The sequence below is a fragment of the Pipistrellus hanaki genome (assembly GCF_964339955.1).
Source record: "Pipistrellus hanaki genome assembly, chromosome: 13".
Taxonomy (NCBI): Eukaryota; Metazoa; Chordata; class Mammalia; order Chiroptera; family Vespertilionidae; genus Pipistrellus; species Pipistrellus hanaki.
Window position 1 is genome coordinate 55,166,381 of NC_140515.1, and position 141,675 is coordinate 55,308,055.

The 141,675-nt window shown below is 52.6% G+C and overlaps 2 protein-coding genes across 3 annotated transcripts in view; both read left to right on the top strand.

The window, feature by feature from the left end:
- The first annotated feature begins 32,646 nt into the window (after positions 1-32,646).
- Positions 32,647-115,138, top strand: LARS2 (leucyl-tRNA synthetase 2, mitochondrial). Its single transcript, XM_084902042.1, has 21 exons — positions 32,647-32,777; positions 35,659-35,912; positions 40,383-40,511; positions 47,626-47,717; positions 48,733-48,793; positions 61,301-61,390; positions 66,588-66,731; positions 72,248-72,355; positions 73,727-73,886; positions 79,231-79,335; positions 83,402-83,517; positions 85,162-85,445; positions 88,130-88,228; positions 91,764-91,901; positions 101,752-101,852; positions 104,123-104,305; positions 106,322-106,491; positions 108,360-108,437; positions 109,603-109,714; positions 113,200-113,327; positions 113,845-115,138. Exons 2-21 carry the CDS (start codon positions 35,679-35,681, stop codon positions 114,022-114,024), a joined length of 2,712 nt encoding a protein of 903 aa, XP_084758168.1. The 5' UTR covers positions 32,647-32,777; positions 35,659-35,678; the 3' UTR covers positions 114,025-115,138.
- A 16,023-nt stretch (positions 115,139-131,161) lies between these two features.
- Positions 131,162-141,675, top strand: part of LIMD1 (LIM domain containing 1) — a 44,531-nt gene continuing 34,017 nt past the window's right edge. For both annotated transcript variants that reach the window (XM_084902044.1, XM_084902045.1), the window contains exon 1: positions 131,162-133,240. In XM_084902044.1, coding sequence (XP_084758170.1) covers positions 131,878-133,240 — 1,363 coding nt within the window. In that variant the 5' untranslated portion in view covers positions 131,162-131,877. The remainder of the gene's footprint in view (positions 133,241-141,675) is intronic.

Below are 141,675 nucleotides of genomic sequence, written 5' to 3' on the forward strand. Positions count from 1 at the left end.
GAGCTGCCTGTGGAATAAGACTGGAGGGCTCAGTGCGAAGGGGAGGCCCCGTTTCTCGAATCCCTTCCCCCAAATCGGTTAGAAGTTCATTTCTTGAGTCCTGAAAGGTGGGCATGGTGGAAATAGCCTCCTCACCCACAAATGAGAGATTCTAGTCCTCTGCTTGAATTTGGGAGAAGAGGAGACTGAGGAACTGAAGTGGGGGAGAGGGTAGGAGGGACAGGAGAAACAAAAAAGACACTAAAGGAAGATGCTGAAGTCCACACGAGTTGATACAGGACCAGGAATACATTGGAAAGTCTGTCACCTGTTGACTCTCTGCTCACAGGAAAGGCAGGCTAACAGGAGGCAGGAATGCAGGTTTAACTTGCTCATTTCTTTTGTGTTCTTTTTTTTTTTAATTGACTTTAGAGAGAGGATGGGAGAGGGATAGAGAGATAGGAACATCGATGATCAGATACCTCCCTCACGTCCCCTACAGAGAATTGAGCCCGAAACCTGGGCATGTGCCCTGACTGGGAATCAAACCAGCAAACTCTTGGTTGGTTCATGGGTCAACGTTCAACCTCTGAGCCACATTGGCTGGGTTCTTCTCCAGTTTTAAAAATGGGGGGGGGGGGGCATATATATATATATATATATATATATATATATATGCTGATTATTGAAAGGCAATCATGGAATAACAGGACTCCCTAGGGCTGCGTAGCATAAGAGAGCCATGCAACGTAAAAGGAGCACATTGAGGGGAAATGCATTGGTTAAGAAGAGTTCCAGGGACCAAGATGGTGGGAGAAGACAGCATTCGTGAGAGAGTCCTGTTGGAGCAGAGGACTGAACAGTTTTAGGAGTTGTAGGATGCTAGAGAGAGGAGAACAGGAGACTGGAATAAGTTACTAAGGCCTAAATGAGACCCCTGATATCTCTGAGAGAAACATGCATTACAGTTAAATTCTTATCTGCAGAGAGCTTAAGGGTGACACCTCTGCCATACACCACAGCGATGCTTGGGACCCAGGGCAGAGGGAGACCCACAGCTCTGGTCTTGGTACTCTGCCAGCTGTGTCCACGGTCTTTCCAGCCTGGACATGCCCGGCAGCTGGGCCCCTGGCAGGAAACGCCCTGGTTATGAATCTATTTTAATTCACTCTCCCGTAAACCACCCAGCGGGAGACCGCGCCATTAACTTGTTTGGTGAGACTTAGCCAGAGAGACGCAACTTCTATCCCCATGATTAAGCCTCCCCACAACTAAAATATTGATCTTAATTAAGGAATAATATGGGGAGGGCGCTGGGAAAAGCGGCAGGAGGAGGTAGAGACAACGGGCTTTTGTGAGAAGTGAAGATGGCAGTTCTGCTTGCTCACGTTGCCAGTGTTTTTCCCGACTTAGAGTAGCGATGAGCAGTTTTATTTTTCTTCCTTAATATCTTGGGGGGGGGGGGGGATACCCACAAAATATTTTAACCCAACCAGACAACTGGATCATCCTGTCTCTTCAGCAGCTGCCATTAATGGGTGTTAAATTAATGCCATTGAACTTCCGGTCTTCCCAGAGCAGACTTTTCCAAATGCCCGGCTCTGAGGAAGCGGGGGCTGGAAGGTGGACCAGCCAGACCTGGACCTGTGAGATGGTAACCAAGCAACAGACATGCAGTCTGAAGGGGAGGGCAATCAGGGGCATGTGGCAGGACAGAAGCAGAATCCAAGACGGCAGCCTCGCAAGTAAGAGGTCCTGAGGCAGAGAGTTCAGAGGGCCAGGTAAACAGGAGCAAAGAGCGCGGTTACTCACGGTGAGGAATCCAGACAGCTGAGGGGATTTCTGCTTCTGCGGCAGCAACCGAACGACCTGACCCTGAAACCCCCTTGGAACGGAAGCCAGCTCCCAGCCCCCGGAGGAGCTGCCTGTATGCGTCCCTTTGAGGAGGAGACCACTTTAATACTCAGCAAACAACACACAGAACACTTAACAAAAGAAGCTAGACAAAGCTTAGCGGGCACTCAGCGTGTGAAACAGGCCTCACGTGTTGTAATCAATGGGGAAGTGGTTGGCTCAGTGGATAGAGCATCAGCCTGAGGACTAAAGGGTCCCAGATTTGATTCCGGTCAAGGGCACATGCCTGGGGCAGAGGTTCGATTCAGTTGATCAATGATTCTATCTCATCATTGATGTTTCTATCTTTCCCTCTCCCTTCCTCTCTGAAATCAATAAAAATATCACACACACACACACACACACACACACACACACACAGAACAGTACAAAACCAATCCATGGTGACAGAAATCAGAATGTGCCTGGGGGTGGGGCAGGTGACTGGGTGGATGTGAGGGAATTTTCCAGGATGATGAAGGATTCTATATCTTGTGTGGGGCAGCGGTTTCCAAGGATGTAGACAGTTGTCAAAGCCCATCAAGCAGAACACCTAAGATGATTGCACTTTGCTGTGTGCTAATTGTATCTCAGTCAAAAAAGGAAATCCATAGGCAGATGGAGTCTCTAGGTTGAGGAGGATGATACAAAGCTCACGTACAGTTGCTTCTGATTCTACTTCCAATGACAGACATTATTAATTGATTGCAGAATCCTGTACCCTTGTTCCTCAATGGGGCATCAAAAAAACATCATGGTTAGATCTCGAAGCAGCCATTATCAATCCACCAATCTGTTTCCTTCCAGGTCTTTTCCCGTTCATATAGAATCATGTCGTGGGTGTATTAAATATGGTGGACATCGGTTGAGTGAATCCATCCAAATCTATCCCATCCTCTTCTGAAATAACAACCAGATTTCCCTTTTTTTTGGGGGGGGGGCAGCCCACCCTCATCCCAGCTCTCATGATAGCTTGTGACCCTACCTTCTAGAACAAGGGTTGGGACATGACCTAAGAAGCATCTCCCTCCCCCAGCCCTTCAGTTGAGCCATCTGCTCCATCCAGGACTTTGGAATCCTGGAGGTCTTTCTTCTGGGCTTGTGAGGATGCCAAACCTGTCTGAGCTGGTTGAGCCCAGGGACTGAACTAAGGCAAAGCTCCGGCTCCTCCCGGGACTTCAGAGTTGTAGGCGCCAATTCATTTCTCCTTTTTGCTTAAACGTTGAGTCTCTGCCACTTGTGAGAAAATAACTATCTGAGTCAGATAATATGCATACCCACGGAGATTTAAAAAAGCACAATTAGCATCATATAATGTCTATATTGGTCATCAACTCGATTGAAACAATCCTTTTGCTTAAATCACATCACCCTTCCTTCCCATTTCTGCACAGACCACCTTCCGTTTCTCAGTGCCACACCAGCCACCGAGGCAACCACAGTTTACTTAACAGGTGAAGGGACACCCTTTAGTTTTTATTTTTAAGCAATTTGCCTCATTATTGATGTAGCTGTTAAAGAAACACATACACTTGGTCAAGATGAAAGTGAACCACCACTAGAAAGGTCTAAGATGAAAAGCCATCTGCCAGCACCTCTTTCCCAGGCCCAGTTTCATACCCAGGGGCAACCACTTCAAGGAGTTCCGGTTTTCCTTTGTGTGTGTGTGTGTGTGTGTGTGTGTGTGTGTGTGTGTGTGTGATTGCTTATCGATGTCTTGTGTTTCTTTGCCATCTTTCAGCAGCCTCAGGAGGGGAGGCTGAGGGCTTTAACACACTCGCCCTACTTCCCACCACCTCCCATTCTGTTCTGTGAAAACAATAGTTTTCCCTGCGAAAGAAATGTGAGCTGCACTATCACCCTTTTGTTTACTTTTCTCTTTTCTTTAAAGAATAACAAGGTTATTGGTGTAAAATTTCCATTACCAAGGAAGGATGAATGTCAACACTGATATGTCACCCAAGGATGTAGAGATAAATCTTAAAATTACCCCTCCAGGAGCTCAGAGAGTAGAAGGGGAAAACAGGCAGATGAATAAGGAGAGGAAAGTGCTGTGACATTTGTAGTGAGTTCACTGGGGACTCAGGGAAAGGGGTTTATAGGAGAGGTGTTTCCTGGGAAATGAGTAGAGATTTTCCATGTGGGCAAGGCAGTAAGGAGGTAATGATTCCCAGAGGGAACAGTTGGGAAAAGTCACCTTTACCTGTTAGTTTCTTCTTGCATCTCAGATGTTCATTCTGGGGTATTTTACTTCTTCCTTAATTACATCTCTTAGGGGTTTCTTTTTTTTAAAAAAAAATATATTTTATTGATTTTTTTACAGAGGAGAAGGGAGAGGGATAGAGAGTTAGAAACATCTACCAGCTGCCTCCTGCACACCCTCTACTGACCGGAATTGAACCTGGGACCCTTCACTCCACAGGCTGACGCTCTATACACTGAGCCAAACCTATGAGGGCCCCTTATGGGTTTCTTTAGTAAGGATTTGTTGGTGGTAAATGAGCTCAACTTACATTATATTCAGTTTATATTACCAAAAATGTCTCTATTTAACTTCTTCTAGAAATAGAGTTATGTTGGCTTTGAAAATCTAGTTGAAAGGTTAAAAGTTCTTTTATAAGAATTTATTGGAACAAAATTGAAGACATATGCCTGGGAGCAAGATCTCAAATGCTCTGCTGGTTGGTGGTTGTTTTGATCAGCACTTTGAAGACATTATTCCTCGGTCTTCTGGCTTCCATAATTGATACTGGAAAGTCATATGTTAATCTTTACACCTTTGTGGGAAATCTATCTTTTCTTTCAGGCGTCTTTTAAGACCTTCCCTTTGCCTTTGGCATTCTGTAGTTTTACTATGATGTGTATGAGTATGGCCAGTTAATGGTTTATCCTGTTTGGGATTTTTTTTTTTTTGGGGGGGGGGTGGGGGGAGATTTCTAAATATGAGGATTACTCAATTTTGCAAAATTCTCAGCTACTATTCTTTAAATATTGCCTCTCCCCACCCCACCCATCCTCTCTATTATCTGCTATGGAAACTTGATTAGTTCTGTATTGGACCTTCTCACTCCTTTCTTTACTTTTCTTAACCAGAGTGTTCTATATTGTTTGCCGCTTTGATGCATTCTGTGTAATTTCTTCGGATTTATATTTGAGCACACCGATTCTTTTTTCAGCTGTGTATATTTTGCTTTTAAACTCTGTCATAAATATTTCAAATTATATTATATTCTTCATTTCTAGAAGTCTTGTTTGGTTCGCTTTCATGTACATGTGTTCATTTTTATAGTTTCTTGCTTCTTACTTTTAAATTCTATTTATTTAGTCATATTAAAATAATTTTTTATTTGATCATTCCAATATTTAATATTTCTGAGTAACCTCCCCACCCCCACCCCCACCCCCCGTTAACTCTTACTTGTCTATTTGGGTATTTTCTTGCTTTATATCATGAATTCATATATGATGGAATTTCCCTGTAGGAATTTTATGAAGCCTGGGTTGAGGGTGCATGCTTGCCTCTGTCAGGAGTTTTAGGAACGATAGACCCAGGTCCCTCTAAAGTTAAATTCTTACCTTGGGATTTTTGGTGTCTTTCAGTGTAGGAATCTATACTAGGGTTGCTCAGTGGCCTTGACATCTCACAGGAAGCTTCCCCTCCCCCCAGTTACATTGGTTCCGAGTCACGGTTTCTTGCAGTCAGCCTCTGATGGGCAGGCTGGCTTCTACTCCAGCCCTTTCTCAGGCTGCACCCCCTTTGATGCCTGGATTTATGCAAGGTTTTGCTGCTCTGGATCTACCTTACTACTAAGGCTGGTTCTCCTTTCCTGCTCCCCAAACCCTCACCTCAATCTGCTTCCTTATAAGGACACTCTAGGTCATCTTTCTCTAAAAATGACCTCAAGCTGTGAAGTGCTCTTGGGTTCTTATATGACTTCAAAGACTGGTGTTCCTACTGATTTTGAATCGTAGGTGATCCCCTTGCTTTACTTTGTTGTAGATTATTTTATTGCTATAAATGAGATTGTGTGTGTGCAGCATGTTAAGATTTTTTTTTTAATTTTTTAATTTTTTTTTAATTTTTTATGTAGAAGTCCCAGGATGTTCGAATTGTTTACTTCTTTTCGTCAGGAATTTAACTTTCTTTACATTGGTATCTTGGTATTTTTCATTTGCATTAATATGATTATGATAAGTTCTTCTTTCATAATAGCAATTTGATTTTGAGCCTTCTATTTCTTACTGTTTGTAATATTTTTATTAATTCTTTAATAGTATTGTTTTTGTCCTCAGTTTGTTTTCTTAATTCTGAAGTATCTGTTTCAATTTGAGTCTATTGATTTATCAATTCACATTTCAGTAACTGTCTCATTGACTTCACTGAGTTCTTTAGGAGCACTCGTGTTCTGGTTTTTGAGTCATATTTTTCTTTAGAATATGTTCTTAAACTACCTTTTGCATGCTTTGTTCTTTTCTATTTCCCTTCTTTTTATTTATTGTAGTATGTCTCCACAGCTCGAATGTGGACAGCTATATTCACATCTAGTATATTCCCTGAGATATTCCCTACAAGCATTTCTTGTTCTATCTACTTTTCTGTAACCCAAGAGTGTGGGCAAAAATGATTGTACTAATTCGCTGTGGAGTCACAAGAAAGCCTATCCCTTCTCCCCTCAGTGGTGCTTCTACTTTCTTATTCTACCTCCCCTTTCCCATCCAAACAGAAGAGGAAAAGAAAAGGTCATGTCTCTCCAGAATAGGCGTATGAGGAGAATTCTCAGGATTCTGTTGACTCACCAGAGCTTCGTGTAGGAGGTATGCTGAATTCCATCATCGTCTGAGTTATTTTCCCCCCTTTGTCATGACTTCTTGAATTCTTATGTCATTAGATTATGCCCTTGTCTGGCTTCTACTGGTAAAATTTTCTAGTTTGCTCCTTCCTTCCTTCCTTCCTTCCTTCCTTTCTTTCTTCCTTTCTTCCTTCCTTCCTTCCTCCCTCCCTCTCCTCCCTCTCTTCCTCCCTCTCTCCCTTCCTCCTTCCTCCCTCCCTTCTTTTCTTTCTTCCTTCCTTTCTTACTTGGGTCGGGCTCAGCTGAACAGTTTCCACTTGAAGTCTACCATACAGTTGCCATCCGATGTCAGCTGGAGTTTTCTGAAGGCTCCATTGGGTTGGCCATTAAGATCTCATCAACTATCTCATGGGTGGTAGTCAGTTCTGGCTAGTGGCTGAGAACTCAGCTGTGGCTGTTAATTAGAGTGCCTACACATGGCTTTTCCCTGTGACTGGGGGCTTCTCACAGCATGGGAACTGAGTCCCAATGGCAGGTACCCCCAAAGCAAACTTTCTAAGAGACCCAGTCATGAAGCTTCAGGGCAGCTTAAGATCTAAGAGAGTGAATACTGGGAGGTATGAACCTGAGAGTCTTGGTTCATTAATAGGCACAATTTTTAAAACTAACTACCACATTTTAAGGCCTCTCCCAGCTCTAATATTCCACAATGACGTTGTGGTAAACTGCTCTCTGTGCCTCTTAATATATCAGATACCTTCATCTGTTTTCTCATTTCATCCTCAGAATCCTCTCTTGAACTCCCGTTTGGAAGATGAGGGAAGTAAGTCACAGATAGGTCAAGTAACTTGGCCAGGGTCCCGTAACTCCATGACCAGCACGCTTCACCCTGCTGGTCTGTCAATAAGAACTGGAGTGCTGCCATCTGTTGAAACCCTGCCCATGATCTTAGCATGCACCTGGGTCCCCAGAGGAGGCTGAACAACATGCTTGTTAGTGAAACAAAAGTCTTTGCTTTGACAGCTCATCAAAAGACGGGATCATTGGAGTTCATCTCCCTGGTGTGGGTCACAGGAGTGGAGAACGCCAACAGCTTTGTTCCCTGAGCGTATACAAGACAGGAAAACATCGCTCCTTGAACAGTCGCCTCTGAGAAGTGTAGACAAGGTGCACCGGGGCAGCTTCCCAGCCTCCCTCCTTTGCCGCCGACACCCACGCTTTGCAGAGACTCCGTGTATCTACGCTGCGGGGTCCCAGAGGAGGATCTTGACAACCAAGCAGACCCACGATTAATCTTTTCCATCATCAAAATCTAGATCACCCCCAGCTTATCTTCTCTGAGCATGAGGCTGCCCACACAGACACAGGCAGCATCAATCACACACCCCTAAAAAACACCCATCCACAAAAAACTTGTGAGAATGAAGTGACATGACTGAAGCTAATGCCTCTCCCAGGGCATTGTGGGAGTTTGCCTGGCCTACTTTTGAGGTCACCCAGCCCTGTCTAGGTGGGAGAGGAAATCCTGGAGGCTCTGAGTTTCCTTTGATAGTCTCCCCAGAACAGCTGCTGTGCTGCCCAGCACTTGACAGTTTATAAAACCCTTTCACATAGCTAGCTGGTCACATGACACTCACTCCCTGGAGACCTTGAGAGCTGGGTATTACCCTTATCTCAGTGGAGAGGAAGTAGGTCTGAGGGAATGCAGAGAGAGACCAACAGAGAGAGAGAGGGGAGGAGAGAGAGAGAGAGAGAGAGAGAGAGAGAGAGAGAGAGAGAGAGCAGAAGTGGGGAGAAATTGGCAGCACTCACATCCCATTGTGGTCCTGTCTGCTAAGGTAAAGAGGGGTCTCTCCTGGACCCATGAATCTAGCTCACATATTGAATACAGTCAACTTAATGTTGAGTGCATGAGTTTCTGAAAAAGCTAATGAAAAAGAGGAAAGTTCCCCAGGTGGAGCGTGTCTCCTCTTCTCTTTCTTTCTTCTGAATCCCTCTCCCCTTTGCCAGGCAAATTTGTCTTCCAAGTGTCCGGAGTCCCTCAGTTCCCCTTGAGGAATCCACCCCTCGCTCTGAGCTCCAGATGTGGCCAGAGGGGGAGATTAGAATGTTGCTCTCTCTAGGGAAGGTGGGGACATGGCGGGTGAGGACTCCATGCTTGTTTCACAAACGTGGGGTCAGGCCTTCATTTGGGGTGGCCTGGGCTGGGGCCATGCATTGCAGGCCTGGCTCTTTCTCTTGCTGCTGCCACTGCTGTGTCCCAAGGGAGAAAGGCTTCGTCTCCATCTGTCTCTTGTTGTGTCTCACACCCACGGGCACTTCAGACTTTGGCTGGAAGCTAATTGATGTTCTTTGCCCCTTTGCCAAGGACGGTGGTGGATACTCTGATTCCATTCCATCCCTCTGTCCATGACAGCTCCAGCTGATTGCCCCAGTAATCCATCCAAAAAGAAAAGACCTTGTTTCCCCTCGGTGAGCCCAGTCTCTTCCTGACATACGCACGACTCCTGAGCCCCTGGCATCACTGGCAAGGAGGATCTGGCTTTTTTCTACCCCTACTGGCGTTGCCAAAGTGGCTGCAAATGGCCGTGCTCTCAGCCACCTGCATGGATACTAGAAGCTCAGGTTAGAGTCTTATTTTTTTTTGATATTTTGTTAATCCATTGATTTCTAGAAAAAATGGAAGGCAGGGAGGGAAAAAGAGAGAGAGAGAGATTACAGAGCAAGGGAAAGAGAGAGAAACATCAATGTGAGAGAGACACATTGACTGGTTGCCTCCCACACACATTGACTGGGGCCAGGGATCAAACCTGCAACCCAAGTACATGCCCTTGATTACGAATCAAACCCAAGACCCTCCAGTGTGTACAGGCCAGTGCTCTAACCATTCAACAACACCAGCCAGGGCTAGAGTCTTCTTGATTCCAATTCCCTGTGGCGCAGCGGCTGATGCATAAGTGGTGAACACCTGCCCCCTTCAGCTCTTATTTATGATAATGTCGGCACTGATCTCATTAAATAACCATCCCTCACCAGCTCTTTCTTTTTCTTTTCTCCCTCCCTCTTATTACTGACCTCATCTTTGTAGTTTGCCCCATTCTCTGTGATCTGTGCACGTCCCTTGTAATTACCGAGTGGATGGGCTCTTTGATGATAGGTTCTTTATACGGGAGAAGAACAAGGCATTGAAAATCTCCCCTCATCCCTACAAAGAGCCTCGGCTCTGTTTACATCAGTCCGGGTGCGATCAGAGAGCACTGAGCACCCAGACGGACGCTCTAAACAGCTTCTGTGTGGGTGGGCAAGGCAATTAAAAGCTAGACGCGCTCAATTCTTTGGGTGGATGGCGAGGTGATAAAAAATGCTGTCAACACATCCACGGAGGATTCTGCCAGCTTTTGTTGGGAGAGCAGAAATATGGTGTCTGCAAAGGAAACTCTCAGCTCTTCGTCAAGTCTAGTGTCAAACCCGAGAGGAGCTGAAACCGGTTTGACTCAGTGGATAGAGCGTCGGCCTGCGGACTGAAAGGTCCCGGGTTCGATTCTGGTCAAGGGCATGTACCTTGGTTTCGGACACATCCTCAGTGGGGGGCGTGCTGATCAATGATTCTCTCTCATCGATGTTTATAGCTCTCTATCCCTCTCTTCCTCTCTATAAAAAAATCAATAAAATATATTAAAAACAAACAAACAAACAAACAAACAAACCGGAGAAGAGTATTCATGGAGCTGGGGATGGGCACGGAGCAAACAGCAGGTGGCTTCATGTTTACAGGACAGCCAAGAGCTACCCATTAAAATTAGGATTATGCTACAGAACATAAAACAACAACAACAACAGCAACAACAACAAACCCTCGACATTTCTAGATGGAAAAAGAGATGAGTTGCTTTAGGATGTTGCTAACGGCCTCCTCCAAGCAGTGCGAAGGGCCCTTCCATACTAACCAGGCCTGCAGCCTGGAACTGCTCGTTGCCATGACCTCTTCGCTGACCCTCTTTGATGTTCCAGGAATGATGCCAGGCACTTAACTAGAGCATCGGACATTCACAGCAGCCTACAAGCTGTATCGCCTATTAGTTAGCTTATTTTATGCTGAGTAAACGGAAACAAGCCTAGCTGTATACTGTACGAGCTGGAACGTAGAGAGGGGGCGGAGGCTGCTGGAGTGACATCCGCAGAGCGGTGGAGTGGGGATTTGAACCCCGGGCGGCTGGCTGCAGAGTTGAGGCCCTTCACTACCACGCCTTGCTAACTCGACTTAGCAGGCATTAAGCAGCTTCTCTGTGCACGTGTTTTCCAGAAAGGTATTGCCCCGCCCTGGAAGTATAAGCAATAGGGGAAATACAGCCTGGCCACATGAGTGTTGTTCTTATTAAGCTGCAAAGGGAAAAGCGATCTCAGATTTCACTCTCTCCTCGGGGTCTCCCCTGGAACCCAGGGCCTGTGAGAAGAGAGGAGGAGGGGCGAGCAGAGCCGGGCACACAGGGGGCACTCCGCAGAGGCTGGGTGCGGACTGCCCTTGCAGATGCCCACCCCCCTAGGCCTCCTCCTGTGACTACAGCGACCCTGTGCTGACCGCCAGGGTGAAGCTTCGAGCGGCTCCCTTCTCCCCTCCCCGCCTCCGACCTCATTCCTCTTTCTCCTCCCAGTCCTCATGGGAGCGGCCCTGCTTGGATTTGCCTCTTGGTTTCCCTTCAGTCAAACTACAGACAACCTGCCCAGTTTACAGCTGCCTGGACTGCAAAAGCCCCGCCCAGAATCAGGTCCTGGGTCCGAGGACTCCTCCCAGGGGACAGCTGCAGAGGGTGGGGCCCGGGTGGGTGGAGAGTGAGGTCGCTGCCTCCAAAGAGAGCCTGGTCTAGGCTGGCCTGACTCATTGGGCTCCCCACCAGGCAGATATTTTAAAAATTCTTTGATGGGAAGTAGACAGAGAGACATTTTTGGTTTTAAAAAAAGATAGCCTGCAGAACGAACCCTTTACCCTGTGTTCCCAGAATGACTTCTCTGGGCCTTTGTTGTGAGTTCTCCCGGCTGCCGCCACTGGTGACCTGTCCTCACCTTTGAAAATTGTCTCTTTATTGCACTTTCCACAGAGCATCTGATTGGATTCTGCTGCCTTTCATGGCCTGAAACCTTAGCTGATACGGTTTTGTTTGGAATTTTCCCAAGAGCTGTTCACCCCCTCGGAACATCGTGTTGCTGACAGCTCAGCCGGGGGGAATGGGAGTCGCCAATTACGCTCACCTACGCCCAGTGGGCCTGTCTGAGAGCCATGCTCCAGCCTGGGCCAGCGACGTGTCCTCGCCGAATGGTGCTCGGGCGTTTACTGCTGAGCTGAATGCTGTTTCCTCAGACAAATTCCTTTCCTTGCATTTCTTCTTCTTCTTGCAGCTGGGGCATTGTGGTCATGGTTTTCAAATCGTGTGTAAGGGTAGATTTTTACATTCCCGACAGCAGAAAATCCTTACATCGGAAAATGTACCCCTCGGCTCAAGTTCCCACAGTTTCTGACTTTTACAGAAAGTCCTAACTATGCCCGGGAACCCTTAGAAACAGTTCATCCGTGTGTCTGCGCGCCATCCAATTCCCTACCACAGCCCACAGAGGGTAAGTGTTCTGGACGCACACTGACTTAATAATGGTTACTCTCTGTAGACGGTGTGCCTGACCCCAGGGACTCTGAGTCCATGTCTCCTTTAACCCCCTGAGAAAGGGGTCTGTTATTATCCCCACCCTCAGCTGTGGAAGCCAAGGGTTATAGAGGAGCAGTGACTAATAGCCCTCCCAGCCGCAGGGCCAGGGCCAAGGCCAGGTTCAAACCTCAGGCACTCTCTCTCCTTCCGTGTGTCCAGCTAGAACACAGTGGCCCGTGCTCGGTGGCCCCTGTGCTGGCCCCCCCTCTCTGGCCTCTCGCCCTATTTGAAGTGTTGGAAAGCTGACCCCGCATTTCCTAGACTCCTTGGCTGGGATCTGAATGTGAACGAGGGTCTGCCCATGAGACGCTCCCATGCCAGATTAGGAAGCTGTGGGCTGTGTGTCTCCCCACCACCCCCACCCCCAATACATGCCGAGTCCTAACCTCCGGGACCCGGGGTTGTGCTTTTGCAAAAATGATACAGAGCCTGGCTGGAAAAAATCACTTCTCACGTTTGGGTGATCTGTCCTCGAGGAAATTCCTGGACTGAAGACATTCTTTTCTTTAAAAAAAAAAAAAAAAAAAAAAAAAATATATATATATATATATATATATACACACACACACACATATATATTTTTTTTTTACAGGGAAGAAGGGAGAGGGAGAGAGAGTTAGAAACATTGATGAGAGAGAAACATCCATCAGCTGCCTCTTGCACACCTCCTACTGGGGATGTGCCCGCAACCAAGGCACATGCCCTTGACCAGAATCGAACCTGGGACCCTTGAGTCCACAGGGCGACGCTCTATCCACTGAGCCACACAGGGTAGGGCAAGAAATCCTTCTCTAACATTCCAGGCCACTGAATTGACTTCCATGTGGGAGAGTTCTGGGGATGTCCTCCCGGCGGCCATCACAGCGCTGCTGCCTCCCGGGCCGGCGCTCCGGACCACCTGGGCCTTCTCCGCTCCGGCCTCCGTGGCTCAGGGGAGCCACCACGTTTCCACCAAATCCGGGAAGACTCAGGCTTGGTTCGCAGGCCGCTCTTGACTGCTGGCAGCATCCTTGCAGACGGAGGCTGTAATTATACCAATCACTTCGCCCGAGAGACCTGGAGTACCCCCGTGATTAATGGAAGAGATTCATTCAAAGCACGAGATGTCTCATTTTCCAGTTGGGTGTGCAAGCAACATGCCGCCGAAATGTAGCCTCCACCACTCCAGCTGGCATGGCTCAGCGGCTTTCCTTCCCTCCCAGGCGGCTGGAAGCAGCGGGGCTGTTTCCTCGGGATCCAGGTACGTTCAGGCTGGGGAGGGGAGGGCCAGGGCGGGGGTCATTAGAGGTCATAGAAGGGTTTCCACAAGTTATTGGAATATCTACTTTCGAAAATCATTTTCTATAAGTTCACTAGTGGAAATTTGGACATTATAGGCAAATAGGTAAGAGAAATCGAAACTCATCCATAATCCCACCAGCCACAGAGAACCTTTGCTGGCATTTAAAAAAAAAAAAAAAAAAAAAAAAAAAAAAAATATATATATATATATATATATATATATATATATATATATATAAATAATTGATTTTTTAACAGAGAGGAAGGGAAAGAGATACAGAGTTAGAAATATCGATGAGAGAGAAACATCGATCAGCTGCCTCCTGCACACCCCTGGGGATGTGCCCACAACCAAGGCACATGCCCTTGACCAGAATCGAACCTGGGACCCTTCAGTCCGCAGGCTGACGCTCTATCCACTGAGCCAAACCGGTTAGGGCCTTTGCTGGCATTTTTGAGGATCTACCCCATTTGTTTTTGGCGCACACGAAATATTCTGCTTTTCAACGTTTTTACTTTATGCTATGCAGAGTCAACACATAGCGGAGCATTCGCTGTGTACCAGGACAGTTGCCCATGCTCTGTGGGCACTATCTCATTTATCCTCCCAGGTCCTGGGAGGAAAGATACGTTTAGCTCTCCCATTTACAGACGAGGACCTTGAGGCCCAGCGGTGTTTAATCAACTCGGGGTCATGAGCTAAGACGCAAGGGAGTTCGGATTCAAACCTTGGCCATCTGGCCACAGGCCATGTTCTCAGCCGGCACCGTGCCGGGCTCTGGCTTCCGGTGCCAGCCCTCCCATTCGTGAGCCATTGGTCTTGAGTAAGTCCCTGGCCCTTCGCTCCACAGCCTGCGTAGGCCTGGCCCCAAGACACGCCATGCAAGCGTGTCTGAGCACCCACGATGGGCCAAGTGCCGTGGCTGCGACTTGTCAAACACAGGGTCCGGTTCCCAGGAGTCTCAAAACGTGGGAAGAAGACAGACACCATTTCCTGAAAACTGCCACATTCCCACAGCCAGGGACTTCGTGGAAAAGCTGCCACAGGGCATCCCTCGGGCAACCGTGCTGTTGGGGTGACCCCGAAAGCTGGCTTGCAGTACGGCTTTCAACTCCTGACCGGGGTGTGTGCGTGTGTGTGTGTGTGTGTGTGTGTGTGTGTGTGTGTGTGTCTTGCTCTAGACAGCTGTGGAGCCCCATGGGGTCGACCTGGCCAGGCCAGCGCAGCAGCGATACTTGGAACCAGGCAGTGGAAGAGCTATGGTCCTGGGAGGTGCATTGGTTGCCATGGTGCCCAGATACCAGGAGGGGACCAGCGAGAAAGGAGCCTTTGAGCCTCTGCCCACTCAGTAGGGATGTGTTTTTAAGGGGAAGACACACCCAGGCAGCATTCAGGGCCCAAATGAAGCCCTGGGAGAGCACCAAGGGGACAGCATGTCTGCCCACCACCCTCTCTCACACGGGGGGTGGGGGGCGGGGTCTGGGAAGGCTGAGCTTTGCAGGGCAGGGATGCTCAGGGTGGCTGATGCCACACCGGCAGCCTTGGCCAGGGCCACGTCCTTAGAGCTCGCAGCCGAGTGACACCAGGCACAGGCCGGCTGCCTCTCCTGTGTTTTCCCTCCTTCAGCTGTCTGACTGTGCAGCCGAGAGGGTGTGGGAAATGTGGGAGCAGCAGGGCAAGCGAGGAGGGCTGTAGGTGTGCTCTGCCTGCGGAAAAGTAGGTCATGTTCATCAACGCCTGGCTCATGAGAAATGAGCTCCCCCCCGTCTTGGTTCATGGATTGATGCTCAACCACTGAGCCACTCGGGCTGGGTTGTTGTGTTGAGAGAGCCCAGAAAGGAGGGCTGTGCAGGGGACCTGGGCCAAGGCCAGCAAAAAAAGCAGCAAGGGCCAAAACCAGTTTGGCTCAGTGGTAGAACATCCATCTGCGGACTGATTCCGCAGGTTCGATTCCGGTCAAGGGCATGTACATTGGTTGCGGGCACATCTCCAGTAGGGAGTGTGCAAGAGGCAGCTGGTTGGGGCTGTGGTTGGAGCTGTCTCTGCAGCCCACCCCTCCCCGCAGCTGTCCTTCACCTTTCACAGGATGGCCATGACGTCAGCACCATCAGCACCGTCCTCCCCGTGGGCACTGGGCTGCAAGGAGATGGCACTCAGCACCTTCTCATGGCGGCCTCTGCACGCATTGCCCACGATGCGCAGAGGTCCCTGGCTTCAGAACCACCGGGGAAGCCCAGACCCTTGGAGGTAATCCGGGGAGGAAATGGGATAAACGTGATACCTGTGGGGCGCTCCCACACTGCCAAAGCCACAAGACATCTTGTCCCCCAGTGTACCCGCCGGGGTCCTGGCTGGGACAGCATCCAGCCACTGTGGTTCCAGAGACTTCAGTCAAGAGGCCATTTGCAGGCCCTGGGCGGGTTGGGGAAACCCACAGACCACCCCCAGTGGGAGCTGTTGCCACCCCGGGGCCTGGAGAGAGGAAAAGGAGGAAAATCTATTCTCGGACCCCTGCCAGTTGGAGTGTGAAGGACGGGGTACCCCCTCCCCCCCCAGCACCGTGGTCGTGGGGTCACAGCTTGGGCCGGGGCACGAGCAGGACAGACAAGACCTGGTCTGGCTCTCGCCCCCCGTGTCTGCCCCAGCCTCCCCTTGGCCAGCCCAGCCAGCACCCCGGATGCGGTCCCCAGGACCAGCCTCCCGGTGCGCGGGGCAGGGTGTAGACGGGTGCTGGGCGAGTGTAACCAGCGCACCAGAGGCGCCTGCCCCCGGGGAGCGGTGCAGTTAACTGCCTGGCTGATTGTTCATCACTGCCTTCTCCAGACTCCGCTTCAGGGGCAGCTGGAGAGAATCAGGTTCTCTGGAAAGAACGTCTCGGTAGGAATAGTGATGAGGCACTAAAAACCAGAGACCGTAAAATCCAGACTCTGGAGGGCTTTTCAAAGCAGACTCTGATCATCATTGGCTTCAGATGTCGGAGAGGTTCCAGAAGGCCCCGGGTAGGATGGCAAACCTTGGAAGTCGTTTCTAGCCGGAGCAGTAGCATGTCCGATGCCGTGGTTTCCAAAACGACATACGGAGGTTTGATGTCATGGACATGTAAGTCATTTTCCCGGGCCAATGACAGAGGAGAATGTGAACCGGACGACAGCTGTGTTAACCCTCTCAGGGCGGCTGCATCCGGATAGCTGGGATGGTGCGGGCGAGCCTCAAAACCCTCGCAAATTCAAAATAATTAGAATGGGCTGAAACCGGTGTGGCTCAGTGGATAGATCGTCGGTGTGTAGACTGAAAGGTCCCAGGTTCGATTCCTGTCAAGGGCATGTACCTTGGTTGCGGGCACATCCCCAGTGGGGTGTGTGCAAGAGGCTGCTGATCAATGTTTCTAACTCTCTATCCCTCTCTCTTCCTCTATGTAAAAAATCAATAAAATATATTTAAAAAATAATAATAATAATTAGAATGGTTTGAAACCCAAATAAAATTCATTATAATTGAAATGAAATCCATTGCCTGCTTCAATATAAATTTTTTTTTTAATTAATAGTTTTGCTATTCCTCCTTTTCCCCCAACTAAAATCTGGATTTTCCCAGGAGACCGGATGGCCTTTTCATTTAAACAGAATTTGCAACTGTTCGCCAAGTCAAAGATCAATGCTTAACCAACACCAAGTGAGCCTGGAAATCTTTTTATTTTCCGGGCTGTGCAGGCGGCCTTTCTGATAGCACCACGCACTCAGGGCTGGCGTGGGAAACTCGCCCAAGCATCCATCCGCTTCCCCTCCCACCACCAGGCGGGGGAGGGGCACAGCCGGGCCAGGAGTCTTGAGTCTGACATCATGACTGGCGCTCAGGCCTGCAGGCTGCCTCATGGCGTCACTGGCCTATCCCGTGAGGATGAGAGGGGCTGTGGGCCTGGAGGGCACTTTTTTTTTTTTAATATATTTTATTTGATTTTTTACAGAAAGGAAGGGAGAGCGATAGAGAGCTAGAAACGTCGATGAGAGAGAAACATCAACCAGCTGCCTCCTGCACACCCCCTACCGGGGATGTGCCCACAACCAATGTACATGCCCTTGGCCGGAATCGAACCCGGGACCTTTCAGTCCGCAGACCGACACTCCACCACTGAGCCAAACCGGTTGCGGCTGGAGGGCACTTTTTTTAAAGAAAAGATGGGAAGAGGAGACCTAAAATGCGCTCTTGAGTTAGAATTTTCTGGTTGCAAACAACAGAATCTGACTCTTAGATGAAAGCTGGAATTTGATGGTAGGACATGGGGTGGCACAAGGAGACAAAGCTGAACACCTGGGTCTCGGGAAGAGAGGAGTCGGCAGCTGTGGCTGTAGACGAGGAAGGACGGAGGGCCTCGTCAGGCAGTGATGCCCTGAGCACAGACAGCTCTTCCCTCCTGCTCCCAGGCTTGGCACTGGGTCCACGACCCGTCTTCCCGGGAAGCAGGGTTACCAGCCTCACCGGGGACGCTTGCTGGCCCCTTGTACCGGCAGGCAGGGCACCCTGACTGACTGTCCCTCCAGGTCATCTCCGGAGGGCGGGATGGTTTCCCCAAGAGAGAACAGGACCGTGAAGACAAGGGAACGGAGGCTGGCAATTGTAACTACAGTTATAAATGACTCTCATCCCTAGCCCCTTCTTCAGGATACTTCTTCTTTCATTCTATTTGCACTGCAAAGTATCATTTTTATGGTCATTACCTAAAAAAACAAAACAAAAAACAAACAAAACAAACAAAAACAGGGAAAGAAAAGCTTCGCGACTATCGGTGCTTTATGCATGTTTTATGATGGGGCCAACCGAATTTGGTCAAGATGGGACCCTGAGCGGAGTGACCCCCTGCTGTGCCAGCATCAGGACCAGCGAGGAACCGAAGACCAGCCTGGTTCAAGCCTACACGTTACAGCTGGGACACAGTTCTGAGAGGCTCAGCCACCTGCTCAAGGTCGCCTAGCGGTTCAGAGGCAGGATCACCGCTGCTTCTTTTTAGTGCACAGTCCAGGCCTTTGGGGTCCATCGAGAGGGCAGGCAACTCTTATCCATCAGGCTCAGCACTGCCTGCTCCTGGACCAGGACATGAAGAGCGCCTCCTGGCAGTATGATAAGTGTTGAACCCAGCACTGGGTGGACTCCTGGGCGATGGGGAGCATGCCCTGGCTGCTCCTGAATAGTGTGCCCACCCACCCGCGGTGGGGGGAGGGGCGGGTAGAAGGGGCAGGGGTGCTGGCACCAGGCTGGGGGGTCCCTTGTCAACCCCTTGACAGTCAGCTGCAGGGCTTAAAACAGGAAAAAAAAAAAAAAAGAAGAAGAAGAAGAAGAAAGAACAGAAAAGCCCTTCCAATCTCTGATCTTAAAGCACAAGGCAAATTTCTCATTTTGAGAGAATCAAAGCCCAAATCCTTCTTACCCAGAGACCAAAGGCAGAGACAAAGTTCAAGAGAGTTTGTTTTTTCTTTTCTTTTCTTCTTCTTTCACTGTTGGATCTTGTTTGAAAGGAAAAGCATTTCGTTCGCAGAGAGACAAGGAGAACGAGAGTCCTCCGCATTGAGCTTCGGAGCCTGGGGTGTCCCCGGGCTGTTTCAGGGCGTAGCTGGCAGGTCCTCTGAGGTGTGTGTGTGTATGTGCAACTGGAGAGGACTAGGGTTTCCAGAAGACACGGGTCTCCTGTGGTTCAGTGACCTCCAAGCAGCTCCTGTGGTCCCAACGGGGGCAGAGGGAGCCAGCAACTCGAATCAGAGTCGGTTCTGCGGGCACCCTCTGCGCCCTGCCTCCAGTCTCTGGGCCCCATTGTTTTTGCCCTAAAGCAGTTGCAGTCTCAGCCCAAACACCTCATTTTACCTTTATTACGTGTCTAGTCTGTCTTTGCACGCCAGGCTTTTCCTCATGAACCGCCACTGGAGCTAAAAACAAAACAAAATAACCCAAGACCAACTAGCAAAATGGAGCAAAACCAATAAGGGTATTTCGCTGGAATAAACCGCCCCGTGGGTCATTCTTTAAGCCCAGACACACATTGCTTCCGGACCACGTAGACCTCATTTTTTCTTTCTGATACCTTTAGCCAGCAGTTAGGGGGAGGTTTTCAGAGCATTGCTCAAATGTCCTTTTACCCCATGCTATCTCCAAGAAAATAGGACCGAGCACCTGGCATGCATTTAGGGGTGTCGAACTCAATCAGAGAAGGGGCCAAAATCTAAAATCCAGCCTAAATCGCGGGCCGAATGGTTTACTGAACAGTCATAAACTGACAATGTCATAAACTGACAGCGGAGTGCAGTGATGACAGCGCGGTGCGGGCCACATTGCAAGGCCTGGCGGGCTGGATTTGGCCCGCGGGCCTTGTGTTTGACACATGTGCATTAGGTGTTCAACAAGCATTTGTTGAATGACTGACGGACGGACAAAATTCTTCCACTAGAGTTTGAACCCAAATGCACCCCGAGCCACTCAGGCTGATGCCCAGGGAGCGAGTGGGTCGTTCCTCGATGCTCCTTGACTACCTCTGAGGTGGGTACAGTGGGCACAGTGTGAGAGGGAATGAAGAAAATAGTGTCTGGCCAGTGTGGTTCAGTGGGTAGAGCATCGCCCTATGAACCAGAAGATCATGGTTCGAGTCCCGCTCAGGGCACTTGCCTGGGTTGCGGCTTGATTCCCCAACGTGGGGCGGGTAGGGGGCAGCCGATCAGTGATTCTCTGCCATCATTGATGTTTCTGTCTCTCTCTCCTTCTGCCTTCCTTCTGAAGTCATTAAAAATACATTTTTTTTTTTTTAAAAAAGAAAGAAACTAGTGCCCAGATCACCACCCTGGAGGACCTGACTGTATAGTAGCCACAGCCACCTGGGACTGCAAGGTGCCACCCGCAGGACGGCCAGCAGAGAGGGAACCTGGGCCTCTGACTCCAGTGCTGGCTGTGTCCTGCCTGAGGCCTCTCAGGCTTGTCTTCTGCCTCTTGTTTTGTCCAATGACAACATACCAGGTTGGATCAGGGTTTTCAACCACGTGCAGCCTGGTTATGGCCGACTCACCACGATCTTATTTTACTGAGGAAGAAACGGAGGCCCAGAGGGGCAGCCATGTGTCCGGGTCTCAACGCTAACTAATGGCCGAGTGACACAAGAGACCGCCCTCCGTCCTAACACAGGCCTCACGCTATGGTACCACAGATTCTAGCATCTTCTGCCACTGCCCCGCTCCCATCGGCCCCAAGCCCTCTGTAGTCAGCTGCATCTAAGGAAGGCCATGTGACTTCAATCCAGCAGGCAATAGTCTACCTAATTAAGCAATTACAGCAGGAAGGCTCGGTCTCCGGAGACCACCTGAGGTTCATGATGCATCTTGATAACCGCTCGCTGGCTGTGGTGACGGAGGGCTCGGCTGCTGGGACCTCTGGAAGCAGGTCCCTCGGAGCCACCGTAGGGACCGTGGCCGTGTCTGCTCACGGAACCCGAAGTCTGCATTTGGATACTTAGCTCCCTGGGATGGTCAGATCAACGTCTCCTGGGCCGGAAGGTCTGCGTTTTGCCGAACGAGACGAACAAGACCCTTTGGGGATGCCCAGGCACGGTCACCGGGTGGGCCAGCGTGCGGAGGTCGAACAGGGTGCTGGTGGACGAGGCAGAGAACAGCCTGGAAGGAAATACGCTGGGTTTTTCTACTCTCCTCCCATGCAACCCCCACCCCCACACCCCCACACCCCCGCACGGGGTTGCAGATTTGCTCAGAAGCAGGCTGCAGGGGACTTCTGGCATGGCACCCACATGGCACCAGCTGGGAAATTCAGGAAGGAGACGGCGTGGGGAAAGCGGGGTCCAAACGGGAGCCGCTGTCATCGCGACACAGAGCCTTCGCTGTGGTGAACCAAGGGCTAGTCCCGGGCTCAGGTTCACGGGCAGTGATGGCTCAGCATCAGGACAGCCATCCTTCTCTCCCGAGAACCCCCAGAGAGGCGACTGCTGTGGTAGAGGTGCCCCTGCCACATGCCCGCCACTCAGCCAGGCAGAGCGGTGCTGCTCTGTGGGTGAGAGGCACCCTGGCGTTTTCCCTCAAGGCCGATGGAGGGGTGAGGTCCTCCAGGGCGGGTGTGGGGGCTTGTGTGCCCTCCTGGCTCAGGGGCCTGCTGCCTTGAGCGGCTCTGTGGAGAGAGTGGTCAGTGCAGGGGGCTAGGGGACAGAGTGTGGGTGGTCTTGTGTGTATGTGTGAGTATTTAAAAAACACACACATGTTTAATTTTAAAAAACACACTTATTTTTCTTGATTTCATAGAGGAAGAGAGAGGGGGAGAGAGAGAGAGAGAGAGAGAGAAACATCAATGATGAGAATCATGGATCTGCGGCCTCCTGCACGCCCCACTCAGGGGATTTAGCCCGCAACCCGGGCATGTGCCCTGACCGGGAATCAAACCGTGACCTCCTGGTTCCTAGGTCGACGCTCAACATCAAGTGTTCAGTTGCCATGTGCGGCTCGTGGCTGCCATACCGGGCGGTGTGGGTGTCCCTGCTCGGTTTCTCTCTAGTTTTGAGGCCCTGAGAGAATGGTCTGTTCTGAGCCTCAGTGTTGCTGTCTGTATAATGCTGCTCATATCGGCCCAGCCCATGGCAGGCGTTCAGTTAGTGCCCCGTGTGTGGCAGGCCCCCCTGGGGGCCCAATCGGTGCTGCTGGACTGGCTTGTACGTGGGGTGTTGGAGCTGGGTCACACTGGTTCGCAAAGCCAACTGGGAAATAGGAGTTTTGTGTTTAACGATTGGTATGTGTTTCTAATTGCCTGACCTCTGGTCTCAGCTTCTGTCTCTATAAAATGGGATGGAGCCCGGCCTGTGCGGCTCAGTGGTTGGGTGTTGATCCCTGAAGCAGGATGTCACAGTCACATGCCTGGGTTGCAGGCTCAATCCCCAGCAGGGGGTAGCTGATCAATGATTCTCATCATTGGTGTTTCTACCTCTCTCTCCCTCTCCCTTCCTCTCTGAAATCTACAAAAACATATTTTTAAAAAGAGAATGGAAATGTGGCTCAAGGCCCGGTCACCTCTGGGGAGTGTGGGAGTGCGTTTGAAGACCCTACAGGCCCAGATACAAACCAGGCAACCTCAGGGCGGTGGGGTGGGGTAGGGGGCGGTGCACGCTGGGCCCTGGGGGACTCTATTACGAGGCTGACATTTCGCTGTCTGGAGAATCGGATTGACACCCCCTCCTGCCCCCTGAAGTGACAGGAAGCCCAAAAAGAGCCCAGCATGCTACCCCATCCCCCGTCACCTGGCTTCCTGGAATGCTGGGGCCTCTCTGGAGTCATTCCCAAATCAATGCATGAAAAGTAAAAACAACACAGCTGGTGATTCTGGAAACATTTCTCAAAAACGCAGGCAGGCAAGGGAGCTGGGGCCTGCCGTTTCCAGGTTTCTGTCACCCTTCTTTGACTGGAGTTGACAGCCTACAGCGTGTCACCCGCCAGAACCGGTCTGGAGATGAAGGGCTATAAGACTCCAGCCCAGCCCACAGGAGGAGGAGGAGGAAGAGGTGGAGGAGGTGGAGAAGGAGGACCTTCCTTCTATGGGCCTGTCCTCTTCCAACTCCACCTCCTTTTGTCCAGCCCCAAGGATATGGTGTGTGTGTGTGTGTGTGTGTGTGTGTGTGTGTGTATATATATATATATATTGATTTTTTTTACAGAAAGGAAGAGAGAGGGAAAGAGAGAAACATCAGTGAGAGAGAAAGATCAACCAGCTGCCTCCTGCATACCCCCTGCTGGGGATGTGCCCGAAACTAAGGTACATGCCTTTGACCGGAATCAAACCTGGGACCCTTGAGTCTGCAGGCTGAAACCTCTATCCACTGAGCCAAACCGGTTAGGGCCAGATATGGCCCTTTTTGCTCCTGCCCAGAGGAACCACGCCTTGTCTTCCAGCAGAGTCCCTGTCTCCTGCCCACTTTCCCAGGGACCTCAGCCTCAGCCTTGGCCACTGACAGGTGGGATGAGGAGACCCCACAGGGCTGAAGATCTTTTCCCAGTGAAGAGCCTCCCAGTTTCCTGAGATGTCTGACTACGTTAATATTAATAGAGACTTTTGAAGTGGAAGGAAAATGCCGACATTAAAGGTGGTCAAAATGCTGAAGAACACTTCATTCCAGCCAGACTCAGAAAGCAGCAGGAGGACAGATTCTCCTTAGCAACGAGCTGGCCAATTACCTCCATTCCACTGCCTGGTCTGGCCAATTACATCCACTCCACTGCCTGGATCCTCCCCCCGAGCTGCGGGCCTTCCAGTGTCCCTCCCCTGCCCCTGCCCCTGCCCCTTAGGGAGGATAATTAACATGTGAGCAGAGGTCTCCAAGGGACACCTGTCTGTTTTCCTATCCCGATCAGTACCGTTTCTGACAATGACTTTCACAATGTTTTTTTAAAATGAAAGTTTCTTGATGGTAAAAGTAAAGCCTCATGTTAGAAAACATTTAAAATAGGGAAAAGGAAAGGAAATCACTCGTAATCCCTGGCAGGCTAACACAACCACTGCCGCCACATCGGTGCTTTTCCTTGCAGTCTCTGTCCCTGTAAATCCATTTTATCCTGATGTTGTGCTGCTGGTCTCAGCCTGGTTCCCCAGGAAGCAGAGTCGGAGACAAAGCTTTCTGTGCACGTATTTATTGAGAACATTCTGGGGAGCAGGAATGAGGAGGGTGGCGGGGGCTGGGGGGGGGGAGGGAGAAGCAGGCAAGAGGGTATTATAGGATTGGCTACAGCCAAGTGCAAGTGGCTGCTGGATCCAAAACCACCCGAGGAACCACATGGTTTGGACAGTCGATGTCTGATTTCCTTTTTCTCTCATTCCTTCTACGTTTAGTCATTGGAATTTTTCTGTAAAAGAACCGTCCCTTCTCCTCCTCATTTACACCAACACAGACTCATGGGTCTTTTCCCTATGGGTTGTAATCCATTACTATAATTATTTGTTGCTCAAATCATCTCAGATTTGGTCATTAAGAACTCTCTCAAACTGGTTCCTATGTGTGTAGAAGAATTTTTTATTTTTATTTATTATAAAAGTAATATATGCCTGGGTTGGGGGTACACGGGACCTCTCTGTACTATTGTTTTCAACTTCTTATAAATCTATAATTATTTCCATAAAAAATATTTTTTAAAAGTAATGTATGCTCATCATGAAAAGAAATTCAGGAAATTCAGAAAAATGTAAAAATGATGACCTCATCTCTTAGGCTTCATTTCTGTCTGATATTCTGAAATTCTTCTCTCCAGACTTATTCCTCGTTGTTTTAAATGGTATCATAACACAATGGTGGCGACTCTGAGCAGCAGCCTCTAGTGCTGTGATGGAGAGGATACGGGCCAGGGAGACGGGGCTGTTAATGAAAGGGTACCACCACCAGCCCTGACTCTGTGCCAACCACATAACCCTGCCCTCCTGGTGCGAGGCCTCATCTGACCCCTGCCCCAGCCGAACCCTCTTGATCAGAGAGGGTATTGGAGGGTCTCGAACTAGTGAGTCAGGGAGAAAAGGTATCAAGGTTGGTTAGTAGAAAGAGAATTGCAGCCAGTAAATTCAGGAGAAAGAACACAGGTCAGGTGGACTTAATGCAGAGAGAGTGTGAGAGAAAAGAGGGAGAGAGAAAGGTTATTAGAGGGAGAGGAAAAGCATTTAATTTTTATATTCTTGTTACCAGGAAACAGAGGCAGCCGAGAACTCAGTGGGCGTTTAACCAGCACACTTAAGGTCAAGGATGGACTTCCCGCCTCCACTCAGGGTTGCCCTGACAACTCCTTCTGATAGTGGCATTATGGTGAGAAAGAAGGAAAAGCAGGCAAATGAAGAAAATGGTCATCAGAGGTGGGAAGATCATCAGATCGGGCTTGCTTCCTCTTGGGGTGGTGGGCGGGGTTGAGGGAGAAACCTGGGAGAGGAGGAGGGCTTCGGTGGGTGCTGCAGAGGCCTGAGGACTAGAGGAGCATTGGGGTGTCCTGTAGAGCGGTGGCCTTGAGCATGCATGCCAGAGACGTCAGAAACTGTGCTGCCCTGGCCCCTGTACTCAGTTGGTTGGGCGTTGTCCCGTGTGCTGTAGAGTTGCCAATTCACTTCCTGGTAGGGGGCATGCATAAGGCAGCCAATCGATGTTTTGCACTCTCTCCCTCTCTCTTCCCCAGTAGGGGTGGTGCAAGAGGCAGCTGATGATGTTTCTCTCCCATCGATGTTTCTAACTCTCTATCCCTATCTCTTCCTCTCTGTAAAAAAATCAATAAAATATATATTTAAAAAAATATTTTCCAAATACTTTGGCAGCCTCCATGTGAAGCACAGTTAGCTAACTTCAAACGATTTAAATGTATTCGTTCAAGTTCAATAGGACTAATCTCTATTTGGCAAAATTCTAATTCCTGTTGGCTTTTACTATACTGACTTCAGAAGTCACCCAGCTGGTTGAGTATTGGACATGAACCGGGAGGTCATGGTTTGATACCTGGTCAGGGCTCAATATCCGGGTTGCAGGCTCAATCCCCAGTGTGGGGCGTGTAGGAGGCAGCTGATCAATGATTCTCTCTCATCATTAATGTTTCTATTTCTCTCCCTCTCCCTTCCTCTCTGGAATAAATTAAAAATATATTAAATAAAGGAAGTAATTCATTTTCAGCCTTCCTTCCTTCCTTCCTTCCTTCCTTCCTTCCTTCCTTCCTTCCTTTCTTCTTCCCTTTGAATTAAAGTTTTCTTACTCAAGCTTCCCACTCATTCAGATGGGCCCTTGAATGTGAGGTCATGTATCTTGTCTTCACTTCTGCGTTGCTTTCATGTTGCTATTGACTGTCACAGCAGAGCTATCAGTTAGCTCTTTGCTACTCACAGTGTGGTCCATGGGCTGGCAGCAGGAGCATCTCCTGGGAGTCTGATAGAAATGCAGAATCTCAGGCCCTCCCCAGTCAAATGATCGCTGGGTGATTCATATGCATGTACCTGTTTGACAAGCAGAGGTTTAACCAACCTGGACTATGTCCCTGTCCCATTCCATATAGCTGAGATGGGGGTGGAACCAGAAGGTTGGTTATCCTCTTGGCAGTTTATCTGCGCTCAGTAGCTTCCACCTTCACTGCACAGAGGTCAGTTTCCTTGTACCCGCCCCCACCTCTTGAAGTCATCAAGCTATAAGCTATTGGACAGGGACTGCATTTACATAGTGCCAGGCGCTGCCCGCTGCCTTACACCTGTTCTCTAGCTTACTCCTTACAACGACTCTGTGAGCTAGGTGCTGCGCCTTCCCCTTTACAGATGAGGAGCCTGAGAGCTGGGCAGGTGAAACAGCTTGGTTGCTGCCACCCAGCTTGGCACCGTTCCTGGCTTATAACAAGATGCCCATGATTGAGGGCTGTTATCATCTTTCTTAGCATTCTGGGGACAGTCCCGGTGACAAACTGTGTTGTGGTGATGTCATCTGTTTTCAACCCTGGGGATTCTAGAATGGCATTTCCCCATCCTGGGCCTATAGTTCACTCCTGCCCCACCCTGAGGCTTCTCCCTCTTTCCTCTCTACATTCTTCTCCTTTCAACTTCTCTGTCTCCTCCTCCTCCTCCTTCTCTTCCTCCTCCTCCTCCTCCTCCTTCTCTTTCTCCTCCTCCTCCTCCTCCTCCTCCTCCTCCTCCTCCTCCTCCTCCTCTTCTTCTTCCTCTTCCTTCTCCTGTGTTCAAGCTCTTGAACCCAGCTCAGCTCCTTTTTCTTCCTTCCCCCACCCTCCCTCCTTTCCTGCTGGGCTCCGGGCACAGAGTTTAGGTGATGACAATGGTGAGAGTGATGGTGATTTTGTTGTTGTGATAAGTTTGGCCAGCCAGGATGTTCAGTCCCTCCTCCTCCTCTAATCTTCTCATCTTGTACCTGGATGGGAAGGGTGAGGAGGAGATCATTTGCCCTAAGAAGGGGAAGTTCTGCTAGGAAAAGCAATCAGTTAGGAAGAGAAAGGCTGGCTTGTCTTACAGATTTAGAACCTTTATGGGGGAGGGGGAGGGACCTGGAGGGTCATAAAGACTGTGGAGGGAGGGAAAAGAGAGATGAGAAAGAAGGGACCCCAGGCTGCTCCTCAAACACAGATCCTGATTGTTCTGAAAGGTGACTGGTAGGAAACGTACGCATACGTTTGGCACCATCCTCTCTACTTGGGGTGTGTTTATCGTTAGCCACTGGGAAGCCACTGTCAGGTGAAGGATTCTCTGACAAATCCTAGCCGCCGCAGGATATTGAGGGGACAGTGACGTTATTGTTACCATGGCTATGGACCCACCCGTTCCCACGCCCTTCCTCGTGGAGCACTTGTTAAATTCTTTCCACACACAGGCCCCACCCCTCACACATTGAGCAGAGTAGGAAGCTAAGGCCAATGCTCTCTGGCTGCCATAGATTTTGGGAGTGACACAGGATTTTCTGTCCCCTGTATCTAAAATGACAGTGCTCATCCAGGATCAGAGGAGCATGATCATTGACTTAATTAATTTACTGTCTACATGGGAAGAGAAGATAGCATGCACATGAAGTGAAGGGCTAATTAACTCTACAAGAATACAAGAGGCCAAAACCGGTTTGGCTCAGTGGATACAGCATTGGCCTGTGGACTGGAAGGCCCCAGGTTCGATTCTGGTCAAGGGCATGTACCTTGGTTGCAGGTAGGCAGCTGATCAATGTTTCTCATTGATGTTTCTAGCCCTCTCTCTTCCTCTCTGTAAAAAATCAATAAAATATATATTTTTTAAAAAGAATACAAGAGATGTCAAAAGGGGGTTTGATGAAATGCCAAGTTAATGGCAGAGATGTCGGATAGGATCTTATGAACGTTTTATGTATTAAAATTGCAGATATCGCCAAAAGATGAACAAGATAGATTGCATATATTTGCAAGTAAACATATGTTCCCCAGAGCCCACTTTCAGACCAACAATAATTAATTCTGCCTTCTTCAGGTCAGATGTAACTCACAACTGTGTTATACCCTCAGCATTTCTTCCAATAGGATTATCTGTTCCCAGGAGCCATCACAAGGCCTAAGAAGATTTGCAACAATGGGAAGGATTTTTTCCTTCCCTATAATGAACAGATTAAAGGCTCAATCCCAAGGTCTGGCTCTGTGTCTGAGCATAATTGTCCTGTGAGCCGCTCTGAATGGTTTTCTCTTTTCCTGTGCCCTCAGGAATGTAAAGTCATTTTTTTTGGAGGGGGGGAAAACAAACATTTATTAAAAGACAACAGAAGACGTTACTTTCAGCAAAGTTTGTATCCAGGAAGAGGTGCCCAAATGAGTTCTTTTTAATATCAGGTTCTTGGGAAAATACTGATATTACTCCAGGCCATTCAAGGCCAAGATTGCTTTGTGGCAACTTTCAGAAGGGCATCTACTCCCATTTTCTTGGTGATTGACATGTATCCCCCATGTATCCCTGGGGGATACATGCCAAGATCATCATGAGTCTTTTGGCCCATCAGTGCCAGGCTTAACTTTCAGGTCAGCAAGAACTGTTAGTGAAAATTATCCATGGCCCTAAGTGGTCTGGCTCAGTGAATAGAAGGTTGGCCTGTGGACTGAAGGGTCCCAGGTTCGATTCCAGTCAAGGGCATGTACCTTGGTTGCAGGCACATCCCCGGTAGGGGGTGTGCAGGAAGCAGCTGATCGATGTTTCTAACTCTCTATCCCTCTCCCTTCCTCTCTATAAAAAACAAACAAACACAACACAATAAAATATATTTTTTTAAAAAATTATCACCGAAACCGGTTTGGCTCAGGGGTAGAGAGTCAGTCTGCAGACTGTAAGGTCCCAGGTTCGATTCTGGTCAAGGGCACGTACATTGGTTGGGGGCACATCCCCGGTAGGGGGTGTGCAAGAGGCAGCTGGTCGATGTTTCTCTCTCATCGACGTTTCTAGCTCTCTATCTCTCTCCCTTCCTCTCTGTAAGAAAAATCAATAAAATATATTAAAAAAAAATTATCCATGACATTTGTTAAAGTGGTCACGTCGCCTCTTCTTCTGTCTCAAATTTCCCCTGCCTCTCTCTTATAATGACACTTGAGATTGCATGTGGGACCCACCAGGATAATCAATCTTCTCACATCCAAGATTCTTCACTTCATCACATCTGCAAAGTCTCTTTTGCCATATAAGGTTCCAGGGATTCGATCCTATATATCTTTGGGGCCATCACTCAGCCTACCACCCAAGCTAACAGTAAAGGGGCACAGAAACTTACCATAAAGAGAAAAAAAGGCACATAGGACCCCACTGTCCCTCGAATTGTCACAGGAAATAGTTTGTCACCAACCTTTCAGACCTCACAGACCACCTGTGGTCCAGGGACCTCCGGTTGGCGACCGCTGGTTTGGGGCATATTTTTCTAGATTTCTTTCTGTGCATAATAGATGTATTGCTTTTATTCCCTTTCCTTTTAAAAATAAAAAAATGGGATAACTTCCTACACAGCCCAGCAATTTGTCTCTTTCATTTAATAATGTGTCTTTGCTGTAAGCTCTTGAAGAGGGGAAGGGATTTACTTTCATGGTGCTGTCTTCTCTGATGTAAAAATAGAAACTTGCCAGTTAAGCAAGTGACTTTTTAAAAAAATTCCACTTGAAACAATCTCCCAAAAACATCAATGTTTTAATTTGTAAGAGAAAGGAGATTTCGAACCAAAATAAGGGTAGAGGCTCCTCAGACCTTAGTATTTGGGGGGAATTAGAGAAAGAGCCCTTTGGTTATGTGTGAATACAGCCTGACCTACCAGAAGGTGAACTAGCCTGGTACCGTGAGAGTGCATGTTTCCATGGTATCAGTTCAAATGAAGCATCTAGGTGACCTTAGCAAGCTGTGTCCAATCTCCGGGCCTCAGGGTTCTCACCTTTGAAGAGAGAGTATGGGACAAGAGGTTTTTTAACTCTCCTAATGATTTTTCCATTGTGCAATTTTGGAAAGGTATTGCTGATATTCTAGTAGGCTAAGAGACCCTGTTTGAATAACAGACCTTTTACTAACTTGCTATGAACTTGAGCTAGACCAGGGTTGGGGGGACGTCTGGACCAAGGGCTGTATAAGGCCTGGGAAATCAACTGGTCTGGCCCTGCCAAGGCATTAGGGGTGAGTTAATTAAATGTTTGACCAAATATAGCAAGCTAATTTTTTTATTGATTTTTTTTTTTTTTTTTATGGAGAGGAAGGGAGAGGGATAGAGAGTTAGAAACATCGATGAGAGAGAAACTTCCATCAGCTGCCTCCTGAACACCCCCTACTGGGGATGTGCCCGCAACCAAGGTACATGCCCTTGACCAGAATTGAACCTGGGACCTTTCAGTCCGAAGGCCGACGTTCTATCCACTGATCCAAACCAGTTTCGGCGCAGGCTAATTTTTAAGTTGATAATTTTGTATGGCCCTCGAATGGTATAAATATCCGAATGGCCGATGGCAGAATAAAGGTCCCTCACCCCTGAACTAGACAGTCAGGTCTGTTGGGCCTCAGTTTATTCATCTGTAAAATGAGCAGGCTGGACTAGAGTGTTCTCAAGATCCTTTCTAATTCACACCTTCTAAGACAATGAGTCTCAAACTTCAATCTGCCTAAGAATCCCCTGAGGATTTTATTAAAATGCAGAGTCTGATTCAGTAGGTCTGGCATGGTGTCTGAGATTCTCCATTTCTAGCAAGTTCCCAGGTAAGACTTGCTTGTCTGGAGGCTGCACTTTGAGGACAAAGCATTTGCATTTTGAAATGTCAGGAAACTGTTCAAGACTTGGACATTAGTGAAAGATTACCGTGTGTCTGGTGGAGTGCTGGTCTGGGATTAACTGGTGTTATAGGCATGTACAATTTGCTCATCTTTTATCGAGCGCTGTAAGAGTAGATGTGAAATACGAATAGTAATGGGATGGATTTTGTTTAATTGATTTCAGCCCTGAAGCAAAAAATGGCTCCGAAACATTCCTTCTACTTGTCCCGTAGGCTATCATATCAGCCCCTTTGCACAGTTAGCCCCTGATTGCCCACATGTATGTGTTCTTCAAAATCCCTTTTAAACAGGTCTTACCTTTGCAATTCATTCATCGACTCATTGATTTATTTATAGCAAGCAACACTGGCCGGAGTGGGGAGGTTGAGGGTGGGAAACAAACTCCTCTGGAAGGTGAGGCAGGTATCATGCTTTCCTGACTCCCAGCCTGCTCTCACGTGAGGAAGTTCGCTTTACCTCCCATCTAGGCTGGTAATTCTCCTCCCAGGGCCAGAAGGTCATGGAATATGGGGAAGAAGATGCCAAACCATCCTGTGGCCCAGTATCAAGGGGGTGAGAGACCTGACCAAGCCTGGAGGGGCTGGAGCTGGGATTTGAACCTGTCCTCGGGACTCCTCCAGCCCTCTATATACCACCCCCATTTATTCTGGGGCCACTAAACCGATGGCCCTCATAGGTCTGCTGCATTTGTTAAGAGTTGGACCCCTGTGTGAGTGGAAGGGGGGTGGAGTGGGAGAGGACAATGGGGGAAATAGGGGACATATGTAATACTTTCAACACTAACGATTAAAAAAAAAAAAAAAAAAGAATTTGACCCCCCCGCCACTGAGCATGGACCCATGAACCAGGAGGTCACGGTTAGATTCCCCATCCGGATTGCCTGCTCCATCTCCAGTGTGGGACCTGCAGGATGCAGCTGATCAGTGATTCTCATTGTGTTTTTTTTTCTCTCTCTCTCTCCCTTCCTCTCTGAAATCAATTTAAAAATATATATATATATATCAATATATATGTAAAAAAATTTGACCTCCAAGGTGTCCAGAGTTTCCTGAGGGGAGACAAAAGGTGGAGGACGGGACTTGGGGCGGTCCCTAGGAACGAGGGGCGGAGCCTTGTGTGGAGGGGCGGGGCCTAGGACTGGGGGCGGGGCTTAGGACTGCGGGGCGCTCCCAGACGCTGCCGCGCAGACAGCCCCGCCCCCCGGGCCGCACCAACCCGGCCCCGCCCCCGCCTGTCTGTGCCTGTGGCGGCCGCTGTCGATAAAGTTGTTGTTCTGCCAACATGGCGGCGCCCATGCAGACCGCCGGGTCGTGTTCGCCTGAGGTGGGAACCGAGGCGTAAGGAGCCGCACCGGCCAGAACCTGTGAGCAGGTGACCCCTGAGGGGGGCCGGCGGGGCGAGAGCGAGGCCCGAGCGCCTCTCCCCGGACCGGGAGGGTCCGGTAAGCCGGGGGCAGGAAGGGAAGGTGCAGCCTGGGCTGGGTGGTCTCGGACCGGAAAAGCCTCTGAGATCCGCTGGGCAAGGCTCTGAGCTCTGGGTCTCCGGGCTCTTTGAGTCACAGGCCCCGCCGGCGGCTCCGGGCCCTTCCCCCGAGCGGCGCACGTGTGCACTCAGGGCTGCGCTCCCCCCGTCGCCCCCGCCCCAGCCGGTCCCCGGGGCGGGCTCCCGGGGCTGGGGTTTGTTTGGACTCAACGAAAAGCCATCCGTGCCTCTCTGGCCCACAGGTCATTCATTGCTCAGCCATCATTTGGGCTTAACCCCTCATCTTAAGGAGAAGCTGAGGTTCCAGACACGAAGTAATTCTCCCGAGGTCCCACAGGAGATTTGTAGTTGCGAAAACCCAGATCTACCTTATTATTAATAGTAGTATATCTGGTCTCCAAACGTGGTCCACTAAGGCTCATTTCCCTAGGTGCATGCGCACACACCTTCTTTTGGGTGCACCCAAATACCCTCACACGCTTCTCCTCCGTGTCCTGTTGGTTTGCCTGTCTTCTTCTAGGTTTCTCTGCCCGTAAAGGGTTGTCAGTTTGGGTCCAGTTCTCAGGCATCTCCCTCCAAGGGAACAGGCCACGACCCCCACCATTCTCATAAAACTGAACCTTAAGCCCCAAGGGAGGCTGGGAGGATCCCGGGATGTGGTGGAGGAAGAGACAAGATTCCAGACATCTGCGTATAGAACTGGATGAGACACATGAGGAAGAAAGGTGCCGTGCTGATAAATGCAACACACAGCCACACACCTTTCACACTTACCCTGTGGGCATAGTCCTCTAATAAAATGGCTGTCCTGGTCAGGAGGAGGCAGTGCCCATCAGGGCTTTGGTGGAGAGTGGGAAGTAAAGGAAGGGAACTTGGCTGAGCTCCAGAAAGTTCTATAAGAAATCACAGCCCTGCTCAGCTGGTGTTGCTCAGTGGTTGAGCATTGACCTATGAACCAGGAAGCCCTGGTTCGATTCCAAGTCAGGGCACATGCCCGGGTTGTGGGTTCAATTCCCAGTGCGGGGTGTGCAGGAGGCAGCCGATCAATGTTTCTCTCTCATCTTGATGTTTCTCTTTCTCCCTCTTTCTTCCTTTCTGAAATCAATAAAAATATATTTTTTTAAAAAGAAGAGAAACGAAGTATTAAAAAAGAAATCATAGCCCTGAGTATATACTAGGTGCTGAGTCCTGAGGACCCTCTAACACAAAGGGCCTGAACTTTTCTTTGAGTCTTAACACATTTTCCCGTATGCTCCTCAGAGAGGTAGAATCAATTTACATACCCAGCAGCACTGGATAAAAATGCACATTTATTGATTTCAGAGAGGAAGGGGAAGAGAGAGAGAGAGAGAGAGAGAGAGAGAGAGAGAGAGAGAGAGAGAGAGAGAGAAAGAGAAACATCAGTGATGAGAGAGAATCATTGATCAGCTGCCTCCTGTATGCCCCATACATGTCCACAACCCAGGCATGTGCCCTGAATGGGAATTGAGCCATGACCTCCTGGCTCATAGGTCAATACTCAACCACTGAGCCACACGCACATTTCTTTTTTTTTGCAAAAAGCTTTCTTGTTTCATTTGGTCCAGTGCATGGGAGAGGGCTTAAGCGTGGTTAAAGAATGGCGGGTAGTTTGGTAAGAGGCTCAGATAAAAGCCAGACACCAGGAGCTGCAGAGGGGCCTCTCAAAGGCCCCCGGGCTCCGAAGGCCCCTAGTCATGCCTGAGGGTGAGCCCTCCATGCTGGAGGGTGAGCCTTTTGAAGAGATCCTCGCCCAGCCCAGCCCGGGGGCCGGCCAGCCTGCGGAGGTGAGTCAGGTGTGGCCCATCTTCTTGATGAGTTGCCCCTCCTCCTCCAGGAAGTGGGTCTTCAGGAAGTCGCAGAGATGAGGGTCTGTGCGGGTAGAACCCAGGGCCTGCAGCTCCACAAGGGCCTGCTTCAGTTCCTCTCCAGGCCAGGGCGGTTTCCATGGCATCCTGGGTTTTGCCCACTTGTGCTTCTTTCCCGCCAACGCACAGAAGTGGCCCACGCCCTGGAGAGCCTCATGGAACTTGAGAGTCACGTCGTCAGGGTTGAACTAGAAGCCCAGAGAGAGGCAGGTGAGGAGGCCCGGCCTGCAGGTGCGGGCTGGCAAGGCCGTTGACCACAGCCTCCACCTTGGTGGAATAATTCTGGTGAATTTGGGAGCTCAGGGTTATTCGGCAATAAAAAGTTAAGGTAGGAAAAAACCCGGTGTGTCGGCTGGTCCTGGAGGTGGTTCTGAAGCTGGTGACTGGATGAGACACAGGAGGGTGACCAGAGGCTGGAAGAAGGGGCATCCCTGCGTCTGTTCCGTCCAAAACACTGTGGATCCGGGCCCGCCGAGGGCACTGCCCACGCACTTTTTGGTTTAACAGGTTTTTGCCAACCTGATAAGCAAAATATTTCATTGTTGTTTTAATTGGCATTTTTGATTAGTTGTAAAGTTGATCCTTTTCATATATTTATTAGCCATTTGTATTTACTCTTCTCTTTTTTCCTCTACTCATTAAAAAAAATTTCTTTATTGACTAGGTGGTCCTCATCCCCCGATTCCCATCCCATGCATGCATATAAGCCTAACCAGTGGTCACGGACAACAAGGGGCTGGGGGCATCCTTTTCAGGGAGAGAAATCATCCGAAGAGTAAGAGGAAAGCCTGCGAGGGGGCAGGGAGCCCTGGGCTGTGCTGAGTGGAAGGCCGGTCCAGGAGGGGCCCCAGGCACTCACCAGTGTGCTTCCTCCCCTCTTTCAGGGCCTCCCACCTGCTGAAGAATGGCTTCTGCGTGGCAGAGACTGGGTTTCTATGTCTCTCTTCTGAAAAGGCAGCTAAAGGGAGGGCCGGATGTGCTCGGTTGGGGAAGGAGAGTCATTCCGGGATGTCAAAGAGGAATTTACAGTGCCACGGGCCAGTGGACGAAAGAGTATACGCTGCAGACAAGAAAGGACGTTGAGAAATGGTGGCATTCACGGATAAAAGAACAGGCCTCCAAAACTTCTGAAGCTGATGTGAGTATCCTGGGCGATTCTCAAAGGGTAGAGAAGAGGGGTTAAGGGCTTGGACTCAGGTTAGACTCCCCGGTTCAAGTTATTAAGTACTAGAAGCACAGTGCACAAAATTTGTGCACCAGTAGGGCGGGGTTCCTCAGCCCAGCCTGCGCCCTCGTAGTCCGGGAGCCCTCAGTGGACATCCCTCTCGCAGCCTGGGAGCCCTCGCTTCTTACCGCCCACCTGCTCGCTGCTCTTTCCCGCTCGGCTCGCTGCTCCTCGGCAGTGCCGTGAAGGTGCTCAACAACCGTGAGCCCGGTTTCTGGCTGAGTGACCCTCCCCCAGTGGGAGCACACTGACCACCAGGGGGCAGCTCTTGCATTGAGCATCTGCCCCCTGGTGGTCAGTGTGCACCATAGCGACCGGTCATTCTGGTTGTCCCGCTGTAAAGATCGCTTAGGCTTTTCTTATACAGATGTGATCTCGAAGCAAATGACTGAATCTCTCTGTGCTTCCGTTTTCTTATCTAAAGTGGACAGTGATAGTAACAGTGCCCGCTGCTCCCTGGGACGCTTGTGAGGGTAGATGTAATGAGACAAGGCTAGTGCTTAGAAGAGACTCCGTGTGGAGCGGCATTTACTGGAAACTCGACTAGACAGGAGCCGTAGCAGGCGTCAGGTTCCTCCTGGCCCGTTGGTTGCAGAGTGGGGCAGCACACAGGGTTCTGGCAGGGCCAGACATGAGACTCCGGAAGTGGCCTCTGGGCCTCTCAGCCGAGGTACTTTAAAGTGCCTTCCCCTCCCCCGGCATGGCCGAGGCCTCCAACCCTGTTGTGTCACCTCAGCACCATGGTTTGGGAGGTACCAGCCCTTCCCTGGTATGACCTGGGGCTGGGGTCTGACCTGGCATTAGCAGCCGTATGAGTTAGTGGACCCGGGGCTTCTGGTCCAGATGCACCAGCCCAGGCTCTACCTGAATTAATTGTTTGGAGTGCTTGGCTGGAGCCGGAGGCTGGCTGCTTCTCTGGGAGGCCAGCCTGCTGGGTACCAGGCTCGGATGCGTTAGCCGTTACCTCTGGTGAGAAAGTCTGACATTGAGAAAGGCATAGCATTTAACAACTGAAGTGACAAAAGGAAGGTTTAAGGTAATGTGTAAATGTGCAATGCAAGTCTAACTCTTACTCTTTAGGAAGTGACAAGTCTTCCTGGCAACATGATCAGACTAATCTAACTTAATATATTTTGGAAACAAATCTTAGGAAGCAGTTTAATTAGTTTTCTTAAAAATATTTTTTTCTTGCCGAAGCAGGTTTGGCTCAGTGGATAGGGCGTCGGCCTGCAGACTGAAAGGTCCCAGGTTCAATTCCGGTCAAAGGCATGTACCTTGGTTACGTGCACATCCCCAGAGTGGGTGTGCAAGAGGCAGCTGATCGATGTTTCTCTCTCATCGATGTTTGTAACTCTCTATCCCTCTCCTTCCTTTCTGTAAAAAATTAATAAAATATATTTAAAAAAAATATATATATATATTTTCTTTATTTCAGAGAGGAAAGGACAGGGAGAGAAGGATAGAAATATCAATGATGAGAGAGAATCATTGATCGGTTGCTTCCTACACGCCCCACACTGGGGATTGAGCCTGCAACCTGGGCATGTGCTGCCCTGACCATGAATCAAACCATGACCTCCTGGTTCATAGGTTGATGCTCAACCACTGAGCCACACAGGCTGGGCAGGGTGCAGTTTAATTCTAAATAAGGACCTTAAACTGCTTTTGGTTTAGATTATAACTTAGTGGCTTTCAAACATGTTGAAGTTATAGTTTACTGATTTTGTGACATCTCATTCTTAAGCATATGGTTTTAAAAAAATGAAGTGGATCAAAATAAACTATTCTATATAATATGCAAATTGTCCCCTCAACTGGAAGTTTGACCAGGGGTCAAGGCCTGCTGGCCAACCGCCTGTGGCCCCTCCTTCTGTCTGGCCTCACTCCCTATTGGCCCCCCACTTTGATGGGGGTGGAACTGGCCAGCCAACCACTCCCTGGCCCCTCCCCCTGGCCAGCCCAGCCTGATATGCCCTGCCGGACCCCACCTGTGCACGAATTCGTACCCTGTGCCTCTAGTGTTCCAATAATTGGGTGAATAGCTTTGGAGATATTGTGGATGGGCCCTGGCACTCTGTCGGGTTTGAGGGGGGATGGTGCAGTGGAGAGAGCACCTGGCGAGGGTCTGGAGCCTCGCAGTAAAGGACTGGCTCTGCCCCAGAATTCACGCGAACTTGGCAACATCGTGAACCTCCTTGATCCTCACGTTCCTCACATTATCTATCTCACAGGATTGTTTTGAAAATCAAATGGGGAAATGTGGCTGAACACATTTTACAACCTGAAGTGTGTGTAAATGAAAGGTACAGGGGGAGAACACGTGTGGTGCGTCTCGTCAGGAAGTGAAATACTGCTGATGCCGGAGGATCGGGAGCATTCAGCAGGGACCGCCCTGTAGCCGGAGATACAGTTGAAACCCACCCAAATGATTTTCTGGAAGTTGAATATTTTGCCATCGTCATCCTAATTATCATCATCCTAATTAGAACTTCCATTTAATAAGCATATTACTGTGTGTCAGGCACCATCTGTCCATTTATTTTCTCATTTAATCCTGAAATAACCCTGGGGGAGGTACTATCCTCAGCCTGGGGATAAGGAAACTGAGGCTCGGAGGGAGGTTTGGCAATTTGCCCAGATGCACAACTCACCTGTGGCAGAGCCAGGATTCAGACCCAGTCATCTTTTAAAAATATATCTATTTTTACTGATTTCTGAGAGGAAGAGAGATAGAAACATCAAAGATGAGTGAGAATCATTGATTGGTTGCTGCTTCTTGCACATCCCACACTGGGGATTGAGCCCAGAAACGGGCATGTGGCCTGACCGGGAATCTCAGGTGACCTCTTGGTTCACTGAGCCATGCCAGCCGGACCCATGGATATTTTTTCCATTGATTTCTAGAGAGAGTGGAAGGGAAGGAGGAGAGGGAGAGACACACACACACACATTGATGGGCTGCCTCCAACATGCTCCCCTACTGGGCTGGGGAACCTGTAACTGAGGTGCATGCCCTTGACCTGAGTTCAAACCTGAGTTTCCCCCCTTGGATCCAAGGTCCGGTGCTCTAACCACTGAGCTCACCTTTGATTTACAGATTGTAAACTGAGCCCAGAAAGACAAAGGAATTTGCCTAAGGTCTCCCAGCCAGTGGCAAAGCTGGGACCAGAACTAGGGCTCCAGGTTTCTGTTGAGTGCTCCTTCTCTCTGCCATCCTCCCTTCCTCCCAGCTCCGAGCCAGGTCTCTAAAGAGACCGAAATTATCTCTCTCCTGATGTGAGAAGCTGGCAAAAAGAATAGGACCTATTTATAAACACCGTCCTTTCCTTATTGCTTAAAATCTTAATTTCCTTTAAAGGTTTAAAGTCTTAACTTTTATATAATTATGAAAATTTCCCTTTCAATTACCTTCCTGCTTGGTTATAACATAAACTCCCATAATTCCTTCTCTTCTTTCCACCCACAGAGGTTAGACTGCATTTCTTTGTCACAGAAGAAAATGACTTAATTCACACAGAAAGCGAAAGGCAGGGCAGCAGTAAGCTGAGTACCTTCTCTGCAATAAAAATATCCATGAATATTAAAAGCTTTTGCTTGCAGTACTTTTCCATATATCTTCTATAAACTCAGTTTTGGTGTTGGGCTTAGCTACTATATAATGAATCACTCGTTTTTACATAAATTTAAGCTTTATTTAAACAAACATACAAAAAGGAGATGCTAATGAAGTTATATGTGAAAAATGTTTGGGGCAAGATTGATTGTTAAACATAATATCAAATATATTACTATAATAAAAACAAGGTGATGATAATAAAAGAAAAACAGGTTTAATGTAAAAACTTCACCATGAAAAACTAGAAATATTTTATAGCAATGGTTTTCTTGTGTGTTTTTTTCGGGTCCCAAGAACTTTGGCCCAGCCAGTGTGACTCAGTGGTTGAGTGTTGACCTATGAACTATAAGGTCACAGTTCTATTCCTGGTCAGGGCACATGCCCAGGTTGTAGGCTTTATCCCCAGTGGGGGATGCAGGAGGCAGCTGATCAGTCATTCTCTCTTATCATTGATGTTTCTATCTCTCCTCCCTTCCTCTCTGAAATCAATAAAAATATATTAAAAAAAAATAAAGAACTGTTTAACAGCTCTTTAACACATTCTCTAAAAATGAGTAGGGAGGATAGTTTGCTTATTTCCAGAGGTCTTGTTCCTCCTTTGAGAGCCTTGTTTACAAGCTGAGAGGATTATCTGTCACTTTTCTTCTTAAAGACGGTAATTTTTTTTTAATTTATTGATTTTTTTACAGAGAGGAAGGGAGAGGGATAGAGAGTTAGAAGTGCTTAGTAATAAATAATCCTCATCGTTCTCCTTCCTTCTTTCCTAGAAATCGAAGCCCAAGTTCTATGTGCTCTCCATGTTCCCCTACCCCTCGGGCAAGCTGCACATGGGCCACGTGCGCGTGTACACCATCAGCGACACCATCGCCCGCTTCCAGAGGATGAGAGGGATGCAGGTAAGGGTGGTGCCGGGACGTGTGTTCAGGGCGAGTGCAGAAAACCCGCTCTGGATGAGGTTCGCTTTGAAGATAAACATGACAAGCGCAGCGTTTCCTTTTATGAACTGGAAGTTATCATAACAAAGCATCTAGATTAGCTGGGTGTTAGGCGCTGTACGAAGGATGGGGATGGGGCGGGGGTGGAGTGAGGGAGCCACAAATGTGGGTAACACATGCTATCTCCCTAGGAAGCGGTTCACCGTCTGGTGGGGTGAGACACATACTGGGATAAGTTTTTGTAAGGAGAAGACATTTGGGGAGCAACAGCTCTGCAGGGGTAGGGAGGGGCTCCACTACAGAGAGACCATCTGACAGATCTGGGGGAGGCGGGGAAGTTTGCCGGGAGAGAGGAAGAGGAGGAGAAGGAAGAAACTTGTTGGCTGCTGTGGGTCAGCCCCTCTCACCACTGCCAGGCAGCCCAGAGCCTGCTCCTGCTCTTTGCTGACATGAGGTGGGAATCATCATAGCACCTTGGTTAACTACTTACAGAGAGGCAGGAGGGACGGAGGGCTGCGAGCAAGGGCCTCTGAGCCAGATGGCCAGGACTCGAAGGCCAGCTCTGATCACTTCCGAGCATGGACCTTTGACCAGTCATTTAATGACCTTCTCTGAGATCCGGTGTTCTCTCATTTGTAAAGTGGAGATCACCTAGCACCTGCCCGTTGGCATGGTTACAAGGATTCAAAGAGGGTGGCGGTGAAGCACCTGGCACATATCTGGCACGTGGCAGTAACGGTAAACATCGCGCTGCCTGTGGCGGCTGGAACGGGCTCAGCAGCGCCCGAGAGCCTGCCCGCTGTGCCCCTCTGCCCATCTTGTGTTTACCACCGTAACCGGCTCCCCCCCCTCCCCCCCCCGGCTGGGACTAATCGGCCGGGGCCTGCACCAATGAGGCCCGCCGCCCCCCAGTCCTACGTAAAGATTTTCTCTTAGAAAGATGAGTGCACCCTTGTCACAGTTGGTTTGGAAATTTATGCCCACCTGACACTGGCAGCAAGAAGGATTCCTAAAAAGGAAGTCAGGCTACAGCGCCTCTTTGTCAGCGGAAGAGTTAAGCACGCCATCCTGTCCAGCGCAGAGATTTGTGCCCTGCGTGGAGCCGGCCACAGGTGTTTGTCTCCCTGCTTTATGCCAGATGCCGCCTCCCCCTGACACGGCTCTCCATCTTCCCGCTGTGTTTATTAGAAAGAGGCGGTGTGGAATGAATTGGCCCTCTGCCTGAAGAATAACTCTATTTAACTGTGATTCTTCAGCTAGATTTTTTTTTTTTTTAACTTACCGAAGTTATTTTAGACAGTTAGCAAATGCAGGCAAATTGTTGAAGATGAAGCTTCTGTAGCAAAACTGAACATTTATGGTAAAGAAAGGGAAGCCGTTAGCAGGTAGGGGAGGGTGTAGGTGGGACTCTGATTCCTCGGATGGAGGAGACAGAGAAAGCTCCAGGCAGGGCCCCAGGCCTAGGGGTCCCAGGACCCAGGTAGGCAGCTCAGGCCCAGAAGACAAAACATAGGCCCAAGGTCAGGCTGGCTCAGGAGTTGGACTCCCAGGTTTGAACCCCGTCCTCCCACTTTCCGGCTGAGTGACCCTGCACAAGTCATTTCATGTCTCCGAATCCCACTTCCCGCATCTTTGCAACACGGGTAACAGTGGTTCCTCCCGCAGGGGGTTGTTGTCCAGGTTAAATGAGTTAGTGCATGTGTCTGGCACATATTCATCCCTTAATAGGTGGCAGCTGTGATAATTATTTATCCGGATCTGGTTTATTCTGGGTTACCCTACGGCTGGGTCGGGGTCTGAATCCCTGTCTGTCATGTGGTTTACGGTGTCTTGGTCTGTGTGATCAGCAGGCGCCTAGGGTTCTCTTTGTTCTTCCATTTCAGATGGTAAGCTCTCTTTGGGGGGTTATCCATCCGCCAGGTTTCCCTGAAATTAATTTCTTGTTAATTTTCAGAGCTCATATTTAAGTCACATCATGTTACTGCCAGATTTGGTGAAAATTTGTCCTGCCATTTTTAAGTGATATGGCAAAAGAGAAACAGAAATCTCAGTGTAAAAAAAAAAAAATTGCTAACAGTGTGAAAGCCTGTTGAGTTTCCTGTTGTTTTAAAATCCTTCTTTCCCAATGTCAAGTCTAGTGAGAGAGAAAGAGAGAGAGAGAGAGAGAGAGAGAGAGAGAGAGAGGCGCACGCGCGATTGGTTTCAGGTCAAGTTCAATGATCCTCACGCTAAGGAGGGAAGGAATATCTAACCTAGAATAATTGGGTCTGACACATGTATTGATTAATTCTTTCAATAAATAGTCATTAATACCAGCTTTATTCTAAACACTTGGCTTTCTGCTGCATTAAATACAAACTCTTGAACAACACGGGAATTAGGGGCTACCCCATGTGCCCAGTGCGGTTGAAAATCATAGCATAGCTGTTAAGCCTCCCCAAAACTAAACTACAATCCTCCCTTGGCATGTGTAGAGGATTGGTCCTAGGACCCCCATCGATACTGAAACCCTCAGATGCTCAAGTCCCTTCAATAAATCCTAGTCAGCCCTCTGCATTGCAGTTGGTTTGAATCCATAGATGCAGAACCCAGGAATATGGGGTGGAGGCTGACTGTATATTTATTGAAAAAAAAAGTCTCTGTATATGTGGACCTTCGCAGTTCAAATCCACATTGTTCAGTGCTCAACTGTATTGGAGCTTGGGTTCAAATTCGTCAGTAGGCCCAAGGAAAATTCAGCAAGCTCTGCCTTTCTCTGTAACTTGTTCATTTGTTGGTTGATTTGTTTTGTTCAGGCACACTAAGAACAGCATTATGGGAAGTAAAACATACGGGAGTGACCCGTGCACCAATTCTGCTCCGTCCAGGGTCACCGGGGACCTCTGTGGGTGTGACTCTGTCCGTGAAATGCCTTACCGTTCCCGCCTCCTGGAAACACGGCTCTCTTGGTGTGAGACCCCACTCTCCAGGTCTCTCTGCTGCATCTTGGCTTCTTCCTCCCAGTTTACTCCACATGTTTGTTCTGCTCCACTTTGTCTTTGCATCTCTATCAAGGAGAGGAAGTCCCCCCTTATTCCTAGCTTGCTGAGAATGTTTATCGTGCTGGGTGACCTCGTCCAATCGCTGTCTGAAGTGTTGGTGCCCATGAAATCTGCCAGCAGTGAATGACATTTCTCACTAACTCACATCCTTGCCATCACTTAGTAATGTTGGTTTTTTTAGTCTTGCTGATTTGGTATATAGCAAATGATACCATCTGATTGAGCTTTTAATTTCATTTTCCTGGGTGCCGTCCTGGTGAAGCTGAGATATTTTCAGGTCTATTTATTTAACTTTCCTCTTCTCTGGTTGGCTTGTTCGCCTTCTTTGCCAACGTGGGTGTCTTTTTTTTACGGCTCCGTATGACTTCTTTGTATAGTCAGGATTTTTGATTCATCCCCCTTGCCTTTGAGCCGTCCAGACCACAGGTTGTACTTGGAGGTTGAGAATGGGCGAAAACGATGATTGGAAAGTTCAAGTTCGCTTTTACTTTGGTTTCTTTCTATAGTAGCAAGTAAGTTGTGCAAAGGAGAGTTGAACCAAGAGTGTAACTGATCACTGTGGTCCCTGTGCTCTTGTAGCTCCTGGAGATGTGCCCAAAAGCCAGGACTGCCACTGTTCTGTTTGTTTTTGTTTTTTTTACTAATCTTCATCTGAGAATATTTTTCCATTCATTTTTATAGAGTGGAAAGGAGGGGGGAGAGAGAGAGAGAAACATCGATATGAGAGAGAAACATCAGTTGGTTGCCTCCTGCACATACCCCCACCAGGGCCAGGGATTAAGCCTGCAACTGAGGTACATGCCCAGGACCTTTTAGTCTGCCGGCCGACGCTCTGTCCACTGAGCCAAATTGGCTAGGGCTGTGGTCGGCAAACTGCAGCTTGCAAGCCACATGAGGCTCTTTGGCCCCTTGAGTGAGGCTCTTCCACAAAATACCACGGCCTGGGCGAGTCTATTTTGAAGAAGTGGCAGTAGAAGAAGTTTAAGTTTTAAAAATTTGGCTCTCAAAAGAAATGTCAATCATTGTCCTGTTGATATTTGGCTCTGCTGACTAATGAGTTTGCCGACTACTGGGCTAGGGTGTCACTGTTCCTTTGTGGAAACTGAAGTCACAAACAGCTGGCCAGACTGTGGACACACAAGTAGAGCACATGTGGCCTTGACAAATGGAAGCTCAGGGACTTGAGGGTGACGAATCGGTCAGGAATCAGGGGCTTTAGTCAACAAGAGTGGCTGACCGCCTCCCACCTCAGATTGGTTGCAAAGCTCCTGTGAGATAATCAATGAGAAAACCCTTTAAAAACTCCAGTGCAGTTTTCCCGTGGAACCCAATGAGTAGGAGCACTAATAGGTGGTGCTGAGGGGTGGCTGTGGAGCAGGGGCTGCTCTAAGCCAGAGATCAATCACCCTCATTCAGGAATCGGCAAGGAGGGCTGCTCTGCCGTCCGTCTCCATAAACCCGCGGTGTCTGATGACACATTTACAGCTCAGCTCCATATGGTGATTTTGTTGTGTTTTCATCTGTTGTATGCACAGATGGATGGAAAATAAAATTACCCTCCTCCCACCTCGGCTGGTCTCCCCAGCACCTTCTGGGCCAGATTAAAGCATCGGCTGATGAGCATCAACATGCCAAGTCTCCTCACAGACTTGGGCTAATTTGTCTCAGGCAGAAAGCCTCTGGGCGCTGCCCCAGCCGAGTTTTCTGTTCCGGCCTTAATGCTGTTCCCTGAGGAAGAGGAAAGACATGGAGGTGTCTGGCAGCTGTGTGACCAGACGTAGTCCCCTGCGAATATCAGCAAGTGAGGGGAGGTCTTAGCACGTGAATCATAATATATACTGAGTGGCCAGATTATTATGATCTCTGAACGTATAATAATCTGGCCACTCAGTGTATATCCTATATAATAAAAGGCTAATATGCAAATTGTCCCCTCAACCAGGAGTACAGGCAGGCCAGCCAACCGCCCATGTCCCCTCCCCCTTGCCAGGCTGGCCGAACCTCACCCATGCACCAATTCATGCACCAGGCCTCTAACACACACACACACACACACACACACACACACACACACACACACAGAGTGGCCTTATTATGCGTTCAGAAATCTAACAATCTGGCCACTCAGTGTGTGTTTCATCCGTTTCCAGTTTGTCCCTCTGCACACAACTAGGCCCTGAGTTTTCAAATGTGCACATCTCTGCAACGTCTGGAAGTAGAGCTTATCCTGTCAGATACAATTTGAGGGAGAGAATGAATTGCTGGTCCAGGGTCTTGACTGGGAACTGGCAGATCTTGGCCTATCACATTCCTCACTTCCTCAGGGGAGGTCTCTTGCTTGGGCCTCCGTGCTGTCACTCGGATGCTCTTTGCCCTGAAGTATTGGCCTGAATTTGATCCCCAATCTATAATTGCAGTGGGTTATTACATTCGCTAAACAAAAGGAAATATTGTGTTTCGAATTTCTTAGAAATAAACGATTGCACCTACTCCAGAGAAACCGTGGCACTCTCTGAAAATAGCAGTGTTTTGAGAAGCAGTAACCATGGTTGCTGTCAATTAGAAGCCGAGTTGGTTTCCAATCTCAAGTGTTGTTTTACGATGACAGGGAGAGATGGCCTATGCTCAACCACTGAGCCACCCTGACCACGCAAGAACTGTACTTTTGATTGTTGTTGTTTTTTTCCTTTTGAAAGAAAAGTATTTTAAAATTGAGCATAGAGTTCCATATTCCCCCGTGAAAATACATATGCATGTAAAAGACCGCAGTCTCCTTTGGCCACTCCCTGCCTCACAGGCCCTTCTGGGCAGTAATCCCCGATGCTTTCCAGTCCATCTCTCCAGAGCCTTGTCTTACATTGTCATGTGTAGCTGTGCTGTCTCCTGTGTCCCTTCTCCTGGCCACCTTGCTGTCCATCCTGCCCGACAACCCTGAGATGCTGGTGGCTCTGCCTGGAGGGAGGCAGGAAGGTGAGCCACGATCATGTGACTGTGTCCACATCAGAGGCTGGCCTAGACCCACTCCCAGGCCTCCTCTCCTGGCCAGCTCTGGTCTGACCTGCCAGGGCTCCGTCCCTGTGTTTGCCCTTCATCAGTAACTGGTTCGATTCCTCTTGAATGTCTCTCAAGTCCTGGGAGACTGTGCGGTCCTGGTGTTCCTGTGCTGGTCCTTGGCCAGTTTGCTGTCAGACCCTCCCCTGCTTTGCTTTGAATGGCAGGAGGGCAGACCCCTTAAGGCCATGCTTTACCAGGCTCTGGTGTCAGCTGGCTTCTGGCCGGTTTCAGGCAAAAAGAAATTCTGGCCTTAGGAGGGGCTGGAGGAAAGGAGAAGCCAGGGAATTGCTTTCTGGCCCGGGTAGTGCCTCCGTCATTAGTCCAGTTCCGTCGGGGCAGACCTGCCTATGTCAGCTGCTGCGGCCGCTCCGGGCCTTTGAGCTCCGATAACTCTGCTCCCCCTCCAGCCTTCCGGCCAGAGGCAGTGGCGGCGGCCTGCTCGTCTCAACTTCTGGCTTCTGTGCTGTCCGCTTGGCTTCTCACTCAATTTTAAATTCCTAGAGCATTGGTTAGAGGAAGAGCTAGAGATGATTTTTCACGCTCTGGGAGTTTGTTTTCTAGATTTGCTGATTTCAGCTGTTAGGACTTTTTCTTTTTTTTTTTTTTGCTAATCCTCACCTGAGGATGTATTTTTTATTGCTTTTCAGAGAGAGTGGAAGAGAGAGAGAGAAGAGAGGAGAGAGGAGAGAGGAGAGAGGAGAGAGAGAGAGGAGAGAGAGAGAGAGATTATCCTGGCCAACAACCCTGAGATGCAGTAATGAAAACACTGACAGAGTCACCTCCCATACATGCCTCGGTGTATAACCTGCTAAATCCTCGCTATGTCCGAGGTGGCTGGCGGGCTTCCCAGAGCACATTTTGAACTCAACCAGGAAGGGACAGGCATGTCAGTAGAAGAAAATGCCTGCTCATCACCCAGAGGGGACACTGATCTAGGTCTTCACTGTCCGCCGTGCCTGACGCTTCCCTTCTGGTCCTAGGTCATCAACCCCATGGGGTGGGATGCATTCGGACTGCCTGCCGAGAACGCCGCCATCGAGAGGAATCTGCACCCAGACAGTTGGACACAAAGGTGTGTGGTGCTTTTTGTTGTTTTTTAAAAAATATATTTTATTGATTTTTTACAGAGAAAGAGAGTTAGAAATATCGATGAGAAAGAAACATCGATCAGCTGCCTCCTGCACACCCCCTACTGGGTATGTGCCTGCAACCAAGGTACATGCCCTTGACCAGAATCGAACCTGGGACCTTTGAGTCCGCAGGCTGTCGCTTTATCCACTGAGCCAATCTGGTTAGGACTCAAAAGGTGTTTTTATAGATATTCAAACACCTATGTACGGGGATTCCCACAGTTTATATGTTAAGGTTTTTTTTTTCTCTTCAGCGGATTTTATGCCAATTGCCTGGCTTAACTCCGTGCAGACTACAGACATACAGGGTGGGGCAAAAGTAGGTTTACAGTGTCTGTATGGAAAATAATACAATAATTAATAATTAGTAATGCAAGAGTAAACTCTGTGTTTTTCATACTACTTTTGCCCGCCCAAGGTGGATGGGCCAGAAGTGCCCACAGAAACGGGGTTGCCCACCCGAGTGGCCAGAGCAAGGGCCCATCCCAGGGCCAAAAGCCTTTGTGGTTTCTAGTAGATCCTGTGTGAGTCCAAAGAGTCAGTATCTTCCAACATGCTGGCATTTTCATCGATTCTTAGTGATATATATATTTTTAAATATATCTTATTGATCTTTTACAGAGAGGAAGGGAGAGGAGTAGAGAGCCAGAAACATCAATGAGAGAGAAACATCGATCAGCTGCCTCCTGCACACCCCACAGTGGGGTTGTGCCTGCAATCAAGGTACATGCCTTGACCGGAATCGAACCTGGGACCCTTCAGTCCACAGGCCGGTGCTCTACCCACTGAGCCTAACTGGTTAGGGCACTTAGTGATATTTTGGAGGCCAGGGCAAAACGACACTTAGATCCCTTTGCAATAAATCTAGGCTCTCCCCTTTCCCTTCCCATTCTCAAAGTCTAGTTTGTTTACGGCTTTCCCTCTATAAGCCCAAATCTCCTTCCCTCTATTTCACAGCAACATTAAGTACATGCGGAAGCAGCTGGACCGCCTGGGCCTGTGTTTCAGCTGGGACAGGGTAAGTGGGCCTTCTTACAGAAGGTTTTTGTGCATTTATTTTTAAAATATGTTTTTATTGGCTTCAGAGAGGAAGGGAGAAGGGAGAGAAATATCAATCATGAGAGAGAACCATCGATTGGCTGCCTCCTGGCACGTGCCCTGACTGGGAATCAAACCATGGCCTGGTTCATGGGTCCATGATGCTCAACCACTGGGCCTTGCCGGCTGCGCTGGAAAGTCTTCGCTGTCCTGGAGGTCCCAATTGCATGGGGACCATGGCAGTTGCTTCACATGCTGCCTCTTTGGGTTGGGAGAAGGGAAGGGAGGGAGGCAGAGCAGGTCTCCACAAATGAAAAGTATCCCCAGTGGGTAATTTGTCTGCAGAGAAGTCGTTTTCTGTGAGATTAAGCTAAGAGTGTTAACGTCTTCCTTAAGCTTCAGTCGGCCGGGTTGCGTGGTGGCATCTCGGCGCGGGGATTCTGCTGTTCTCAGCGATAGCTGAACACGGCTGCTGGGATCGATGTGGAAGTGATTAAGCATCCACCCGTCCGGTCCTTTTAGGCGATTAGGTGTTAAGTTGATTTATTTTCCTTTCGTTCCAAGTTTGGAATTGAGGTTTACAAGAACCTGTTACGATTCTGTCACAAATAAATTATCGAGTCACAGGAAGTTGCCAAGATGGTACAGAGACATGTACCCTTCCCCAGCTTCCCTCAGTGATAACATTTTACAGAACTTCAGACTAATATCAAAACCAAGACATCGACACCGTGCAGTACTGTTAACTGAAGTGCAAACCTTGTTCAGATTTCACAGTTGTTTTATGTAAGCATTGTGTACGTGTGTGTGTGTGTGTGTGTGTACGTGTGTATGTGTGGCTGTAGTAGTTGTTCTGTAATTTAATCACATGTATAGATTTGATGGAGAAGTCTGAGGCCAGCCCCACTTGTTTCTTTGTAATTCAGTGATCTTTCTACTGCCTTGTGGATACTTTTCTAAAAAACTATTTCCATTGATTTCAAAGAGGAAGGGAGAGGGAGAGAGAGAGAAAATCATCAATGATGAGAGAGTATCATTGATCCGTTGCCTCCTGCACACCCCACACTGGGGATCGAGCTTGCAACCCAGGCATGTGCCCTGACCGGGAATCGAACCATGACCCTCCTGGTTCATAGGTTGATGCTCAACCACTGAGCCGTACTGGCCGGGCTCATAATCTTTTTCATGAGTTTGGATGCCGTGTTCTCCTTGTTTGTTTCCAAATCTTTTTTGTAGACCCTGGTGGGTTTCCCCCGTTTCCTAAGTGGGCTCTATCCATTTATCCTCAGCATGTTGTCGTCTCTACACTTATTTTCGCTGGGTTTGGGGAATCCCTTCTCCTGGTGCATCATTCTCTTTGGTTTGCTCTTTAACCGGAAGTGAGTGGTGGCATCACAGATCCGCCGGACCATGACTACTTGAAGTGCTGCTGAGCCCCTACAGCCAGGGGTGTCAGGTCGTGGGCTCTCCGTCTGCCCAGAGCCCGCTGTCTCCTCTGCACCTTGCCCTTTGGCACAGGGGTTCCTGAGCTGTTCTTTCCAACAACCAAACCTGTTCTTAAGAAGGGGAGATGCTGTTTAGCTTATGGTATTTTTCTTCCATCTAGTCCCCTCTGCCAAAATTCCTTGACATTTCTGGCATGTTGATGGGCCCGTGTGTTGTTCCCAGGGCTGGTGCGATCCCCTCCCTCCCTCACTCCCTCCTCCCTGCCTCCCCCTTCTCCACTCCCCCTTCCCTCCCTCCTTTCTTCCCTCCCTCTTTTCCTTCCTTCATCACAATGCTATTAAGCTAAAGCAATTAATGATCATACCATATAACATCACAGAATGGTAGTCATTTTGCAAAGTTCCCTGGGTGTCTTGTAAGTATTTCTTACCACCAGCGGTTGGTTTGCCTGCACTTTTGCTGGTCTTTGCAGAGTCTCCTCCTCCCCACCCCGTGTTGTTATCATGGTTTGGGAATTGTACTCTTGTCATCCAAAATACACAAGCTGCTTGGACCATTCCTGCATGAATTTCCTTTCATGATTCGTATGATTTTTGTGATTTGTATCATCACAAAGGGAAAGGTATTATTGCTTCAAGTTCTTGCTACCTTGGCATTTTAATTACATGGAGGATTAGGTGTCTGACAAAGGATTAAACTAAGAGAAACCATGAGGGTGCTAGGAATAGGAATATATATTTTTATGGTTTTTGTTTTCAAAGAATGGCTTAAAACAAAAAGAATCGGGGGGGGGGGGGGGGGGCAAGTGAGCGCCTGGAGACGCCCCTGTGAGAGCTGGGAGCTCTGGTTGCCTTGACAACAGTAGGAGGCCCTGATGTGGTTGACTCTCCGATCCCCTTCCAGCACGAGGCAGTGGGTCTGGCAGACTCCTGGCTCTGGGTGACTCCTCCCTCACAATCAGAAGATTAACCTTTTCCTGGAGGTTTTCCTTGATCGATAGGGTGGGGGTGGGGGGCACCTTTGTTTCCATTGGGGTGAATGGGCAGCGTATCCTTTAGGGCTTCCCTGTTTCCAGGAAGTTGGTGCTGGGGCCTGAGGTGTCACTCAGAACTGCAGTCCCCTCGGGGTGGGGACCGTATGTCATCATGAACACATGGCACACGTGTCGCTGACCTCAGATTGCGCCGTGCCAGCTCAGGGCTGACCAGCCTAAAACCTGTGGCAGAGGATTTCACTGCCCCAGCCAGGAGCGCGTTCTGAGACTCCTCAGCCCTCACCAGGTCTCTTGGGGCCACCTGGTCCGTGTGGCTCCTCGAGGAAGTGGTTTGTTCCATCCCTGGTCCCCACAGGTGGTCACGAGCCCAGTCGGGTACCGATAATGATTTTTGACTTCTGAAGAGTTTCGTGTCCTGGTTTTGAAGAATGCCTAACAGCCTGGATTTGTCTGATTGGTTCTTCAGGCTTTCGTTCCAGTTGCTATGGCTGCGAAACAAATGGATTGTCTGATTTGTTGCCTTACTTTGCAACCTCCGCTCTGAACTATTTGCAAATTGATGAACAGCCTGGTGTTTGTAAATAGTGAAACTTAGAGTAGGGATGGGGAATGAGCCAGGGCAGAAGGGTGACAGGAGGCTAACTGGCACTTTATAAAAAATATATATATATTTCAGAGAGGAAGAAAGAGGGAAGAGTGATAGAAACATCAATGATGAGAGAAAATCACTGATTGACTGCCTTTTGCATGTCCCCCACTGAGGATCAAGCCCACAACCCAGGCACGTGCCCTTGACCAGAATCAAACCCAGGACCCTTCTCAGTCTGTAGGCTGACACTCTATCCACCGAGCTAAACCATCCAGGGCTAACTGGCACTTTTAATGAGGTGTTTACTATATTAGATGAAAGTTATGGATGGTTTTCTCTGGAGTATCTCACTGGGTTTTCTTTTTTTTTTTAATCCTTACCCAAGAATGTTTTTCCATTGAATTTTAGAGAGAGTGGAAGACAGAGGGGAAGGCAGAGAGAAATATCGTTGTGAGAGAAACACATTGATTGGTTGCTTCTTGCACTCGACTAGGGCCTGGACTGGGGAGGAGCCTGCAACCGAGGTGTATGTTCTTACCCGGAACTGAACCTGAGACCCTTTGGTCTGCAGGCCGATGCTCTACCCATTGAGCCAAACTGGCTAGGGCTCACATGTCTTTCTTAAAAGGTAACTTCACTGAAGAGATGTCTAATCACCTTGAAGATGAGCCATTCCAGGATGAGTTATTCATAGCATCAGATAGCCCCAAGTGAACTTTTCAAATAATCTTTCAAACTTACTGTCAAAACGTATCTTTTGTTTGAGAACTTATATGTGAAAGTCAATTTCAGGTAAGTCTGAAATTTAATAACTTTCTTTTGATAAGATCCCGGAAGATCCCAGGGAAACTGGCAGATGGCCCAAGAACAGTGCCAGCGAAACGGATTTGCAAGCAAAGAAGAAATCCTCTCTGTGAGCACACGCACGTGTGGACAGGGAAGGACGGTGGTGGCCAGCCTTGGAGAGGACCAGCTGCGGAGAAACTGGATGAAGTCACCAAGGGACAGTGCAGAGAGATCAGAGGCCCAGGATGTCTTGGAGTTGGGGGTCAAGAGACAAAGAGGAGCCGACACAAGTCCTAGGATTGGAGTAGAATTGAAGTAAAATGGCGCTGTAGAAACCAGGGGAAGAGTGAATTTCCACCAAGAAAGCAAACAGCAGCCACTGGAAAAAGGAGAAAAGGGGCTCGAAAAATCCACTGGTGATCAAGTTGATTAAAAAATCCAGCTTTGGGGAAGGGGTTCTAGGAAGGTGGCAGAGTGTAGGAAGTACCAGGACTCTGTCTCCCCACATGACACCTGCGCTGCCAGGCTGTGTCTGATATAACCATTTGGACCTTTGGAGTCTATCGAAGGCTTGCAAGTCCCAGGGGAAGACTTGAATGGTAAATGGCAGTGAGTTTTGGTCAGTTGCAGCTCTTAGCTCAGTGGTGGCTGCCAGTCCCTTACCCGGAGCCCCTGGGAGGCAGCGTGCACCGGTTCCTGGAGCGGCTTGCACACAGCTTCAGGGGCCAGGTGTGCAATAGGACCCCGTCCTCCAGGTAGTGGGGATCGACCTTCTCTTTGCTGGTTGTTACTTCACTTAATAATGGCCCCCAAGTACAAGAGTACGGATGCTGGCAATTCATATATGCCAAAGAGAAGCATAAAGTCCTTCATTTAAAGTTTGAAACGAAAAGATGAATACAATACAATAGATATATATATATATATATATATAGAGAGAGAGAGACCACATTCACATAACTTTTATTACAGTCTACTGTTATGATTGTTCTGTTTTATTGCTAGTTATTGCTAACCTCTTACTGTTCTTAATTTATAAATTAAATGTTATTATAGGTATGTATGCATAGGAGAAACATAGTGTCTTTAGGTCTCAGTACTGTCTGTCTGTGACTTCAGGCACCCACTGAGGGTCTTGGAGCGTATCCCCTGCACATAAGGGGGGACTGTAACACTGAAGTGTACACTTAAAAATAGGATGGTCAATATGTGTGTTTTACCACAATAGAAAATTGAAGGAAAAATAAGTAACTGGCTTTGGCGTGAGGAAATAAAAGCTGGAAGACTTTCCCCAGGACTGTTCCAGGACACGCTGATATTTCAGAGCACAGACTAATAGTCTTTTGTCTGCACTCCGTGGCTCTGTTGGCTCCGATTCTGGGACTTATTAGACACAAAGAAATCCAAGGACCTTGCCACCGTGTCTGTCATTCCTCGGGGGTTGAGGTTCCCAAGCAGCCTGCCTTCTCTTCTCCATTTTTCCGAGTCTTATGTTTGTTTCATATATGCAAAGACCAGGATGTCAGTTGTACTGAGTAGAAAGAGGAAGGCAAAGTCCACCTATTCCATCTGCTCAGAAGGAGAGGGCGAGCACAGAGTGGGGCAAAGTAGGTTTACAGTTGTGAGTGTGCACAACACAGAATTTATTATTGTATTATTATTTGTAAATTATTGTATTATTTTTTATACAAACAACTGGAATCCTCCTTTTGCCCCACCCTGAATAGTTTTAAAATCCTCCCCCTTCCTGTAAGATTCTGATCTGTGCGTCTCTGTCCCTAGCTCTTCCCTTTTAAAAGTCACCAGACTGCCCGTTCGTTGGCATGGCTCAGTAACTGAGCATTGGACCATGGACCAGGAAGTCATGGTTCAGTTTCTGGTCAGGGCACATGCTCAGGTTGTGGGCTGGATCCCCAGTGTGGGGTGTGCAGGAGGCAGCCGATAGATGTTTCTCTCTCTTTATCCCTCTCCCTTCCCCTCTCTAAAATCAATTTAAAAAATTTTGTTTTAAATCACTGGACTAAAAGATCTTCAAAATAAATTCCTATGCATTTGCCAAAGCTTATAGTTTTTTGCTTTTATTTTTGTTTCTCTTTTTTGCGTATGAAAGCTTTCAGGCTGTGACAAGCCTCTACCACCCATTGCTCAGGGAGCTGGCAGGCAGCAGAGCAATTGATGGATTGATGTTCTCTGCTCCTCCGCTGGGTCCATGCCCACGGAAGCAAACGGCTTTCCTTTATTCAGGAAACCCAGACAACTTGCATCTCAATAACAGCTTTCCGACGACTCTGTCCTGCCGATCCTGAAATTTTCAAGTGCATTGCAGATAAAGATGTTCTTTTCCTTCCAGAGAAGCGCAGCCATTGTGGAGAGCTGGTTTGGCTTGGATCGGGGAAACACTGGCGTCTGTTCAAGTAGACAGATAACTAATTGCCATTCAGACCCATTAGTCTCATCTGTAGCTTAATGGAGGGGTTTCTGTTCCCAACTGCCTCCTCAGAGAAGCTGTCTGTATTGTTAGGCTGCCTTGATGAAATTCTTGTTAGCTGGCAAAGGACAATTACCGGGAAATTAAGCAAATTGTTGTTTCTCGTCCGACGGTGGCTGGTTCTCAGAATCTTGTGTAGTGTGCCGCCGGAGACAGCGTTTAGGTTACCATAAGAGCAGTAGTGCTCAGGCCTAACCAACTTGGCTCAGTGGATAGAGCATCGGCCCTCGAACTGAAGGGTCCTGGGTTCGATTCCAGTCAGGGGTATGGGCCTGTGCCTCAGTAGATCCCCAGCCCCAATCGGGGCAGGAGGCAACCAATCGATGTGTCTCTTCCACATTGCTATTTTTCTCTTTCTGTCTCTCTTTCTCCCTCCCACTCTCTCTAAAAATCAATGGAAAAATATCTTCCTGTGAGGATTAACAAACAACAACAAAATAGTGCTAAAAAAAAATAATGGTCAAGACAGTAGCAAAAAGAAGCTTTTAAAAGAAAATATATATATTTTTTATTTCAGAGAGGAAGGGAGAGGGAGAGAGAGAGAGAAACATCAATGATGAGAGAGAATCATTGATTGGCTGTCTTCTGTACTCCTCACACTGGGGATCAAGCCCGCAACCCAGGCACTTGCCCTTGAATCGAACCTGGGACCTTTCAGCTGGGGCAAGAACTGTCTTTCTAACCTCAGAGCAGTGTCTCCCCTCTATTAATAGTCATTCTCTAGATTGGCTTCCAGAGCATGTAGAACACGAACTTTTCACATGACTGGAGCGTTTAGCTGCAGCCCTGGATTTGAGAAACAAGACCTGTAAGAACAGAATGTGTGTTCATAAGCACAGTGCGCAGCATTTGTCATTTCCGGTCTTCATTAAACGCTGCTTTTCAGTCTAAAGTTAGTCCCGAGGTGAAGGAACACAATTACCTCAAAATGAAATGTTAGGTTCATGATTCATTAATCACCCTGATATTAACACCTGTCCCATCGACTCGGCACAAAGGAGGGGATCTGTGTGAGTGTGGCCGCGTTTGGAGTATAACTTTGAATAACCCGACTTTCTGTTTTAAAAACAAGATGCATTAGGTGTTGGCTTGTCTGGGAAGCAGGGAAAGGCAAGCACAAGAATGAAGAGGGTGCCGAAACCGGTGTGGCTCAGTGGATAGAGTGTCGGCCTGCGGACTGAAGGGTCCCAGGTTCGATTCGGGTCAGGGGCATGTACCTTGGTTGCGGGTGCAGGAGGCGGCTGATCAATGTTTCTCTCTTATCGATGTTTCTAGCTCTCTGTCCCTCTCTCACTCTGTAAAAAAAAAAAAAAAAAAAAAATATATATATATATATATATATATATATATATATATATATATATATATACCAAAAAAAAAAAAAAAAAAAAGAATGAAGAGGGTTCTGGAACAGAGTAAACAGCCTGCGCTTGACTAAGAAGTCTTTCCAAGTCAGCGCTTTCCCACCGCAGGAATGGGGTGGGGTGGGGGTGGGGGGCAGGAATCCCACCCCACAGACAGTGGGCTCCCCTGGGGTACAGGCAGGGCTGGGCCAGGACATTTGGGTGCTGTGGGCCAGATTCCAACTGATGATCTTTCAACACTTGTCACAGCCTTTTCATGGAAGGCGGTAAACTGATGTATGGAGAAAAATGATACGCCTCTCTAACTTCACAATAGGAACTGTATTGCATGGATTTATTACAAGAGGTTTTCCAAGTCACACAGCCACTTGGAGGCCTATTAAATGATTTAACATTTAGGGAGTAAAACCAATCACTCAGGCCCAGGGAGCAGCACTCTGCATGCATAACCGAGTTCCAGAACTCTGGTCTCCCCCGGGGTGGGTCTCAGAGCTGGGAGGAGGGGCGAGCTCCCTGGGAGTGAGGGCCCTGCCCCATGTGCTGGGCAGTTCGGGGGTCACAGCAGAGGGAGAAGGGGAGCCCAGGCGCAGGGGCTGGCATTGCCACTTCCCCAAGGACGCTGTATGCCTTCGTGTGGAATGCCTATCGGAGAGTTGCTTGGCTCTTTAATCTGCCTGAGGTTACAGACTCAAACTAAAAAAATCAAAACCCACTGAGCAGTGGCACGTTTGGACTTGGATCATTTTTTGTTCTAGAAACTGTCTTGTGCATGGAAGGGGTTTTAGCAACATCCCTGGCCTCTACCCACTATGTCAGCACCACCCTCCCCCACCACAGTGTGACAGACAGTGTCTCCAGGTATCACCAGGTGTCCTTGGGAGCTGTCCTGCTTTAGGAGGAGGAGGGAGGAAGGGCAGTGAGCATCTCTGGTGCTGAAAGCCCAGGAGAGCCTGTCTACAGAGCTGGGTTAAGTAAGAAGTTCTCAGGGAAAATGTGAAAGGGAGTCTCCATTTTAGCCAGACTAAAGGGAAAGCTTTAGCAGTTTAATTTCAGAAAGATGTCTGGTGATTTTTTTTTTTTAACTTTATTGTTGAGACTATTTCAGATGTCCCCTTTTTGGTGATTTTTTTCTGAGATGAAGTCTTAGAAGATTAGAACTAGTTGTTTTGTTTTGTTGTCTTTAAAACCAGCAAATCAAGGAAGGTTCCAGAAGCATTCTGATATTTTTAGGAAATACATTTTTGAGCAGGGTCTCTCCCCACCATGTTTGTGGTTCTCATGAGACTGGACTAGGGAGCCTTGGGGCACCTGGTCTGCCATTTCTTCATGAAGAGGATGATACCGAGGGCCCTAGTGGACCCTGTGTGCAGCAGGTGGGAATAAATGGGCAGGAGCGCTCCCAGCTTCCTCTGGGCTGGGGACACTGGCCCTTCAGAAGGGACTGTGTGAGTAGTAAACATGCACTCAAGTAAAGCCATCGACGTTCACACACGCAGACACTGGGCATGTTCCTGGCACTGAGAATCTCCCTCCGTAGCAGAGGGCAGGAGAGATGAAGGTAGAGGCTGCCACCCAGTTGGTAATTAACAGAGTTTATGAGGGCAAACTCATAAGGCACGTGGAGGCTGCGAGAGGAAGTAAATGGGTCATCACGCTGCTTGGCGGGCACCAGTCACGGGTGCTGGTACATGCATGCTTCCAGGTGCGGAGATTACTTTACATGCTTGACCAGCCTGCAAACAGCCTGTTCCAGGAACCTGCTCATCGCAGGAAGCAAGGGAGAGGCGCTGACTTATGTCAGAATGAGCATCGCTTTCGGTCCGTCTCTAAGGGGGTTGCAGCGAGCTCCCGCTCTGGCCCAGGTCCAGCTCGCAGGTCCCACCGCGGTCACAGCACAGAACTTTCTCACCACAGTCGGGCGTGGGTGATGGTCCTGGAGTACTTACTGGTTTGTGAGCTGTACCCTTCCAGCAGCTGGCATGACTTTTCCTCCAGTGACACACAGAAACCCGCTGTGAACAACACGGGTCAGACCCAGTCTGAAGGCAGGGGCGGAGGGGCCTGCAGTGCCCACACTCAGTGCACCTCGGAGCTGGCTCTTCCAAAGAGATCGAGTTCCTGGCGGGTGAAATAGACTAATGCTCGGCTGGACAGCCATCTTTCTTCCCTCTGACTGGACCCCTGAGTTTTCTTCTAGTTCAAGTGAAAGTGGTTTTCAAAACCATAAACCTGGAGGAAGATAATAGTACTGGTCTGTTGCTGTGTAGTTTTTATTCTCAATCTATAGAAGCAGATTCAGGGCTGAGAAAACACATACATGCATGTAATATATACGCATATTATATGTGTTTAATGGAAGTATTTTGATGCTTTATTATGAAAAACTTAGTGATACAGATAAGTAGAGAAAAGAGAACAGTTACCTCCTAAATTTAACTCATTTTTTCATATTAGCTCACACACTTTTTAAAACTTCTAATGAATAAAAATTTGCAAAAACAAACCATACAAATCTGGGAATATTTTTACCACATTCTTGCATCCCCTGCCCTAGTTCATCTTATAGACTTACAACATAATTTGAATTTAGTTTGATTCAACATGGCAGGCGTTAGATGGGCTGGTCTGTTTAGTTTATTCTTCATTCAACAATAATTTTGGGGTGCCTCGACGTGCCAGGACCTGAGCAGACAGTGATGAACAAATCAAACATCTAAACATAGCTCCTGCCCCGGTTTTATTAGAAATACAAGTTTTTGCCCGGGCTGGGTAGCGCAGATGATTGGAGCGCCATACTGATATGCCAAGGTTGCAGGTTTGATCACCAGTCAGGGCTCATACAGGAATCAACCAATGAATGCATCAACAAGTAGAACAACAAGTCGATGTTTCTCTCTGTGTTTTTCCCTTCCTCTCCCCTTGCCCCCCCCCCCAAAAAAAAATTAAAAAATAAAGAAATGCAGATTCTTCAGTTGCTTGTCTGGGAAATGGAAGAAAAGGAGTTCTGTGGCATGGGGAGGGTAGCTGGTGAGGAACCGATCCTGGCATGAGGGTGAATTTGGAGGTGTTGGGGAGCAAGCCCGCCCACAGTGTGCTGGTCCCATTCTTGAGTTGGTGAGGCACTTGGCACATGTAGCTCCTGCAGACTGGGGGGATGCACAGCCTGGGAGCTGGGGCTGGCTTTGGCGCTCACAGGTCAGCACTCAGTGCCACAGCTGGGGCACTGATGGGGCTGGCCCCCGGGGGTCAGCTACCAGAGGGCAGAGCTGTTAGATGGGCTGGTTGTCCTCTCTGCCTTGCAGGGGAGTGGGGAGTGGATCTGGCCGTCAGAGTTCTTTGTTTTCTAGTAGTGATTTCTCTGCTCTTTTTATTAGTCAGCACATTAAAGAACATAATACACAAGAATCTTACCTAAGAGAGGTAGCCCGTTGGGAGCACCTCGAGTTTCCCAGATCCCCTCTTCCGCTCCAGCCCTCCTCGCCCTCCCCGCTGGGCTTCAGCTCTCCTCCATCTGCAGAAAGGCGGATGTCCGCACTGGTGGAACCATTGGGGATGTGCCCCGTCCTCCGTCCACCCCGCTGTTAGCTGCTGTGTGCAGAGAGCAGGAGGAGGAAGCAGTGAGAGTGCAGGTCTTTGACCTTATCTGCCTGGCCGTACAGGGAGGAATCAGTAACTTGCCTTTCAAGATTCCATTGCAAAGGCGTTTTCAGGACAGACAGTAAGTGTGGGAAGGCTTCGGTTCAGGCTGGAGATACAAGCCAGACGCTTTCTCACTGCGTTTAATACTTGGTAATGATTTTGGTGGTCTTCCTATGTCGATGCCAGCCTGACTCACATAATGGAGTACATGGAGGGGATGAGCCTGAAGGAGATACGAGGCCCTGGTGATATGTGCAAACACAAGGTTTATTTTCAAATGGAGATCGTATAAAAGCAGGAAAATACTCCTCTTGGATTTTATGATTGCTTTAAAAATGAACTGCTTTCACGAATCAGTTTTGTGGTCCCCCGGCTATGTTTGCACTGACAAAAATGATAGAACCCCATTTCGTAATTCATGTGTTCGTTGCATGGGTGGAGGGAGGAGTGTGCAGAAGACTTCGGGTTGATTTTCTCATCTTTAAACAGGAAAAGTGAGGCTGGCATTTCTTTTCTTTTTTTCTTTTTTTTTTAAATTAAATATATTTTATTGATTTTTTTACAGAGAAGAAGAGAGAGGGATAGAGAGTTAGAAACATCGATGAGAGAGAATCATCAATCAGCTGCCTCTTGCACACCCCCTACTGGGGATGTGCCCGCAACCAATGTACATGCCCTTGACCGGAATCGAACCTGGGACCTTTCAGTCCATAGGCCGACGCTCTATCCACTGAGCCAAACCAGTTTCGGCTTCTTCTTCTTCTTCTTCTTCTTCTTCTTCTTTTTTGTTTGTTTGTTTAAATATATTTTTATTGATTTCAGAGAGGAAAGGAGAGAGAGAGATAGAATCAATGATGAGAGAACCACTGATTGGCTGCTTCCTGCATGCCCCCCACTGGGGATTGAGCCAGCAACCTGGGCATGTGCCCTTGACTGGGATCGAACCTGGGACCTTTCAGACCACAGGCTGACACTCTATCCACTGAGCCAAGCCAGCCAGGGCTGGGGTTGGCATTTCAATCACGTCTCTCTTCTCTCGCTTTACAAATGGGTGCAAAGTAGGATAGCCGGTCACATGTTTGCAGTGAGATTGCTTTTCAAAATGCTGCAAGGCCGGTGCGTACGTGGTGTAGGGGTGAGTGTTCACAGTGGCCGGTGGGTGACTTCTCCCTCTCCGACAGGAAATAACCACGTGTTCCCCGGACTACTACAAGTGGACTCAGTACCTCTTTATCAAGCTCTACGACGCTGGCCTGGCCTATCAGAAGGAGGTAAGTCCAAGTTAGCTGCCCTTTAAATAAATCTCCTCCGTCTGCTCAGAACACCCAATTGTTAAACAAGAAACAAATGCGCCCTATTTGCCCATGAAAATGGTGAAAATGAACATGACCTCAAGGTCATGGCCTTGGTCGCAGCAGATCCAGAAAGTAGTGACGCCTGGCTTAGTTTGCTGCTTCCAGGACAGGGCTTGGTCCTTTCGCACTTGAATTCCCAGCATGTAACAGTGTATGGTGCCTGGGCTGAGATCAGGACGGGAGCAGAGGAGGAACGCAGGCTTCCCAGGCCCTAGCCCAGCGACCCCTCCCAGCTGTGCGCTGGGTCAGTCACTCCCGGAAGTGTGGTTCTGTCCCTGCCCAGTGGGTGGTAACATCATCGTTGCAGGGTCTTGGGAGGACAGTGCCTAGAGAATGGTCTCCCAAGAAGGCGAGGAGCGTGTCATGCTGGGAGCTCAGTAACAGTGGACGCTCCTGAGATGCTGGGGAGGAGGGGGAGGGTCACAGTGTGGCCTACAATTTCTCTGTCCAGTGCTGTAGCCACCAACGGCGTGTGATGTTGATATTTCAGTTTAAAATAGGGGTGTCGAACTCAATCAGAGAAGGGGCCAAAATCTAAAATCCAGCCTAAATCGCGGGCCGAATGGTTTACTGAACAGTCATAAACTGACAATGTCATAAACTGACAGCGGAGTGCAGTGATGACAGCGCGGTGCGGGCCACATTGCAAGGCCTGGCGGGCTGGATTTGTCCCGCGGGCCTTGTGTTTGACACATGTGGTTTAAAATAATGGCGATTCATTAGCATTAAGATTGAGGTCCTCATTCATGTGCTAGAGTAGCGAAGATTGGACATCACGGATCTAGAACACTTTCCATCATCACAGAGCATCCTGCTAGACAACGTGGGTCTAGAAGATCCAGAAGTAACAAGTGGAAACGGCACTCTCCTTTGACCAGAGGGATCTGATGACACAATTACATTCACTGTTCCGTGGGTCACTCACTTCACACTGCCTGGCCTTACAATGAATACTACTTACAGAATCATTATTGTTAGGTTTGGAACGCTTTAGAATCAATATAGAGATGGATGCAGAGAGCTCCACTCGAATTTCAGAATAAAACAAAGATGTCTTGAACCTTGACAACATAAAAATAAGGTAGCAACAAAAACCAGGAGGTGAACTTGGGGAAGAAAAATAGAAGCAAGTGCGAGACCATCCCTTCATCTTTCCCAGCAAGGAGTCAGAGGTGAAAAGTTAGGGGTTCACAGCTATGCGTTTTTTTAAGTTAGAAAGGTAGCTATGAAAGCTAACAAAAATAGGGCGAACGAGAAGAGGGGTCGAGGGTGGGAGGAAGGCTGTATGGCCGACCATGTGGAGTATCCACCACGCATGGCCTAGCGTCCCCAGAACGGTCCAAAGACAATATCTGAAATCAAAGCATACTTTCATTATTTAAAGTCATAGTGGTGAATACCAGAAGCCTGAATGAAGGGAACCTGTTAAAAGTAGAAGGGTGACTTCATAATCACTTCCCGTAATTTTGAATATTATCCTTTGATACTATAGCGAAAGTCAACAAGCGGTGGTCTCTTACACTTGAGCTGCAGCGTTGAATCTGAAACATCAGTGACCTTTTCGTACGCTGTTAAATTAAAACGGATTGGACTGGTCTGTCTCGCACTTTGCGTGGGTTTTTCACCCCTGCATAACTTTGTAACATCAGACATTAGGCATTCGGGAAACACAGTACAGTGTTATGCAGCTCTCCCAAAAGTTGACATATTTCACTGCACAGTGTCAGCACCAATGAAGCTGTGAGCTCAGGATGGCCAGACACGAGCTTTCCAAGGCCTGTGCCTGGGAGAACATGAGTTTGCCTCTGTGACTGAAAAGAGATTGTTCCGTGGGTGTAGTTGGGAGAGAAAGGAGTGATGTTGCCTGGGGCTCGGACATTCTGGGAGCTGCGGAGAGCGCCCGTCTAGGAGTGTGTCGTTGGCCTTCTCCAGGACTTCCATGGCCGCTGGTGGCAGGGCTGATCGGGCCCCCTGAGCTGGTGTGCAGTGCGGCCTCGTCTCCAGCCTCTCCTCCTCTGCCCCCGGGGCTGCGGAGGTGGTGTCAGCAGCCTTGGGCACCCACCCCCTCCCCCTGGACTCCGTCCAGATGGGGCCCATTCTGGATGGAATGGAGCAATATCAATCTTGAGAATTACATCCTTTAATAGGATCTATGTGGTGTTTCTTTTTTGTTTTTTTGCCTTTGATCATATTTTTATTCGAAATTAGCTGTCCAAAGTGACTTGACCGTTGTGGAATAAACAATTTAAGTTTCTGCCACGGGCTTCTTCTCTTCTGTGGTGGGTTTCTTTTCTGCGGGCTTCTTCTCAGCTGCTGGTTTCTTGGTAGCTGCAATATGTGGTGTTTCTTAATTAAGCATCCTTTTGTCAAGAGAAAAGCTAGTAGACTTTGAGGAAATCAATACCCTGAACCACATACTGGACCAGCCTTCTGGAGCCAGGAGCTGCATGTCCCTGTCCTCAGAAAAGGGGTGGCCAGGCGGGGCCTGGGGAGGAAGCAGCAAGGCCGATGATGGGGAGGAGCCGGAGGCCGGAGGAGCGGTGCCCTGGCGGGAGGCAAAAGCTGACGGAGGGTGATCTGAGGGACAGGGATCCTGTGCAGAGTGCGGCCCCGGGAGGTGAGGGGAAGAGAACCAAGCAAGAGGAAGATGAGATGAAGAGGGTGAGGGGTGGCACAGGAGGCCCGCGGGCAGGGGCCCCTGCAGCTGCTGTGTCACAGAGAAGGGAGCGTACAAACTCAGGATGACAGACACCGCCTTGAGAATCCCCCGTGGAGCCCCAGTCGCCGGCATCCCTGATTGCCTAACGGAGTCATGGAATGCATTTCCTAAATGTTCCTAAAAGCTTCCCGTGCAGCACCCAGGCGGCAAAAAAAAGGCGAATCCCGTGTTAACTCTGGGTCAGCGGGGACATACGGAGTTACCAGATAATGGCGTGCGGGAAGCAGTGGCCAGGTGGGCTGGAGCTCAGGGTGTTTGCGGGGGTTTCAGTGGCTTCAGTGTGGACGGAAGGCTGATTGTAAAATCCAGATCCTGCCAATGTGGCCGGTGAACTGCAGAGGAGGTGGAGTTGGCCTCGGTGGGGAGTAGAGAGCGTACATGTCGGCCAGGTGAGGTTGTCGAGAAATTGTGTTCTGTGTACCAAGACTGTGCTTGCCTGACAGTCAGGGTGTCCACCAGAGTACATGTTCACAACGTGGGCATCGGGAATGTTGTCAAGAGCCCTGGCTCCCAGGGAGGCTGTGTGCTGGAGGCCGGTAGTGAGAGGAGACCCGGGAAAGGGCGTTGGGAGCAGCTCCAGGCGTGGAGAGGCTGCTAGTGCTGCGCCCGCCCCGATGCCAGGGCCCTGCCTTGCGGCTGCCCCTGGGGTAGCCCCTCCCTACCCCCTACCCCAGGGAAGGCTGAGCTGGGACCAGCTTCTCTGTGGTTGAGGCGGATCAGCTCGTGGGAAGAAAGGAGAGATTTCTCACAGCTGATGCATCTTTGATCTGAAATGCTATTTCCTTTGGTGTTTTTCCTGGTCCCCCAAGACTTTCGCTGGGGGAAGAAATTGCTTTTGTGTTTTGCTTTTATTTGCCTCTCATCCGACACCAAGGTTTTGTTGTAACTTGTAAACCTCTCAGGAACACGTCGCCTTTTGTAACCTGGAGCCGGGAAGATGCCCGGGGCCGCGTGGGAACTGCTGATAAGAAAATGAAGTCCTGTTTGTTTTTGCAATCGGCATATTGAATGTTTGCTTCTTGATCCTCTGAGGTTGGTGGGGTGGGAGGCACAGATGGAAGCATATAGGGCTTTTTATCTCCGGATTATATTTTATACGGTTTTAGTTCTGTGTGGGTGTTTTGGGAGGGCGTGGGGGCAGCGGCGGGCGGGCTGCCATTTGAAAGAACTTTCCACAATACTAAACAAACTTGGCTCTCTCTTTTTACCTTATTTATTTATTTATTGTTAATCCTTGCCCGAGGGTATTTTTCCGTTGGTTTTTAGGGAGATTGGAAGAGAGGGACAGTAGTGAGTGACTCCCCTCATTCCAGGGCCCCCCGAGTCTTGTGTACATAGAGATAAAATATTAACCTTAGACATGAAAACTCTAGGCTAATAAACCAAAGGTGATTTACTTATCTACTACTATTCCCTATATTAGGGGTTGGGAGGGATACCATTTAAAATAAATAAGGTAGCCCTATCTGGTTGGCTCAATGGATAGAGCATCAGCCTGCGAACTGAAGGGTCCTGGGTTTGATTCCGGTTAAGGGCACATACTGGGGTTATGGGCTTGAGAAACACATCGATTGGTTGCTTTCTACAGGAGTCCCTACGAGAACCTGGGCCGGAGAGGAGCCTGCAACCGAGGTGCGTGCCCTTGACCAGAATCGAACCTGGTACCCTTTCGTCTGCAGGCTTATGCTCTATCCACTGAGCCATCCAGCTAGGGCTACCTTATTTTAAATATTGATAGAATCCCTCCTAATCCCTAATATAGGCAATAATAATAGATAAGTAAATCACCCTTGGTTTATTAGCCGAGAGCAGTGGTCAGCAAACTCATTAGTCAACGAAGCCAAATATCAATAATACAACAATTGAAATTTATTTTGAGAGCCAAATTTTTTAAACTTAAACTATATAGATAGGTACATTGTTATTTAATTAATTAGGGCACTCCTAAGCTGGCCTTTGCTAAAAACTCAAGGGGCCAAAGAGCCGCATGTGGCTTACGAGCCTCAGTTTGCCAACCACTGACCTAGAGTTTTCATGTCTAAGGTTATTATTTTATCTCTATGTACTCAAGGCTTGAGTACAGAGTTTGGGCGCTAAAATATCCTGGCTTGATAAGCACTGTTATTTTAAAATACAGTTTTTGTTGATTTTCAGAGAGAGGAAGGAAGCGGGAGAGAGACATAGAAACGTCAATGATGAGAGAGAATCATTGACCAGCTGCCTCTTGCACTCCCCCTACTGGGGATGGAGCCTACAACCAGGGCATGTGCCCTGACCTGGAATGGAACTATGACCTCCTGGTTCATGGGTGGATGCTCAACCACTGAGCCACACCAGCCAGGTACTTATTGTTATTTTTAATTTGTTTGTTTGTTTGTTTCATGGTTGGTACAGGCCCTGGTTAACTGGGACCCCGTGGACCAAACAGTGCTGGCCAACGAGCAGGTAGACGAGCAGGGCTGTTCGTGGCGCTCCGGAGCGAAGGTCGAGCAGAAGTACCTTAGGCAGTGGTTTCTCAAGACAACTGCTTACGCCAAGGTGAGTATGGGCCTGCAGCCTCCCACTGATGCCCGCAGGCTCCCCACTGATGCCCACAGCCTCCCACTGATGCCCGCAGCCTCCCATTGATGCCCACAGCCCCCCACTGATGCCCGCAGCCTCCCACTGATGCCCACAGCCCCCCACTGATGCCCGCAGCCTCCCATTGATGCCCACAGCCCCCCACTGATGCCCGCAGCCTCCCATTGATGCCCGCAGCCTCCCACTGATGCCCACAGCCTCCCACTGATGCCCGCAGGCTCCCACTGATGCCCGCAGGCTCCCATTGATGCCCACAGCCCCCACTGATGCCCGCAGCCTCCCACTGATGCCCGCAGGCTCCCACTGATGCCCGCAGCCTCCCACTGATGCCCGCAGCCTCCCACTGATGCCCACAGCCTCCCACTGATGCCCACAGCCTCCCACTGATGCCCGCAGGCTCCCTACTAATGCGTGCACGTTGGCGGGCAGCACCAACCACCAACGCCATATGGATAGATGACCCCCAGTTCTCTCACTCAAAAGACGTTTCTTTCTTTCTCCTCCTCCTCCCCCCCTCCGCCTCCTGTTTTCCCCTCGGTTAAAAGATGTTTCTTAAACGAGGCTGTCTTCCCATTACCATTTATTCAGAACACAACTGAGCATAGGTCTGGATTTGGAAAACTACTCGCTGGAACTGGTTAGCACAGTGCCCTCTCCTTGTGAGCACCAGTGCCCTGGAGAACCCGGGGGAGGAGCATGAGGCTGGGGGAGCTGCTTCCTGTGACTTCCCGGCAGGGAGCCCCTCTCTGCTGACAGGCCGGCTCCAGACCCGTCCGACGGCTCTGGCGCACGCTTTGTGGCGAAGCCACCTAATTAGCTCTTCTGTTTTGACCTCTGCCTGGAGTTGGAAATGTAGTAACCTAACTGAGGGGCATTATTCTTTAAATTGTCAAGTGTGAATTTTCAGCTGTTCATCAGAAACGCTAGTTACCATGGTGACTTGCTGGGTTCTTGCTGAACTCCTGTGCAGATTTATTGGCAAAGCTGTCTTTGGAGGTCAGCGCTTGGTCTGCCCTGAAAATCAGAAGGAGTGGGCGTGGTAGGAGTGGGCAGCAGTCTGTGTTCACTGCAGGCTCTTGGCTGAGGGCTGCGGGGCGCCAGCGGGCCCGGTGGAAATGATTGCTGAGGGACTGAGGGAGGGCAGGGCCTCAGGGGCTGCACAGTGCCCCGAGACCTTGGAGTCACGGCCCTAAATAGACTCACCTTAGTTAAAAAAATAAAATAAAATAAAAAGGCCTGACAGGTTCACAAGGAACTTTTAGAACAAAACTCAACACTTTTAAAGAGAGACAACAGAATCCAGACTCCCCGCCAGGCTGGTTCCTCCTGTGATGTCCAACACGCAATAAAAATGTCCTAGCTTTGCCGAGAATCAGGAAATGCGACCCATCGTCCAAGTTTAAAAGGGCATAGAAATACAAATTTAAAAAGGGAAATAGATGTTGAGATGACCCAGAAGTTGGAATTAGGAAATAAAGCCAGAGGCATTTATTATATAACTGGTCTGGAACTTCAAGGAATAGACGGTCATAATGAGTGAACAATGGGGAATCTCACAAGGGAAATGGAAACTATTAAAAACAAATGAGCGCCGGAACTCTGGAACAGCAAAGTGTAATATCTGAAATGGGAAATTTCCCTGCTTAGGACGCAGACAGGTGAACAAGGGTGAAGTGGGCCCTAAAGCTGGAGGGGAACAGCCCTGTGGGTGACCCTACAACAGACATCTGTGCGACAGACAGTCTGAGGAACTGCAGGAATGCCAGTGCAGTGGAATAGCAGAGAGCAAGAGAGGCAGGGCTGGGGAACTGGGGCAGTGGTCAGGGCCATCAGGCAAGGCCTGTAGGTCTTTAGGAATTTGCACTTTATCATGGCGGCATGGGAAACTCTTAAAGGACCCTGATGAATGGCGTGGTCAGATATGTGCTTTTTAAAAATATATATATTTTTTATTTATTTTTTTACATCGATGAGAGAGAAACATCGACCAGCTGCCTCCCTCACACCCCACTGGGGATGTGCCCACCAAGGTACATGCCCCTGACTGGAACCGAACCTTTGACCCCGCTATCCACTGAGCCAAACCGGCTTCGCGGCAGATATATGCTTTTTAAATATATATATTAATTATTGATTTCAGAGAGGAAGGGAAAGAGAGATAGAAACATCAATGATGAGAATCGATTGGCTGCCTCCTGCACACACCCCACTAGGAATTAAGCCCACAACCCAGGCATGTGCCCTTGACCGGAATCGATCCCGGGACCCTTCAGTCCACAGGCCCTCGCTCTATCCACTGAGCCAAACCGGCGAGGGGCAGATATGTGCTTTTATAAGTCCCCGTGGAAGGGCAGGGGGACTGGCTTCTCTAGCCGGAAAGCAAGAAACTCCTTCGCATCCCCAGCAGGAGCCCACTGATGTGCTTTCAGCCCAGCTCAGCCGTGTCCCGTGTTCCGGGTCCCGGGTCCCGGGTCCTGTGTCCCGTGTCCCGTGGCTGCCCCAGCTTCGAGGGGCCTAGGAAAGCAGGCTGGGCTTTCAGCCTCTGCAGTCCCAGGGCCGGGGGCAGGGGGCAGGGGGCAGGGAGCGGGGCTGGGTGGCCAGGGGCTGTGCCCACAGTATCTCCGGGGCTTTGTGTCCGCACCTGCTTTGGCAGCGCCGTGTGCTCCGTGTGCAGCTGGAGGCCTGCTCGGGAACACGGCTGTGGCGCAGCCTCTCTCATTCATTTAACTTCCAAATTATAAAGGCGGTGCCTGGTGTGACAATTACAGGGAGCCCTGGAACAGAAAGATCGCCTTATTAAGGCTGTTCTGTGATGTGTTCGATTTTCTCCCCTCACCCCCGCCCTGCGTTTGCAAGGCTTGTTTGCTCTGTGAGACATGAAAAGTGCTTTCAGCCGCACGCTCCGGGGAGGAGACCTGCGGGGGGAGCAGCCGAGGAGCAGCTGAGACGTGTGGGAGGATCTGTGGGCAGCGCCGGAGGGGAGGGGGACGGAGCCTCACATACAGAAAGTACAAGGCTCGGCGTGTGATGGAGCCGGTGACAACTGGAATTGATCTCTGCTTTCCACCTGAGCTTTTCTAATAGATCCGTGGTTTTGATTTCCGCGGCTGCCTCCTGGGGCCCCCAAAGGCTGTTAGGATGGATGTGACCACGCCCCAATGGTGCTTAGACCAGTCCTCGTTGGTGGTTATTGTTTCCAAGTTTTCAGGAACACCCTGGCGGCGGCCGGGACATGAGCAGGTCCACACCTTTCAATCAGCGCCCACCAGCCCACACAGACAGCAAGTGGGCACCTCAGAGCCATGCAAAGGGCGGCTGGGAAGATGGACGTGCCTTCGGGGTGGGGCCCTGGGGGCGGCCCCACGTGCGTGCTCTGTGGGAGAGCATGCGCAGAAGGCACCCTGGAAGCCAGCCAGGCTAACCTCTTGGTACACACAGCCACGTATTCACGGCAGCCACACTTAGCAGCCTTCCCCGCCCCTTCCCACCGCCCGCCGGCAGCAGGACTGTCCTAAGGCCACTGACTTCCAGGAGGCAGTACCCGAGGCTCTGAAAGGTCACCACCACCCTCCAATGACACAGATGTAGAGGCCAAGCTCTCCCAACGACAGAGCCACCTGTCTGGTGAGCCAGATTCCGACTCTCTCACTGCCCGTGGCACCCAGGACAGAGAGCGGCCGTGCCTGCGCCCCACCGCGGCCTGAAGGGGCAGCTCTGCTCCGGGAAGGAATAAGATGGAGACAGCCGTCCCAGGGGACACTCTGCTCAATGACCTTCACCTTGGAATAAATGTAAAGCTGCCAGAACGTAAGACCGTCCTTTCCCCAAGGCTCTCGGGTCTGGTGTGAATTTCGACTTTTTTAAAATATATTTTATTGATTTTTTTTATAGAGAGGAAGAGAGAGGGATAGAGAGTTAGAAACATCGATGTGAGAGAAACATCCACCAGCTGCTTCTTGCACCCACCTCCCCCACTGGGGCTGTGCCCACAACCAAGGTACATGCCCCTGACCGAACCTGGGACCCCTCAGTCGGCAGGCCGACGCTCTATCCACTGAGCCAAACCGGTTTCAGCTTATTTGGTTTATTTTTAAATTGCTTTCATTTTTTTTAAAGAATATTCATAAATTTGGTAAGGCATTATGCAGGAGGGTTTTTCTCTCTCCCATAATTAGCATATTAAAATATTCCCATTTCATTCCATTTCAATCTTTTGTCCTGTCTGAGATCTGAGTATTTTAAGCAAAGCGCCTCCACCAGAAATCTCCCAGCTTAGACAATGCAACCTAGAGGAAAACTCACCCAGAGGGCTCAGCAGCAGCGGCTGGACAAAGCAGGGGACGGAGAGGCGGCAGGTGCCGTCACAGGTTTTAAATCGCTCCTTGTCCTGAGCAGCAGGAGGAAATCTTGCTCAGTCACTCCCCATCCCATCGAGGATGTCAATCATCCCCTTTGCCCAATGCTGTATAAGCTACCTGCCCTCTAGTCACTTAGGCGGCTCAGTTACCAGAGGGAGAGGCCCACATTCATACAACTTGTATTGTTACAATTGTTGTATTTTAATATTAGTTGTTGTTGTTAGTCTCTTACTATGCTGCTTTATTAACTAAACTTTATCATAGGAATGTGTACATAGGAAAAACCATAATATACACTGAGTGGCCAGATTATTGTGATCTTTGAATGCATAATAATATGGCCACTCAGCGTGTGTGTGTGTGTGTGTGTGTGTGTGTGTGTGTGTGTGAGAGGCCCGGTGCATGAATTTGTGCATAGGTGGGATCTGGCCAGCCTGGCCATGGGGAAGGGACATGTGTGGTTGGCCAGCCTGCCAGCTGGTTGAACTCCTGGTGGAGGGGACAATTTGCATATTAGCCTTTTGCAGGGGTCTTCAAACTACGGCCCGCGGGCCACATGCGGCCCGCAGAGGAGTCTGATCCGGCCCGCCAGGTTTTTTGGGCAGTGAGTGCAGCCCAGGTGTTACAGTAGGAATTAGTAGTTCATATAGTCCGGCCCTCCAGCTCTCTGAGGGACCGTGATCTGGCCCCCACTTTAAAAAGTTTGAGGACCCCTGTTATAGGATATACACTGAGTGGCCAGATTATTATGCGTTCAGAGATCATAATAATCTGGCCACTCAGTGTATATCGGGTTCTGTACCACCTGCAGTTTCAGGCATCTACTGGGATCTTGGATCTCACCCCGCACGGATAAGGGGGAACAACTGTATTTAACCTTCATGTTAGGGGCTCTGGCACATCCTGCTTTGCATATGCCCGGGCCAGACCAATCCCATAAAACGGAGTCCTGATGAGCAAGCTCCTCTGCTTCTCACCTCTGATTGGCAAGCGAGCAAGAGGAGGCCTGATTCCTAAGCCTTCCTCTGCACCCTCCAGTCCTTCCTCAGCGAGCCCCGAGTCATTCACCGTCTCACACCTGCGCATCTCTCTCTCCGTTCTCTCTCCTCCCCGCAGGCCATGCGGGACGCGCTGGCAGACCTCCCGGAGTGGTACGGGATCAAAGGCATGCAGGCCCACTGGATCGGGGACTGTGTGGGCTGCCACCTGGACTTCACCTTAAAGGTGAGCGGCAGAGCCTTCCCGGCAGTGAGCGCCGGCCAGGCCCTCTGTTCTGTTGCAACCCCTTGACCAGCCCAGCACCTGGGGCTCCGTGGCAGCGTGTCCAGCGGAAAGAGCGGGAGTCCCACACGTAATTTCAAATCTCCCAGTAGCCACAGCCTTTACAGCTCAGAGAAACAGGGGAAATTAATTTTAATAGCATGTTCTGTTCAGAATGTTACTATTTCAAGATGTGAGCAATTTAAAAGAAAAAGTAGAAGTGTTTAACTATTGTTAGCACTCCTGTTTCAGTACAAACTCTTCGGATCCTGCTGTTGTCCTTTTATGGCACCTACATTTCAAGGGCTCGCGGCCGCAGGTAGCTCTGGCTGCCACGTTGGACAGCACAGATCTAGAGGGTGTTCTGGTGGGCCCATGAACTCCCTGAAATTAAGTGCAGAATGTACGTGTGGCCACTTCCTAAGCAGCGGCCCCACAGCTCTCACTGTGTCCTCAAGAGGGTTCATTGTCCAAAAACGGAGCTGAGACTAACGAACGCATGTACTACACAGACCGGAAGCTGTTAGGGTCTGGGCCTCCCCAGGGTCCACGAAAGGGGACCTGCCGAAGGTCACTGCCGAAGGCCCACCCGCCCTGGAGGATCCCCTCAAGCTTTCCCCTTTGTCTCTGCCGGCTGGAGAGTTGTTCTGTTCCCATTTCCTGCCTGGATATTCTTTTTTATCCTTCTGATGTCGCCTCCTCCAATCAAGACCTGTGTGCCCAGCTCATTTAGCTCCAAACCCTTCCCTCAACTCAGTCCCAATCAAAACCTCAGAGGGGACAGCCACCGGAGGCAGTTGACCCACCTTTCCAGGTTCCTTCCTCCTGACAGCCTTGGCTGGTGTCCACTGAGCACCCGCTGCCTGTCGCCGAGCTCACAATTCCCGTGCCACGTCCTCACCCACGTGACCAGCTCACTCCGGGCTCAGACCTGGGAGCCCCCGTCAGACCGGGAGTGTGTGCTTCAAAACCTTTGAAAACCAGGCCCTGGCATAGACAGGCTTTTCCTTCCACTGCTTTCCCGAGCAGGCGGTGAGATTTCCCGCTGTGACGCCATCTCTCTGCGCGTGCTCTGACCACCTGTGATCCGGGCCCAAGTGGGCCTGCTGGAGGGCACCTGGCAGGGCTTCTGAAGGAGGAGCTGTGATCCTCCTCTTCCACCCTCCTTTGCCTCTGCCGGGTCCATCCCTGACCTCCGGTCCCTGGGGCTGTGGCCAGAAGCTGGCCCCACTATTTGCGGTTGAGGGAGGGGGGAGAAGGGGATGGGGTTGGATAGCACCGTAGCTCAGAGGGAGGGCCGAGAAGGGAATGACTACTCTGCTCTCCCCCTGCCAGGTGGACGGGCAGGTCACAGGAGAGAAGCTGACCGCCTACACGGCCACCCCCGAGGCCGTTTATGGCATGTCCCACGTCGCCGTCACTCCCGGCCACAGGCTCCTGCACGGGCACAGCCCTCTGAAGGAAGCCTTGCGGAAGGCACTGGTCCCCGGCAGAGGTGAGTCGGCAGGGTGAGGCTAAGACAGAGGAGGATCATGTCTTATATTCTGCCTCACGGTGTTTCCAAGTTCACTGTCTTTCTCATGTCATCTTGTGGGATTTGTCTTCGCCTCCGCCTGGCTTCTTAGTTTTTTATTTTAAAGCATGAGGATGACAAAAGAGCTTTGACCATGTTAAGTTACCCCCCTGGCTGCACTTTGAGCTACTAGATTGTGTGCTTCTTGAGTTTCTGTCGGGAGGCTCAATGCTTTCCCTTTAAATAGAATCTGGATCCACAGCTCTTTTCTGATAGGAATAGAATCTTCCGCTTCATTAATAATTCCGTCATCAAATAAAACTATGCACAGGGGCAGGAAGGAAGCCACTGAGAACTGGAAGGCAACATTTTCAACAACTTAATTTTATTACTTTAACAGACTCACACAGGAATCTGAGCGGAGGAGCAGAGTCCTGCTCAGAGAGCTCCTGAGTGACTGGACCGAGGGGCCTGGAGTTGGCCTGGGGAATATGCCTGGCCGGTGAGGGTTTGGGGCGGGCCACTGCGCTGGGACCTCTGGCTGACCCGGAGGGAAAGGGGAGCCTCCTGGAAGGCTGTGGGGAGCTTGCTGACCGGAGGAACCCCTGGAGGAACCCCTGGAGAACCGGTCTGGAGGAGGACTTGGACCAGCAGCCCTGGGAGCTTGGGCAGCAGGAATTAGTTCTGTCTCTTGAATGCCACTGACTGCGGGAATCTGCTCGCCCTCGCCCTCCCCCTCGGGGCTTGGGGCGTGGGGTTCAGGGAACCCCTGCTGCAGGGACAGGTGTCTGGTTGGTCTCACTTGGGTCTCTGGCCTTTTTTCTTGGCCAAGGGAAGGCCAGGGACCTTCCCTGATAGACCACCAGGACTACCCAGTGAGAAAGGTGGGGTCTGAGAAACACTCAGAGGCTCTTCCCAGAGGAAGGGGAGGTGGATCCTGGCCGGCGGAAGGATGGATCAGAAGGAGGTCTCTGGGGAAATGTAAATATTTCTAGAGTATCAATGCAGCACACCCAGTCAATCACTGGGATCTGTTTGACTTATTTAACTAACAAAACAAAAAAATGTTTTGGGTGGTGATATAAAGCTTTTATTTTTTAATTGCTCCTCTTCAGGTAACCAGAATGAAAGCCTTCCTGACATCAGGTCGGAAGGATAGACAGTGTCACCTCAGCTCAGGTTTCCTGATTGTTTACGTACAACCTCAGAGGCGGGGTGCAGGTCGGGGAACCACTGACCGAGAGCCCGACACGGGCCACGCACTCGGGGACACGGAGATGGCCGTCCACAGGGGTCACGGCGAGGGCGGCCAGACGCGTGTGTCATTCACTCTGGCGCAAGACACAGATAACTCGGTTTCATCTCTTTTGCTGTTTTATATTGAAGTCGAGAAATGACTCCTTTGAGTTGAAATTTCAGGGTGTGCTTATAAAGTCCAGTGTTTTTATCTCTCTTCTATTTTCTATTAAAAAAAAATTGGGCCTTTTCAACTGTTCCGTTTCAAAGGAAAACACATAGTTGTTACTACTTGAGCATTTTGAGGTTCCCCAGGCCATGGTGGTTGAATAATACCTAATATTGAAAAACGGAGCAATGTAAACACCGAGCCCTCAGCTTTGTTTTCTTCTTGTTTATTTGGGGACACAGATGACAATGAGGTAGGGGGTCAGTGAGCTGGCACGCTATCGGAGAAGGAATCCTGACGCGAAGAGCGCTGTGTGCATTTAAATCGGTTTCATGCGGAAGAAGTTACCGTGGCAAATGCAGAGAGCAGCGTTTTTGTGATCATTTGGGAACCAGCGCGTCTGACTTGGTCTGATTGTTTCATTTTGGCACCAACTGACTCGTTAGCTTCGATCCCCCCTCTTTATAATCATCGCTGAAATCATTCCAACTGGAACATTGTACTTGGCTCTGAATTTTCCAGTTCTCATTTTCAGAGTGGAGTTATTCTTTATGCAGATAGCAGTTTATTCAGAATCCCTAGGTTAATTAGCATCTGATGCAGCATTTGTCACTCAAGGCCAAATGGCTCAGAGTAGGATGCAGTTTTCCCAAAAGGTGAATTAAATTGACCGTGTGAATGTGGCTCTATGCCTCCTTTGGCCTTTGAGGCTACACCTTAACCCTGATCGTTGACACTTACCATTGCCAACTGGCTCCGGCTGCCAGCCGGCTCGGTTCTTCCTCGGATGTCAGGTTTTGAGGGTTCCGAGTGCTAGCGAGGCGACTGCTGAGAGACTTGGCAGCTCACGGTTGTGACCGGCTCTGAGGAAGAGGGTGACGCACCTGGACTGGGTGGCGCCAGACCGGCAGAGTGGAGGCAGCAGTGCCGGCTTTCCCATCCGCTAAGAGCAGGTGAAGACGGAATGACGGCGGTCATCGGCGTGGAGGGCGGGACAGTCTGGGAACTGCTGGAAGGTGGCAGAGTCAGACACGGCTTTCTGACCTCTGACGTGGGTTGCTGATGTTATTGGTTGTGGACTGGATGGGCTGTTTGGTACAGATTCCTGTAGGAGGGCAGAAAAGGAAGGTCCCTCCTGTATAGTTCTTGCAGTCGAGTTTTCCATAACCATTGGCGCTGCCCCCTTTCTCAGCCGCCCGCCTCTGACTGAGGCATGTTACTTGAGCCCTGACCTGATGGGAACTAGGATCCATGAAAAGCATCATTCATCCCTAAAGGGTGTGGCTCAGTGGATAGAGCGTCAGCCTGCAGACTGAAGGGTCTCAAGTTCGATTTTGGTCAAGGGCACGTACCTTGGTTGCGGGCATATCCCAGTAGAGGGTGTGCAGAAGGCAGCTGGTCGATGTTTCTCTCTCATCAATGTTTCTAACTCTCTATCCTTCTCTCTTCCTCTCTGTAAAAAAAATCAATAAAATATATACATTTTTAAAAAGCATCATACAACAGACGGACATATTTCGGGGGTGGGTGGGTAGAGATTAACCAAAGAACTTGTATGCAGATATGCATAACCCATGGACACAGACATAGTGCAGTGGAGGTGGGGGCGGGAGGAGGGTCGGAGGGGGTCAGGGAGGGAAAAAGGGACCTCTGTAATACTTTCAACAATAAAGATACATTTTTTTTAAAAAAGCATCAAGAGGGAACTGGGGGCAGCGTTCTAGAAGCTGTGCCGGCTTCTGGACGCTTTCCCTACATTCCTGATATTGAATTATTCAGACCCTGGGGCCTCGGAACCACACATTCCAGCTCTGAGTCACCAGCGGTGTACAAAGCATGTTTTTGCCAGAAGGTAAATGAGGTCTCCCTGAGGGGCTGTTGTGACCAGAGCCCCAGAGCGCTGAATAATTAATTGCTCCCTGTTGTCTGACTCCTCCCTCTTTAACCGAACTGTCTCTGCCAGCTTCCGGCAGGTGGCAGGGCTGGCAGAGGTGGCAGGGCGGGCAGAGCTGCCGTGCTCACACACCCCGCAATAAACGAAGTCACAGGGTTCTTTGCCCTGGGTCTCTCGGGAGCTCTGCTGTGCTGATGTGCACGGCACCGGCCACACTAGTGGCCACAGACCCCACCTCCACAGACAGCCCCTGGGGACCCCCGTGTGGGCCCCCCCCCCCTCCCCCCCCCCCGATCTGCTGAACACTGAGAGCGTGGTTGGTTTTCCCGGAAGGCGTGAAGGGCCTGCCCTCTGCAGTGGGGCCCTAGGCAGAGCGCCCTTTTGCCCGGAATGTTGCCTCTGTGATCACTAAAGTGTCAGCGTCACCCGCCTGCCACCTTCCGGGGCCTGTGCTTCAATTGCTTTGTGTCTCCATGATTTCCTTGCCTTCCTGCGTCACACCACTGGCACAGGATTGATGAGAAATACGGGAAAACTAGACCTGATCAGGAACTTCAGACTTGAGTTTTGCTCTTTTTAAGAAACAGATTTTTAAAAAATATATATTTTATTGATTTTTTTTTTTTTTTTTTTTTTTTTTTTTTTTTTTACAGAGAGGAAGGGAGAGGGATAGAGAGTTAGAAACATCGATGAAAGAGAAGCATCGATCAGCTGCCTCCTGCACACCCCCCACCGGGGATGTGCCCACAACCAAGGTACATGCCGTTGACCGGAATCGAACCTGGGACTTTTCAGTCGAAGGCCGACGCTCTATCCACTGAGCCAAACCGGTTTCAGCAAGAAACAGATTTTGACCAGGAGTCTTTTAAGTTTAAAGACCCTAAACTTTTAAGTTTAAAGAGCACTTGTTTTTCTAATTGAAAAACCGGCATCACAGAATTTTTATGTGGAAGGGGGAAAATATCCAGACCTTTAATACAGGAAGCTCACGTGGACTCACTACTCTCGCCCCTCTTCCTGTGGGTCCTCTCGCGTGTCCCCGGCCCCACGTGTATGCAGTGGAGGTTGATGTGCGTGTGGCTTGTCGCCCAGCTGCAGCGGCGGCACCCACCTTCCTTTCAGACGGAGAGTTTCCGGTGAATGCTTCAGAATGACCACATAGATACCCCCGCAGCTGAGCCACGGACACCGTGATTCCATCTTCCTTTTTATGTAACTTCCTGTTTCTCCTGAAGTTCACAGTGTTCTCATTTTATTCATTTGCTTTGTGTTCTTTGAATTTCCAAGGCTTCCCACACCCTCCCAGAAGCTCCTTAAATGTCTCTCGGTTCAGTTTTCTGCACGTTCCAACCCGTGTTGGCTCCCTGTGCCCTGAGGCTCCCTGGGGCCCTGTGTCCGCTCATGGTCACCCTCCGGCCTCTGCTGCGCCCTGTCCTCCTAGGACCCCCCTCTGCCCTTGTTCTGCAAGTGACCTCCCTCTTCCCTGTGCTTCCTGGATCCCGGGTCTGCCTTTTCGTGACTTACCCTGTCCTGTTGCCGGAGCACCTCCTCCTGCACCTCCTGAGGAAGGGTGTGTGGGAGAGAATTTGTCTTTGTGCGCCTGGAACTCTCTGCTCGGTCATTTTCTGCTCTCTGGCCCATTCCACCTTCACGTGCTGCGGTTTGGAATTCCAGACGCCTCCTCGTGTTACCACAGCCCATTTCTGGGTTGCTCATCGACGGTCTAGTTGAGGTTTTTCAAAAGGAAGAAGGAGGTGATGGGGGGGTGGGAACGTCTTTCCTCCTCCATCTGGAAAGGAAAAATGCCATTTTCACTTCTTCGGTTATGAGCATGGATGAACATTTTCGTGTGCTTGGTTAGTCTTTTGATTCCCACTGGTGTGAATTATCCAACAAAACCTTCCAAGAAGAAATTCTTGGACCATTAGCACAAAGCGGGGATGTCCTGAGGGTTCTTTTTCTCGCCGTCTCCCCTGAGCTGCGGGCGGCCCTCTGACCGCATCCACGGTCCTCCCTCTCGCTGTCAGATTGCCTCACGCCCGTGACCGCCGTGAACATGCTCACCCAGCAGGAGGTCCCTGTCGTCATCGCGGCCGACGCTGAATCTGAGGACTCTCCGGACTCAAAAATAGGTGAGTAGTTATTGCAATGTAGCTGGGATCGTGTATTACCCGGCTTAAGATCAAAATACTAAGACCGTCGAATCCCAGAGGGAAGGCAGGAGAGGATGGGTGGATGGGGAGTGGTTAACCAGAGGACTTGTATGCACATGTGCATAACCCATGGGCAAAGACAACAGTGTGGGGAAGGCCTGGTGTGGGGGTGGGGGCAGGGGCAGGCTAGAAGGGGTCCATGGGGAGTTGGGGGGAAGGGGACATGTGTAATCCTTTCAACGATAAAGATTTAAAACTCCAGCCTGTTGCTGTCAAGTGAAAGAGCTGACGTTGGCGCCATGATCCGGTTTGCCTCTTTGTAGAAAGGAATGCCCCCCTTGATTTAACCACCCCCATTTAAGAACTACAGTTTGAAAGCATCAGGTGTATCGCACCTTGCTCGTTGCTGTTGAGAATAATCAGAGATGTCTGGCCCGAGGACCCTGCAGCAGAGCTGGTTGGCGAGACGTGTGCCTACAGCGTGGGGAACAGAACAGCTCAGGCGAAAGTCCCATGTCAGGGCTCAGACCCCATGGCAGCTTTCCAGACGGGGTTCCACACACAAACCATCCACGCGGGCTGGGGTTCTGGTGAGGGCTTTGAGGAGAGGGGGGCTTGAGCTGTTCAAGAAAAGGATCGTGCCGAAACTGGTTTGGCTCAGTGGTAGAGCGTCGGTCTGCGGATTGAAAGGTCTCAGGTTCGATTCCGGTCAAGGGCATGTACATTGGTTGCAGGCACATCCCCAGTAGGGGGTGTGCAAGAGGCAGCTGGTCGATGTTTCTAGCTCTCTATCTCTCTCCTTTTCTCTCTGTAAAAAACCAATAAAATATATTTTAAAAAAAGAAAAGGATCGTGAAACAACAGCACAACGGGAGGCATATTTAGAACGGTAAGTTGGATATCCTTGGCAGCCTTACTCATTATGAGCACTCTATTTTTTTTTAAATTACGTTTTAATTGGTTTTCTAGAGAGAGAAGGGAGAGGGAGATACAGAAACATCGATGAGAGAGAAACATGAATCCATGGGCTGCCTCCTGCACGCCCCCTACTGGGGATCGAGCCTGCGACCCAGGCATGGGCCCTGACCGAGAATCAAAGCAGTGACTTTGTGGTTCATGGTTGACACCCAGCCACTGAGCCACAGTGGTCGACCATGAGCGTCCTAAATGATCGGCATCCAACCGTCCATCTGAGTTCTGCCCTCACACCTCTTTTCCACGTTCCTACTGTAGTTCAGCTGGTCTCCGAGTGCCAGACCCTGCACAGAAAGCTATTTCACTCTGCTTCCTGGTGCACAGAGAAAAATAGCATTTCTTATCAAAATCGTGTTTTTCCTCACAGTTCTCAGATTCCTTTCTGACAAAGTGACTAGAAGAAACACCCACACAGAACACAGCTATTAAGCCACTCAGGGCATTCTCTTCTGACAGCTTAAGCTAGAAAGCATGTTAAAGGAAATGACATCTCTGCTTTTATGCGTTTTATCATTAGTAAAATTCATTAAGACCGCTGGCCACGATAAACAATAACGGCAGCGCTTGCTGGCGTGGTTTTTCTTTTTTTCTTTTGCATCTTGAGTCAAAGTACTGACATAAATTGAGTGTCTGAAAGAAAAAAAAATCTGATTTTTTTAGGCATGCTGGGAAAATCATTTCTCCTGTGTTGTCTCGATTTCCCACAGTTACATAACTAAAATTCTCTGAGTTATTGCCTCTTGCCCTCCAAGAACAGACAGAAACCCAACCACAGGTAACGCGGTAATCTTGCCGTCTCACAAACAGTGCCGTGTCCTGAGCCCACGTGGCCAGCACCGTGGCCAGCGCACGCTGTCAGATACATTCCCTGGTGCGGCACCCGCCGAGGGCCATGCACTGACCGCTCCAGCCCGCACACGGGAATACCACGAGCGCTCCATTGCTCTCAGTGGGTCCTTACCCGTCAGCGGCTTTCAGGTCCATCGCAAACGTTTATTTGCTTTTGTCGGTGCTTCCTGTCAATAATCTCCTCTGGCCCTAACCGGTTTGGCTCAGTGGATAGAGCGTCGGCCTGCACACCGAAGGGTCCCAGGTTCGATTCCGGTCAAGGGCATGTACCTTGGTTGCGGGCACATCCCCAGTGGGAGATGTGCAGGAGGCAGCTGATGGATGTTTCTCTCTCATTGATGTTTCTGGCTCTCTATCCCTCTCCCTTTCCCTTCCTCTCTGTAAAAAATCAATAAAATATGTGTTTTTTTAAAATAATCTCCTCTGGCCGAGACCGGTTTGGCTCAATGGATAGAGCGTTGGCTTGGGGACTGAAGGGTCCCGGGTTCGATTCCGGTCAAGGGCATGTACCTTGGTTGCGGGCACATCCCCAGTAGGGGGTGTGCAAGAGGCAGCTGATCGATGACTCTCTCTCATTGATCTTTCTAACTCTCTATCTCTCTCCCTTCCTCTCTGTACAAAATCAATAAAATATATATATTTTTAAAAAAATAATAATAATCACCTCTGGAACAGGAGCCACGGAGCTTCCATCTCACCAGGGAGCGTGCGAGCAAGCCTCGCGAACACGAAAGCTCCCCTTCGGGCCAGGGCTGCGGAGAGGCCGCTCTGGCACTCTGACCTGAGCGTTGGGCGTGTTCCCCGTAGTGTTGTCTCATTTGCCACGAGATGGGTTGTGCCCGCGAGGATGTCGGCAGTTTGACGGTTGTCGCTACGGCAGGAGTTCTCAGCCAGGGGACGTGGGGCCGCCAGGGGACCCCCGGCAGTCGGAGGGACATTTTTGTGTGTCAGACCGGGGCAGTGCTGCTGGGGGAGGCCCCCCACCGCCGCTGAAATACCTGTTTTAGGACCCGCCGACGCCCAGGCAGCCGGCCGTGGCCCTCCGGAGCGGTGATTAGCTCATGCGGACTCCATCTCCTCAGGGGCGTGTGGGCTGAGGAATAAATGTCTGTTCACCGTGTGCTCTTGCCTCGGGGAACGGATCGAGTATGGAAAATCAGTTCCAGCTTCGACTCCCGGCTGCGTGGACTTCTCCGGGTGCCGGGTGGGGGGTCAGCCTGCCTCTGCGAGCACACGCCCTCTGTCCCTGAGCGGGTTCCCTCCTCTTCCCCCGGAGACTGTGACTACTGTCTCAGTGGCACAGAGCACCCCACATTGTATATGTTAAAGTATATTTCTTATTTCAGAGAGGGGAAGGGAGAGGGGGAAAGATAGAAAACATCGGTGATGAGAGGGATTCATCCATCGGCTGCCTCCTGCGCGCCCCTTAATGGGGACGGAGCCCGCAACCTGGACGTGTGCCCTGGCTGGGAATCATACCGTGATTTCCTGGTTCATAGTTCGACGCTCAACCCCTGAGCCACGCTGGCCAGGCCCAGGTCGTATATTTTAGAATTACGACTATTTCCGAAACGAAACTAAGCAAAGGAAGAAGACGTAAAGGAAACAATACCGAGATGGTGACCTGGTTGTTAGGAGATGGATGGTGGGTGACCTGGTTGGTGGGTGGTGGGTTAGGGTGGGTAGTGGGTGACCTGGTTGTTAGGTGATGGATGGATGGTGACCTGGTTGTTTGATGGTGGGTGGTGGGTGACCTGGTTGTTAGGTGATGGATGGGGGGGTGACCTGGTTGTTAGGTGGGTGGTGGGTGGTGGGTTAGGGTGGGTGGTGGGTGATCTGGTTGTTAGGTGATGGATGGGGGGTGACCTGGTTGTTAGGTGGATGGTGGGTGGTGGGTTAGGGTGGGTGGTGGGTTAGGGTGGGTGGTGGGTGATCTGGTTGTTAGGTGGTGGGTTAGGGTGAGTAGTGGGTGACCTGGTTGTTAGGTGGAGGGTGGTGGGTGACCTGGTTATTAGGTGGGTGGTGGGTGACCTGGTTGACCTTGGGTTTCTCCAAGACGGTGCCCCTTTCTCCGGCGAGTGTGGGAGCTTCGGTAGCCTCTGCAATGGGAAAAGGCAGCGAGTCCCTGAAGAAGCTGATGCTAAGTGTCGGTGCTGCTGATCGTTTTGTGGTTTGGGCACTTGCAAAGGAGACGCTCTGTCCTTTCTTCCCCTCTCCATAGGAATTCCCTGCACCAGCCCCGAGGACACCGTCACAGCCCAAGCCCTGGGCCTGTCCTACTCCGACGTCATCGAGACGCTGCCCGACGGCACGGAGAGGCTGAGCGGCTCCGCGGAGGTTGGTGCCCGGGGCCTGGGCCTGGGCCTCACTTCTAACTCCGGGACCTTGTCATAGTCTGAGGAGACGTCTGCCTTTGGTGCCACCTCACTCATTGCCACACCAAGTCTCGCAGCCTCCTTTCTTAAGCTGTGGGAACAAGATGTTCTTTTCCAAGGTCTAGAGGTTTATCCACTCTCAGTCGAACCCAGTTCTGGAAGAGTATGGTGATCACATTAACGAGGCTTCGTGTCGAGACTCCTGTGCATGAACAAATGACCTCTTCCAGGAAATTGCTTTTGCTCATGAGCTTCTGGAAAGTGAAAACAGTGATGCTTGGAGATAGACTTCCTTTTTTTGTTTGTTTTTAGAGAGAGAGGAAGGGGGAGAGAGAGAGAAACATCAGTTTGTTGTCCCACTTTTGCCTTCATTGGTTGCTTCTTGTGTGTGCCCTGCCAGGGATCAAACCCACAACCTTGGCGAATCGGTAGGATGCTCTGACCACTGGGAAACCCGGCCAGGGAGGAAGGTAGACTTTGTGAGCATGTGCACCCCAGTCGTGTATGACAGAGGGAGCGGGAGACATGGAGGATGCCTCCTGGAGTGGACCGGGGCCCTGGGGGAGAGCTCTGAACTCCAGGGGACACTTCCGGCCCTTCCTCAGAGGAGCTGCCCTCGACCGGCACGGCTGTGCTCCCTCATCCCTAGGCCTCGTGACTGAGCTGCTCGGGGGCAGACGGGTCAGACCTATCTGGGTGCCCCTGGGCCGGTCACGGGCCTGATCCGGTTCCGGGGCACCGACAGGGCTGACAGCACCGGTCCTTTCCATTCGTTTCCTTCTCCGAAAGCCTCAGGTGAAAGAGTTTCTCCTTTCTGCTCTCAGGGCGATGGCCTGCCGTCTGTAAAGTGGAAATGTTTAGGTACAAAAGGTGCTTCTGGTTCTCCCTTCCCTGCTTGACTGCACCCCTGCTTTGGGGCAATACTGAATCTTTCTTTTCTGAATGCTTTCCCCCCCAACAGAGGAGCAGTCGTTAAAGAAAAAAAAAAAAACACGTGCTGCAGTTCTTGGCCGGCAGCTGCATGCTGGTGTGGATGGTCTCAGCAGGGGGTGCCTGGGGAGCCCCGGGGCCAGGGCCACTTACCCGTTGGATGGCCCTGAGGATGCAGTGCCTAGGGCACCCCAAAGGTTTTCTTTTAAAATCAGAAGAACAAAATGAAATCTTAGGGTAAAAATTACAGTTATTTTTATTCCAGACAGTCATAAAATATAATTTTTTGCTATGATCTTCGGGCGGAAGGGGCCCACAAGGGCGAAAGCACCTGGGCTCACAAAGGTCAAAGTGCACAGAACCCAGAGAAACGCAGCTGCCCTGGGGGTGGCACGGGTGGTGCTTGTTAGAGATATAGATGTATTTGTGGGGCTTCTTTCCTTCATTTCAGAGAGGAAGGGAGAGAGTGATAAAAACATCAATGATGAGAGAGAATCACCGATCGGCTGCCTCCTGCACGCCCCACACTGGGGATTGAGCCCCTAACCCGGACTGGTGCTCTGACCAGGAGTTCGAACTGTGACCTCCTGGTTCATAGCTCGACACTGAGCCATGCCAGTCGGGCCCGAGGCTTGTTCTTGGTCAGGGAGGAATGGATCCCTCCTTCCCCTCTCAGTTCACAGGTCTGAGCCGGCAGGATGCGTTTCTCGCCGTGACCGAGAAGGCCCGGAGGAAGGGAGTGGGCGGAGACGTGACCAGCGGTAAGCTGAAGGACTGGCTGATCTCCCGGCAGCGCTACTGGGGCACCCCGATCCCCATGATCCACTGCCCGGCCTGTGGCCCCGTGCCGGTGCCGCTGGAGGACCTGCCCGTGACCCTGCCCAGCATCACGGCCCTCACCGGCAAGGGAGGCTCTCCGCTGGCCTCGGCATCCGAGTGGGTGAACTGCCCCTGCCCCAGGTAAGCGGACGCGCCCCCCGGCTGGCACTGACTGGGGTTTCAGACTCCCTTTTCTCTGGGGCTAACTCTGCTCCCTTCTGGGTCTCCCACTGGGCTGGTAGAATACCGTAGGTCTTTTGGGACCTTTTTAAAAATATATATATATTTATTGACATCAGAGAGGAAGGGAAAGGGGGGGAGAGAGAGAGAGATAGAAACATCAATGATGAGAGAGAATCATGGATCGGCTGCCTCCTGCACGCCCCCCACTGGGGATCGAGCCCACAACCCGGGCATGTGCCCTTGGTCGGGAATCGAGCCAGGGACCCTTCAGCCCGTAGGCCGACGCTCTATCCACTGAGCCACACCGGGGAGGGCCTTTGGGACCTTGGAGAGAAGGGGCTGGAGTCTGGGCCCAGCGCAGGGATGGGGGCGCAGTCATGTCCATCCGCATCTTCCCCAGAAGCATCGGGTCCAGCTGACGGGTCCGTCACGCGGTCTTTGTAGGTTTGCAAAGGACCACTCTCTCTCATTTCCCTCCCAGAGAGCGTCTGCAGAGGGGAGAGTGGTTATCCCAGGAGCTGAGGAGCGGCTGCCGCAGCGAGCCTGCTTAGGGTTTGCGCTCTTCAAACCTACCCCCTTTCCCTTCTCCTCGTTGTGCTAGTGGGACTGTGTTTTTCTGTCAACTCACTGGCCTGTCTCAAGTGTAATTTTGATGATGCCTTATCTGCTCATTATGTAAACAAATAATCGATACCAAGTTCCTATGTTTTTTTTTTTTCTTCCTTCTGTGGAAAAGCCCCTTTTCTCTGCTTTAGAGAAATCATGATGAGAGTATTTTTGAAATAACCTATCCTCTGCCAGCACAGAGCTGAGTTTCAAGGTTGAGAATTAGGTAACGACGCTTCAGGCCTGGGCGTGAGACAGTAAGATCTCAGCCTAGCTGTGTGGCCTTGGGAAAGCCCTTTGGCTTCTCTGAGCTTTGATTTCTTTATCAGGAACTAAAATACCACCCTCCCCCCTCGCCCCCCGAAGGGCTATTCAGAAGGGCTGTTCTCGGTGCCACCTACGTTCAGTAAACAGAACTGTTGCCACGATGTTCCCATCCACCCCGCCCACAGTCCTCCGGGGCCCCACACAGGCAGCCTTGAGACTTGAGAGGGGCTTGTGGGAAGGAACGTAGGAAGGACACGTTGGGTAGAAGCATGGGCTGTGGGAGGACACTGGTGCTCCCTCTCTGTTGGTAAGCAGTGACAAAGGTCTTTCCTTCGGGGAAGTGGATGGCCCGCAGGGCCTGGTGGAGAATGAGGTTTCGGACCCCGGAGGCAGGATCCTGGAGGGCAGAGCCAGGCCTTGGTTCCAGGGCTGAGAGCCCCCCGGGCCAGTGTGGCCTAGCGGGCAGCACGGTAGTGAGGACCCCAGGCAGCAGAGCCCAGCAGACGTGGCGTCCTTACCCCTGAGCTCCAAGTCCTTGGGAGGATTTCCTAACCTCTCTGAACCCCGGTTACTCATCTGCAAATAGGGTCATGAGTACTATCTGCCTCTTAGCCCCCAGGGTCCCTGGGGATGAAGTGAGATCGCGCCTGTGAAGAGTGGTCAGGGCCCGCGGCAGCATTGGAGGGGCGGCTGGCCCTGCCTCCGTGCCTCTGAAGGGAGCGTGCGGAGTCCGGGCTGTGTGTGTGTGTGTGTGTGTGTGTGTCTGCCCCTGCGGCTTTCCACTGCGAACAGCTGGCTCAGCCCACCCACGGGCCTAGTGGGTCCTCATGGGGGCTGAGGCCAGGCGTGGCTAAGGGCACCCTCCCTGGTCCCCAGAAGATGTGGCTTTGGCACCAGTTCCTTCGCTCCCCAGGCCCAGCACCCCGGGGACGTGCTCCACAGCGGGCCCTGGCGGGACCTATCCCCAGGCTGAGGGTTGCTTTTTCTTTTCAGCCCTCACCCCCCAGTGTCTCCATCGATTTTCTGGAACAGCAGGACTGCCTTCACCCTCCTTGAGGAGCCGTGTTTAGGCAGCGGATGTGGGTCAATGTGTGCTCAGTAGCCCTCTGGAGGGGCTTCCGGTTTGCAGGGCTGCGTATTTCGGGGTGCGGGCACCCCCACCCGGGGCGGCTTCAGGCTCCCCGCTGGGCCACTTGTTGCACAGCTGGGAGGAGGCTGGCGGCCGGTTCTCCGGTTTGAGGCAGCTGTGGCGGCTCTGCCTTCGGGCCTCAAGGCGATTTGTCTTCCAAGGTCACCCTGCACTTCTGCCCCCTGCCCCCAGAGCAACTTTTTAAAGTAAGTTCATTTTTCAGTGCCACGTCTTGCTGCATTTGGGTTTCAGCTTCTCTTTGTGAATCGATTTGCCTCTGAAGCATCACGAAGGAGGCTTGGCTGGAGGCGTGGGGCACGCCTGAGATAGAGGTTAATGCGCAAGAAAGACACTGGTTCTCGTCTTGTCCCTTTAGGCTGTTAGATTTCCTACCAGGTTCCATCGGAGAAGTGCAGAGTAAGGCTTCTAGTTGTTAAAGACTGATGTTCCTATTCCGAGAATTTCTTTAAAACACGGAGGGTACAACCCGAAAGAGCTTTCTCCGAACGGTCCTTCCCTGATGTGCGTTGTTCTGAGGGCATTTCACAGGCCTCCTCATTACCACAGCTTTCCCGAAAGCTGGTGGGGCGCTGCATTAATATTTAAAGAGACCCACGGGCGGACTTCATTTGTCTCCCAGGTGCAAGGGCGCAGCCAAGAGAGAGACAGACACGATGGACACCTTTGTGGATTCCGCCTGGTACTACTTCCGGTACACCGACCCCCAGAATGCACACAGGTGAGCCCCGCTCCACACGTGTCCACCAGGGACTTCCCAGAAGCACAGGCCGCATGGATTAGACGTGCAGGACTCTGCCTGGGGGAGGTGCCTATGAGCAATGAAGGGCGAGGGAGCGGGAGTCGGCCGTGCAGCTGGTCCCACACCGGGGAAGGGGCCCAGGGAAGGACGGGGGTGGATAGGAAGAGCCGAGGACCACAATGCAGCTCGAGGCCGTCTCGGCCCCACCAACAGGATGCCTCGTGCAAAGCTTGCCCATCAGAGAGTCCCGGTCAGGCAAAGAGGACTCTGCCCTGGTCCTGGCACAGCGAGGACACCAAGTGGATTTATTTTTTTTAACATATATATATATTTTTTTATTGATTTCAGAGAGGAAGGGAGAGGGAGAGGGAGAGAGAGATAGATTGGCTGCCTCCTGCACCTCCCACACCTGGGATCGAGCCTGCAACCCAGGCGTGTGTCCTAACTGTGAATCGAACTTTGCCCTCCTATTTCATGTGTCCACGCTCAACCACCGAGCCACGCTGGCCGGGCCCAGTGGACTTACAGGTGGAACTGCTGGGCGCTGTTGGTCACTCTGCTCCTTGAAGCAGATCTTGTCAAGGGAGCCTGTGAGATGATGGAATTAGATTCTTCGTGGCCAAGTGAGTCCCAAGCCCGGGAAAGATAAAGCACACAGGAAAGATAAAGCACACGGGAAGGGGGAAGTGCCGGAGCCACGCCCCCTGGCCCTGCACTGGCCTGCATTTATGCAATTACAAAGCTCTAATGTCATTTGCTCAACTGGAAATAATGATGGAACTATGCAGGGAGGGTAGGAGCAGGGAGTGTGAGAGCTAAGAAACACCATCTCTTATCACACACTGTCAGCAGTTAAAATCTAAAACTGATAAATCAATGAGGAGTCTGCACATATTTTTTAATAACTGTCAGAAGCAGCAGCTAAGAGGATCAAACGCGGCTGAGGAATGGCAGGTGTGTGGGGAGAAGGGGTTAGTGAAGGGATGGGGCCGGAGAGCACTGCTCCGAATGTCAAACCCTCCCCTGCTGTTAGGTTTTTATCTGTGTGCGTGTGTTCCCTTGAAAAGGCGGATAAATGAGGGGAGGAGCGCAGGAGGTCAGATAAGTAGAGAGAGAATGAAAACAAAAGAAAGCATTCGCCGAGCACAGGAAAAAACACAAAAAAGCTGCTGTGCTCAGAGGACTTGCCGGCTCGCTCTTGTCTGCAGGGGAACAGTTGCTCTGAAACCAGAGCCCCGGTGTAAAAAGGCCCCTTTTTCTAATATCCCGGTGAGCCGGGCGAGGGAACAGCAACCAGCAAAGACAGAAAGGGTGTGGGGTGACTGCTGAGGCTGGGAACCACCAGGATGGCCCCGGCTCACCCACTGAGGGACCCTCTCCTGGGTTCTCCTTCCAGAAGGCTCTGTGGTGGGTCCACTGAGTAGCAGCCGCTGTGATGCGGGATGCCGGCTGTGCCCCTCTCAGAGCCTTCGAGGAGCAGCTTCCCATAGATGAGGGAGACTCTGAACGGCAGCGGCGGGACCTCCTGCCGGAGGGAGGCAGTGCTGAGCCTCCTCAGCCCCAGTCTGGGGACGCCAGGAGCTCGTTTCCTTCCAGAGTCTGCCGCCCATTTCAGCGCCGGCTCGGGCCTCCCTCGTTGGTCCCCGGGCAGGTCGCAGGTCCGAGCTGTAGCTGCTTTCAGCATCTCCGTCCTTAGTATATCTGAAACTCGTTTGGGGCTAAGTACCATCCTGACTTCCCTTTCTCTTCTGTCACCTGGATCAGCCATTGGATTTCTCTGGGGAACCATTTTTCACAAAGAAAAAAAATTTTTTTTTTAATTTTACTAGAATTCTGGCAGAGTGACTGCAGGAGAGACCAAGCTGCAGTAAGATGCTAACGCGTGGTGGTTGGACAGGCTCACCTGCTTAGCAACAGGAGCCAGAGCCAGCGGAGCCAATGCTGGGGGAGAGGCGGGGGAGGGATTCAGATACTGGAATCATGGAGTACACCTCCTGCCAAGGCGTGCACTGCACTGATGGCCTCAGTGAGGGCAGTCCCTGGGAATGAAGAGGTCTGTCCCAGCCTGCACTGCCCCCCAACACATGTACACACACACACACACACACACACACACACACACACTTCTGCACACTCACACACACACATGCTTCTGCACACTCACACACACACATGCCTCTGCACACTCACACACACCTCTGCACACTCACACACCTTTGCTCACACACACACACCTCTACACACACACACACACACACACACTTCTGCACACTCACACACACACACATGCTTCTGCACACACACACACACATGCCTCTGCACACTCACACACCTTTGCTCACACACACACACACACACACACACCTCTACACTCGCAGACACACACACACACACCTGCACACTCACACACACACACCTGCACACTCACACACACACACCTCTGCACACACACACACACACACCTGCACACTCACACACACACACCTCCAATAGTCATCATCACAGGAAGTGGTTTCTCCCTTCCTTCTCCCGCCCCCGCATCCCTGAGGGCCGGGAGTATGAGGAAACCTTCCTTTTAGGGTCTCTGTGAACTACAGGGCGTTGTGGGCTCCTTTCTGACAGGTACCCTAAGTTTGCTCATTGCATTTAGAAGCCAAATACAAGCTCTTGCTGTCTGCATTTAAAAAATAAGATTGAATTTCTGTTTTAAAATAAACATTTAGTGTCCTCATGATAACAGTCCCCATTGTAAATGCCACATTGCCCCCTATTGGTAAGGACTTAAAAATCTCAATTTTCTTTTTTTCTTTTTTTTTTTTTTTTTTAATATATTTTATTGATTTTTGTACAGAGAGGAAGGGAGAGGGATAGAGAGTTAGAAACATCAGTGAGAGAGAGTCATCGATCAGCTGCCTCTTGCACACCCCCTACTGGGGATATGCCCGCAACCAAGGTACATGCCCTTGACCGGAATCGAACCCGGGACCCTTCAGTCTACAAGCCGATGCTCTATCCATTGAGCCAAACCGGTCCTGGCTCAATTTTCTATTAAAATAAAATTTAAAATAAATTTAGATATTCAAACATGCTTTATACAGAAATACCCCTTTTTCTTTTTTAATTTTAGAGAGGAAGGAAGGGGGAGAGAGAGAAAGAGAGAGAGAGAGAGAGAGAGAGAGAGAGAGAGAGAGAGAGAGAGAGAGAGAAAGAGAAAAATAGAAACATCAGTAAAGAGAGAGAATCATTGATCGGTTGCCTCCTGCATGCTCCACCCTGGGGATCGAGCCTGCCACCCGGGCATGTGCCCTGACAGGAATTGAACTGTGACCTCCTGGTTCACGCTCGACCACTGAGCATGGCCGCTGGGCTCTCTTATTATATTTTAAAAAGGAAATCAGCATTTTTCTCTGACATAATTTATTTCAGGGCATATGCAAATTACAGCCCATCTGTCTTATTTATGAAACTGTGGCAAAGCAGGTTTTTAAAAAATGGTCATTTCTCCTTCTCCCAGCCCTTTTAGCCCCGCGCTGGCGGACTACTGGATGCCTGTGGATCTGTACATTGGGGGGAAGGAGCACGCTGTCATGCACCTGTTCTATGCGAGATTCTTCAGTCATTTCTGCCACGATCAGAAAATGGTCAAGCACAGGTGAGCAGTCAGGCCGCTTTGCAAAAGAATTCAGCACCATGAACAGCAACTGAAAGCGGGCTTCCGTACTGAAGCCAGTGTGTGTGTATGTCACAGAATTCTGTTGTCGAGTATATTTTAGCGGTCAGGTCGGCCTGAACCACTGGAAGTGTGTGTCTGTTGCTTAATTGTTGTAGCAGGTGGTACTGCGTGTTCCCATCAAATCTTGCCTTCAGCCCTTTCTGTCTGAGATTTTTACTTGAGAGGCAGAGAGAGCGGTTTATGAGTTTCACTACAGCTTTTTGTCGCTTCTCAGGTTCGGTCATATTTATCTTCTAGCTCCTCGGTCTAAGCTCCGTTTCCAAGCTGGACTGAATCCTGCCTCAATATATCACTCTGATAAAAATATGTAACGGATTAAAAGCTAGGGAATCACATTGTGAATCCATTGATAAATTCTCTTCCTCTTGGCCTGTGATCTACTCCCCAGGATGTTCAGAAAGATGTGTGTGTGCTTTTTCCCATGAAGTATGTCATATATATATGATATGTATTTAATGTTCTAAACAACTTAAAGCATACAGTGAAGTTCCATGCACCCTCTTCTCAGTTTAAGAAACAGTATTACAGGTTCCTTGGAATCCTGGGGTGCCCTCTCCAATCCTAACATCCCTCTTCCTCCTCCACCACCCCTCGCCCAGCAAACCAAATGCTGCCCTGAATCTTGAATTATTCACTCTCTTACTTTTCTTTTTAAATGTATCACATCTGTGTGTGTGTGTATACATATGTGTATGTGTGTGTGTGGAGAAACATGCAAATTGACACCTTTGCTACGCCCACAAGCCCCGCCACCAGCCAATCAGGGCAAGATGCAATTAACCAAATCAAGATGGCAGTTAATTTGCATAAAGATGCTTAGAAAGAAGCCAAGCGGATCTGAGGAGAAGGAAGGGAAGCAGGCGGGACAGTGACTATAGCAGGAATCTTCCTGCCAGAGGCATCTCGTGTGTGTGTGTGTGTGTGTGTGTGTGTGTGTGTGTGTGTGTGTATTTAAACAATATGCACTGTTTCGTTTTCCTGTGTTGAGTAGGATCCTATTTCACGTGCTCTGTCCTGCTTTACTTGCTCAACACTCCTGGTTCATCCACGTTGCTGCACGGAGTCCTATCGTACCTCTCTCGCACTGCGGTGTCCGTTACAGGGAATGGATTCTAATGCAGAACCCGGTGTATGTGCCCAAACCCCCGGTAGCGGTTGCTGGGCTGTTTGGTGCAGTTCTGAACAAACTGCTGTGAGCATTCTTGTACGTGACTCCTGGCGCACGTGTCAGCGGTTCTCGGCGGTGTCCCTGAGAGGAGAGCTGCCGCTTGTGGGGTTTGCACATGTTCAGCTTGACTCAGGAACACCATGTTGGCTACATAAACCCACTCTCTCCACAGCGATGAGGGCTCCTGTTGCTCTATCTATGTCTTTTTCATGACAACAGCTTTACATTTTGAAAAACTGGTGATTATAGAACGGATTGCTCTGTGGGCTAGATCTGCATTAACAACCTTGCTGACTTACTGAAGTTTGGCACGTCTTTAAGGTTTATGGTCCCCTGTGTTTCCTCTTATACTGAATCCCTGATTGTGTCCTTCGCTCGTATTTCTTTTTTTTTAATATACTTTTATTGATTTCAGAGAGGAAGGGAGAGGGAGAGAGATAGAAACATCAATCATGAGTGAGAATCATTGATCGGCTGCCTCCTGCACGCCCCCTACTGGGGACTGAGCCCGCAACCCGGGCATGTGTTCTAATGGAATTGTGACCTTCTGGTTGATAGGTCTGTGCTCAACCACTGAGGCACCCTGGCTGGGCTGTCCGTGTTTCTTCTGGGTAGTGTTCTATTGTTTGTTGGAATTCTTGAGTTATTCTGGATGCTAATGTTTTTTAGCTGTATGAATTGCAAGTATTTCCCCCCAGTCCTTAGCTTGCCTTACTTTCATGTCTTTTAATGAACAAAACCTTGTAATTTAATGTAGTAAATTTTAATAACCTGTCATTGCTTTCAGTGTCTCAGTAGCATCCATTTCCGCCCTGATCAGTAGAGTCCTCTCCCTTATAAATCAAATTTTCACATATAAGCAAGGGCGTATTATAGGATCTTTATCCCTTGGTTTGTTTGTTCTTTGCCGTGCTAGTTACTTCCTGGATTTATTTTAATTTTATGAGTCTCAATATTCAGTGAGGGAAGTCCTACTACTTTATTCTTTCTCTCTGGGAGTATCTTAGCTGTGATTGGACCTTTGTTCTCCCAGGTACATTTCAGATTCAGCTTCTCAGACCCACAGAAGTGTCCAGTGGGAATGTGGTTGGAATTGCTAATATCTTTTCTCACTCTTCCTTCTTGAATCTCTGATCTTATCATCTAAAGTCATGTCCCATTTTTCCAAAGCACATGCTTTAGAATAGCTGTCATGTTCTTTCGTGAAGGTCCAACTATGAGTTCTTTTGTGAGTTTGCCAGCTCCATGACCATGTTTTACATGATTCATTTGTCCTTTTTTAATGCAACATCTTTTAGAATATTGTTAAATTTTTTATTTATTGATTTGAGAGAGAGAGAGAGAGAAAGAAAGAGAGAGAGAGAGATCAATTTGTTTTTCAACTTATTTATGCATTGATTGGTTGGTTCTTGTGTGTGCCCTGACCAGGGATCGAGCCTGCAACCTTAGCATATTGGGACAAAGTTCTACCAACTAAGCTAACTGGTCAGGGCTTTTAGACTATTTTTTAATTGCAGAGAAAAGTTTCTCCCTAGCCAGATAGCCCTGGTTAACAATAGGAAGTGATTATGCATGACTAAGATTAAAATGTTTTAGCCACATAGAAAGGGAACACTGAAATCTCCCGCATCCCGCCCTGCACCCTTCTCCTCAACCTGCTAACAGTGTCTTTTGATTTCTTCCCCCAAAAAATTTTTGCATAGCTCCATGTTTCTATTGATATACTCATTTTGACATGTTACATACGTTATATGTATGTCTTTTGCTTTTTTTGATTCAGTGATATATCTTGGTGATCTTTCCATAACAGCACATAAAAATCTTCTTTTTTACCCTGGCTGGTTTTGCTCAGTGGATAGAGCATCGGCCTGCGGACCGAAGGGTCCTGGGTTCAGTTCCAGTCAAGGGCACGTGCCTTGGTTGCTGGCTCCTCCTTGGCCGATCGATGTGTTTCCAATCGATGTGTTTCTTTCACATTGATGTTTCTCTCTGTTGTTTCCTCTTTCTTCCACTCTCTAAAAAACAATGGACAGATATCCTCAGATGAGGATTAAATGTGCATATTCTGTTCTTTTTAACTTATTCATCGTGTTCCACCATATGGAGATGCCATAACATATTTAAGCAGTCATCTATTATATTTGTTCAGTTGCTGTTACAAAAAAAATTAAAAGGTCTGATGACTCTTTGTCAATCAATACTCTTGGTGGGTATTTGGAATCCCGTCTGCAGGTTCAAGTCCTAACACGGGAATGCTGGGTCAGAGGATTTGTGTTCTTACATTTTTGAAAGATAAACAATGTCATTCTTAAAGCCTCCGGAATGTATATGACAGCCAGTTTCATTACGCATGGACGGGAAGTCTGCTGCACAGAAAACTAACTCAGGACGCAAATTAAATACGTAAGATAATCTTCTTCTCATTAGACCCAGAGAGCTCTGCACGTAAAAATAAACTGATCCGTGTCAGGAGCGAAGCACGTTGACAGCTGTGGTCCTCGGGGAATAAGGGAGTTCCCGTGGTGGTACCGGGGGTGTCGGGTTTGTGATTCCGCCTTGCCTTTCTGATTTCTTCTCCATGGAAACCGCTGTCCCTCGCTGGGTCCCGATCACCCCCGAGGATGGACACGGGGTCCTGCCTCCGTCACCAGTGGATGGTGTGCTCTCTCGGAGACGATTTGTTTCCAGGGGCTGGGACCTTTGTCCTGCCAGGAGCCATTTGAATACTTATCACTCGCGAGCCATACAAAATTATCCACTTAAAAACTGCCTGTTAGGCTCAGTCCCTGGCCCTGGTCGGGGTGCGTGCAGGAGGCAAGCAATCGATGTAGCTCTCTCACATCGATGTTCTTCTCTCCGTGTGTCTCTCCCCCTCCCTTCTCTTCTCTCTAAAAATCAATTTGAAAATGTCCTCAGGTGAGGAAAAACAAAACAAAAAATTAGCCTGGTCTCTTGGGTCAAACATTTAATTAACTCACCCCTAAAGCCTTGGCAGGGCCATACCACGTGATTTCGCAGGACTTACACAGCCTGCGGGCCGGGTTTACATAAATCGAGTTGAACCCTTGACATAAACAGATACAAGTTTATGTTCTTCAGAGGAAGGGCTCCCCTTGGGGTGGGGAGAATTGGATAGAGGTTAATACAAAGGCCCAGTGTCCCACGTGGGTCTAGACACAAAGGCTGTAAGTGACCTCTGTCCTTCACGGCAGGGCACCTTGCTCCAGCTTCGGAGCAGCTCTTTGTGGAAGTAACTGAATCAATGACTCACTCAGTGCTGCCTGTTTTATTTTTTTATTTTTTATTTTTAAAATATATTTTATTGATTTTTCACAGAGAGGAAGGGAGAGGAATAGAGAGTTAGAAACATCGATGAGAGAGAAACATCGACCAGCTGCCTCCTGCACACCCCCCACTGGGGGTGTGCCCGCAACCAATGTACATGCCCTTGACCGGAATCGAACCTGGGACCTTCCAGTCTGCAGACCAACGCTCTATCCACCGAGCCAAACCGGTTTCGGCAATGCTGCCTATTTTAAAGTTTAGGAAAGGCCTGGCTGCTTTCGTGACTTCTCAGTGGGTTAAAACCATATTTGATGCCCGGATGGTGTGGCTAAGTGGTTGAGCATCGACCCAGGAACCAGGAGGTCACAGTTCACTGCTCCCCTGTCAGCAGCCTCTGCTGACCCTGGGAGCTCAGCAGACCCTGTCCGCGGGGCTCTCTCCTGCTCCTCTGGCCACACCGGAGCAGGCTCCTGGGAGAAGGGAGGGGAGGGAAAAGGAGAGAAGCTTCCATGGGTCTCGCTGTATTAACAAGGTCTCCCTGTGAGCTGCTGGCCGGCTGCTAGGAAACAGAAATGGTGATGCTTTAACAATGAGCCATGGCTTCAAGCTTCGAAACTGGCTGATGCTGTGCACCTAGTGGTCCAAGACGCGGAGGCGAATTCAGTCTGGGAAGTCCAAGCTGGAGATGTTTTCAGAGACTCATGGCTTCCTGTTTTCTTTTTCCAAGATACACAGGCCGGCCACCAGACCTGTCCGAAGGTGGCAGCGGCTCTCAGGGGCTTTCTAAGTAGGTCAGTGCCTTCCACAGTGACTGCTTAGGGCCCTGCTGAGCCCTGGGATCCTCCTCGCCACTCTTACTTAGCGTATTCCCTGCAGGCAGTGATTTGCATAAGGGTGTTTAAAAGAGCCTATCAATTATGCTCTGAATTCCTTGTTTATTCTATTAATTAGCAACTCCCTCCCTTTCCATCCCTCCCTCCGTCTCTCCTTCCTCCCTTCCTCTCCTGGTGGGATAAAGGTGCCTTCAGTGGCCAGCAGGAACAGTTGTAATTTCTGAGGTAGTGCAGTCCACACAGTCGAGGAAGCACAAAGATGCACCATTCCGCACGCCCGCAGCTGTGTTGCAGTGCAAGCAACGCAGCCCACCCCCAGCGGGGCCGTGAAAGGAGCAGGAGGAAGCCCCCAGAACAAGGCGCACAGATGTGAATTCGTGACACGAAGCCATCGAGGGCTGTCCTCCAGGCAGCCGCCCCGCATGCCGCCCCCACTCTGATGGTCCCCAGTCAGGGCTTTGTTGATGGTTTAGAGTTGCAGGCATTTTGCTTTCTTTTAAACACCATTCTCCCCTCCCTTTCCCCCCCCCCCCCCTCCACAGTCACTGTGATGAATGAGTGAATGAAGGCACAAACAAATGGGGAGTGCCTTACGCCAGCTGTGCATCTCGATAATGAACTTGGCAGTGTGGTGTGATCCCAGCTCCAACTGGATTGTTCCAAGTCCAGCAGGGCCCTTGACGTCCCCTTGACCTCACCCCCTCCCCGGGCACCATGCCCCTGGTATCTCACCCGGTGCCCTCCTGAAGGTGCCAGGTGTTATTTATGAGCGTGTCTCGGGCGCCCCTTTTACTGTGAGCTTTCTGATGGATTGCAGAGTGCTCTGCACCCAGTTGTCGCTCGGATGTGTGTTGAATAAATAAGCGTGAGCCCTCATTTAGAGCTCACTGCACATGGGGGCGGATGTGGCTGGCTTCAGCCAAGAAAATGAGAACCAGACCCCTGCGCAGGCCTGTGCAGCCCCGCTGGGGCCCTGGAAGAGGCAGGCGGGGATCACGGGGATGAGCAGTCTCGGGAGCTGGGGAGCACCCTCCCCCACCATGAAATTCCGTGCAAACGCTCGGGGTTCTCTCCCACTCATTCCCTTGTTCCTGCTGCTCCTCCTTCGAGCTTGAAGTTGACAGTTTGAAATCTATCAGTGTACCTCTCCCTGCAAAAGCCCCCTCTCCCCCCGCCCCCACACACACACCCCCAGCTCTCAGGGTGCTCGGGCGGTGGTTCGGTGCAGGGAGAGCCCAGGGCTGGCTCCCTGAGGGTGGGCATGCTTTGCTCACCAGGACATCCCCAGGGCCTGGCTCAGCACCAGACACATAGGAGGCACTCAGTAGACCCCTGTTGGATAAAAATCATCAATTCACATGGTGACTCTGCTTTCTGAGAGTGTGGTACTAAGAAGAATTCGACACTCAGACTGAGGCAGCCGGGGACAGCTGCCAGGGTCTGGGATGTTTGGAAGAGAGGGGTCAGGGCATCTGGGCAGTCCCACCATCCCTGCTCCCGGCGGTGCTGCCAGGACAGCTGGGGGAGGAGGGCCCGGTGAGCCTAAGCTACCAGCTGTGTCCCCGTGTTTCAGAAATTAAGACCGACTCCTGCAAGGAGCAGGCCTTGATTCTGCCCTGCCCGCTGAGTCCCGCCTGCCAGGTCTGGGGACAGCCCCCATCCAGGGTGGACACACCCAAGATGCCGCCCTCTAAAAGAAGCAGAACTAAGCCATGGTGTCAGCAGCCAGGCTGGCGGTGCCCACGGTGGTGCCCCTGGAACATTCTGGTCATTGACCTGGATGCTGGTTACACCAGTGGGTGTGTTTATGTTGTGAAAATTCATCAAGTTTGACCCTTAGGATTTACATGCTTTTCAGGATGTGTGCTGAACTGCAAGTAAAAGTTAGATGTTTTTGCCCTAGCCAGTTTGGCTCAGTGAACAGAGCGTTGGCCTGTGGACTGAAGGGTCTCGGGTTCAATTCTGGTCAAGGGCACATAGTTGCAGGCTCAGTCCCTGGCCCCAGCCAGGGGACTAGCTGGAGGCAACCAATTGTTGTGTCTCTCTCACATCGATGTTTCTCTCTCAAAAACTCCCAGAGGTTTACGTTTCTGAGGCCCGCTGGAGTTAGGCTCGCATGCAGGCAGGTTGCAATTCCGCTCGGTCCCAGAAGGTGGCGGCGTTGCGCCACTCGATAAACTGCAAGAACCGAGAAGGGGTTCCGTTCTTCGCCTACCTCCCTTGAGGATTAAATGCTACTGATCTTATCTTTGGGAATCTGGATTGTTCCCTCCCTCCTCCCACCCCTGAGACATCTTTTTAAAATCTCTCAAGAGTGACCAAAGCCAGGGACTCGCAGTGAGAGCCGAGAGGCAAGACGGTGAACATTGGCGCAGGAGCATCGAGGGAGCAGCCAGCATCCTCCGGGCCTGGCAGGCGGGGAAGTTACCCGCGTCCTCCCGCGCCCAGCGCTGCTGCGGGCAAGTTTCGCTCTGTCTCTGCGCTCGGGCAGCAGCCTGTGCACACGCACACTGCTCATAGCAAGGTTATAAAATACGCAGGCCAGGATTCCTTTTTTTCTAGCCGACCCTCATCTCATTCCTGCTCAGTCTCTTTGTTCCACTCTTACCCTCCCGCCCCCTCTCCCAACCCGCTGGAAAGTTCCCTTTGCACCGCCTCTGTCCACGAGATCAGCAAAGCCTGCCCTCTCGCCGACCTCACTAGAGCAGTTTGTGGTCGGTGCCGCCTCTGAAGGTACCGGGTCTTTTGAACCTCGACCTAAAAGCCACTCTGTGTACGTGAACCCGGAGCCAAGGTTTGCGTGTGGAAAGAGAGGGCGGGAACACCACCGAGCCTCCCGCGCCTCCCGCGTCTCCGTGGACGTGCAGCCGGACCGGGAGCAGCCGCGTCTCCACGGGTCACTCCTGGAGTGAGAGCAGCTCTTGCCCGCGGGCCGCAAAGCTGAATCAGGTGGACTCTTCAGAATAAACGTCTTAAATCTGAAATGAAGTGATTCAGTGTGGGGGTCAACCTCGACTTGTTCTCTTTAGAGAAAAAGTTTGTATTTTGCTATTCATCCAGTAAGGGTGTGACTAAAGCTACTTTTTTTTTAAGGAAAAACAAAACAAAACACAGGCAATGTAAATAAATTACAATCCATGTATATTGTAGAACATGAGATGGGTGTTTCAATATGAGCTACATGCCCTCCCCGGTTAGACCATCAGCCAGTGGTGGTTAGACCATCAGCCAGTGGACCGCAGGGTCCCGGGTTCGATTCCTGGTTAAGGGCACATGCCTTGGTTGCAGGCTTGATGCCCTGCCCAGGTCAGGGCACATGCGGGAGGCGATATGTGTCTCTCTCTCTCTCTCTCTCTCTCTCTCTCTCTCTCTCTCTCTCTTCCCCCCTTCCCTACCACTCCCGCTAAAAAAAAAAATATGGAAAAAAATGCTCTCGTGAGGATTAACAAAAATAAATAACATAAAAAATGATACAGATGTGTATGGACTGCTGTGGGGAAAAGGACATTCATGTAGTTAAATGAAATGCCACAACGTAATGTACACTATGATCGCATGATCGATTTAAATCCACCCAGAAGTCTCTACAGCCATAGATGCGCATATACAGGTTTGTATGGGAAAGGTTTGGAAAAAGTCTGCAGACTTTTCCAGAATATTCACCAGATACTGAGAGTCACTGCCTCCTCAGAGGGGAGTAGGCCTGGGGGGCAGGGAGGGGGGGGGTTTGATGAACAGAAAGCGTGTGTTCCTGTAGGATCTGTCTGAGTTACAGATGTCTAAAGCAGGCCCTGGACGGAAGGCTGAGGGGAAGGTGACTGCGGACAGCCCCAGCGTGAACGTCCGTGTTCCTGGCCCTTCCCCGTGCCACTCGGCGCGCAGCTGCATCCGTGTGGCTCTTTACACTTTTCGAGTGTTTTCCCGCGGTCACTCTGTTCCATTCCATCTCCCCAACGGCCCTGGGAGGCAGATTCCCACTGCGTCCCCTTACGATGAGCCCCGATGCTGAGAACGAGGGAACCGCCCTGGCACAGAGCACTCCTTAGAGGCAGAACGGAGACTCAAGGCCAGGCCTTCCGAAAGGAGTTCGTGCCTGCTGGTTTGACTTCACTGTTTTTACCACGTATTTGTTTTAATTGTATGTATTGATTGTTTATGTATTTATTGACATATTTTGAGAGAGAGAAAGTAAAAAAAAAAAGAGAGAAAAAAGAACGAACATCGACTTGTGAACACAGTCATGGGTTGCTGCTCGTATGTGGCCTGCCTGGAGGTCGCACCCGCAGCCTTGGCGTATGGGACGACACTCTGACCCACTGAGCGGCCCAGCCAGGGCTCTTACACTTACTTAGAAGGAGCCACTTGTTCAAGTGGGTTTGCGCGTGGCGGTTTTCACAGGGTGGTCCTCTCTCTCCAGTTGCTGTCTTCCGGCTGCCGTGAATACCTGTCCCACCAGTTCCCTTTTCCTGCTATCTCTCCTCAGAGAGCCTTTCCATAAGCTGCTGGCCCAGGGCCTCATCAAGGGGCAGACGTTCCGCCTTCCATCGGGGCAGTATCTGCAGCGAGAGGAGGTCGATCTCACAGGTAAGAGCGGCCCATCCGCTCCCATCCGGGTGGGTGCAGAGGACCGAGGCCGGGCCTGAGGGCCCCTGGCGAAGGCCTTGGCTGGGTGCGAAGCCAGAGCGGGGCCAGGGCCTCCCGGCCTCAGCCTCGCCGGCTCTGGGCCGCCCTCTGCCGGCAGCGGGGCCTGGCTGCCGGCCGCTCAGCCCCAGCCAATCCGGCCCGTTAGCTACGGCGGGTGTCCATCCGTGTGTAACATGGAGCCAGTTTGTGTCTGACAGCCCCTTGCGGGTGTTCATCCGTGTGTACCATGGAGCCAGTTTGTGTCTGACAGCCCCTTTCTGGGACAGCTCCCGGCCAGGAAACTGGGGTCCCCCCACCGTGTCTGCCACGTGGTCTGGAGGCGCATTGGAGGAGCTGGGGGCCGCCTCTCTGCTTGCTCCCGCGGCCCCCAGAGGCCCCCCACCCCCCGTCCAGGTCCAGCGCCGCCTGGTGGGTGCCCTCCCTCATTCCCAGGACGGCCCTCCCCTCCCCGCTCTCCCGAGCCTCTCCCTGCACCCTGTGCTTCGCTCCTCCTCACCCAGAGCGCCTCCCCCGGCTCCGTAGGTGGCGTGGTGAGCACATGGCCTGCCCACCCCGTGCGCGTCCAGAGGAGGGGGAGGGGGTGGCACAGAGGCAGCTGGGAGGACCCCCAGCGCTCTGGTCCTGAGGTTCTTCGGAAAGCCAGCGCCCAGTGGGTGAGATGAGGTGAAGCCAGCATCCCTTCAGCTCCGCAGCCTCCCACGCCAAGCCGTAGGTGACTGACCTAATCGGAGCAGTCACGTGTCCGGATAGCAGTGGTCGCCGTGGGAGAAAACGGAGCTGGAGAAGCAGAAACCGGCCGTGTTTCTCCGGCGCAGACCAGGGCACAGAATCCAGCCGTGAGGGACGCGGTCCGGGCACACAGGCGGCAGCCGAGGGCGTGAGCGGGGCCTGGCAGCCAGCCACGTACCAGGCTAGACACTCAGAGCCACCTCTGCCAAGAGGGGGCATTTTAAGTCCTCAGCTTCCCCTACCCGGGAAGATGCCTTTTTCCTGATTCTCCCGGTTCGCACAGCAGGTTCCCTGAGCCTCAGCCCAGCCTGCACCAGCCCCTCCCTCTGCCCCGAGGCCCGTGTGGTGAGCATCTTTCCCTTCTCACGGAGACGTGTCCCCGGGAAAGGATCTGGTCAGCGGGGTAGGCCTCGGTCCACTCAGTGTGGTTCCTCTCCTGAATGTGGACTTGGCTTTCAGGCACATGTTTCGGTCCCGTGGGCGTCGGACGGGTTTAGCACAAGGATGTGGGGGCATCACCCCGACGCAGCTGCAGGAAATACCGCAGCCCCACCCCGTGGGGGGCGTCCCCAGCCCCTCCTCTCTCCCCCCCTTCCTCCGCCCCGGGTTCCTCTTCCTGCTTCCCTCTGTCCTGTTTCCCAGGCTTAGGCTCTGCTCGTCTCTGATTTCCGTTTGCAGAGCGGCCTTAGGGAGCCACTGTGCCAGGTCTCGCCCCATCTCCAGGTTTTATGGCTGCAGTGCCCAGCGCCATCCCAACAGCTCCTGTCCCCTCGTTCCAGGCCCTGAGAAAGAGGCTTAGCCCGGCCAGATGTCCTTCCTGGTCCCGGCCGCTAGGCTTGGGAGCAAGGTCACCTCCTGCAAACATGGCCATGTCAGGCCGCCTCGGCCTCCGCCCTCTGGGCCACTGCGTGTGGGTGGGAAGAGACACTTCCAAGAACAGACCGTGGCGCTGACGGCACCGAGGGACCACGTTCCTGTGAGCCCAGTGCGTCAGCTCCGTGGCCCTGACAGTGCGCGATCACTGGCGACTAAGACGTGGACACCAAGACCAGGCCTGGCGGCCAGTGGCTGCTCCGAGGCCTTTGGTCAGCGCCAGCTGCCATGGGAAACCCCGAATCCACAAGGAAGAGGGCAGTGCGTAGGAGTCCTCCTTATCCTTTCTCAGTCCCTCTTGCGGTGCATACTCTTATGAAAGGAGAGATTGCCTTATCTTATTTTGTGGCTGAGGAAAAATTGTATGTTCGTGAAGGAAGATTTGTGGTGGGACGTGAGCCTTATCCATGTAAAAACTTTTTTTTTTTTTTTTGTAATATGCGGATGGAGCGAGAGGGGCTTGTTCAGTGAATTATTGGGGTTCCCATAGGCACTTGTAACTGCTCACCCACTGTTCTCTTATTGAATGCGTTTTCATAGAACCAGTTCCGTTCATAGAACCAGGTCAGGGTTGCACACGCCGGACCTATGTGTTCTGTTGGATCTAGGTCCTGTCCCTGTTCACGCCGAAACCAAGGAGCGGCTGGAGGTGACGTGGGAGAAGATGAGCAAGTCCAAGCACAACGGCGTGGACCCCGAGGAGGTGGTGCGGCAGTACGGCATCGACACGGTGCGCCTCTACCTGCTCTTCGCCGCGCCCCCGGAGAAGGACGTCCTGTGGGACGTCAAGAGTAAGTCACCCGCCCCTTCCTGCCCGGCCCCCTCTGCCATCAGCCTGTACGCCGAGGGCACTGGGGACGCCGCTGCCCTGGCCGACGGCCGTGAGAGAGGGGTCTGGGCGCCCGTGAGGCGAGTGGCCGTCTGTCCACATAGGCCAGGGCGGTGCCCCTGGGAGCCCCGGGTGAATGAGCTGCCCACTCACCCGGGAGCTCGTTGGCATCGTGAGCTCCCCGTCCTCACTCCGGCCACCACGGCCCCGGGCGGGCCCAGGAGCCTGCCTCCGGCACACCGGGGACCCGGGTTCCACGAGGCCCCACCTTGAGAGCGTGTCCTTGGAGCCAGACTGGCCTCCATGCTGCCCCTGGGCCCCTGATCTGCCCTGACAGGGTCTTTCTAGAAGTGCCACCACCCTCACCAGTGCAGGAACCCCGCCTGGGCCTGGGCCTGGGCCTGCTGTCACGTGACCTCTCCGGTCGCCACAGCCTCCAGAGCCCCCTCAGGGAAGTCTCTCTGGAAGCTGTTTAGATCTACAACGGCACGCAGGAAACTGACCTTGGATTTATTATATTACTATACATACACATCATATTCTTACCAATAGCATACGTATCTTTCATACACACATTACATATTTAGCATGGGTATTTATTTATTATTTATAATAAATTTATTTATATTACTATACATAGATGTATATGTATGTATAGTAATATAAGAAATTATAAATTATTATATTATTAAATTTATAATTTATTATATTACTATACATACACATCATATTCTTATCAATAGCATACGTATCTTTCATACACACATTACTAATTTAGCATAGGTATTATGTGGCATGCATATTACATACTTACAAGTCATATGTGTAATAAATATGTAAGATCATCTGGGTGTCCTGGGTACCTGTCCAGCGGCCATTCACGCTTCCTCGGTGGCCTGCCTCACACGTGTGACGGGAAGATGCGTGCGGGTGCCTGGGTCCCCCCCAGTTTGCCCCCTCACTTGTAGTGAGCAGGTGGCCGGAGGGGCCGTCACAGGCGCCGGTGCTGGCCCTGCAGCATCAGAGCCCAGGATGAGGAAGTGCAGACCTGGGGGCGCAGTGCTGCCCCCTGCAGGCGGCCCCCAGGCAGCTGCTCCCAGCAAGCCTTCCCTAAGGTCTGTGTGCATCGGGCTTAGGAACGCCTCGTCCAGCGGCCCCAGAGGAAAGGCTGGCCTGGCCTTCAGCTGGCTGATCCTGGATCCAGGGCGTCGGGATGAGGCGCTCAGCTTCTCCTGGCAGTCAGACCAGCACCCAGATTGGGTGAGCAGGGTTGCCATAGGCAGTCCGCACGTCTGGCGAGGACACGTCGTGTGCAAACAGCTCATGCTGCACGCGATTGGCTCCCAGCGGTCTGCAGACAGCCGCCCTGGTGTTACCTGCCCAGGTGAGATGGGACTGTGTCCCAGGCTCCCTGTCGGTGCCACAGGCACTTCACCAGGCGGCGCACAGCACGCACATCCTGGCCGAGCTGAGCTCCCGGGGGGGGGGGGGGGGGCGGGGGGGGGGCAGGGACAGGCCTGGGCGTCGCGTTCAACAGCCCCGCCGCCATCTGGCGCTCAGAGCGTCTGGGTCGCTGAGATCTGATGGAATCGCCCTGGTCTGAGTTCCCAGACACTGGCGGCCAGAGAGGACCACCCACCTGCCCGTGGATCCATCCCCGGGGCGCAGCCCAGTGTGTCCGCAGTTCACGGTGCTTTTCGAGGCTCTGTAGGGGTGTCGAACTCAATCAGAGAAGGGGCCAAAATCTAAAATCCAGCCTAAATCGCGGGCCGAATGAATGGTTTACTGAACAGTCATAAACTGACAATGTCATAAACTGACAGCGGAGTGCAGTGATGACAGCGCGGTGCGGGCCACATTGCAAGGCCTGGCGGGCTGGATTTGGCCCTCGGGCCTTGTGTTTGACATGTGTGCTCTAGAGTAACCCAGTCGTTCCCATGCGTCTCTCTCTCCCTCTCATTTGCCGACACCTCCACAGCCGACGCGCTGCCCGGCGTGCTGCGATGGCAGCAGCGGCTGTGGTCCTTGGCGACCCGCTTCATCGAGGCCAGGGCTTCCGGGGAGGGTCCCAGGCCCCAGCGGCTGAGCAGCGAGGAGAGAGCCGAGGCCCGCAAGCTCTGGGCGTACAAGAACACCATCATCTCCCAGGTCAGCGGCTTCCCGGGGACTCTGGGCGGCTCCAACGGGCACCCGAGGTTTGCGTGGCCGCCTTCTCTCGGTGGGCCCGCCTGGGTCTTCCTCCTCATCGGGGTGGCCCCACTGGCCTGAGTGATCGTCCGCTGCTTTGACATTTCGCCGAGGCGGAGCGCAAGTGCAGCCACTCTCGTGGGGAGACTTGCTCTCCGGAGGGGCCCCTCTGAGGATGGCCTGCCATTTGTCCCTCGGGCCTCAGGGAGCTGCCCGCTCTCCATGTGTCCACACCTAACACATGCTCAGGATCACGCTGACCACACTAACACCTTATAGCGACAGAAGCAGAATTGGAGAGGTGATAGGGCATGAAGGACTCTCTGCTTTTGCATCCGCATTCTACAGATGGGGACAGAGATGAGGCACAGAGAGGGTAAGTGTCTTGCGGAAAGTCACACAGCTAGTGAGGAACCGAGAGGCTAGAATCCACGTTCCCTGGTGCGGGACGTGCCCAGCCAGTGACTTAGTCACACAGTATCTGTGCGAGTTATTGTGGGTTAATGTTTGCAAATAAGTGATTTATTCATGTTATATTCTTAGGGAATAGTGTATTATTATCTAAACATTTAAAAAATATTCTTCATTGATTAAAAAAAAAAACCTTTAATTTTTTTAATCTAGGAATCTGCTCTAATACAATGATATTTGCCTTTTTTTTTAGTTGGAACTTTTTTTTATCCTCACCTGAGAATACATTTTTAATTGATTTTTAGAGAGCGAGAAAGAGAGAGGGAGAGAAATAGTGATGTCACCTGTATGTGCCCCGACCGGGGGTCTAACCCACAACTTGGGTTTGTGCCCTGACTGGGAATCGAGCCTGCCACCTGCTGGTGAACGAGACGACGCTCCAGGCCACTGAGCCACCAGGGCAACAGTCGCCTTTTAGGAAGTTGGTAGAAATGTCACAGTCTCTAAAGGAGGCACTGAGGAACCCTGAAACCATTTTTAATGGGTGCCAGGGACCCCAAATGCTCCTCGGGCTGTGGGGGTTTTTGTTTTGTTTTAATGTATAAAGTCAGCCAGGGTCACTTCCGGACGCTGGCAGCCGATGACACTGAAGGAGAGCGCTGCTCCCCTCTGGCTGTGTAACCTGACGTGGCCCCGGGTCCAGCCTGGTCTCGTTTGGGGACACCTCAGCTTCCTTTCCGCCTGTCCCCCGGCGCGGAGGCCGGAGGCAGAGCGCGCGCTGGTGCTCTGAGTGGCGCCTGAGGGATTGTTTTCATTCCACATACTTTCTCTCGGGGCCTGGCAAGTCCTCCTGACCTGTCAGATAATAGAAGTGGGTTATTTCAACACAGCAGGAACTCTGGACATCTTAAAGATGTGTTCCTTCTCTATCTCCTTGCCCGTGGCCAAAACCGGAAAACACACACACACACACACACACACACACACACACACACACACACACGCACGACAAAGCTGACAAGTCGTATTCGTGGTCCCATGTGGACTGCACACTTGAAAACAGAAACTAACCTTGTCCCGTGCGCTGATCCTCCTCCTCGGGCATCAGAGCCGAGCGGCCGAGGGGAAATGCGTCCTGTCCCCGTGTCCTGTCCGCTCTGGTTCCTGTGTTTGCTCGCCAGGGGTCCTTCCTCCTCCCCGTGTTTCCTCAGGACCCGCCGTGAGCACCAGCACCTCCCCCTGTGGTTTTAACACTCCCTGTGCTGGTGAGACATTAGCGTGAAGAGTCGAGCCCGTGAACATGTGTAAACAGCTCTGACGGAACTCCTTTAACTCACACTTTCGGATGATTCACTGTTCCTTTGTGGGAAGCTTGGAGGAGTTCTGAGGAAAGGGAATAATTCAGTTTTCACCCCTAGGTGACCGCCAACTTCACGGAGGACTTCTCTCTGAACTCGGCCATTTCTCACCTGATGGGCCTGAGCGGGGCCCTCTGGGTAAGCAGCCTGTCTGTCTCTCCCCATCCCCCCATTCCCCCTCCCCGGGCATCATTAACATTTTAATTCATTTAGACCAGCAGTCGGCAAACTGCGGCTCTTTGGCCCCTTGAGTGTGGCTCTTCCATAAAATACCACAGCCTGGGCGAGTCTATTTTGAAGAAGTGGCGTTAGAAGAAGTTTAAGTTTAAAAAATGTGGCTCTCCAAAGAAATTTCAGTAGTTGTGCTGTTGATATTTGGCTCTGTTGACTAATGAGTTTGCCGGCCACTGGCTTAGACCAGTCTGAGAACAGAAGTCAGCCTTTGCAGGACGACTCATCGACTTGGGGCAGGCGACTCTCCTTGTTCTTGCCGGGTGAAGCACTTGCCAACAGATGGGCAAGGGGTTAGTTGTTTGCACAAGGAAAGGAAAAAAAGTATTAACACCTTTAAACTATTAACTATTAAAGTTATGAACACATGCTTTTTATAACAAAGCCCTCTCCAAGCTTTTAAGAACAAGGGAAGAGCCGAAACCGGTTTGGCTAAGTGGATAGAGCGTCAGTCTGCGGACTGAAAGGTCCCTGGTTCGATTCCAGTCAGGGGCATGTACATTGATTGCAGGCACATCCCCAGTGGGGGGTGTGCAGAAGGCAGCCGGTCGATGTTTCTCTCTCATCGATGTTTCTAGCTCTCTATCCCTCTCCTTTCCTCTCTGTAAAAAATCAATAAAATATATTTAAAAAAAAAAAAAAAAAACAGGGGAAGAGATTTATAAATTGGTATAGTTAAGCATGCCACGTTAGAAGATAGATGAAGACTGGGGTAGTTATTAGACACTTGCCCGGGGAGATGGCTCCCCTCTGACCCTCAGCTGCTCCCGCTGCCCCTCGGGTAAGAACGCCAGCCTCAGAGGGCAGTGAGAGCCGCAGGAGTGGGCGTCTGGCGGAGGGCACAGGAAGTGCTCTGTTACGCGTAGTGGACTTGACGTTGGTCAGCCGAAGCTCTTTTTGACACTGTCATCCAATGGGGAAAGTGCTCGGTCCAGGCCAGCCCGCCTGGTCCGGACGGCTGCTTCCAGCCCGCCGAGTGTCTGGACGGACGTCAGCTGCATCCTGGCGTGCTGGCCGTGCGTATCCCACATGCCGCCTCAGTCTCCCATCCGTGTCCTCTTCTCTCCCGCAGCAAGCCTCCCCGAGGGTCGTCCTGCACAGCCCCGAGTTCGAGGACGCTCTGTGTGCCCTGCTGGTGATGGCCGCGCCGATGGCCCCTCACATAGCCTCCGAGCTCTGGGCAGGTAGGTGGGCGTCCTCTCCTGACCAGTCACCAGTCCCCGGAGCGCGCTCGAGCCTCTTGCAGAACCTGATTCGGGGCTCAGATGTCCTCCGCCAGGGGCCCGGGTTTGACATCTGTGCTCGGAACAGTGGTGCTTTGTGGTCGCCCCGCCCGGAGGGGAAGACACCTCCCCCTTTGGGACTGTGAACACCGCTGTCACCGCAGAACGTTCCTCCCGGCACCCAGCCTCCTGGCGCTTGCTGAGCCCCGCAGCGCCCCCGGCGGGAATGGGAGTGAAGTGACAGGTGCTGTGAGGTGGCTGTGCCGGCCCCAGGCCCTGGGCCCCCAAACCTTGTGTCCAGTGGTCTCCTGGGACCACTGGGACGTTTTACAGGCGCTCGCAGGAGACGGCCGCTTCGGATGCTGGGTCCACACGGTGCTTTTATGCGGGGCCTCTGAGAAGTAGGCCTCACCGCGGCCCTTCCGCCCAGAGGCCCCGGGAAGTCACACGGGGAGAGCACCGGCTGCTGAAACAGGTGCCGTTGGCCACACGCGGCCAGAAACGTCACTCGGTCTCTCAGAGACCGAAGGGAGCCGAGCAGACAGGGAACCACAAGGAGGAAGTGGTGACTGGGTGCTGCCCTGACCGGCTCCCAGTGAGGGGACAGCCACGGTTCGGGGCGGAAGGGGGAGCTTCCTGTGAGGGATTCTGTGAGCCCTGGAATGGGAGGCTGTGATTTTCACTGACCTGAGGTAGTGATTTAGAAGGAAAGGGGGTTGAGGGGGTAATGGTAGGGACTTGATGAGGGTTGAACACGTTCAAGAGTGAAGACAAAGGCAAGGAAAGGTAAGAACTCGCGGCATTTGAGAGACTACCCAGACAGCTCTGGCCTGTTGCTCAGTGGTTAGATCATCAGCCCGTGGACTGAAAGGTCACAGGTTCCATTCCGATCAAGGGCGTGTACTTCCATTGCAGTCTGGACCCCCAGTCAGGACACGTGTAGGAAGCAACCAATTGATGTGTCTCTCACATCGATATTTCTCTGTCTCTCCCCCTCCCGTCCACTCGCTCTAAAAATTATAATAATGAAAATAACAACAGCGTTTCCATATCGATGGGAAGGAGTGGGCCGTCCTGCCAGTGAGGAACCGAAACCCCCACCGGGCTCCGTGCAGGTTTCTGCCTCCCGCTCCTTTAGGGAAGCAGGAGCACGGCAAAGACCACGGTTTCTGTGCGTCACGCAGGTCAGGCGGGAGCGGGCCTGGGGGGGCCCCGGAGAAAGTCCGAGCGCGGGAAACAGCACGAACACGGCCCTGGACATCTCGGCCACATCCTGGGGCTCGGTCCTGCACGCTGAGGCCAGCCACGGCGGGCGCCCCTCAGGCAGGTGGGGGCGCCAGGCAGGGTCCCAGGTGTGAGCACTTGTTCTGAGCCGAGGGTCCCGGTCCAAGGCATCGAGGGGCCCAGCGGACACTCGCTGAGCCCGCAGTTCTGCTGTGTCCTCGCCACAGGCCCCAGGCACACGCGTGTATTAACAAGTTGGGCCTGTTACCGGGGCAACCAGGCCTGCTGTGGGCAAAGGCTAAAGCGATGCGGCCTCGCTTCCTGTCCGCTTCCTCGGCATCGCGAGGGCTGGACGAGGCAGGGGGTCAGACGCCACAGCGCCCCCACATTCCCTCCCCCCCCCCGCCCCCGCCCCCGTGTGTGCCTGAGGCTGGCCCCAGGCAGGCCTGGCATCCCCAGGAGCGTGCCCACCCACACTCTCTCCCAGTGGCTCTACCTCGCCAGCTCTCCGAGGGGGAGGGGCTTGGTTCGGTTATTTCCCGGGAAGGTCAGTGAGGACAGCGCTCCCAGAGGGGGCGGAGGCGGGCCATGGGCCAGGCTGGCCCTGCACGGCGGCCCAGTGTGCCGGGCCTGCCACCTGCCAGCTGCGCTCGGACTTTCTCCACGTGCTTCCCTGAGAGCGGGAGGCGGCGTCCGCCAGGGCCTGGAGGGGCTCCCGTTCTCGCTGCAGGACGGCCCCTCCGTCCATATGGAAACCCGCAGGCCCGGCGCTATAAATACGCATCCGGATTGCTCCAGGAAGGCCGGCTTCCTCGTTCACTCAGAGGGGAGCTTGTAAGAGCTCCTGCCAAGGTCCTTGCATCTGGCAGCATCCTGTGCGGTGCCTTGCGGAGGTTCTGGAGTTCTTCCCGGGGCGGCTGGGTCACAGGACCCTCCGTCCATCTCGCTCGGCGACCTCCGCCTTCTGCTCAGATGTGCGTGTCAGCACGCTCCTTTCCGAGGAACAGGCGGGCAGCTACTTCCCGCCCCTGCCCGGAGGCACGTGTGTCAGAGGCAAAGCAGGTCCCATGGCGAGCACAGGAGCCCCAGCTCCCGGGGGCCAGCGGGGCCAGGGACCTGTCCTGTCCACCACTCGATCGCGGGCCCAAGGGGCCATCGCTTCCCCGAGATTGACGGGCAGCTCGGGGCTGCAAGAGGGCCCGAGAGGAAAACAGACTGAGCTGCGGCAGGGACCTGTGGTACTAACGCTAGAATCAAGACCAGGCCAACAGGATAAATCGGACCAGTGCTGCTCGGAGGCGCCCGTGGCCCGTGCCCTGCTGGTCTGTCGCGCACAGCCCTCGACGAGATGGGGAGCCCGTGCTTAGAAAGTGCATTGGGTGTCACAGCGCACAGCGAGACAGGACGGCCGTAGCTTTTGGTGGCGAGGCTCTCCCTAGGAAGGCAGCAGGGGTGTTGATCACGTTGAGGCCCGAGTTTCCGCCTCATCGCAGACGGGCCGAGCCATCTCTAAGATGTTATAAAAGAAACATCACAGACCAGTAGGGAAGAGGATTGGTTGAATAAAATCAGGAAAATTGACTATGTGTTTAAGTCATGCCCAGGCACCTGTTTTTCTGTCTGTGTGTGTCCCGCACATTCGGGGGCACCTCCTGTGCTCACGGGATCTGCAGAGGCTTCGAGATCAGAGCTGTCCTCTGGGGGCGCCCCAGGTGAAGCCCGGGCACCGGCGGCTGGCCCTGCAGCCCTGCGGGTGCAGATGGAGTGCCGAGCTCCTGGGCACAGCCGCCCCAGCTCAGGGGCAGCAGGAGGCTCTCGGGGGCTGGTTCCTCTGCCTCTGCGTGTCTGACCCACCCCAAGCCACAGTCAGCTCTCTCCAGGCCCGTGATTGGCGGGAACGCCTCCTGGAGGGGGAGAGAAGCCGTGGGCCCTCAGACCACGGTAGTTTCCGCCCAGAGAGGAAGCCAGCGGCTCAGGGTTTGGGGATCCGCTCTCAGCCCAGAGGCGTTCTGTCCCCGATGGAACTGCAGGGACCAGCAGCCCGGTCTCCCTGGAACACGCGTGCATCCATCACCGCTCCGGGCACCGTGAGAAAGAGCTGCCTGTAGCCTGGGCGGAAGCCAGGCCGGAGTCAGTGGGGAGCACCCGGCAGGCTCGGAAAGCCGCAGTGCGGCCTCCGGAGCCGGCGTGCGCTCGGTGACCCTCTGGCCTTGACCCTGCAGGCCTGGCACTGGTGCCCAGGAAGCTCTGCACCCACTACGCCTGGGACGCCGGCGTGCTGCTGCAGCCGTGGCCGGCTGTGGACCCGGAGTTCCTGCAGCCGCCCGACGTCGTGCAGATGGCCGTGCTGGTGAGTGGTTCCTGCAGCCCCAGCGCAGGCGGGCCTGCGGCAGGGCCTGTCCCGTCCTGTCTGTCCGACTGCCTACGGCCTCTGGCCCGTCCCGCCTGCCCGCCTGTCTCCTCCTCCCCCGCACCTCTGTCTGAGGTCACCGTGCACCAGTGCTGCCCATGGAACCCTCATGCCCGCGGGTTGGAAAGTGGGAGAATAAACCTGCCCTGCATTCCAGGTTGATCATCTTCCTTTCCCACTGTCTCCACCTCTCAGCTCATTCAGCGGCTCTTGTTCCTGTGCGGGCAGTGGGGAGGGGAGGGCCCATGGTGTGGAGGTCGGCCATGGCGGGCCCTCCCTGCAGAAAGGCAACATCACATTCCTCTCGCTCCTCGCGCTCCGAGAAGCCTGGTGCTGCCTCGGCCTCCTTCCTTCCCGCACTCCCTCCCCAGACAGACCGCGGGCCTCTGCAGGAAGTGGGTTTGGGCACCTGCCTGCCTGCCCCTCAGCACTGCTTGTCCCCGGCTTTCCTCCCCAGATCAACAACAAAGCCTGCGGCCAAGTCCCTGTGCCCCAGCACGTGGCCCGGGACGCGGACAGAGTCCATGAGCTGGTCCTGCAGAGCGAGCTGGGCGCCAGGCTCCTGCAGGGGCGCAGCATCAAGAAGGCCTTCCTCTCGCCCAGGACGGCCCTCATCAACTTCCTGGTGCAGGAGTGACCCCGCCGGGTCCCCGAGGGACCTCCGTCGAGGCCCGGACGACAAGGACGATGCTGGCCAGGGCAGGGAAAGACCGAAGTCCTGAATGTTTACCTTCGCGCTCCAACAGATGGGCATCGGCAGAGCGCCCTGTGGTGTGGCCTGGTGCAGGGTGAGGGTGGGAGAGGAGGAAGATGAGTGAGCGGGGAGGGCAGCCTGCCCCCGCACTACCCTGTGGAGGAAGCCATCGACCCCATTGAAGCCACCGGGTGACGGCTGGGTGGGCACGGGAAGCGATGGGCATAGCAGGGGCACCCCTCGGGGACACCCAAGAACATGCGGGTAAACCGAGCAGCCCCAGGAGGCTCAGGAGCAGCGTGGACAGTCCCTCTGAACTGGCATCGCGGTGGCGGGCTCCTCGCTCGGGCTTAGATGGGAAAGCCGTGTGGGCCCAAACTGCCAGCCCCCGGGTGAACGCTGGACCCCACAAACGTAGCGGTGCCAGTCCCTGTGCCAGCGTCCCCACTGCTCCTCAGCTCTGCCCCGTGGGTGTGTCCTCCCCTGCCCCACTGGATGCGCCCGCCCCCCGCCGGGCGGAGCCCCACTCCCCACCCTGAGGGAGGAGCCGCCGGGCTGGCCGCCCCCCCGGGGGGAGCATGAGCTGTGCAGCGAGGCGGGACCAGGCCGCCTCCAGCCTCGGATGGAACCAATCTCCGAGCCACCGCAGCCCCGCAGGGTGTCTGCTCACCGGGCCCCAGATGGCGACGCTGCCTTTGAGACCATCCCCGGAGCCAGCCGCGGAGAGCGGGCTCACCCAGGATGAGACAGGTGCCCCCAGCGTGGCCTCCTGTGTCCGAGCCGCCGCTGCCGGCTGCCGGGAGGTGGCCAGGAGTGCACCTGTGTTGGCGGCGAACTAGGATCATCCTGGTTGTAGGTGAACTCAGCAACTCCCACCAGAACGGACCGAAGCCACGAGGCATGTTAATGGGGAGAGGAGGAAGAGCTAGCCATTTTGTGATGCTGAAAATCTGTCTTTTTCTCTGCCATTTTTCTGAGGTGGCCTCAGGTGCGGTCCCCCCTGCGGCCCAGCAGTTAACAGATGCCTTTCTTAATGCAATAAAGGGTTTGTCACGTATGTCTCCGGGACAGCTGTGTGATCCTGGAGTTAATCAGGACCAGACCGAGGCCCTCCGTCACCATCCGAGCGCTGGCTGTGAGCCCGGCCCCACGTGGGAGCCATAAAGTGAGGCGCAAGGGGATCAGGCAGCCCCTTCGGCAGCGATTGAGTCACCGGCTCTCAAACTTGGCTCGGACCGAACACTATGCCTGTCCCCACGCCCAGAAATCCTGATCCCACTGACCCTCTGAGGGGCCGCTGGCCCATCCGAACCTGGAAGGCTCCCCAGCCTTCCTGCATCTGAACCAGGATGTCTAGTCCTCCCTCTCCCTCATCCCAGCTGCAGTGGGGTGTGCTTGGTCCAGAAACGCAGCGTGATGGAGTGAGCTGGGAAGATGGGGACCAGGAGGGAAGGCCGGGCCACAGCTCCAGGCTGGCATGTAAGGTGTTCCCGGAGCGGCCTGAGGGCGCACGGCCTGTGCCCTGTGCCAGTAAAGGCTTAGGAAATAGAAGCAAACGGGTGAGGATATTGGGTACGAGGAGTGAAGGGCGTTTTTGCTTGTCTTGTTTATTCCTGCCGTAAGCCGTCAGCAAGGCGAGGGCAGGGGGCCCGGTGTCTGCGCACAGTCTGGCCAGCGCCAGGGCCAGGAGAGCCTCGCGGCTCCTGGATTGACCTGCGCGGCTTTGACCTGAACTTTCTCCGAGAGCGGGAGGCTCTGGAAGCAGCTCAGAGGCGCTGGAGAGAGCTCAGTGGGAGCTGAGGCGGGAGCTCTCCTCCCTGGGGTGGGGAGGGGAGGAAGTGATCTCAGTTCTTTATTAACTGCCTCGATTGGGTCAAAACGACTCAACGAGTTCCCTTGCGCATTATGTCATTTAATTCCCACAAACACCCTGGAGCGAAGGAAGTATCTCTCATAGATATGAAGAAACCCAGGCTCCAGCTTCGATAATCTGTTTCCACAGCTAATGAGTAGAAGAGCCAGGATCCAAGCCCAGGTCTTCTGGCCTCCATAGCTCCCCGCTCCCCGGCCCCCTCTTGCATCTTGCTGGAAGTACGACAGTTGGGAGAGCGGAGGTGTTGGCCAAAAGAGCCGCATGTGGCTTGCGAGCCTCGGTTTGCCGACCACTAGACTAAGAGGTCCTGGGTTCGGGGCACATACCTAGGTTGCTGGCTTGATTCCCACTAGGAGATGTGCAGGAGGCAGCCAACTGATGTGTCTCTCTCATCAATGTTTCTCTCTCTCCCCCTCTCCCTTCCTCTGTACCTAAAAATCAATAAAAACATTGAAAAAACAGTTAAAAGAGAAAGAAAAGAAAAGGGCAAGTTTAAGAGAAGGTGCACCCTGGTACAAATGGGCCCCGGGCCTGAGGAGGAAAAAGAGAAGCTGAACGTGCAGGCTTTGGGCCTTTGGCAGGACCTGCCTGATGCTGCCTCCGGCCGCCCTCGCCGTGGCCGTGGCTCGGGGCTGTGCCGTGGGATTCCAGGTGACGGGTCTGACCAAACCAGAAGGCCCCTCCGCAGATGACCAAACTGGCTCATGGAGCCTGTGATTCGCTTGAGAAGAGATGACACTTCTTGTCCCCCAACCTGTGCTCATTTCATGCAGAGCGCCCCTCCCCCTGCTTTAAAGAAAACCCCGGGGGTCCTGCCAGCACCATCAGGGGGTGACTGCTGCGGTGTGAGCCCCCGGACGAGGAGAGTTTGCTCTCCCTCCCTCCTGTGAGAGGAACCAGCAGAACCATCTGCTCTGGGGCTGGGTCCCCGTCTGACGCCCAGAGGGTGGGCGGCTGGCGGCTCTAGTCCAAGCTGATGAGTCTGAAGACCGGAATCTGGGGTGACCAACAGTGGGCACTCCCCTGGGTGCTGGCCAGGAAAGGCTAGTCCTGTGGGCAGAGATTCCGGTCCACGGGTGGGCCGAGGATTGTGCCGAAGGCTGACCCCACTCCAGGCCTCCTCAGCCTCGGCCTGCCCGCAGTGGGAGGGTCCAGGGGAGGCCGCAGCCCGGCCACTGCAGTCATGGCCTGGACACCAGCACTCGTGACTCACTCCCCTGCGAGAGCCTCAGCCCTGAACTTGAATTGCAGTCCTTGCTTGACCTCTGAAGAGCATGCCCGCGCCCCCACCCAGCATGCCAGAGCCACGGCGTGATCCCCGATAGCAGCAGCCGGCATAGTTGCCGTTTCTGGAGGGGCCATTGGTGCCAGTGCCTCGTCCAAGTGTTTACCATAGAAGGGGCCTCGCTCAAGTCCACACTCGAAAAGGTGACAGAGCCAAGATTCCCTGCATCGCTCCCCTAGGCCATTCCGCCAGCCAGCCCTCGAACCCCCTGCGCTCTCCAGGGCAGCCCTCGTTTTTTACTTTTCCTCTGGGCGCCCCCTGCCAAGCTCCCCCTTCCTGATCCGTGGCGGCGAGACGCTTGCTGGGGGTGCACACCTGGGGTCTGGGGAGGGGACTGGGCTCTCTGGGAGTCTGGGGCAGACCACGCCCCAAAGCCATCGCCTCTGACAGACAGACACACAGAGCCCACCAGTGAGATCTAGAAGTCAGGGGGTCACCTTTGCTCAACCACCCCACCCCTCTAGGAGCATCCCATGGAAGGGGGAGTGGGAGACCGGCCTGGGCTGTGGCCACAGCAGCCTAAGCAGTGTCCTCCCAGGTCATTCCACGCAGGACAGAGAGCCTCATCTGGAGGGGCTGAGGGGTGGTCCCACCCACAGGAGGGCTGGCCTCAGAGCCAGAGAGCCAGGCCTGGGCCCCTCTTCCTCAGACACAGGGAGGGCTGTGCCAGTGGGTGTCATGGACGCTGTGGAGTGGGAGAGGTCCTTCACTGGGTCTGGCATGTCATTCATCAGGGAAAAGGCCTGTCCTTCCCCTGGAAATGCGGTCACTGTTAGACAGGCGTGAGCAGAGCAAGGACGATGGGCCAGGTGCAGAAGGTCCCGGGGCAGAGGGTGCGGGACAGGCCATGGGAAGAAAGGCAGAGCAGCCTTGGAGATAAGTTTGCTCATCAGAACCTCGCCCTGAGGACCCTCTCCACCCTAGATGCTTCCGCTCATGCAGGCGGGATTCTCCTGACCTTTTCTCCCCCAGCATGGGGTGAAGCCTGTGGTAGACCCCATCCCTAGCGGAAAACAAGGGGCCTGGAGGAAGCCCATCTAACTTCCATAGGCCCTGATAGGTCAGCTGGAAGAGGAAAGCATTTAACCCCCGTTCTGAGGGGCTAAGGGGAGCCTTAACCCACACCAGGGCATCTTGAAATTCCTCTTCGAGTGTACTTCCTCTTTGCTTGCCCAGTAAATCTCTAGGACTTTGTGTCTTAGCTCTGAATTCTTTTCTCAGCCAGAACGCAGGAACCGAGATTACTGAACCCAGGTCTCACCTGACTCTGCAGGTCAGACACCTGGCGACGGGACGAGGCCAGGGCAGGCCAGAGCAGCTGTCAGGTGGTCCCGATAGGGGGACACAGGGCAGCTGCTGACCAGGGACAGGCTGAGAGAAATAGCTGAGAAGAGGAAACCTAGGCCAATGTCACCGAATATCTCCATTATCTGTGGTCAACCTCCTAGTCGTTAACCTCCTAGTTTCTAAGAAATAGCTTATTTTTCTATTAATGTTAATTGACTACTGTTGGGGACTAAATGTTTGTGTCTCCCCTAAAATTCCTATGTGGCACCTTACTCCCCGATGTAATGGGGCTGGGAGGTGGGGCTTTGGGAGGTGATTAGGGTTAGAGAAGGTCATATGGGTGGAGCCCTCGTGAATGGGATTAGTGCCCTTATCCGTGTCACCAGAGCCTGCTTCCTCTCTGCCCCCTGCCGGGTGAGGACATTGGAGGCCAGTCGTTCGCATGACTGGGCTCTCACCAGAACCCGACCATACTGGCACCTGATGTCAGATTTCCAGCCCCCAGAACCGTGAGAAATAAATGCCTGTTTTTTGTAAGCCACTCAGTCTATGGTGCTTTGTGACAGTGGCCCAGACCGAGACAGCCACTAGCATCCCAATCAGCAGCAAACCACTCGGTGCCCCTTAGTGAAGGCAGTAGACCTCTTAGACACTCGAAAAGGAATGTTAAGATGCCCTGGTGTGGGCTTGGGCTCCCTTTAGCCCCTCGGAACTGGGGTTAAATGCTTTCCTCTTCCAGCTGACCTATCAGGGCCTGTCCGGTCATCTTCTGTCCTTGAGTGGAAGTTAGATGGGCTTCCTCCAGGCCCCCCCCGCCCTCCCATTTTCCGCCTAAACACCTTCACTCCACACCTCCACCTTCATGGGCTGCTCCTACCTCGATTGTCTACCAACCATCTTTAGCAAGAAAAGAATTTAAATTATCCACAGAAAACCCCCAAGCCTCTGTGGTCTCACTCGGCTGGCTTTACTTCTCGTTCCCAGAGTCTGCTCCTCTGGAGGAGGGAGCAGGGGAGGGAGTTCTGCCCCACTCGGCTCCAGACCCGGGGAGGGGCCGGGGTGATGGAGCCTCCACCATATTTAGCTCCTGGCGTTCAAGATTGCCCTGGACATTGACACCCACGAAGGTGTAGGTGTCGCAGACACGGGGGGAGAGAGAGGTGGACATTCACAGGAGGTGTTCTGGAAGAGGTCTGAGAAGGGGTTCAGAGCAGGCCTCTCCCCAAGACGGGCTACTTTGGCGTGTGAGTTATTTTGAGACCCTGGGGGCTCACTACCTCTCCCTGGAAGAATTTAAATTTGGGGCCTCGGCCATAATAAGAGCTATCACCAGAGAGAACTTTATAGGACCTATGGGTCCGGCAGGAAAAACTCCTAATCGGGGAGCATCTGCTCCCTGACGTTCCTGCAGTGACCTCCTGCCCCTGAGGGCCCCGGGGCTGACCTCATCGCTGGCTCAGAGTGTCCTGGCGGCATCCCCTTTCTGTCTGGGAACCCCTGTGCACGTGGGTCTCTCTCATGTGTGCAGGGTTCCCGTCCACGTGTATGTGATTACCTTTGGTCGTTTTCTCTTGTTGCTATAACCCGTCTCGTGGAGATTTAATCATTAGAGCAGCCCAAGGAGCCTAGGAGGGCAGAGGACTGTGTCTCCTTCCTCAGCATTCATCACTTCTGCCCACCTCCTCTCGGCCGGATTCAGTCACTGCCCTGGGGCTGGCAGACGCGGGCCCTGCCGGGCAGCCAGGACTTGCAGGAGTCTCGGGGAACCCTGTTCGGTGGGCAGCCAGTTGCCTCTGCCACCGGATCAGTGTGTATCTTGGTTGTCAGTGTGTATCTTACCTTCTGCATGTCGCTGTGGTCGGCTCGTACCTGGTTTACAGACATCTCCCCAGGGACTGTCTGCCTTCTAGCCTGTGAGAGCTGCGGGCTGTGGCTGCAGCACAGCAGACCCATGCGCCCCTACCTGCCCGTGGCCACCTGGCCTTCTGCCCCAGGCTCCACCTCACCCCAGGAGATGTGTGAAGTCACAGGCCTACTCTGTGTCAGTGTATAAATGACCGATTTCAACTCCAAACGTTTGTGTATTGGTCCCCCACTCTCTCCACTCTCCTTCCTCCGAGACTCACACGTCGGTTTGGGAGTGGGATGGAGTAGTGGTGTGTTTTTTTGGGGTTTTTTTTTCTGTTTGGAGGGTGTGGGGCATTTTGAAAGGTAGAGAAAGGCATGCTTCCCAGATGCCCTCAGGCAACCTGGGAAATTCTTCAGATTCCTGCTTCCCGAGGGTCATGGCTGGACACGTGACACATCCCTGAATGCTGCTCTGTGATTTTGTCCTGGAGGCTTACACCTCTCCCCCACTCCACCTCAGCACGCATCCACACACTCACCACCTACAACACATGTTCACATACACACACACAACATAGAACACAAATACACATTACACCACACGCACACATCCGGACACCACATACACAAAACACATAGCATACACATGCACCACATACACCATACCTACAACACATGTTCACATACACACACAGCATAGAACACAACCATACCACACCACACACATGCAACACACATCCAGACAACACACACACAAAACACAGAACACTCATGCACCACACACACACCACACAGTCAAAGGTCTGCTTTGGGGAGGGCACCTGGTCATTTATTATTGATTTCAGAGAGGAAGGGAGAGGGAGAGAGAGATAGGAACATCAGAGATGAGAGAGAATCATCCATCGGCTGCCTCCTGCACATCCCACACTGGGGATGGAGCCCACAACCTGAGCATGTGCCCTGACCATGAACACTAACCTCCTGGTTCACAGGCTGATGCTAAACCATTGCGCCATGCCGGCCGGACTGGTCATTTATTTTTGTCTGACAGCATAAGCCTCACTGCCATGTAAGTAGAGAGTTGTGGGAAGGCAAGTTAGTCTTGAGAATTAATCTAAGTCACCGCTGTTTGTCAGGGAAATGCCTAAGGCTGGGTTCAAGGTGGACAGAGTGACCCTTTCTGGGCCAGAACTAAAAGCCACGGGATGGTGGAATAATAGCAGAGCCTGGCAAACTGTGGCCCAAACATCTGGCTCACCACCTGTGTTCGTAAATAAAGTTTTATTGGCACACTGTCATGCTACGTTACTTATGGATTGTCTGTGGCTGTTGTGCATAGTTGAGTAGTTGTGATAGAGACTCTATCTTGTTTATCTTCTGAATGTCGCAGTTGTCTGCTAACACCTGGGCTTACAGATGTCTCCTCAGTGACCACTGTGTGAGTGAGAGCTGCTGGTGGTGGCAACACCACAGCTGGCAGTTACAGACTCGGCATTCCTACCCTGCCCATGGCCACGCAGCCTCCTGTCCCAGGCTCCAGCCTCACCCCATGAGATGTGTGAAGTCACAGACCTACTTTGTGTCAGTGTATAAATGACCGGTTTTAACTCCAAACGTTTGTTTGTTGGTCCTCAACTCTGCCCACTCTCCTTCCCTTGTGAGACTGGCCCTGCACAGAGAGAGTTTACTGTCTCTTGGGATGAAGGAGGGGGCATTGGACTCCAAAAATGTGAAACTTTGGCATCTCCAAGCCTCAGTTTCTTTATCTGCAAACTGGAGTGGTAAAGCCCATTCTCCCCAGTTGTCCTGAGTATTGGAAAAGATGGTTTATTATACCTCTTGTATTATTTTTAGTGGTTATTAGATATTACAACATGCAAACTTAACTGAAAACAGTCTTCCTTGAGTTAATGTTGTGCCACTTCACAGACGAGTTATAAATCGAACTGAACTTACAACAGGAACTCCTCCTGGCCCAGCTGGTGTGGCTCAGTGGTTGAGCATTGACCTATGAAGCAGGAGGTCTCGGTTCCATTCCCAGTCAGGGCACATGCCAGGGCCTCGAGCCCCATTCCCAGTGTGAGGCAAGTAAGAGGCAGCCAATCAACGAGATTCTCTCATCATTGATGTTCCTATCTCTCTCTCCCTCTCCCTTTATCTCTAAAATCTACACACACACACACACACACACACACACACACACACACACACGAGTGGCCAGATTATTATGATCTCTGAATACTTAATAAGCCGGCCACTCGGTGTACATATTATTAGAGACCTGGTGCATGAATTTGTACATGGGTGGGGTCTGGCCAGCCTGGCCAGGGTGAGGAGACATGGACAGTTGGCTGGCCTGCCTGCTGGTCGAACTCCTGGTCGAGGGAACAATTTGCATATTAGCCTTTTATTATATAGGATTTACACTGAGTGGCCAGATTATTATGCGTTCAGAGATCATAATAATCTGACCAGTCAGTATATATACCAAACACTTCCATCACTAGCAGGAACTCTCCTGCTGAGCCCAGCCCTAAGCCCCGAAAACCACTAATCTGTTCTTCATCTCTATAAATGTGTCATTTCAAGAATGTTATTAAATGGGAATCATATGGTATGTAACCTTTGGAATTGGCTTTTCTTACTCAGCACAATTCCCTTGAAATTCGTTCAAGCTGTTGCATTTATCAATAGTTCATTCCTGTTCATTACTGCGGTATATCCAGGGTACGCACATGCTGTAGTTTGCATAACCATCCACCCTTTAAAGCACAGCTCGGTGGCTTCCAGTTTGGGGCTATTATCAATGAAGCTGCTGTGAACATTCGTGTGTGGGTTTTGTGTAAGCATAAGTTTTTACTTCTCTGGGATAAATGCCAACGGTGTGAATCCTGGGTCATGTGATAATTACATGTGTACTGGCATGCTTTTGAGTTCACCGTTTCTTCTCCTGTGTCCAGTCTACTGTTGAACTTACGCAATTAATTCTTCAATTCAGATACTCTATACTTCGATTGAAATGTTTCCATTGGTCTTTCTTTAAGTTTTTATTTTTCTGTTGAATTACTCCATGTTTTACTAGATTTGTCTATCCTTTATCATACTTAAGTAGTTATTTTTTTAAAAATCCCTTGACTGCTGATCCCAGTGTGGGTTATCTGTGGGTTTGCTTGCTTCTATTTTTTTGCCTCTTTTTCTCTAATCTCAAGGCGCCCAGAAACCCTGGGTAAGGTCAACAACATCATGTTTTCCACCCCAAACAGAAGAGGAACTGTGGACTGAGCCCTGGAGCCCTTTACGCTTTTCAGAGTGAAGTCGAGTGTCACCTCTCATTTGGGAATGGAGCCGCCCATAGTGGGGACACGTGGTCAGCGGTGGGACGTGGTACAGGCTGGGCTCAGCGTGAGCCCCTGCGGCAGGCTCCACAGGGGCCTGGGGATGCAGTGTGCCCCACTCACAAGAGAACCTGTGTCTCTTCACAGGAGGACAGAATAACGATCCCAGTTACCGACAGGCACTGGCATAGATCAGCCATGGGGAAACTTCTTTCTGCCAAGGGCCATTTGGATATTTATAACATTATTCATGGGCCATACAAAGTTATCAACTTAAAAGTTAGCCCTAGCCGGTTTGGCTCTAATGGATAGACTGAAGGGTCCTGAGTTTGATTCCAGTCAAGGACATGTCCCTCAGCTACAGGCTCGACGCGTGTCTCCCCCCACCCCCCACCCCGCCCCTAGGGCCTGGTGCCAGTGGGTCCAGGCGGGTGCGGGAGGCAACCGATCCATGTGTCTTCCTAGCATCAATGTTTCTCTCTTAAAAAAAAAAAAAAAATCAGTAGGAAAATGTCCATTGGTTAGGATTAACGACAACAATAAAAATTAGCCTGCTGTGTTTGGCCAGACACTTAATTAACTCACCCGTAATGCGTTGGCAGGGCCAGACCAAAGGATTTCATGGGCCTTCCTCAGCGGTGGGCCTGACGCCACACCCCTGGCCCGGACTGTGAGTAAGACTGACCTTGGCCTCGAGGCAATAAACACTGGGGCTGTTCGTGGCACTCCCATCGTCAGCTCCAGCGGTGCCCGCTGAGTCCTCTGAGAAGCACAGGCCGAGAGGAGGCGGGCATGTAGGAGGTCCATTGGAGAAAGCGCCTGTACAGAAGGGGGAGGGGCTGGGAAAGCCCTCACACCGAGAGGCAGGTCCACCCCTGGGAAGGAGAGCAGGAAGTTGTCTAATGCAGCGCCCTGATCAAGGTGCCTGTCAGGGAACCCCCACATCCCAGGACCGGCCGGCCTTACCCTAACCTTAACCCTAACCCTAACCCTAACCCTAACCCAAACCCTGCCACGGTCAGCGTGGGCTGGGAGTGGCCGTGGAAGGTGTGGCCTCAACACACCTGGGTTTGGAGGGTGACATCCGGGCATCAAGCAGTTCTCTGATCACAGGGCCCTCGGAGGTCCTTTCCCAGCCCTGGCTCCGCTCAGCCCCTGTGGGTAGGCAGCCTGGGGCCTGACGGACCCCGGCCAGGTCAGTTCTCAGGTAGGTGGGGCTGCAGGAGGGAGCCAGGTGCCCCCACCCGGCCTCCCTGGAAGGTCACCCAGGATGGCCAGTCCATGGGGGTTGGGTGTCTTTAGAGGAAATCAAACCACGAAATCATATTTAACACAAAAGGCCCATTTATTTTGACAAGAAAAAAAAAAAAAAAATAGGGCTCCTAACCAGCCTTCAGAGGTGGCTGCACCCCACGGCCAGCCTGCTGAGTCTACGGCCCATCCACCGGGCAGAGCAAATCTTTCCCAACTTTTCCAATATATATAGACTATATATTCACCTACCTCTCAGTGTTCCCCTTTTGAGTTCCCAGTAGACTGGCTGAGCCAAAGCGAGGAGCCAGACACACAGCATTGGCCTCAGGGCTGGGTTTTATCTCAGATGGTTGAGGCTTAAAGGAGGAGGAAGAGCCGGTGAGAAGGCGTGGGCAGTTGTGAAATCAGGGACAAAAATACACCGGGCACCCTTCCTTCCTGCCCGCAGGGCTCTCCCTCTCCGGGCGGCGCCCCCTCCCCCCGCCCACGTGTGGGCACAGCTCTCACCCACGTCCTCAGTTGGGGTTCTCTGGCCCCCGGGGTGTCCTCAGGCCGCCCTCGGGCCCTGAGGTGCCTCTTTCGACGTTCACACCCCAACCACGTTGACTAATGGAAATGTCACAGGCACTGTTTTTCTGTGTGAGGCTGCCTTATAAACGGAGCACGGATGTCCCCCTCCGACATCTTGATCACCCAAAGAAAACAGGTCCAGCCCCCATCCAGTCTGGGGAAGTCACACACACACACACACACACACACACACACACACACACCTGAAACTGGCCAGCCCAGGGCCCCCAGGCTGCAAAACTCATGGACGTGTCACATCCTCTCGCATAACGTCTGGTGCAGAGCCGGGCACAGCGGGTGCTGAGCGGTGGGTGCTGTGACGTATGAGCGACCACGGCTGTTCTTGTTATGGCTCACCAGGGGCCTGCATGCCGCCCGCAGTGGGATGGGAACCGGGGAAAGCCAGGCGGACATCCTCGGGGTAGGTGAAGTCCAGACAGCCCGTCCCTTCTGCAGCCGGTGGAATTCCGGAGATGCGTGCCTCGGGGGGGTACGTCCCGCAGTGCGGCTCACACAGCTGGGAGAGGTTTCTAAGTTGGCCATGGCCTGGGTGTAATGGCCAAAGCGTGGACGCAGGGCTGTGAGTGGGGGACTGGTTACAAACTGCGTGACTCACTGGAAGAGACAGTTAGCGGAGGCTGCACATTGGAAATGGTGGGCAAAGTTTTCCAAGTGTAAGTGCAAAAGCTCTGTGTTAAAGTGTACATTCTCTCTCTCCCTCCCTCCGTCTCTCTCTCCCTCCCTCTCTCCCTCCCTCTCTCTCTCTCTCTCTCTCTCTCTCTCTCTCTCTCTCTCTCTCTCTCTCTCTCCTCTGGTCAGGGTACATGCCTGGGTTGTGGGCTCCATCCCCAGTGTGAGGCACACAGGAGGCAGCCAATGAATGATTCTCTTTCATTGAGGTTTCTATCTCCCCCTCTCCCTTCCTCTCTGAAATCAATTAAAACACACACACACACACACACACACAGCCCTAACCGGTTTGGTTCAGCGGATGGAGCATCGGCCTGTGGACTGAAGGGTCCCAGGTTTGATTCCGGTCAAGGGCATGTGCCTTGGTTGTGGGCACATCCCCAGTAGGGGGTGTGCAGGAGGCAGCTGATCAATGCTTCTCTCTCATCTATGTTTCTAACTCTATCCCTCTCTCTTCTTCTCTGTAAAAAATCAATGAAAATATATTTAAAACACACACACACACAGAATTCACATGCCTGTGCACTGTGGTAATACAATGGTGCTGTCTCTGACGGGGACACTGGTTGCCTGGGGCTCAGAGAGGAGAGACACATTCCTTTCTCCCTGTGCTTGTTTGCACCTCTGAGTTTGAAGCCATATATACACGTGTCTCGCTTATTTAGAAAAAAAGAGTAAGCAGACAGCAGCTGATTCAGAAATCAGTACTCCAGCCCCTGTGTCCTGGAGGGGCTGGGCGGGGCCAGCGGGCAACCCCCCTCCCCCCACCGTGGGCGTGTGGGGCCTGTGGCGAGGCACATGCCCCCACCTGGGTCTTCCTGTGTGGCAGAGGCCACGGCAGGGCGGAGGCTGGGGAGGCGTAGGCCCAGCTGCCTGGCACAGGCGGCACACGCAGGGCAAGGTCACGGTCCTGGTGTCTGGGTCTGGCCTGGGCAGCTTCCCAGAGCAGCCAGGACACAAAGCCCCTCTATGAGCATCAGGGAAGGCTCTTCATCGAAGCTGCTTGCCACCATGCACGGGGCAATTCACAGCGGACCTCGGGGCAGAGCAGCCCAGAGCTCAGGAAGCAGATCTGGAGGGCCCACGGCCTCCTGGCCCGCTCCTGGCATCCGTGGGGTGGAAAGAGCCCAGAGGAACCTGGGTTCTTAATTCCCCATCCATCTGCTCGGCTGGAGGATAAAGATCCTTTTCAGAGCTCTGCCCGAACTGGCTCTCCGGCCTCAGGACACACGCAGCATTGTGTGCAGACACAGCCAGCAAAAGGGACAGAAGGGCCCTTTCAGTTAACTGCAGCATAAGCAGGGCTCTGTCCACAGCCCGGGCCTCTGCCTCGTGGGCTCCTGGTCCCTCACAGGCTGTCTGAGCACAGCTCACTGCCTACGGTCTATTGCATCAGGGTTTTTCAAATGCCCTTCAGTCAACAATTCTCTTGCGCACCTATAGAAGAAACATACCGTGTCTGCGTGCAAATAGCCATCCTTCAGATATCCTTTAACACATTCAAATATACATGGGTACGTATTTATAGGCAGTCATACTCTTGACTGGCGGTATAGGAGATCAGATCTGTGACTTAGACCAGATGTTCCGTACAAGGTAAGACGATCTGCAGTGACAGACAAAGCTATGACTAGAGCGGTGATGCAGATGTAGCTCTGTGTCCTTTCTTTGTTCCTCGGGATCTGAGTCATCCTGCAGTCCAGCTCATTCTTTCCACTTACAGATGGTCACACTTGTACTCCCTTTTCTGCTGTGACTCATTCATTCACTTGCCAAGCGTGTGGAGGGGGCTGCCATGTGCCCGGCGCTGCTCCAGGCTCCTGGGGGACAGCAGCGAACAGTGCGGTTGGCGATCCGCGGCCGGCCGTGTGCACTGTAGTGCGGAGACAGATGTTCGCCGTGGCGTCGGATGAGGACAGGGATGGAGGAGAGGGGGCTTTCCGGAGAGGGGACCCCTGAGTGGCGATCGGAGGGCGGTAAGCCCGGGAGTCCCACGGTTGTATCAAGGTTGTAGGCAGGAGAAGTGGCAGCTCCCTTGCTGGCTCCAGTTACATTGCATTCGCTTGGCAAATGCCAGCCCTGGTTAGACCCAACTGGCCACCCACCGCACACCCACATCTGCAGAAAACCACGCCACCGTGCTGGCTGGTCTCACGGACACGGATGCCCAGAATCTCGGCGGAGGGTGGGGGCGAGGGGGAGCCTTCATGCTTCCATCACACATGCTTTCTAGGCTGTGGGCTCTTACTCCCCAGATGACCTGTCCCCACCGGCTGCTCTCCCGGCTTCGCTCTCACTGACGCCTTCCCATTCCCCCAGCGATCCAAAGAGCTGCCGATCGCTCCAAGATTCCAACGCCTATGTGCGTACCTACCCCCTTCCTGCCCAGATCCTTCCTCCCGCACTCCGGGCAGGCCGCGATGGGGCCGGAGGCAGGAGGGGACCAGAGAGTTGGCAGCTGCCCAACGAGGATGAAGAGAGGAGGCTGGTTTGCAGGAGGCCCTGGCCGGAGGGTGTGGCTGCTGCCCGGCTTACCAGCCGTCAGCACTGGGTGCACGGGGAGCCGGCCCTGGGCTTGTTGTAGACTTTGTGTCCCCGGTGCTTTGTCAGCTACACCCCCCAAAACTCGGGGTTCAGGTGAGGTGGGTCACAGCCTTCCACTCGGAGAGATGTGCTCAGGCCTGTGAGCACCCAGGGGCCCTGCCGCCGTGCTCTGAGGAAGCATGGACTCTACACCGGTGGTTCCCAAGTGTGGCTCCTGAGCCAGCAGCATTGGCATCACTGGGCAACCTGTTAGAGAGACACACCCCTGGGCCCCACCTAGAGCTGCTGAGCGGGAAGCTCTGGGGGTGGGTCCCAGTGCTCAGATGCTCCCCTCAGGAGTTCTAACGCATTTGGGAGCCGCGGACCTGGACCATTTCCGGGCGGCACTGACGCTGCTGGTCCCGGGACCCACTTTGGGAACCGCTGCCCCAGAAATGTCGTAAGCAAATTACTCAGTTTATGAGTCACCGTGTTGGCCATTAACAAGTATTCCTGAGTCCCTAAGGCTGTAATAATGTTTAATAACGATCACCTCTGAGTAAGGGGATTTCGGGCAACTTTTTACAGAGTCTATGTATCGCTATTGTTCGAAGTTGTTATCATACACATGTACTACTTTTGTAGATTAAAAAAAAAATTAAAAGAGTTTAAAATAAAAATATCTTATTCTAGTATCCTTCTTTGCAGCTGTGCTTCTCAGACTTCATTGTACAAATGAAACACTCAGCCTCCAGGAAGAGGTGACTGTGCAGAGATGGGGAAGGTGAGCTACTGAGAAGTTCAAGGTGAGGCCCTGCCCACCAGGAAGCTCCCTCAGCCAGAGCTCGGGGTGCAAAGGCCCCCACGCCAGTTCCCGGGAACCGAGCAGAAAGGCGGTGCCGGGTGTCTGTCTCAGTCTAGGTCCAGGGTCAGCAGGGAGGGTGTGGACAAAAAAGGATTCTGTGGAAAGCAATCTCCAAGGGTGATCTGATCATAAATTCTCGGCGAGGCATGCACTGGGCATATAACCTCTTTGGTAAAAGGCTTCTCTTTGCCTTAAGCTAGCCCCAACCCTTGTCTCTGTGCACCTTTGAAATGTCCCCCTTTTCAGACCCCTCCTAGAGCGAGGTCAACCTCAAGAGAACACGTGATATTTGTTTTTTTTAAATATTTTTATTGATTTCAGAGAAGAAGGGAGAGAGAGAGAGAAACATCAATGATGAGAGAGAAGCCTTGGTCGCTGGGCGCCTCCTGCATGCCCCACACTGGAGAACAAGTCTGCAACCGGGGCCTGTGCCCTGACTGGGAATGGAGCCGTGGCCTCTGGGTTCATAGGTGGACATTGGACCACTGAGCCACACCAGCCTGGCAAGACAGCACAGGATCTTAACTCTTCTAGAACCCATCCCTACGCTGCTTCCTCCCCCCTTCAGGCCACCTTCCTCAGGTTTCCTCCCCAATTCCAAATGCACAAGAGAAGCCGTGAACTGTCGTTGTCTCAGGAGCATGCATCTCAGTCCGTTAAAACCCCTCCTCCTCCGGGCGCAGCCTCTATCTGACTCAAGTCAGTTTCTATCCACACTCTCCCCGGGTGTGGAGGGCCAGCTGACAAGGGTGTGCGCAGGGAAGTGACCGGCCTGGCGTTTGCCTGGGGATCCCTCTGAGCTGCTGTGCAGAGATGAAACCTCTCACCCCGGAGGGTGGGGGTGCCGGGGCGCTCAGGAGCCAGCCCTCCCGGCTCCCCGCAGTGAGTCTGCTTGGGGGTCAGGGATACACAGAGGAATAAAGAGCCACCGGGAAGGGCCCGCGTTTCTATTGCTGCTCCGAGCACTTCAAACTCCGAGCTCCAGGAACATGACTTTTTCCTTTGCAGAGGGCTTGGCTCCATCAGGCTCTGCTGGCTACGACGGCTTCTGGGACCCGTCCCCCTCTGCGCCTCCGTCTCCCCACCCGTCCGAGGGGACGCCGGGCCAGCCCACGGGTGCCACCGCGGGCCTCTGCCCCTGCGCTCCGGACAGATTGGGCGGCGGACACCGCCCGGTCAGGGGGAGCGTCCAGGAGGGCGCACACGGAGGGGGCTTCCTGCTGGGGAAACTGAGGCACGGCGGGGCGAGGAGCGCGCGCGCCCGGAGGCTCCGGCACACGGTCAGCGGCCGCCTGGGGGCCACGCGGGCTGCCCGGGCGCAGAGGCCGGCCCCGCGCTGCCGGAGCCGCGGGTTCGGGGGGGACGGAGCGGTGCAGACCCACAGGGGGCGGCGGAGGAGCAGGAAAACCCTGCGCCATCGCGGCGCTGGGGGAGCGTGGACCCAAGTGCCCAACACACTTCGGGGCTCCGCGCCGCAGACCTGCCCCGGGCGCCCGCCCGCCCTCCGCCGCCGGCCCCGCCCCGCGCCCGCCCCGCCCCGCCCCCTGCAGCCGGGACGTGCCGGGCTGGCGGCGACCGAGCGAGGCCCCGGCGTCCGGCGCTCACTTCCGCGTCCCGCCGCCCTCGGCCCGCGCGCCGCCCGCCGCCCGCGCCGCCGCCGATCGGACAATAGGCCGCCCGCCCGGGCCCGGGAGCTGCCGCCGCCGCCGGCCGCCGGGGCCTCCTGCTCGGCGGCCCGGACTCGGCCCGGCCGCCCGGGAGCCGCGGGCGCCGAGCCCGGGACCTACCTGCGCCTCCGGCCTCTCCGCGCCGCCGGCCCGCTGCGCCCCGGACCCGCCGCGGCTGCTGCCTCGCGGTGCGTTTCCGAGTTTGGTTCCAGAGGATGTGACTTTGGTTTGTTTTATTTTTTTCTTTTAACTTTTATGATTTGAGAAAGAGAAAAACTGCAGAGCACGGGAAGCCGGGACAGGGAAGCGCCGCCGTCGGATCCCACGTGGACACTTCCGAGGGGAGAAGAAGTTGCAGGAGAACTTGGTGCCTCTTGGCCTTGGTGAGGCCTCGACGTGGGCTGGACTCTGAGGCCTGGCTGGGGCTATGACTCTCACTTTGGGCAGGTGGAGGGTTTTTCTTGTTCTGGGCTGGACTTGAGCTCCCTGTTCTTGCTCCCCCACTCCTCCCTCCACCCCAAACACACACACACACACACACACACACACACACACACACTACCCGGCGCCTGGCCTAGGCCTCCTCACCCGCCGGCAACATGGACAAGTACCAGGACTTGGGCTTGGAGGCCAGCAAATTCATCGAGGACCTGAACATGTACGAGGCCTCCAAGGACGGGCTCTTCCGTGTGGACAAGGGTGCGGGCAACAACCCGGAGTTTGAGGAGACCCGCCGGGTGTTTGCCACCAAGATGGCCAAGATCCACCTCCAGCAGCAGCAGCAGCAGCAGCTCCCGCAGGAGGACACCCTGCCCTGGGCTGGCCGAGGGCCTGTCAACGGCGGGGGCCGCCCGGGCCTGCAGGCCCCTCGGGAAGCCGGTGCGGGCGGTCGGCTGACCATGGACGGCGCTGCCAAGCCCCCTCTGGCGGCCTCGACGGGGGCTCCTGGGACAGCCAACGCTGTCGCCGCCGGGCAGCCCTCGTACCCGGCCCAGGAGCAGAAGGCCAGGCCGTATGTCCCCGCGAGGCCTGGCAGCCAGGACTGTGCTTCCAAGGAGGGCCTGGCCGGTGCCGGTTCCGAGATGTCTGCCGGCCCCTGCGAAGACCCCTCCTGCCTCACCCATGGAGACTACTACGACAACCTCTCCGTGGCCAGCCCCAAGTGGGGAGAAGAACCCGGAGTGCCCAGGCTGGGTGGAGGGACGGGGTGGCCGGTCGCCCCAGGCGGTGACCCGTCCCCACCCACGCCCTCCAGGGACCCTTACCTGTACCGGCCGCAGCTCTCCCCCAGCCCCCGCGGGGCGTTGGAGAGCGGCCTGGATGGCGGCGGTCACGGCCGCGAGAAGCCAGTGGGTCCTTGGACCACTGCCTCCTCCCAGTGGGCGCGCCCTGGCCTTTCCTCCCCGGGCCTGGAGAACGGGGCCCTCCTGGGCCCCGCTCAGCCCCGAACCCCCTTTCCGGGGAGCTGCCCCAGCCAGGGAGCGCTCCCGAAAACAAACTCGGGGGCGCGGAGCGAGGTTTCGGGCACCATGCCCAGGCCGAATGCGCAGCCTCAGTCCTGGTTCCAGGACGGGCCCACATCCTACCTGTCTAGTTCCGGGCCCTCCTCTCTGCCCGCCAGCATGGACCGTCTGCAGCTGGACGCCGCCCCGGGGCTGGGTCCCCAGCCTGGCTGCGCAGACCCTGGCGCCGGTCCCAAGCTCGGCCCCGTCGGCCGCGTCCATCCGGCGACGTCCGCCCCGCTGGAGTCATCCTGCAAAGAAGGTCCCCCTGGCTGGCCTTCTGAGGGCGGCCTGGGGTCCGTGCTCCCCGAGAGCCCCAGCGCCCACAGAGTGAGGCTGCCCTGCCAGACCCTGGCCCCGGGTCCCGAGCTCGGGCCCTCGACCGCCGAACTGAAGTTGGAAGCCCTCACCCAGCGCCTGGAGCGGGAGATGGATGCGCACCCGAAGGCCGATTACTTCGGTGAGTGCCAGGCCGGCGGAGCGGCCCGCGGTGGCTGATGGGTCGCCACCAGGGATGCTGAGATGCTGTGGCTCTTCTTGAGTGGCCTCTCTCTCTCCTCTCTCTCTCTCTCTCTCTCTCTCTCTCTCTCTCTCTCTTTTTTTTCCCTTTTCTTCCTCTTTCAGCTACTTCTTCTGATTCAGAGACTTGAAAGCATCCCCCTGGCAGAAAGCGGATCTTGCAGCTGGGAGTTACCCATGTGCGAAGGGCGAAGCCGGGCGGGGTGGGCTCGCCGGTGCCTGCTTTCAGAAAAGGGAAATGCTGTGACTTCGGGTTTCAGGGGTTCGGGTGTGCCTCCCCCTGACGGGCTCACTCAGACTTGTCCCCGTGGCCCTGAGCGGTGCCTCAGGAGGTGGCTGGGCCAGGCAGGTCGGGCTGTTTGAGGACCATGGGTCAGGCAGGGGCTCTGTTAGGCCGTGTGCGCGTGCGTGTCTGTCTGTCTGTCTGCAGGCGCTGTGCGTCGTTGAGGCAGGTGTCCCACGGACATGGAAGTGTTTGTTCTAGAGCAGTGGTCCTCCCTCCGGCCCTCCCTTCCCCTGAGGAGGGCTGAGAGATGTGAATTACAGGGCGCCACCCCAGACCTGCTCCCTCAGGAGTTGGGGGGAGACCCGCCACCCGCATGTTCCTTCACAAGCCGGCGGAGGGAGCCTGGCACTCGAGGAAACTTGAGGCCCGCGGACGGGCTGCCTCCTGACTCAGCCCCCCGCGCCCACCCGGGTCCGACCGCCCGCGGATGCTGACAGCGGGGTGGAGGGTGCTCCTTTCCGGCGTTGCTCAGACCTGCCGGGTGTGCTGTGTGCTCTGTGGAAGCCCACACGCTCCAGCTCAGCGGAGTCAGGCCGCGGCGGCTCAGAGGGGACTGAACTGAAAGAGCCTATTTTTAGGAGAGTTGGAGGGTTGTTTTTGTGTTTTTGTTTTCCACGTTTGAACTCTGGATTCTTCGGGGTCACCATTTCTCCCTCTGAGGCCCGAGAGTCCTGGGAAGCCGAGTCCCACTGGGGAGACGTCTGCCGAGTGGACAGCAGGGGCTGGGGAGGCTGGGGGGGGGGGGGGGGCTGGCTGCTCCCAACCTCCCTGTTCTCTGTGAATGGACCATCTGTCCCAAGGTGGGATTGGGTGCCAGGCTCCCATGGTGACACTATGTTCCTTTTTTAAAAAAATAATCTTAATGATTTCAGAGGGGGAGGGAAAGGGAGAGACAGAGAGAGACAGAGAGAGGGAAAGAGAAACATCAATGGTGAGAGAGAACCATGGGTCGGCTGCCTCCTGCACACCCCACCCTGGAGATCAAGCCCACCTGGGCATGTGCCCTGACCAGGAATCGAACCGTGACCTCCTGGTTCATAGGTTGATGCTCAGCCGCGGAGCCGTGCCGGCCGGCTGGCACTGTGCTCTCGCTCCTGGAGCCCCGCGGGGACCAGGTCACACCGAGGGGGCCTTTGGACGGTCTGTGTGTTGGAGCACGCAGCTTCCTTTCCCCGAGAACCGTCTCTTCCCCGCAGACGGCTCCCTCTGGGGACGAGTGCTGAGCTGGAGCCATTGTGGGTTTTTAAATTTAGACTTCTGCTGGGTCCTCCTGTTTCCAGCTGCTTAGACAACAAGACAACAGTTTTCTTTTTCCAGGGAGGCAGGATGGCACCCGGGGTCAGAGCGGGCACATTAGTGAGCGCCATTCGTTCATTCGACGTGTCCTCACTGAGCGTGTCCCCCGGGGCCCAGAGAGACGGGGACAGACAGACACTGCCTCCCCGAGGGGACGTGAGCAAATTAAAAACGCCGGTTCCGGGAGAGTAGGGTGAGGGGCCGCAGGGCAGGGCGGCTCCAGTTCTCAGTCGGGTGGTCAGAGAAGGTCCCGTCCAGATGGAGGCGTCCGAGCAGAGACGTGAGGGATGCGAGGGAGGGGACTGCTCGTCCGCCCGGGGAGAGGGCGTGCTGGGCCGGCCGACGGCGGGAGCGGAGGCCCTGGGGCCTGGGCTGGGCCAGACACTTGACGTGGACTCTTTAATTTACTCGGCACAGCCACCACAGAGCCTGCGCTGAGGAGGAGAGCGGAGCTCGGTGAGGCTCCATCTCGTCCCCGAGGCCTCCCCCTAGGTCAGGGGTCTTCAAACTACGGCCCGAGGGCCACATGCGGCCCCCAGGGGAGTCTGATCCTGCCCGCCAGGTTTTTTGGGCAGTGAGCGCAGCCGAGGTGTTACAGTAGGAATTAGTAGTTCATATAGTCCGGCCCTCCAGCTCTCTGAGGGACCGTGATCTGGCCCCCACTTTAAAAAGTTTGAGGACCCCTGCCCTAGGTGGTGCCAGGGGTGGTGGGATGGAGCCCCCTCCCCCCCTCAGCCGCCAGGGCCATGCCTCTCACAGCATTGCCAAGCTGCCCCCCCCCCCCCCCCCCCAGTGACAACCCCACTCATTCATTCATTTTTATGGCTTTTTCAAAACCGGGGTGAACGTTACATAACAAAGTCATTTCAAAGTGAACATGTCGGTGGCATTTAGTACATTCATGGTGTGCAACCGCCACCCCTCCCTCGCTCCCAAACATTTCATCACCCCAAAGGAAGCCCTGCCCCCCCAAAAGCTGCTGACCCCCCTCTGCCCCTCTCCCCCAGACCCCGAGCCATCACGCTGCTCTACAGAGAGTCCTGGATGGCTCCCGGCTCCCGTGGAGGGGATCGTTTGCATACTCACGTGTAGAACGTTCATATGGCGCAGGGGTCCTCAAACTTTTTAAAGTGGGGGCCAGATCACGGTCCCTCAGAGAGCTGGAGGGCCGGACTATATGAACTACTAATCCCTACTGTAACACCTTGGCTGCGCTCACTGCCCAAAAAACCTGGCGGGCCGGATCAGACTCCTCTGCGGGCCGCATGTGGCCCGCGGGCCGTAGTTTGAAGACCCCTGAAAGACACATTCAGTGCCTTATTCGTCTTCTTCCCGCCCCTCTCTTTCTGGTGGGGTGTCTGGAGCGGAATGGAAATGTGTATCTCGTGGCTGTGGTGGCATGCCGTCATCTGCTTCGTGCCTTTGCCCCTGAGCAGCGTGCGCTGGCAGTGGTCCCGTGTTGGCACGTGTGGCGTGGGCTCCGTCGGCGCCATGGGGATGTGCCCCGGTCACGTAAGCAGCCCCCCCCCCCCGAGGGGGCGTTCAAAGGGGCCACCTGCGAGGTGCCCGTGGAGCTGTGGGGTCAGCCCCCGGGGGTGGGGCTGTGGGCCGGGGGCCGTGTGCCTGGTGGCTCTCTGCGGAGCCTGTGCCGGACCCCGGCTGCCCAGCAGGGGGCAGAGGGCCTGCCCATGCCCGGGGCAGCTTCCCTCGCTCTGTGTGACGGGCCGCGTGCATAGGCCGTCTGTCTGTCCTCCGAGCATCCGGCCGTCAGCTCTGGGCCCAGCGCCCCCCCCTCCCGTGGCGCCTTGAGCGAACCCTGATCGCCTCCAGCCTCCCCCGTCTGTGGGACGAGGAGGCTGGGGCAGCCGAGGGGCTCCCACACAGACGCCCTCCCTTCCCCAGATGTGGTGTCCGGAGGGACTTGGTCTGCCCGCACAGGGTTAAAGAACGATGGGCAGTGGTTAAAGAACGATGATGAGCCGAAACCGGTGTGGCTCAGTGGATAGAGCGTTGGCCTGAAGACTGAAAGGTCCCGGGTTCCATTCCAGGCAAGGGCATGTACCTTGGTTGTGGGCACATCCCCAGTAGAGGGGGTGTGCAAGAGGCAGCTGATTGATGATTCTCTCTCATCGATGTTTCTAACTCTTTATCCCTCTCTCTTCCTCTCTGTGAAAAATCAATAAAATATAAATATAAGAAAAGAATATATATAAAAAAGAAAAGAACGGTGATGAGCTTGTACTTCATGTAGAGGAGTATCTTCAGACACAGCTTTGCCAGAGACACAGGGTAAGGCGACTGTCGCGATCCGTCCATGTCGCTGTGCTAGCCAGAAGCAGAGCAAAGTGGGGGCAGGGGGTGGTTACGGAGGCCCTTCCTGGGGCACACGCAGGTGTCCGGGGGGTACCTGGCGTTGGGGATGAACTCGGGCGTCCCTGCCCCCACCTTTGAGAACCTGAGTCTGAGGACACCTGGGTTTCCAGTTACCGCTCAGTGGTCACCGCGGACCGCCTGGCCCTTTCTGCGGCCGTCCCTGTGGGTGTGTGACAACCCCTAGTCCTTCCCGAGGGGACTCTCTGCGGGTCCTCGGGGTCACAGTTCTCCCTCCGAGCCCTGAAGGCGCAGTCACAGGACAGCTCGTGCGGTCACAGTCACATCTTGTCCTGTGACTGCATCCTCAGGGCTCAGAGGGAGAAACTGTGACCCCGAGAATCCAGAGTTCAAAAATGAAAAACAAAACAAAAAAAACAAAAACAACCCTCAGACTCTCCTAAACACAGGCTCTCTCAGTTAGGCACCTTCTGAGCCGCCACGGCCTCACTCCACAGCTTCCCGCGGCCTCCGAGCCCTGTCTTGGGTCCTTCTGTCCTGGAGGAGGGAGCTCAGGACAGACAGGCTGCCGGAGGAGAAGGTCCTCGGTCCGGCCTTCCCGGCCTCGCTCTGCGGGGAGCCGCGGGGGCCACGTGGCCGCTGGGTGAGCTCCACCGTTCGCAGTCGGAGGAAGTGAGGAGGACGGGGAGCTCCTGTGCAGTCTTCCCCGCCTTTCCCTCCGCACGTTCGCTGTCCTCCCGGCAGGAGGCCTCTCCTCCTTCCTGAGGAGAAAGGACCCTGAGCCCCCGGCCCAGGTGCGTCTGCTGGCAGCCGCCTCGGGGGCAGAGGCTGGCGTGCAGGGCCACCCCGGGACCTCCCCGCAGAGGGAGGAGGGCACGGTGGGCAGAGCTCCACACCACGCGGGCCTGCAGGCCTGGGTGACCCCAGCCACCCCCAAATGCCGAGCAGGTCAGTGCACCCGAACCCGGGCTGAAGTGGAGGCGGCACCAGCTTATCGGCCCTCAGGCTCCGTCTGAGCAGCTGACGTGGCCGGGGCCACCGCCTTGGAATGTGCCCGGATTCCTTCTGGAGACTTCGGGCCATCGCCAGGATCCAGGGTAAATTCCCGGTCCTCCGGGGGACGTTTGTCAATGGCACCCCGGACTCCAGCCCTGCGGGGCACCCCTGGGCTATGGCACACCCGGCCCTTTATTTATTTATTTATTTTTTAAATATATTTTATTGGTTTTTTACAGAGAGGAAGGGAGAGAGATAGAGAGTTAGAAACATCGATGAGAGAAAACCATCGATCAGCTGCCTCCTGCATGTTCCCTACTGGGGATGTGCCTGCAACCAAGGTACATGCCCTTGACCGGAATCAAACCTGGGACCTTTCAGTCCACAGGCTGACACTCTATCCACTGAGCCACACCGGTTTCGGCTACACACCCAGCTCTTTAGAAATGGGGGCCTGGTGCATTTTTTTTAGTATAATAGATCTGGCAACCTTCCCCTCAACATCAGGACATGTGTCTCTTAACTTCCTCTGGGTGTGTCATGGACACCTACTGTAGACGCTCACCCAGTGGGCACACCCGTGTTACCTGCACCCAGATCGAGACACTGGCAGGACCAGCACCCAGGAAGCCCCCGTACCCGCGGCCCTCACCATCCTCGTCACTCTCGAAAGATAAGCGCCGCCGTGACTTCCGGAGGGTTTCAGCGGGCGTGTGATTGGAAGTAACTTCTAAAACCTTACGCTGATGTAAACGCGCCCCAGGGCCGGTTTGGGGGTGGGTGGGCAGCGTGTGGGGGTCAGAGTGCCGATGGACTGCGGGTAGCAAGGGACGTGGGACGCCGGCATGGCCAGCTCCGTCGCCGCCCACTGCGCCGTCCAGCCCGCTCCGTCCTCAGGCTGCTCCTGCGTGGGCAGTGGGCAGGGCTCGGACACCCCGGGCCCCTGCGTTCTCCTAAGGAACGGGCTTCCCATCCTCCTTTCGCCCCGTCCCTTCCTGCCGGCCCCGTCCGTGGGATCGCTCCTCAGGGTGTCAGGGTGAGGATGGGGAGGGCTCCCCTGCTCGCCGAGGCCACGTCCGCAGGTGCTGCAGGCCTGGGTGACCCCAGCCACCCCAGGCCGGTGCCCTCGGCGGTGACCCCGTGGTCCTCCTGCCGTGGCTGGGCCCCTGCCCCTTGCTCTCGGCTCCCGTCACACCAGCCGACCCCTGACCTTGTGTTCCTTCCCACCGCGGGCTCCCGCCCCCTCGGGCCCCGGGGGCCACGGCCTCCGGCGCAGCACCCGCGGGTCCTGACACCGGTTTCCCACGCGCCTCCCTGCGGTCCTCCCTCCTCGGGTGGTGCTCCCGCCGTGCTCCCTCGGGACGAGGGAAGGATCTGTGTTTCCATCTGTTTCTCCCGCTCTCCCCAGCAACTGGAGCCGAAACTGACCCCAGACAAGGCCGTCCTCGCCGGAGCTGGTTCTCGGTTGTGTGGACGGAGGGCTCCCGCCCGGGAGACGGTCTGCGGGGGCAGGCGGGCCCTGGGGGTGAGGGAGCCAGGTGTCCCGGCCGGGCCACACCCACAGCCCCGTGGGCATTGGCAAGCTGCTTTCGCTGCGCTGGGTGGCCGCATCTGGCCCGGGGTGCAGTGGCTCTGGGTTGAGGTGCAGTTGAGTGCCTCGTTTTCTTTCTTTAAAAAAATATATATATATATATTTTATTGATTTTCCACAGAGAGGAAGGGAGAGGGATAGGGAGCTAGAAACGTCGATGAGAGAGAAACATCGACCAGCTGCCTCCTGCGCACCCCCTACTGGGGATGTGCCCACAACCAAGGTACATGCCCTTGACCGGAATCGAACCTGGGATCTTTCAGTCCGCAGACCGACGCTCTATCCACTGAGCCACACCGGTTTTGGCGGGTGCCTCGTTTGCAGCTGACCTGGGGATCAGGAGCCGGGCGGCGGCCTTGCTGGCCATGGTGGGAGCTGGGACTGCACAGAACCACCCCCTTTCCGGCCTCTACAGAATCAAAGACCACTCCTTTATTTTATTCGTTTAGGGGCAGTTACACTTTTTTTTTTTTTTTTTTTTTAAATATATATGTTATTGATTTTTTACAGAGAGGAAGGGAGAGAGGGATAGAGAGTTAGAAACATCGATGAGAGAGAAACATCGATCAGCTGCCTCCTGCACACACCCTATTGGGAATGTGCCCGCAACCAAGGTACATGCTCTTGACCAGAATCGAACCTGGGGCCCTTCAGTCCGCAGGCCGACGCTCTATCCATTGAGCCAAACCGGTTAGGGCATGCAGTTACACTTTCAGTTGTAAGTGGTAAGCACTTGCTCTGTAACGGTCTGGGGATACATACAGTTACAGTTAAAACGAGAAGCGTGAGTGGTCAGTGTGAGGATTTCCGAAGAAAGTTCCCAGGGCAGAGCAGCAGCCGGAGCCTGGCGGGCTGCGGGCTGCGGGCTTCGGGCTGCGACCTGGGCTGTGCTTCTTGGCCCTCTGGCCCGAGTAGAAGCATTTTCTGAGCGAGAGGCTAGTGTGCTCTGCGAAGTGCGTATGATGAAAGTGAGATGAGAGCCGAAGCCAGTGTGCTCAGTGGATAGAGCGTCGGCCTGCGGACTGGAAGGTCCTAGGTTCGATTCCGGTCAAGGGCATGTACCTTGGTTGTGGGCACATCCCCAGTAGGGAGTGTGCAAGAGACAGCTGATCAAAGATTCTCTCTCATCGATGTTTCTGTCTCTCTTCCTCTTTGTAAAAAATCAATAAAATATATTTAAAAAAAAATAAAAGATCTCCAATGCTCTAAAAAAAAAAAGAAGAAGAAAGAAAAGAAAAGAAAGTGAGATGAGAAAGGAACAAACACGGGCCCCTGTGTGGCCGTGGTCACCTCCCCAGGGGCCTTTGAGACTCTCATTCTGGTTGAATTTGGGGTCCTCAGTGTGGGGAGCAGCTGCGAGCACCGGCCATGGGGCTCAGTGACCTTGCTTTTGCCGGCGTGTCCAGGCCCCCTCCATGGACTCCTGTCGCGTCCTCAGCGGTGCTGGGTCTCAGCCCGGGCCGTGCGACACGGGCAGTGGGCTGGGGCCCGGCACTGTTGGGGCCCCACGAGGTGGGGGCTCAGAGGGTGTCTGTTGAAGGGATGGAGGGGCTTCCGTCAGGGCGCGGAGGGGCGGGAGAAGGGGTTTTTACCTGGGGTCCCGGCTCTGAGATCGTTTAGCTGAAATCTGTGGAACAGCTGCTCTGGGCCAGGCACTTTGCAAATCATCTCACCTGCCTTACGTTGTGTAATCCTGCCAACGGCCCCGTTTCATTATCCCCATTTTACAGGCGGGCAAACTGAGGCAGCCCGCCTAACGCATTCGGTAAGGAGCTGTGCTGGGCGTGGCTGCCGAGTCCGAGGCCGCGGCCACTGTGCCCGCTGCCCCTCCGTTCCTGGGAGCACAGCAGCTTCCTGACCAAGGCACTTCAGGGGG

Excerpts from the sequence above, each read along its gene's own strand:
- LARS2 (XM_084902042.1), top strand. The coding sequence starts at position 35,679 with ATGGCTTCTGCGTGGCAGAGACTGGGTTTCTATGTCTCTCTTCTGAAA. Across the intron at positions 47,718-48,732 it reads CCAGACAGTTGGACACAAAG|CAACATTAAGTACATGCGGA; the intron begins GTGTGTGGTGCT and ends TCTATTTCACAG. Across the intron at positions 72,356-73,726 it reads ACCTGGACTTCACCTTAAAG|GTGGACGGGCAGGTCACAGG; the intron begins GTGAGCGGCAGA and ends TCCCCCTGCCAG.